Here is a 143677-nt window from a genome sequence, read left to right as displayed (position 1 = left end):
TGTACACCTCCTTCTGGCAGCTCCTGCAGCCAAGCTGGTACCAAACGTATTGCTCTGCTTTCCTTTGGAACACATCAGTGAGGCCGAGAGCAGAGTCTTGTCACCTGGGCAGCCCAGGGCCTCCAGACACATTGCCCAGGCTTGTGCCCTGGGGAGATCACTTGAGTGCTGCTGCTGGCACAGCAGTTTGGCTTCACCCCCAGACCCACACGATGTTGTCTCTCGAGACAGAGGCTGACAAAATACTAATAATTTTAATCTGTGTTGCAATGCAAGAGACCTCTTGAGTACAGAGCACATATGATCCTGGATGACTCATCCAGTCTCCTGCACCTCTTGACATTTGAGCCATGCATCCCTTGGCAATTACTACCACCCTTCCTTGCCCCTGGTTTTTACTGCTTACACCATATCATGTAATGTTACAGGCAGGGGAGATACTACAGTGGAACCTCCGGTTACGAACTTAATTCGTTCCGGAGGTCCGTTCTTAAGCCGAAACTGCTTGTAACATGAGGCGCGTTTTCATTAATGGCGCCTCCCACTGCTGCTCACATCCCAGGGCAAAGGTTGCAACTGGGAGCATCTATTTCCGGGTTACCAGAGCTCATAACCTGAAGCATTCACAAGGAGGACGGTACGTAACACAAGGTTCCACTGTACAGTGGTACCTCTGGTTGCGAACAGGATCCATTCCGGAGGCCCATTCGCAACATGAAAGGAGCTCAACCTGAAGCGCCGTATCTGTGCTGGTGCGCAGCACAATTTGGTGCTTGTGCGCATGCGCAAGCGGCGAAACCCGGAAGTAAACCTTTCTGGTACTTCCGGGTCGCCGTGGGACGTAACCTGAAAGAACGTAACATGAAGCAAACGTAACATGAGGTATGACTGTATTGCACTGGATTTTATGCTCATTGCCCTGATGTCATAGCCAAACTCTTTCAAAGAAAATAAAAATACATTGCACAGAAATGTTATGTATTAACAAGAAATGCACTATAAGTTTGAATTAAAGGGGGCGGGAATAGGTTGACTCAAAACCTTGGCCTCACCAGCACACAGGAATCAACTGTATTGCACGGTTTGGATCAGAAATTGCCCACCTTGAAATTACTGGCTTGTCCAGGAAATATAAGATTACAAACAACAAAGAATGGTCCTGATTAAATGCACTTCGTTATAACTGAAATGAATGCAGCAGTTCTTTTTCTCCTCCTCCTCATTATTGTGTTTGAGGACAGAAATAGCTTTCCCTAGCCGCTGCTCATGTATTTGTTTTGAAAGTGATCCCAATACTAATCGTGATGTATTGTAGCTCCAGACTGCCATTCCCATCTCTTTAAGTACACATCTACGCTCTCTTTTCATTCCTCACAAATGCCTTTTCCCTCTTTTGCTAAAAAATAGTATTGAATTCTATTTGTTATTCACATACACACACCATTCCCCAACCGAAAGTGGAGAAGCTTTGGGCTTCCCCAGAATATGTAATGACTTTGTTTTCTATTTGGATGTATGCAAGGGAATAGTTTCTTTAGGTTGTATTGAACCAAGTCGAACTCAGAACAGATCTGTTGAAATAAATATCCTTAAGTGCATTCATGACAGCCCTAGTGCTGCTCCTGAATACTCTAATACACAGTGGTTTTCTTGTGCATTATTAAGACAATTTAACCTAAAATTATGTTCAACAAGGTGGTTGAACTATTATTAGTAGCATTATAAGGATGGCATGACATATTAAAAATGATTGAAGTCTCCACCTTACCAGGAACTGAAACTATGTTATTTCATACTGAGTACAGGATAATTATAAAGCTGCTTACAAGAAGTTGAGGCTATAAGAAAAGGGGGAGGTTCATAATTTGAGGAAACAAAATGGGATACGCTGGCAATGTAAGCAGTTTGTGTGTTGCCTTTTACTTCTGGGAGAATAAAACTGGGTGTTTGTATGTAAAGCAAGTGTAGGGGATACCTTAAGAACTGGCTTCCCTTCTTAAATACCCCCCCCCCACGCAAAAAAGCGCATCTGCCAATGAATTGCACAAGAGCTTGAAATCTATGAATTGTGCAAGCTGAATTTGCTGCTGTGTGAAAATAGCAACAGTCTGAAAGCACCCTTGGTGCTAATTGTGCACACCATTCAGTGAATGTAGCAGCCCATGTATGACTTATTTGTGTAAAATGATAGCATCCTCCCAATTGTTTTGACCTAACAACAGTTTATATATATATAAACAGTCATGCCCACGGCACTGAAATTACTTTAAGTGATGCATGTATGTATATTATTTACTTATGACATCATCATGGGTTGTATTCAATATTAGTCATACCCAGAGTAGACCCCCCTGAAATTAATGGACATGAGTAGCAGGATTACGTTGGATAATGTTGGATGCATCCCATAGTCATATTCTTACTGCTGAAGTCAGGACTGCAAATCTTCATTTATCCAATCAAGAGCTATGTTTCTTCTATGCATTCCCAGTTTTTCAGTTTCACTAATTGTAAGCTTTGAAACATGCTGGGATGGTCAAGGCCAGAATCCAAGTAGCAAATTGTTTTATTAGGCCCCCAATATTACCTGACAGGCTACTTTGTTCCCTACAGACCCTCACAGGAATTATGAGCACAGGGGGCACTGTTGATTGTATCACCATCTTCAGAAGTTTTTTTTGGGGGGGGTGGCCTGGGAGAGGGCTTTCTCTGTGCCAGCCCTAAGTAGTGGAACAACAACAACAACAACAACAACAACAACAACAACAACAACAACATCCCACTATCTGGCTGGATTTCCCCAGCCACTCTGGGTGGCTTACAGCACATATGAAAACATAGTAAAACATCAAACATTAAAAATTTCCCGATACATTCCCTCCTTACAATTTATATCTGGGAGAATAAAACTGGGTGTAGGTTCAAAGCCCCTTCACAGGTTTCAGCAAAGGCCTAACATTTGACACCTGAATTGTGTGTTTTCAGGACTCGCCCTATTCCTGCGGCTGTGATCTTTTTGAACTGTTTTTAATTACGAATTTTAAATTGTTGTAACCTGCCCTGGTACCTGCAGGTAATGGGTGAGTAATAAATGTGATTGTGATGACGGTGATATCTGCACACATTATTCCCCAACCACACATCTCAAGTGATACATTCACAGGCAGAGGGGAGAACAGTACAATGGTACCTCAGGTTACAGATGCTTCAGGTTACAGACTCTGCTAACCCAGAAATAGTACCTCAGGTTAAGAACTTTACTTCAGGATGAGAACAGAAATCGCGTGCCAGCGGTGCAGCAGCAGCGGGAGGCCCCATTAGCTAAAGTGGTACCTCAGGTTAAGAACAGTTTCAGGTTAAGAACAGTTTCAGGTTAAGAACGGACCTCCAGAATGAATTAAGTTCTTAACCCGAGGTACCACTGTACTGAGCCATATGATGGACTATAAATATTTTTTAAAATATTAATATGAAGAAGGAAGCCAAGTTCAGTTTTGGACCGTATTCAGTTCACACAAACAAAACAGAGACCTGATAGCTGGGGATGCCCAGTGCCGGATTTACATATAAGCTAAACAAGCTACAGCTTAGGGCCCCACTCTCTTGGGGACTCCCAAAAAATTTAAAGGGGAAAAACCAGAATGCACATTTCCAAAATATAAGATAAAAACTGAATAAAATAAACCCTACATACAGCAACAGTGTTTTGTGTTGTGTAGGCTTTTATGACATAAGTAATGGGCCCTGCCTGCTAGCCTGCTCCCTAAAATATCACTGGTTTGCTCATTTCTATATATAGGGTACCTACATTCTGCATGGACTGGTTGCACTACAACATGTAGCATGCAGCTGCAGACTGCAGCACAGCTGAATGTAGGTCAAGCTGTTGTACCTGTTATCTAATATTAAAGAGTGCTTCTAAATGAACTTTTGTTATTGCCAAATGCCAGTGTGTTTGCATTATTGAGTTTGTTGTGAATAAAAAATCATTTTAAATTAGCGCTTAATAATTATTTCACTATCAATATGTTGTTGTTTAGTCGTTTAGTCATGTCCGACTCTTTGTGACCCCATGGACCAGAGCACGCCAGGCACTCCTGTCTTCCACTGCCTCCCGCAGTTTGGTCAGACTCATGTTGGTAGCTTCGAGAACACTGTCCAATCATCTCCTCCTCTGTTGTCCCCTTCTCCTTGTGCCCTCCATCTTTCCCAACACCAGGGTCTTTTCCAGGGAGTCTTCTCTTCTCATGAGGTGGCCGAAGTACTGGAGCCTCAGCTTCACGATCTGTCCTTCCAGTGAGCACTATTAATATACTTCTTAATTGTATTCTACTATTAATATACTTCTTCTTAATTGTAATTCAGTTCAACAATTACTTTGATAAAACACATATTTTGTTGTGTGCAAATGGCTTTAGATACCTATTAGGTCCATAAATTATCATATAGCATATACTCACAAAAAACAGCAGCAATTTGTTGTTGACAAAGGACAGCTGGACATATAAAGGGCCCCATTACCTTCAGCAGCTGAGGGCAGGCACCTCCAAACTCAGCCCTCCAGATGTTTTGGGACTACAATTCCCATCATCCCTGACCACAGGTCCTGCTAGCTAGGGATGATGGGAGTTGTAGTCCCAAAACATCTGGAGAGCTGAGTTTGGGGATGCCTGGCTTAGGGCCTCATCAAACCTAAATCTGGCCCTGGGGGAGTCCAGACTCCCAAAAGCTTGGTTTGGGAAGGATCCCTCACGCCCAGGCCATTGGGCTCTGCCTTCTTTAAAGTACTGTATCATATGTTTGTGCTTTCCTTGCATCCGCACAGTACTATTTCCATTTGTGTTATAAAAAGGACATGAGACAGTTGCGAATGTCTCAGTCCTTCTATGCCTTGGGGAGTTGCATGCTATCCAGACACTGCTCTCCTTGCTTACTCTCCCTGAATACTGATTTAAGTGTGTGTGTTGCTATTCCCAAAGCCTCAGGCTTCACATAAAGATGTGTATGTACAGAGCAACATTTTACATTGAGGTTTGGGGATAGTAGAGGGCTGAGAGATTTAAAGGCAAAGTTACCCATTCGTTTTGGATAATTTATTGGAGAAACACGTGGAAAAGGTTCCCAGCAATCTTAATGAATACAGTTTGAATATGGAGGAGAGAGAGAGAGAGAGAAGAGAATTACCGTATTTTTCACTCCATAATACGCACCTGACCATAAGACACACCTAGTTTTTAGAGGGGGAATGCAAGAAAAAAGAATTCTTTAAAGGGAGCACTGAGCAGAGCCAGTATGCATCCCAGGATCTGCTCAGCGGTCCCTTTCACGAGCCGCTGATGGGCTGTCCTTCTCCGTCCTCGGGTAAAAGCCCCCAAGAGCCGCACACACACTCCGTGCGGCTCTTTAAAGGGAGAGCGGCTCTTGGGGGCTTTTCCATGAGGCGGGGGAAGGGACTGAGGGGCTAAACCAGAAGCTAGAACAGTAAGAGGGAGTGCTGTGCAGCAATCACTCTCGCTGTTCTGGCTTCTGGGATAGCTGTGCAGCCTGCATTTGCTCCATAAGACGCACACACATTTCCCCTTACTTTTTAGGAGGGGCAAAATGCGTCTTATAGAGCGAAAAATACGGTAGCTGCAGTTTGAAAAACTGGGGTGCGTACAGCCTTTGAGGGGGGAATCAGCTGCTGCTCGGGAATCTGCCATAGGATTGTTTTGCAGATTCCCGATCTGTTTGCTTCCACTAACTTCTGCTAGTAAGTAACACAAAGATTCCAGAAGCCACTTCCAGGCTTTCACTATTTTGCAGGCAGAATTCAAGTGCACATTAGCAAGTTCATACTGCACAACTGAAGTGGATTTTGCATTCTTGTGCAACAAATGCCTTTATTTATTTTTTAAAAGTGGACTTTTTGCATGAAAAATGACGGGGAAATGCTCTGGAAAGTGTGGGGGCATGGGTAGGCAAACTAAGGCCCGGGGGGGCGGATCCGGCCCAATCACCTTCTAAATCCGGCCCACAGACGGTCTGGGAATCAGCGTGTTTTTACATGAGTAGAATGTGTGCTTTTATTTAAAATGCATCTCTGGGTTATTTGTGGGGCATAGGAATTCGTTCATTTTATTTATTTTTTCCAAAATATAGTCCGGCCCCCCAAGGTCTGAAGGACAGTGGACTGGCCCCCTGCTGAAAAAGTTTGCTGACCCCTGGTGTGGGGTAGCAGCTGATTGATTTGACCTCATATAACTTCCACACAAACAAAACAGAATGCATGTTCAAGAAACAGCTCATTTGGAAGCAACCAAAGACATAATTAAACCTCCAGCGCTCTCCATCTGCAAAGAGACAAAACCCAGTATTGTTTCCTCCCGGATTTTCTCTTCAGTCAAAGAGGTTGGGATGATTACATTATAGAAGACCTGTGAAAATATCAGTAGAAGACAGCTTTCCAGCTGCTTGCTCAGTCCCTGGACCTCTGTGAGGCCCTCCGGACATCCTTTTTATTGTGCTTTCATGACAATTTGTGATAATCATGGTAAGTAACTATGACAGTATACACCAGGCACGTCTAAAAGGTTGATCGCGTGGTGTCCCTGGTCAATTGTGTGAAAAAGAAAAAGCTAAACAACTTTGGGTCTTCCTCCCCCCAAAAAGCCCAACAACTTTGGTCACTGCTAGTTTTTTTTTTATAGTGGATGTACAGCGGTGCCTCGCAAGATGAAAATAATCCGTTCCGCGAGTCTCTTCGTCTAGCGGTTTTTTCGTCTTGGGAAGCAACCCTATTAGCGGTTTAGCGGATTAGCGGCTATTAAAGGCTTAGCGGCTTAGCGGCTTAGCGGCTAAAAGGCTATTAGCAGCTTAGTGGCTTAGAAAAAGGGGGGAAAGTGAAAAAAAATCGGAACACTCGCAAGACGTTTTCGTCTTGCGAAGCAACCCCATAGGGAAATTCGTCTTGCGAAGCAGCTCAAAAACGGAAAACCCTTTCGTCTAGCGGGTTTTCCGTCTTGCGAGGCATTCGTCTTGCGGGGCACCACTGTAGATTGCAGTCTCTTGGGAGTCGGACATGCCTGGTATACACTATTCCAGGGTCAGCAAACTTTTTCAGCAGGGGGCCGGTCCACTGTCCCTCAGACCATGTGGTGGGCCAGACATTTTTATTTTTTTTAAATGAACCAATTCCTATGCCCGACAAATAACCCGGAGATGCATTTTTTAAAAAAATCACACATTCTGCTCATGTAAAAACACCAAGCAGGCCCCACAAATAACCCAGAGATGCATTTTAAATAAAAAGACACATTCTACTCATGTAAAAACACGCTGATTTCCGGATCGTCCACAAGATGGATTTAGAGTTGGGCCAGATCCAGTCCCCGGGCCTTAGTTTGCCTAAGGTAAAGGTAAAGGGACCCCTGACCGTTAGGTCCAGTCGTGACCGACTCTGGGGTTGCGGCACTCATCTCGCTTTATTGGCCAAGGGAGCCGGCGTACAGCTTCTGGATCATGTGGCCAGCATGACTAAGCCGCTTCTGGCAAACCAGAGCAGTGCACGGAAACACCGTTTACCTTCCCGCCAGAGTGGTACCTATTTATCTACTTGCACTTTGACATGCTTTCGAACTGCTAGGTTGGCAGGAGCAGGGACTGAGCAACGGGAGCTAACCCCGTCACGGGGATTCAAACCGCTGACCTTCTGATTGGCAAGTCCTAGGCTCTGTGGTTTAACCCACAGCGCCACCCGTGTCCCTACCCATGCACTATTCCACTATTAGTTTGCCTACCCATGCACTATTCCAAGATTGCTTGGTTCATTGTGAGCCATGACAGCTAAACAGAGCTGAAAACATTTGTAGCAGCGAGCAGCTTCCTTTGAGACACCTACAAGAAAAAAATTCCATACAACCATCTATGAAATTTGACATTTTCAGAGTGCATTCTATTGTTACCTTTTAATGCAAATATATTGTTGAACCCAGTTCCAAACCAGCTTCCCCATTCACTAATTTGCTTCTCTGATGTTCCAGGGCCACATTTCTTATATGAGTAGTAACTCCTAGCTTCTCTTGCTTTTTCCATACATTTACTGAATGATGCAAAGTGATTTTGTTCAATCTGAAAGGGTAAAAAGCAGGGGACCCAGGTCTAATGCTCTAGCCATGAATTTCTGAAATAACCAAACTAGTCAGTTTCATTGCAGCTGGATTAATGTGCAAATATTTCCAGACTAGGAGCATTTCAAGATACAGCATAAAAACATAAAATGCACAGGAAATGAATTGTTAGTTTTTATCTATTTCAAATTAGATTCAGCACATTACTCTGAAAAGCAGTGGTTTACATTTTCCCCAGTCAGCTTTTCAAATCAAAAGTATCCCACGGGATTGTGGTGAGCAAATTTCCCATGGATTCCTCTCCAGCTGAGTTGGATATATGTGTACAATTTGGGCAAGACCAAAGTATGACTGCTCCCTATTTAAAAATCACCTTTCTTGGGGTCACTCTAACCTTCTGGGGTGTGCAGCAGCTGCCACCCCATAGCAAGAAAGTGTGACTTTGCCCAGCAAGTGGGAAAAGGCCAAGGGACTCAATGTGTCTTGTGCTAATCAATTCTATCTGAGCTCAATTCTTATCCTCACCAAAGATGAAAAGCACTCTTATACCACTTTAACAGCCATTGGGAATCCTGAGAACTGCAGTTTTTAAAGGGTACTGGGAATTGTAACTTTAAGAAGTCAGCACCCTTAGCATAATACAGTTCCGAAAATATTCTTTGGGGAAAGCTATGATTCTTCAATATATGTTCTGGGTGGATGTGATTCCTAACCCTACCTGGAGCTTCCAGGAACCTTCTGTTTGCAAAAGGATGCTCTTCTGAGCACAATTCAAAGTGTTGGTGCTGACCTTTAAAGCCCTAAACGGCCTCAGCCCAGTATACCTGAAGGAGCGTCTCCACCTCCATCATTCTGCCCGGACACTGAGGTCCAACGCCGAGGGCCTTCTGGCGGTTTCCTCACTACGAGAAGCAAAGTTACAGGGAACCAGGCAGAAGGCCTTCTCGGTAGTGGCGCCCACCGTGTGGAATGACCTCCCATCAGATGTCAAAGAAATAAACAACTATCTGACTTTTAGAAGACATCTGAAGGCAGCCCTGTTTAGGGAAGTTTTTAATGACTGACGGCAGGAATGTTTTTGGATTGTGCAGCCAATTCTGGAATGTTATTAATTGCAGTGGTACCTCGGGTTACAGATGCTTCAAGTTACAAACGCTTCAGGTTACAGACTCCACTAACCCAGAAATAGTACCTCAGGTTAAGAACTTTGCTTTAGGATGAGAACAGAAATTGTGTGACGGCGGTGCAGCGGCGGCGGGAGGCCCCATTAGCTAAAGTGGTACCTCAGGTTAAGAACAGTTTCAGGTTAAGAACGGACCTCCAGAATGAATTAAGTTCTTAACCCAAGGTACCACTGTAATTTATCTTTTGTTGGAAGCTGCCCAGAGTGGCTGGGGAAGCCCAGCCAGAAGGGCGGGGTATAGATTATTATTATTATCATCATCATCATCATCATTATCATCATCATCATCATCATCATTGCCTTTAAGCAGCATCAGCCCAGAAACCCAAGATACTAAGAAGCTAGGTCTGCCATCCAGAAACATTATGCCAATTTTCCCTAGCCAGCTTCAACACAGTCTGGAGAGCCACTCAGCTCATGTTATGAACATGCCAGCTTCATCGTGTGAGTATTGGCTTTTTGCCACAAGTATATTTGTCAGCCCTCTGGCTGTGACTGGTCTCATATGATGATGTCACAGATTGGGCTGATGTCACAGAAAGGGTGCGTCCAGAAGACATGTTTACTGAACATTTATCCTGATTTGCTTATAGGGAGATTAGATGCTGTTGGCTACTTAAAAGAGCATTGACTCGCATTTGTTTGTGAGGAGGCTAGATGACAGCTGGGTCAAAGCAAGTGTCATCCTAAGTTTTCCATTGTTTCCCCACCCATCACTTTCCTTACCTACCCCCTCCCAAAAAAAAGTCTGATCTTTGGGGCAAAAGCTCCAAATGACTTTTAATTGGACGACTTGAATTTGCTGGGATGTGATTGAATCCTATCCACAAATAGCAACAGTCTGGAACTGCCCAAAGTCTTGGCAGACACAGTTGTCCTGGTCACTTATGTCATCATAAGTGAGATCCATTATTTAAGCGTCCCCAAAAGTTTGTGGGTTTTCAAAACATTTCACCCAGACACTTGCACCCCCCAGCTGCTTTTGAAATTCTCTCTCTTTTTTTGCAAATGATTTTTATTGGTTTTACATATAATCACATTACTTAACTTCGTACCCTCTTATTTTATCTCTTTGGCTAACTGAGCCTAGCGACTTCCCTCCCCCCACCCCGTCTGATGGTTTACAAAATTTAAACTTTACATCTTTACATTTCTCTTCATTTCCTATCCTTGTTATATCATTACCTAAAATATCATATTACTCAACCTGAATCGGTAGCAATTTCATCTTACAAATCTTCAGATAACCCTGCTAATGATGTTAATTGCTTACAGTTGTCTTTCAAATATAATATACTGTATTTTTTGCTCTATAAGACTCACTTTTTCCCTCCTAAAAAGTAAGGGAAAATGTGTGTGCGTCTTATGGAGCGAATGCAGGCTGTGCAGCTATCCCAGAAGCCAGAACAGCAAGAGAGATTGCTGCTTTCACTGCGCAGTGATCCCTCTTGCTGTTCTGGCTTCTGAGATTCAGAATATTTTTTTCCTTGTTTTCCTCCTCCAAAAACTAGGTGCGTCTTGTTGTCTGGTGCGTCTTATAGAGCGAAAAATACGGCAAATTTGTTCCAGTCCTCTACCCACTAAACCCAATAGAAAATTTTCTGGTTTTTTAACAAAAGTGTTTTTAAACATTTTCTTTAACTCACTATATATCATTTCCCAGCAAGCTTTTACCTCTTTACATTGCTCTTTGGAATTCTCACAGGTTTTCCAAAAAGGCTTTTTGGAATTCTCACAGGTTTTCCAAAGGGGGGGGCAGAGTTGCTACACTACCCCACCGAGTACCCAAACCTAAGCCGTGCATTTATACAGATTGCAGTGTAATTTTTCTCTCATGTCTTCCAGTGTGTTCTACCCCTGCAGCTACTCTTATGAGCATCGTTGCCGAAATCTGTCCATTAATCACTCTTCGCTGTTTGCTTATTGTGCTAAAGGTATATCCTGCATTGAACGCTTTGCGGAGAGAATCAGAATAGCTTGAAACACTTCCCTGACATAGCCCATTTGTTCAATCGCTGAAAACACATCATTGATCAAGTTATCTACCTGAGATGGTGAGCATATTAAATCACTTGAACTTCATTTGCATGGTGACTCTGCTAAACATACTGGCGTTTCCAGCAGTTTGAATGACACACTTGCAATTGCTATTTATAATATATATATATATAAAAATGCACAGGAAATGAATTGCTGGTTCTTATCCGTTTCAAATTAGATTCAGGACATAACTCTGAGGAGAGCACACCTAGCAGTGGTTTACATTTGTCCCCCCAGTAAGCTTTTTAATCAAAAGTAATTTGGAGTTAAGCATATTGAAGCGTGTTTCATTAGCTGCGGATGGCATTTGATTTATTCATATGCTCCGCAACATATGCTGCCTGCGCTTTTGAAGCGGCAACATTTTTGATTGTAAATGAGGGCTTCTGCTTTTTGTTGATGCGTTGGCGCGCTGCCTATTTTCATTCTGACTGGTGCGTAAGGCAGAAAACCAACAGCACATCTCTGTACTGACAGTCCGCAATATTGCGTGCTTGTGGGGGAACAGTGAGAGCACAGCAGAATGCCTTTGGAGAACATTGTAGACCATAAGGATGCTTGTCTGATTGAGTTCTCTCCTCTTCCTTGTGTTTGAGGTATCAAATACTTGCAACTAGGCTGCTTAATTCCTTGAAAACCTTTAAAGAATCCCTATCAATCATTTTTTTTTTTTGCAACTTGCTACCGGTATCACAAATATACAGTTTCAGAGAGAGCGGGGAGGGTATCCACTGAAGATGAAACGACAGGATAGTTTAGGTGCTGTTCTTAAAAAAGAAAAGTGTATTTGTGTATTTTACCAAGGTGTCAGCTGAAAAAGACTGATATGAAGCACTGCACAGCGCAGCCAGTGCTCTTTCAAGGCAAAGTCAGTGCAGCCCTGCAAATTTATCATACTTGTTTTCTGATCATTTCTTAGCCCTTCTTCTCGAAATTCACTTTGTTCTTTTCACCTGACACCTGCACAATCCGTGTAGAGAAGAGGTGGGCCAACTTCTGCTTGTATTATCTGTATTGCTGCTTTTCACCACACCTCCAAGATTCACCAGCTGGAGCCAGGGGCTCAGGTGGGAAGGATTTCGGGTTTTTTATGATTTAACTGTGGTATGGGCCAATATGTTTTAAAATATCTCTAAGCGGTGTTCAAAAAAGTGAAGCAACAACAGATAACGTTAACAAAAGATTGCAAAAATACAGTTACATATAAAATGTTACATTAATGCAAAGTTACTAATACAGTGGTACCTCTGGTTACGTAATTCGTTCCAGAGGTCCGTTCTTAACCTGAAACTGTTCTTAACCTGAAGCACCACTTTAGGTAATGGGGCCTCCCGCTGCTGCTGTGCAATTTCTGTTCTCATCCTGAAGCAAAGTTCTTAACCCAAGGTACTATTTCTGGGTTAGCGGAGTCTGTAACCTGAAGCGTATGTAACCCAAGGTACCACTGTATATAAAAATCAGTATCAGTTTATTTTCCTTTTTACTCACCCCCTCTCAGCCCCTGGGTTCTCACCCAGGGTTCAAACAAACTCTCCACTTACCCTCAAAAGTCTCACAAGTTTGGTCTTCAAGTGTTTGAATAGGACTGTGAGATTCTTTATTAGGAGACAAGACTACTTATTTCTCTATTTGAGCAATCCCAAACAATTTGCAAGGGACTTAGGGGAACCCTATTTGGAATGCCATATTTAGAGGGAAGAAATAAATACAAGGGACAAGGCCTTCTTGGTTACAGCCCCAAACATTTTGGAATGTATTGCTCAGTGAAACATGTCAAAATCCCTCTCTGCTTATTTTAAGAAGCCTTCACATATATTTATTGGTTGGGCAGGGTTTTCAGAACCTATAAGACTAGTTGATCATTAAATGCTTGTAAACAGCCCCATACCCTCCAACATTTCTCTGCTGAAAATAGGGACATCCTAATCCATCATCATTATCATTTTATTATTTATACCCCATCCACCTGACTGCATTGCCCCAACCACTCTGGGTGGCTTCCTACATATATATATATAAGCATAATAAAATATTAAACATTTTTTTTAAACTTCCCCATACAAAGCTGCCTTCAGATGTCTTCTAAAGGTTGTATAGTTACTTATCTCTTTTGCTCGGGGGTCACATAACTCCATACCACCCAACATTTATCTGATGAAAATAGGGACGTCCTAAGGAAAAGCAGGACATTCTGGGATCAATTCAGAAACCAGGATGGCTTCTGTAAATCTGGGACTGTCCCTGGAAAATAGCAGCCCTCTGGTTAAGTCCTAAATTCAAATACTTATTTGTATATAGGTCAAGTATCTACTACCTCAAAATGAAGTATGATGAAAGAGTGAAAAAGGCCTCATCTTCATCTTGACCATTTCAGATTATCATAGAAAGCTTAGCATTATTGCAGATAATGGCAAGGCTGAGCTACATAACAGGATTTTGGATGATATGCAGCTATCAATGGCTATGAGTCATAATAGCTGCATACTAATTCCAAGATCAGAGGCAGTATGACACTGGACACTCATCCCTGGGGTAAGGCTCTGCTTTGTTTAAAAAGCTATGTTGTTTACAAAGCTATTGTACACTACCCACCTTACTGTATGCTTGTGAAACATGGACCACTTATAAACGCCATCTCCAACTCCTTGAAAGATTCCATCAATTGTGTCTCCGAAAAATGTTACACATCACTTGGGAAGTGTACTGGAAGAAGCAAAGATCGCCAGTGTTGAAGCAATGATTCTTCAACATCAACTTTGTTGGACTAAAGAACTAGATAAAACTGCAAAGGGGATTCGGATATTTAATTTGGCACATCTTACCTGAGAATCTTCTGCTAGTCTATTCTGCTTAATGCAACAAATAATTTTAGTAGCCATGACCGTGGTTTTACTGTATGTGTGGTGCCTGGTGATTTTTATGGTTTGTTGCTGTTGTTGTTCTGTTTGTTTGTTTGTTTTTTGTTCTCCTTCTGAATGATGCCATGGCAATAAAACGTTTAATTGGAATAATTGGAAACTTTGTTGGACTGGTCATGTTGTGTGGATGCCTGATTATCGTCTTCCAAAGCAACTACTCTATTCTGAACTTAAAAATGGAAAGTGTAAGGCTGGTGGTCAACAAAAGAGGTTTAAAGACTGTCTCAAGGCAAAATTTTTAAAATGTGGTATAAACACCAACAATTGGGAAACGCTGACCTGTGAGCGCTCCAATCGGAGAACAGCCGTTACCAAAGGTGTCGTGGGCTTTGACGACACTCGAACTCAGGACACAAGGGAGAAACGTGCTAAGAGGAAGGCACACTTGGCAAATCCACACCGTGATCAACTCCTGCCCGGAAACCAGTGTCCCCACTGTGGAAGGACGTGTGGATTCAGAACTGGCCTCCACAGTCACTTACGGACTCATTGTTAAAAGCGTTTTTATGGAAGACAATCTTACTCAGCTACGAGTGATCGCCAGAGAAAGAAGAAGGCACTACTGCCTTCAGGCTCTGCTTATGTGGACTTCCCAGGGGCATCTGGAGGTCCACTGTGGGAGGCTGGATACTGTGTATTGTTGCTGTTTAGTCGTATAGTCGTGTCCGACTCTTTGCGACCCCATGGACCAGAGAACGCCAGGCACTCCTGTCTTCCACTGCCTCCCGCAGTTTGGTCAAACTCATGCTGGTAGATTCGAAAACACTGTCCAACCATCTTGTCCTCTGTCGTCCCCTTCTCCTTGTGCCCTCCATCTTTCCCAATATCAGGGTCTTTGCCAGGGAGTCTTCTCTTCTCATGAGGTGGCCAAAGTATTGGAGCCTCAGCTTCACGGTCTGTCCTTCCAGTGAGCACTCAGGGCTGATTTCCTTAAGAATGGATAGGTTTGATCTTCTTGCATTCCATGGGACTCTCAAGAGTCTCCTCCAGCACCATAATTCAAAAGCATCAATTCTTCGGCGATCAGCCTTCTTTATGGTCCAGCTCTCACTTCCATACATCACTACTGGGGAAACCATAGCTTTTACTATACGGACCTTTGTCGGCAAGGTGATGTCTCTGCTTTTTCAGATGCTGTCTAGGTTTGTCATGGCTTTTCTCCCAAGAAGCAGGCGTCTTTTAATTTCATGACTACTGTCACTGTGTATTAGATAAGCCTTTGATTAAATGGTCCTGATCCAGTGGGGATCTTAATTTGTTCTTGCGACATACAGTGGGATTGACTGTCTTGTATCACATGACTCCTGGGCTCTCACACATCCTGGTTTGCGCTATCTGTTGCCACCCTTTGAAATGTTTGCCCCCTTTTCCTGTGTTTCTTTTCACTGCTAATTTCCTGGTGCTTAAGCTGTAAAGCATAATTGTTTAGTTGATTGTTTTTATATAGCTGCTATCCCCTTTTAATTAATGATTGCAGTTGCCCTTTCACCATAGTCCAGATATGGCTGCTCTAATACAAGGATGATCCTGTTAATACTGCAAAGATCCATAAAGTTTAAAAAGCAATTTTGCAAAATCACCAGTTCTATGAGAGCATATCTGTTAATATAAAATATGATCATATAAAATATTCATTTTGCAACATAATCAGGACTGATTGAATTAATGGCTTTGTGATGAATTACTCCCATATACTCTCCACCAGCAAAACTGGTGGGAGAACTTAAACTTGCCCGGCTGTGTAGAAGGAAACATCTTGTTAACAAAGAGCACCATCTAGTGGACTTTCATATTGCAAGAGCTGCACATATATTTTGTTGTTCATTTATAATATGAAAGCTTTAAGTGATGTAACTATGGTCAGATGATTATAGACTTGTGGAACTGGAAGAGACCCTGGGGATCATCTAGTCCAACCGCTGGCAATGCAGGAATCTCAACACATGGTCTCCCATTCAGTTTAAAACCATACCATACCCTGCTTAGCTTTGCAAATCTGCTAGCAGTTTTATTGCTGCACCACTAAGAGCACTACTGACCATTCCTCTCTCTTTCCTCCAATCAGGCTGCAATTGAAAGCTCCATGTCCAAGCACCCTTTTTATGCTCCAGAGCTTTCCCTGCAAAATCCCACTCTCTGAAGCTCAATCGGAGCAAACATCCATCCATGGAAAACCCAAACTGGCATTTGCTCCAATTGAGCGCTAAAGAGCGGGTTTTCACAAGGAAAGCTCAGGGCATAACAAAAAATAAAAAATGCTCAGGCTCAGACCTCTACAACCAAGAGCCCGGGATGTACAAGCAAAAGTATCAGCAATTTATTTATTTATTTTATTCATTTATTAAATATCTAGACCACCCTTCACCTGAGGATCACAGGGCAGTTTACAATAGAACTGATAGACGCTGTTGGCAGAATATTCATATTCTTCCCTCCCTGCTCATCTCTGGTTTAATCTAACAGGGTCTGTGCAGTTTTGAAGCTGGGCTGAATTTGGACAACATATTCTTCCAATGAAATACCATGTTTAAGTGGCCTTATAATGACATTGCAATGTATTTTGCATCTTTTCTTCTCCCCAGACCCTATTAAATGGGTGCAATGGGTCGAGCTAGCACCTGAACTTTAAACAGATAATTCTGCTACCTGTGCCTGTCAAGTTTTACTGGGATGCCTCAGCTGATACCCACAAGTTTTGAAGAAAGCCAAGGGTGATGTGAAAAGCACACTATAATGCAAAAACTCCCTTGAATGCTCCAGGGAGATATTGCATTGTGGTGTGTGTTTACATCACGCTTCCTCAACCTCGGCCCTCCAGATGTTTTGAGACTACAATGCCCATCATCCCTGACCATTGGTCCTGCTAGCTAGGGATCATGGGAGTTGTCCATGGAGGCAGCCATCTTTCTTCCATACAATATCTTGGCGACAGATGGGCGGACAAGACAGCATCATGTCACATCATTCCTAGGGGTATTTATGGTCCCATTTTCAATACGTGTAGCAAGACAGCCCCTTAAATTTGTTTTCAAAGGCAGCCATCAGACCACCACACAACTGTCAGCACGGAATGAGGGGATCTGATAGGATGGACTTTAAAATGAACACATTTGATAGTATGACGAACTAACTAGATAGATCTCTAACTCAGGAACGCTGAACTGCTAAAATGGACGGCAATTTTGTGACTCAAATGTTTCATCTGTTTACCTGAAAAATTGATTTGCCTTTCAAATTATGAAAATAATGAAACAAACACGTCATCTTTTTCCTTAGTTTTTTTATGGTATCTTTTAATTTTGTATGCATGGAGGAAAAGGTGGGAGTGTCTCTAAGTGTTTGTAATTTACATTGTAATTGCAGAATCATTTACGAGTCCTGGTGGAAGAGGGAGGAATAACATGATTTTAATATACTAAGATGAGTAAACATGAACAGCCCTGGGGGGAGGGGGGAATCCAGTATAAATCAAACAAATGTGACAGAAAATTCATCAGGGAAGAAATAATATAATACCCGGTGATACCAATTTCATTGAGTCTAGCATCAGACACAGCCGTGCTTTGCCATTTCAGAAAATTGTGCCACAGTAAACAGATTAGAGAGGGACACGGGTGGTGCTGTGGGTTAAACCACAGAGCCTAGGACTTGCCAATCAGAAGGTCGGCGGTTCGAATCCCTGCAACGGGGTGAGCTCCTGTTGCTCGGTCCCTGCTCCTGCCCACCTAGCTGTTCGAAAGCACGCCAAAGTGCAAGCAGATAAATAGGTACTGCTCTGGTGGGAAGGTAAACGGTGTTTCTGTGCACTGCTCTGGTTTGCCAGAAGCGGCTTAGTCATGCTGGCCACATGACCCGGAAGCTGTACGCCGGCTCCCTCAGCCAATAAAGTGAGATGAGTTCCGCAACCCCAGAGTCGTCCGTGACTGGACCTAATGGTCAGGGGTCCCTTTACCTTTACCTTTAAACAGATTAGAGGCATGACTTTTCTGATCACAGGACACAGCCAGGGACATCTTTACCATTGGGCATAGTAGCACGGTGAGCCAGGGTGCCAAGCAGTGGAGGGCACCAGGCGGAGAGTCCGGGGAGAGTGGGGAGGTAAGTGAGGTGGAGCGGGGCCTTGGTGCCTGCGCGCCTCTAGCACCCATCAGAGGCAGAAAGGTTCCGGATGCTTTCCCGTAGTCTGGAGCTCTCTCTGCTGGCTCCGCGACACACCATCTCCTCAGCTGCATGGTGTGTGCTTGCATCCCAAGCTCTGGTGTAGTGGTTAAGAGCGGTGGACTCGTAATCTGGTGAACTGGGTTCGCTTCCCCGCTCCTCCACATGCAGCTGCTGGGTGACCTTGGGCTAGTCACACTTCTCTGAAGTCTCTCAGCCCCACTCACCTCACAGAGTGTTTGTTGTGGGGAAGGAAGGGAAAGGAGATTGTTAGCCACTTTGAGACTCCTTCGGGTAGTGATAAAGCGGGATATCAAATCCAAACTCTGCACATCATAAACGTGACTCCCGCTCCCCCCGTCCATTCTACCTTGAAAGATTCCCACGTTCAAGGCTACGCTCTGCAACTGCTGGCCCCGGTGCCCCTCCCTCCTTCCCCTGCTTCTCCACCACCTTGCCTCCTCCCGCTGCCCCCACCACCTCCGCACTCCTTCACGCGAACCACGTTTCCTTCCCCTGCCCAATCCCCTCCCAGATACGTTCTCTCCTCCCCTCCCTTCCTCCCCAAGCAAGGACGACGAGACTGCGACTGAGTAAGCGTGCTTCTCTGCTGCAGCAATGCGGACGACCCAGCTTGCTTCGCCTGTCCCTGCCCGGACGAGACCCCCGCCTGCCTCCCGTGCCGCCCCCATCACGCCAGGCTGCCCAGTCCCACACCATGATCCCACTGCGAGAACCGATGTCCAGCCGTGCGTGAGCAGCATGGGGCAGCAGTGTGAGGGCGGGAGCAGCCTTTCCTTAGAAAGGTCAACAACTTTGGGGTCCCCCAAAGAAAGTAACCCCACAGAAAAAGTCCTGGAACCATTTTGCCCCTCCCAAATTGACCTCAAATGTTTCTCTGCAAGGTTGAGGGGAAATGGAAAAGCCTCCCCATTGTCTTTTCGTTCACAAACCCTATCTTAAGGGTATGTATGTGTATGAATAGGGTGAGCATGTGACCTGGCTCAGGAACTAAGTATTTATCATTGCAAAAGACTGACCAGGCTCCCCAGGGTATCCAATCAAGTGACCATTAACAGGTAACCTGCCAGACAGGAGATAAACAACGCACTCAGATTCCTGTTGTAGACCGCCTTTTCTATGATGTAGGTATGATGTATCTGGGGGGTGGTCTTGGGCTACACCCCTCCTGTGATGTATGTATGATGTTTCTGGGGGTGGTCTTGGACTGCAGTGAGGGCAATTTAAAATGTCTATATAAGGGCGGGCACACTTTTGTTTTGGGTCCTACTCTGTCCTCCTGCATGTGAGGGGAGCACCCTGTTGCAACAGCTTTAATAAAGATCAGGCTTATTAGCTGCTTTGCTTTTCAATATTCTCTGGTTAGCTTCTGTTATTTTCTCCTACCGATAGGGAACCGACTTAAGGACTCTGTAAGGGTTCTTGGATACCCCATAAGGGAAGAAGGGCAGATTTTGTTTACAACAGGGGTGTTATTGGGTTGTTGTTACTTCTATTTTTATTATTTATTTTGTGATTTTGTGTCTTCATTTTATTTGGTAAACTGCCCTGAGACCCCTGGGTATAGGGACTTATATAAATTCAATAAATCAATAAATAAAATAAGCTACAAAAAAACCCCACACAAATTAAAAAGGTAAAACAGCTAGAACAAACAATCAAAAAGTTAAAATGCTTAACATAGTACTAAACATTGTATTAAATATAGCATTAAACAATTTAGAAGTTTATTTAAAAAGCGCAATTAAAACATTCTGAAATCCATGTTGGAGCAATATCTTTATTAGGTTAATGAAAATGTCACAAATTGGCATGCGAGCTTTTGAGCATTCCAGAACTCTGCACCAGGGAAGATGGTCCAGATCCATTGCAAAACTCCAGTTTCCATCAAAATCTGAAAAACTATTCACCTTAGTGAAGAAATTGAAACTTAAAACTTCAGTTTGAAACTTTCGTTCAGTTTGCTGACCAGAAGTTTTAATTTTGCCAAATGGGACATGAAGTCAAAAGCAATCTTTTCATGATGGGATTTACCATTTCAGCAGAAACCACCTTTTCCATTTGAAAGCTTTTTTGATGAATGTTTTCCCTCAAAACAGGCCTAATTATGAGCACACAGAACATGCTCAGGGGAAGCAAGTACATCTTTTATTAACATTTTGTGTCAGATACCTTTCAGTCAGCTGCATAGTTAGTATTGTGTTAGCATTCGGGGATATACAGATTTTAAAAAATGGAAGGTGAGGGAGAAATGGAAACTGATGAGGCATGCAGTGCATGTCAGAGAGGATGGAAATCAGAATAAAAAGGATAAGGCACTGTGCTGGCAAGAACCATCTCACAAATAAATGGGAGAGCAGTTGTTACAATAGACAGCATGTCTGATTTTAGAAGCCCTGTGTCATGGCACATGAGCAGCAAATGTGTAATACATCTCTGACACCAAGTGGCCAATCTGTAAAGTTGCATTTGCACACGGAATGTTTTGCATGTCCTCCAGCCATTCGTCGAAAATAATTGGCACAAAATCTGATCGCATTATGAAAGTGCCCATCATTTTTATGACAGTTGCGGCCTGTGCCTCCAGGAATCAAGAGCTGCAAAGGCATTTACCTGGGAGTAAGCCCTAGTGAATTCAGTCGAGTTTACTTCCGGTTAGACTGTGCATCTATAATTGTCAGTGTGGGTGTGTGTTTCTTGTCACAACTGTTTTGCTAATTGGTTTAGGTTTTAGTCAAGCTCATGCTGAGGATTTGCAGCAGATAAACATTTTTTTAAAAAATAGAACCAAATTGGAGAGAGGGAAAATGGGGGGGGGGTCCAATGAGATGTTAGAACACACTAGGAAAAAATTATCCCTTCAGGATAACTTCAAACATTCTCCTGTATTTAAAGCTCTAACGATTTAGGTCCCCAAAATCCGAAAGACTGCCTCCATCTCTATGATCCTTCTCAGGTGTGGAGATAAACAGAGGGTACTGAGAAGTGTGAGTAAAGGTGAGCTTTCACTGGTACAGTGGTACCTCAGTTATGTATTTAATTCGTTCCGAAGGTCTGTACTTAATCTGAAACTGTTCTTAACCTGAAGCACCACTTTAGCTAATGGGGCCTCCCGTTGTTGCTGCTGCGCCGCTGCCACATGATTTCTGTTCTCATCCTGAAGCAAAGTTCTTAACCCGAGGTACTATTTCTGGGTTAGCGGAGTCTGTAACCTGAAGCGTATGTAACCTGAAGCATATGTAACTCGAGGTACCACTGTACCAAAAATGTACCTCTTTAGCCTAGCCATCAGTTAAGGCACTTTGTTCTGCGGGATCCACCTGTTTGCTGAATTTATACTTTCCTGTTCTGGCTTAATCAGTTTACACACACACAAATATAAAATTGTAACTCGTCTTTTTACCATAGTTTTTTTTAGTATAAATCAAAGTACAAACCAGTGGAAACGTAATTACAATAACAAAGAAGAGATACATGAATGATATAAAAATGCGTACAGTAAACAAAAATGATTCTGAGAATAACAAAAAAAATCCAACAATACTGTTTATCTGAACAGAATACATAGTTACTGAAGTAGCTTATAACATCTCTAAATGTATAATTTTGCATTTTTCTGTATGTTGCACTAATACATACACAAGGCAATTTCCCACAAGGCAATTTTAAGGCTCTTAATTTTAAGGCCTTCTCTTACTCTGGCGAGATCCATTAATTTTATATTTACAACTTCTCAAGTTTTGAACATCCAGTCTTCCACTGTATTATCCATTTCATAACTGTATATTATATCATTGCAGCTTGCCCAGGGAGCTTATGATAAAGCGCAGATAGGAAATATTATAATGAAAAACTAAATAATCAGTTTGCTGCACACAAAAACCCTGTATGTGTAGGAAGAACTGTGAAAGTTGTTCATAGTTCAACATGTGTTAAGCAAGCACGCTCATCTATGTCACTGTATGCATGCTACAAAGTTGTGGGTTATGTGCATTCAGAAGACTATATGGGCTAGATTAAGAGAATTTCACTTGCATAGTACAATGGGGCTTGATGTACAATTGCAAAGATTGTTGACTCTCATTGGTTTTTTTTAATAGCAAAAACAAAAAAGACTCCACGTCCTCAGACTTCTAGATGAAGCTGTTAGAATTCCCGATTCTTAGAAATTCACGCGTAGATTTGTATCTGCAGCTCATCACCACACACACACACACACACACAAGACACACACACAAACAAAGAGTTTGTGTATATAGTTTGTGTATATTGAACCTGATTTTCCCTCCCCTTATGGTTTTGACTTTTAAAATGAGCTTGCATTTTAAATTGCATTTTAACTTGTTTTTTAACTTGTTTTTTCTTTTTCTTTTTCTTCTTCTTATGTTTTTACTGAAATTTTATTGCTGTTAGCCTCCCTGAGCCTGGCTCTGGCCAGGGAGGGTGGGGTATAAATAAATTTTATTATTATTATTATTATTATTTAGTCTGTGTATATAGTTTGTGAACTACACCTTCACATCTTATCATAGATCTCATATCTTTTGCCCCAAAGTAGACAGTTAATTTATGTTCTGACCATGACAGGAATCTTTATCAGTTCAAATACTCATTACCAGTTGAGAAGAAAGTTTCCTAGCTTCACACATGTTAAGATATCACAGAATAGTTAACAATACTTTAAACTAGGGGGGTTAGGAAATCGTTCCAACACTGCGCAAGCCCCTTGTAAGAAGTGACTGAGCCATGTTTGCTGCTGTGTGTGTGTGTGTGTGTAGTTTTATTTCCTGAAGCCAATTAGAAAGGGCAAGATATAGTGGGATTTTGTGCATTCCAAGTGGATGCTTCAAATATGGATCATTTAAATGGATTTCCCTCTAAGCAAATAATCTTATCTCTAATGCAATTTGTTTGAGGCATCCGAATACCGCCAAACATTCATCCGAGTCAGCTGAGCTTAATTATTGTACTCTTTTGTTTTATTTAAGTTAATTTTATTCACATGGTCTGGAGTAGCACTATTTTTAAAGCACAATATTTCGCCTTCATTTTGCTGTAGTTGTTCTCTTTAGTGTTCACTGCAAAGACCAAAGAGTCCCTTTCACTGATAAAGTTTACACTGAATTGCCCCATATCTTTTTGACATTATCATTTTGCAGCACCCTTTTAAACAGGAGTATTGGATAAGATCTCCAAAGGGCCAATCCAGGTCTTACTAAACAGATTCAGGAATGTGTATGCCGCCCATAGCAAGCAGGACTCCAAGTCTCCTTGACGACAGGGGAGGAAAGCAGGATAATAAAATGCAGCAATTTCGGGGTGGGATTGCCCATTTCTAGATAATATTCTTCTGGTCATGGAGGTCATGTTTCAGAGTAACTCTTATCAGAGTTACCGTAGATCAGATTGCAGATCCAGCAAGGCCCAAACAGAGAAATTTTACTTCTGGGGTGAAGAAGCAAAAATGTTATTTCTCCCTCCCTAAAGAAACTGGCCAGAATGAGCATTGAATCTTAATTCATCACTGGCAAGAGGATTTTTCTCTACACTATATTTGCGTTCATTCATCACCACACTGGTGGCTGAGTGTGCATGCCGGAGCATAGCAGGTGGGCAGCCCAGGCAAGTCTCCCCTCACCCCTAGTTGTTGCCATCACCTCACCACTGCCTTTTTAACTGGTTATACAAGTGTGTTTTAAGTGCATTATACAAACATGACACTAGATGGCGGTGGTGAGCTTATGGCAAATTAAATATATTTTTCAAAACATTTTTTTAAAAAATCATTTTCATAGCGTTTTTTAGATGTGTCTAGATTCCACCTGAGCTGTGAAAGGTGGGGAGGTGTGCCTGCCCTTTTAAATTTCCCTGCCCTGGAGCTCAAGATCACCCCTCCATAAATCATACATACATCACAGAAAAGGTGGTCTACAACAGAAATTTGAATGTTGTCATTTTTCCTGTCTGCTAGGTTATCTGATAATGCCTTATCTGATTGCCTTTCCTGGTAGCCTGGCCATTCCTTTGAAATGGTGATTACTCAGGTCCTGAGACAATGGGAAGATTCCCTCACCCCCTCCCTCCTTGCAGAGAAAACATTTGGTCAGTTTGGGAGTCAAAATGGTTTCAGGGCGGTCTTCCTGTGCTGCTCCAGACATATATGTACGTGCTTGGTTGGTACATTTTTTAAAAAATGCAATTCTTCCTAAAATAGACACAATATTGCAAGTAATTTCCACTAACACTGTACCATACATTTTTCTATTTTAAAAAATATATATCATATTCTATTCTGACTTTCCCCATCAACACACATTTCTTTATGCGCTTGGGTTTTTAAAAAATGTATTTTTATTAAAGATTTTCTTAGTTTACAAAAGTATGTGCAATGTCTCTCTCTCTCTTTTCTCCAAGTAACATTTTTTACAGATCAGTTTCATTTGTTGAGACATTAGGAAGGGGGAAAGAGGTGGAGGGGGGGAAAGGTGAGTGCGGGTGGTTGGTACATTGATGAACATTTATTATATATAGAAGACCTTAAATTTTTTATTACAGGGCAAAAGCCACACATTCTCCACGCAGAGAAGACCGAGGAGGGGAACGCCGAAGGGCTCCTATATAATATAATATATAATAATTTATTATTTATACCCTACCCATCTGACTGGGTCTCCCCAGCCACTCTGGGCGGCTTCCAACCAAATATCAAAAACAATACAGCATCAGACATTAAAAACTTTCCTAAACAGGGCCACCTTCAGGTGTCTTTTAAAAGTAAAATAGTTGTTTATTGCCTTGACATCTGCTGGGAGGGCGTTCCACAGGGTAGGCGCCACTACCGAGAAGGCCCTCTGCCTGGTTCCCTGTAACCTCACTTCTCACAGTGAGGGAACCGCCAGAAGGCCCTTGGCGCTGGATTGGGCAGAACGATGGGGGTGGAGACGCTCCTTCAGGTATACAGGACCGAGGCCGCTTAGGGCTTTAAAGGTCAGCACCAACACTTTGAATTGTGCTCGGAAACGTACTGGGAGCCAATGAAGATCTTTCAGAACCGGTGTTATATGGTCTTGGTGGCCACTCCAAGTCACCAGTCTAGCTGCCGCGTTCTGGATTAATTGCAGTTTCCCAGTCACCTTCAAAGGTAGCCCCACGTAGAGTGCATTGCAGTAGTCCAATCGGGAGATAACTAGAGCATGCATCACTCTGGCGAGACAGTCCACGGGCAGATAGGGTCTCAGCCTGCGTACCAGATGGAGCTGGTAAACAGCTGCCCTGGACACAGAATTGACCTGCGCCTCCATGGACAGCTGTGAGTTCAAAATGACTCCCAGGCTGCGCACCTGGTCCTTCAGGGGCACAGTTACCCCATTCAGGATCAGGGAGTCCTTCACACCAGTCTGCCCCCTGTCCAGCAAAAACAGTACTTCTGTCTTGCCAGGATTTAATCTCAATCCGTTAGAAGCCATCCACCCTCCAACCACCTCCAGGCACGGACACAGGACCTCCTAAAGTGACGTCTAGCCAATTCTTCTGCCAGGAGAATTTAGCCAGCGCGCGCGTTTTGGCGCAAATGGGAACAGGGCGAAGCGCCCCGATGGCTGGCCTCGCCTTCCCTTCCCTCCTCTGGGCGGAGTTCCCTAGCCCAAAACAAGGGAAGGAGTTCAGGCTCTCCGCCCCGGCCGGCCTCCCCCCTCCGCCTCCCTGCCCGGGGTCCCAGCATGGCAGGCCAGGGCGCCCCGGGGGCCCCGCTGCCCGTCACTCGCCAAGTAGGCGCCCGGGTTCGCCCCCTCGTCGATGCGCCCGTGGAGCTGCGAGACGCCGCCCGGCGCCTGGTGGTGGACGCGGCCGGGAAAGCGGTTCCCTTCGGATCCCTGTACCGGGAGCGGAAGGCGATCGTGGTGTTTGTGCGGGTAAGCCGAGGTGGGAGATCCACCCCCCAAAAGTGCTTCGTTTTTAAAGGGAACTTTAAAAAGCCTTGCGCTTTTTTGCAAGACTTTCGTTTCGTCTTGCAAACAGGAAATCGGAAGCAGCGATCGCGGTCCGTATTGCAGCCGAGGCCTTGGAGGAAACCGGGCCGTCCGATGCACATTCGTTTTAGGCAGGCATTCCTCACCCCATTTACCGGGCACTTATCCTTGTTGAATTCAGTAGGGCTTTTGTTTTCTTCGTAGACACGTGGCAAGGATCGCGCTTCAGTAGCGCTGCGCTCTTACCACTTCAGTGGAGTGGCTGATCACTCAGTGGAAAGGAATCTTATCTTGATCACGCTTCCCGAGTTGTAATGGATCCAATCGCAACACGTTTGTGCATGACTGAAACAATAATTCGAAAGAAGGGACTTTAAAACAGGGCTGTAGCCAAATTAAAGGAATTTTACTTCGCTCACCGGAGATTTTCTGCCGTTCCACCTAGTAAATAAAGGACTTGCTGGTTTTGTTCTGGAAAAGAAAAGAAAAAATATAATGGGCTGTGTACAAAACTCCCAGAAAGCACGCGATTATCTTTATCTCTTAGCCCTCCCCCCAAAAAGAAGATTTTTCTTCCTTTTAGTTTTTTGATGCTCTGACCTTTGAGTGAACGGGTATGAAATCATTAAAAGCAGTGTGATGGATCCAGACTGCCAGCCTCCAACTCTACTATAGATGGCTTTCTGATCAACGCTATTTAAGCCTCAGCGTACTTACCTATTCCTCCCCCCCCCCCCCAATTTTGAAACCTCAACACTTTTATTACAGTTGTTCTGACACTCCTCATTGTCTCTTTTCAGCATTTCTTGTGTTACGCCTGTAAGGAATATGTGGAAGATCTGGGCAAAATTCCCAAGACATTTTTACAAGTAAGTAAGGTGTTGTTTTTTTAAAAAAAGTATTATATTGTGAAGTCAATACAGTATTTACATATATCTTCAATTACTTTATAATGCATGCACTGATTAATTTGTTCTCCTTCGTGCTTTCTGTCATTCTTTTTAAATATCCAGCTGAGCACTCTGGAAGCCAAAGAATCATCATCGCAAACATAGTTCCTTCTTGGTTTGCAAGAATACGTATGCACTAATTTGTTATATTAATAATAACAGAATAAAAAAGACAGACAGACAGACAGGTGAGGTTTCAGAGGAAACTCCTGTGATTATTGTGTAGACCACCATCAGCCCCCAACCTCTTCTGTAAAGAGGAAATTCCTTAAAAAGCTGAAAAGGCCTATGCTTCAGGAATCCTGCACGGGGCTCCACTGTACAGGATTACATAGAAGTGGTGCCAATCAGCACTAAAAAGGTTATGTTCAAATAACCAGTTTAGAAAACTAATCACTACTGTAATTAATAATATTCCAGAATTGGCTGCACAATCCAAAAACATTTCTGCCGTCCTATCTGATTCTTTCACCGTTGTATCATCACTGTAAATTGCCATCATATCATCCCATTTTGAGAGTCTCTGATGGCACAGCTGTTGTAAGGTCCACCTTAAGCATTTATTATCTTGCCACAATGAACGTGTTGTAAGTACTAGCTGCAGTTTAAAGATTTATATATACTTTTGTGTGTTTCCCCCGACACCTTCCCCATGTAGGATGCAAATGTCAGACTTGTGGTTATTGGACAATCATCGCACCATCATATTAAGGTAGGTCAGTGTAAGTCAGAGTTATTCTGCTGGCATATACTAAACTCAGCTCTTTCATCTCTGAGCAGGCACAGGGAAGCAAACTGGTAAATGGAGTTTTGTGCATTTCCCTCTCTGTTCACAACCAATGTGAAGTAGGTGCTGATGTAACTGGCATCATCTATACCTGGGAGCAGATCGAAATAAGGTCTGCATCAGAAGCCCTTCTCCAGGTGTCCACATCTTCGGAGGGTACCACAGAGAAGTCTTGTTGTTTTCTTCGGGTGGCACCAAAACTGTGGAATATTACGTTGTTGTTGTTATTTAATTTTGTAATTGAAAATTGCCTTCAAGTATTGGGAAATGAGGTGGGATTTAAAGTTTATAAATAATAGTGCAGTCCCGTTCATATCTACTAAGAAGTAAGTCTTGGTGGCTTTACTCCCAAGTAACTATGTATAGGTTTGCACTTAAATAAATAAAAAGAAAAGTTATATGAGCCATGTTCACATCTGCATGATACATTTAAATGCGCTCTCTGTCACTTGAACAGTCACAACTTCCTCTAAAGAATCATGGAAACTGTAGTTTGTTACAGGTGCTGGGAATAATAGTTTTTTGGGGTGTTCTAACAACCCCCAGTACCCTTAACAAACTACAGTTCCCAGGATCCCTTGGGAGGAAACCAAGACTGTTGGCACAAGTGTGCTTTAAATGTATAGCATGGATGCTACCACTTCTGTTTGTCTAATATATCATTACTAAAATATACGTGAATAAGGACAATTGGTTTCCAGTGGACTTATTTGTAAGTGTCATTGAGGGGAAACTGTAGAGTCCCACCAAAGAGGAACTTGTCCTTGAATACACACATCTAAGCCCACAGGGATAGCTGCATTTTAAGTGTGGAACTTGAAGGTTTTCAAAATCAGAATTACTCTCTGGTCCTAAATACACTGACCTGGAAATGAGTCCCACTGAATGTAATGAGACTGGAATCCCCCCCCCCCCCCATGTGCAGCCTTCGTTTTCCAAGTAGTTAGTACAGTGGTACCTTGGGTTAAGTACTTAATTCGTTCCGGAGGTCTGTTCTTAACCTGAAACTGTTCTTAACCTGAAGCACCACTTTAGCGAATGGGGCCTCCTGCTGCTGCCATGCCATTTCTGTTCTCATCCTGAAGCAAAGTTCTTACCCCGAGGTACTATTTCTGGGTTAACGGAGTCTGTAACCTGAAGCGTATGTAACCCGAGGTACCACTGTAATAATAATTTTTATTATTCTGCCCTGCCCATCTGCCCGGGCTGCCCAGCCACTCTGGGCAGCTTTCCAAAGCGTTATTTTGATATTTACAAATGTTTCTTGCAGCCATTTTGCACTTTGACAGGTTATCCTCATGAAATGTATGTGGATCCTGAAAGGGAAATCTACAGGACACTTGGGATGAAAAGGGGTGAAGCATCCGCTACAACAGGTAAGCTGCGGTACCAACTGTAAACGCAGAGGCCACGGCACAAAATGTAGTCACGTAAGGAACTATAGATCACAAGCAATTTCCCCTCCATACTCACAGAAAAACATATAACTGGTTTATCACTTATGGCAATGAATAACTAAGGATTATACCCAGTGCTAGATCCCAGTCACCAGTCTAGCTGCCGCATTCTGGATTAGTTGTAGTTTCCGAGTCACCTTCAAAGGTAGCCCCACATAGAGCGCATTGCAATAGTCCAAGTGGGAGATAACTAGAGCGTGCACCACTCTGGCAAGACAGTTCACGGGCAGGTAGGCTCTCAGCCTGCATATCAGATGGAGCCGGTAGATAGCTGCCCTGGACACAGAATTGATCTGCACCTCCATGGACAGCTGTGAGTCCAAAATGACTCCCCGGCTGCGCACCTGGTCCTTCAGGGGCACAGTTACCCCATTCAGGATCAGGGAGTCCTCCATACCCACCTGCCTCCTGTCCCCCCAAAACAGTACTTCTGTCTTGTCAGGATTCAACCTCAATCCGTTAGCCGCCATCCATCCTCCAACCACCTCCATATGACACCATATCTAAAGCACATGGCTTCCCCCCAAAAATCCTGGGAACTGTAGTTTGTGGCTCCGTGGTAAGTAAACTACAGCTCCCAGATCTCTGTTAAAGTAGTATAAATGTGCTTTAACTATATGGTGTGGATTTGGGGCCAACCCAGCCATGAGGGGCTGAGGCAGTTGCCTCGGGTGGTGGAAGCCCATGAAGGCAGCACCCTGAGCAACCCCCCCCCCACCAGCCCCACTGCCTCCCCTGGAGCAGCAGCCCTGGTTTCTTGTGAGAGCTCACTGCAATCCCCCCAAATCTTACTGAAATCTCACAAGAGATTTCAGTGACATATCGTGGATTTTGCCAGAACCTGCTATCGCTGCCATCTCACGGGTGCTGCTGCGCAACCCAGGTAAGGAGGAAAGCATAAAAGCAGTGTGATGGATTATATATCAACATGTGTGTAGAGGGCGTGTGTGTTTTAAGCTTGGACTTAAATGACAACTGAATAGAAAAAATACAGTCTGTGACAATCCAATTAGAGCTTAAATATATGCAGAATGACCCTTCATAGCTGCAGTGCTTTGCGATAACCTTACATCTGGATTCACTCCCCTATGAATCATGGGGACTGTAGGGTTTACAGAGAAACAATTTACGTAATACTTTTTCTAGCAGTCTGCGTTAGATTCCTATTCTTGCATAAGTCACCCTACTTGAAAACTGAACAAGAGAGGAAGGCTGCAATCCTAAACAATTATTAGGTAGTAAGTCCCATTAGGTATTATTAGGTAGTACGTCCCAGGACGCGGGTGGCGCTGTGGGTTAAACCACAGAGCCTAGGACTTGCTGATCAGAAGGTCAGCGGTTCGAATCCCCGCAACGGGGTGAGCTCCGGTTGCTCTGTCCCTGCTCCTGCCAACCTAGCAGTTCGAAAGCACGTCAAAGTGCAAGTAGATAAATAGGTACCATTCTGGCGGGAAGGTAAACAGCGTTTCCGTGCACTGCTCTGGTTCACCAGAAGTGGCTTAGTCATGCTGGCCCCATGACCCAGAAGCTCCTTCGGCCAATAAAGCGAGATGAGCGCCGCAACCCCAGAGTCGGTCATGACTGGACCTAATGGTCAGGGGTCCCTTTACCTGTACCTTTAAGTCCCATTGGGACTTCGGAGTAAGCACAAAGACAGGTTTGCATTGTTAGGCTTGGGTGGGAAGGTAGCTGGCCTTAGAAGGAAAAGCCCATTGTTGTTGTTTGTTTATGAGTAGAGAAATTTCTGCTTTTCCTCCTCAGTCCAATCACTTCCGTTTTCTTATTGGATAGTCAAATGTCTTGCTCTCTCCTAAGCACATTTAGAGAACAACAACTACCAGACTTTTAGAAGACATCTGAAGGCAGCCCTATTTAGGGAAGCTATTAATGTTTGATGGATTACTGTATTTTAATATTTTGTTGGAAGCCGCCCAGAATGGGCGGGGTATAAATAATAAATTATTATTATTATTATTATTATTATTATTATTATTATTATTATTATTATTATTTCCAGCTGACTGACTTGCACAAAACTGTGCATAGATTGTAGCCAGATATGCTTGCAAGATCTGCAGAGCAAACTTAATTTCTCATGCAAAGTACGCTTTCTCTTCTATATCATACCATTTCAGTGCAAAGTCCTCATGTAAAATCCAACCTGCTGTCAGGAAGCATCAAGAGCATGTGGAGAGCAATGACGAGCCCTGCGTTTGATTTTCAAGGAGATCCAGCTCAGCAGGGGGGCACTTTGATTTTAGGTCCAGGTAAAGCTGTTTGTTAAAAGTAACCTTTGCCTTGGTTATGCTTACATGATGCATTTGTGCTCCTGGATATACTGATGAAAAGTGTCCAAGCAATTGTCTCCTTTTCTTCATACCATTGAGATTTCACACATGCACACACTTAAGGAACTTAGCAGATAAACATGCTACCACCAGATAGCATGGATTTAATGGGTGGAGGGAGAGCAGCCAATCTGTGCCCTCCAGTGTGGTGTAGTGGTTAAGAGCGGTGGACTTGTAATCTGGTGAACCGAGTTTGCATCCCCACTCCTCCACATGCAGCTGCTGGGTGACCTTGGGCTAGTCACACTTCTCTGAAGTCTCTCAGCCCCACTCACCTCAGAGAGTGTTTGTTGTGGGGGAGGAAGGGAAAGGAGAATGTTAGCCGCTTTGAGACTCCTTAAAGGGAGTGAAAGGCGGGATATCAAATTCAAACTCTTCTTCTTCCCCACTTCACAACTATCGATGACATTAATGGGTCTTCTTTCTGACTTGGCCCTGGTGCTATGTGGTTATTTTGTTGTGTGACCTCTCCTTCCTTCCCTTAATGTGCTATGCTCAAGAAATGATGCTAGATAGTTGGAAGTCCAAACCCCCCCACAGTGCAGGAATATACAGCTGTCCCTTGCATGGATCAGACCTGCAAGCTTGGAATTAATCCGCACTATGCTCGAACAAACTGAGCTCTCCAGCTGGGGGAGATTTGAACTTGCGGCAGTGGGAGGAAACCTCCTGTTTTGTGGTACAGGGAGTTTTGCTGGGGACATGCCTACATTGCTGCAAGTTCGTTGTTGTGAGTGGGTTGCATGTGGGTGTCATCAACAGCACAGTCCCTGGCGGGTGGGCTTTGGTGGCGTTTTCTGTGGTTATTGGGGGGCGTGTTTTGTGCTGTTTGGAAGTTTTCTGGTTTCTCCGCTCCGCTCCTAGTTTGAGCACATACAGTGGTACCTCGGGTTACAGACGCTTCATGTTACAGACTCCGCTAACCCAGAAATATTACCTCGGGTTAAGAACTTTGCTTCAGGATGAGAACAGAAATTGTGCTCCGGCAGCAGCGGGAGGCCCCATTAGCTAAAGTGGTGCTTCAGGTTAATAACAGTTTCAGGTTAAGAACAGACCTCCAGACGAATTAAGTTCTTAACCCGAGGTACCACTGTATATGACGGTCATTGTGCTGATGTAGCAACACTTAATCTCAATTTCTCTTCCCCTGCAGCATAATCGGAGTATAGTAATCAGTAAACAGGGCGTTTTGTCATCTGGAAAGTATTCCCCCCCCCAAAAAAAAATATATCCATAGCTGATATAGCATATGCAGGGCCATCTTTCACAGATGCGGCGCTGGGGTGCAAATATCCACTCAGCGCCCCCAAATTACCATGGATGGGGGGTGAAGCTGCACACTGCCAGCCATAGGGGGTGCGCGCAACTCTCCCCCATGCCGCTGCGAGAGAGCAATCCCCGCAGAGGCTTGGGAGGGAAGCTGTATGCCTGCCAGCCATATGTTTGACGGGGTGCAGCTGGCAGGCGTGCAGGGGAAGGGGAGGCCGCCGGCAAAGCCGCACAGCTCCCCCACTTACCGGTGCGCCCCTGAGAGACCAGCGCCCTGGTGCAACCAACCACTAAGCTATATGGGAAAGACGGCTCTGAGAATATGAACAACCAGCTCCCATATCCGACACCCAAGGCACCAGACCGCATTGGCTGAAAGATAGGTGATTGTGAATATTGGTAGCAATATTTTGTAGATAGGCAGTAACAGGCTTATTTATTTTCACCCCCCAGGGAATGAAATCCACCATGTGCACCTTGACCAGAACAGATTGGACCATGTTCCCATTAACACTGTTTTGCAACTTGCTGGAGTTCAAGCAGTAAACTTCGCCAACAGATCTCCAATTATTGATGTGTGACTTTTTCAAAAGGAGAAAAAATCCAGGGGGCGAGTTAAACGATAACATGGCAACAGTGTGTTCAGCAAATAATTTTGGGTGAGGTTACTGTAACATTGGAAGATTCCCGGCTACTGAATAGTTCGGTTTCTGGTGGGTAAAAATGGACTGCTCACTTTATTGTTTCATTGAACACAAAGTTAAGTTGTGATGTGTTTAACAACAAAAAAGTGATGTTTAAACTTGTATAAATATATACTTGGCATACACAGTGTATAGGTTTTATTCCATCACAGCCTTTATTATTATTAGTGAGTTCTGTCTTCTGAACCCCTGTCTCACAATGACTTAATAAAATGACATATTTTTCTACAGATTAAATAAAAATGTAAATTTCTACTGTCTGTAAAACAGCTTCTTTGATGAGTCAAAACAAAACGGTTATGATTTGGACCCAGTGGTGGAGACTCTGCAGTCCTCTTCAACAATATTGACATGGACTCAATGGGTAGTAGGCAACTAAGTTTTGTTCATGGACTCAATGGGTAGTAGGCAACTAAGTTTTATTCAGAGTAAATTCTAAGAAATGAATTAATTTGTCTGCTGTGAATAAAACTTAATTGAATACCCCCTGATAGGCTGTGAGGAACTGAAACGTGCAAAGAAAAGTAATTTTGTGTCCTGTCCCTCAGAACTATGTAGGGAATTACTTCCAGACCTTGAGTTAAAACTTCTGGGTTGTTTTTTTTGGGGGGGAGGGGTTTAGGAAAACCTGTAACATCAAATATTGTACTCCAAGTAAGCATTTAGGGCTATGAACTTTCATACCTTTTGCCCAATTTGGTCCCCAGAGGGTTCAATACAAAATAATGTGTGGATTCACCATGGAAAATACAAGGAAGGATAGCACAAAATATGCATGCCATGTGTGGAATAAATCTTGTTATTCAGTTTTTATTTGAGAGGGGTGGTCATTGAGACCTGAGGCCTGATTTTTCACTACATATTAAATAGCATTTCCCCTTCTATTTACATTGCTATCGGTGACATGCAACAATAAGGCAGGGCCCTCTCTCACTACTTTACATGAAGTGGAAATGGAGCACCCGTACAGCAATACAGTAAAGTGAATGTTGCTACCTGTAGAAAAGGATGGTGATAATAATAATATGATTTATATGCCACCCGTCTGACTGGGTTCCCCCAGCCACACTGGGCAGCTTCCAACAAATTAAAATACAATACACACAGGGGTCAGCAAACGTTTTCAGCAGGGGGCCGGTCCACTGTCCCTCAGACCTTGTGGGGGGCCGGACCATAATTTGGAGGGGAAATGAACAAATTCCTATGCCCCACAAATAACCCAGAGATGTGTTTTAAATAAAAGGACACATTCTACTCATGTAAAAGCACGCTGATTCCCAGACCGTCCATGGGCCAGATTTAGAAGGCGATTGGGCCGCATCTGGCCCCCAGGCCTTAGGTTGCCTACCCATGCAAAACAACATCAAATATTAAAAACTTCCCTGAACAGGGCTGCCTTCATATGTCTTCTAAAAGTCAAGATAGCGGTTTATCTGGCTAATTAACCCAATGGCACCATCTTATAGATCCAGCCTAAGAGGAATGGATCCACAGGAGCAAAATGTCTGCAGACATATATTTCTGATCCAGAAATAGGCCATGGTCAATGACATCAAAAGCCACTGACAGGTCCAGGATAATTGTCAGGGTTATGTTGGTCATCTAACAGTGCAACAAACTTGTAGATGTCAGATGAGTGTGTGTGTGTGTGTGTGTGTGTGTGAGAGAGAGAGAGAGAGAGAGAGAAATGCCACCATGAGTGTACTGTGTGCGCACACGTACGCACATCTATTGATGTGTATCACAAACACCACATACCTTGCTGCAGATAATAATAATAAATTTTATTTATACCCCGTCCTCCCCGGCCAGAGCCAGGCTCAGGGCAGCTAACACCAGTAAAATTACACTAAAAACATAATAGGAAATACAGGTTAAAATGCAATTTAAAATGCAGCCTCATTTTAAGAGTAGCCCATAAATCAAAACCAAAACCTTAAGGGGAGGGAAACATAAGGGTCAGACTGAGTCCAAACCAAAGACCAGGTGGAACAGCTCTGTCTTGCAGGCCCTGCGGAAAGATGTCAAGTCCTGCAGGGCCCTAGTCTCTTGTGACAGAGTGTTCCACCAAGTCGGGGCCAGTACTGAAAAGGCCCTGGCCCTAGTTGAGACCAATCTAAGCACCTTGCGACCTGGGACCTCCAAAATGTTGTCATTCGTGGACCTTAAGGTCCTCTGTGGGGCATACCAGGAGAGGCAGTCCTGTCGGTACATGGGTCCTAAAAAAAGTAAACAATAGGGTTAAATGTCTGACATTTCTCTGCAAACTCAAATGTTTGCAGTTATGCACAGGATATAGCACAGTGGCAGAGCACATGTTTGTATGATAAAACCCCCAGGTCCAATCCATGCATCAGGTACGGCTGGAAAGAAAGACTCCTATCTGAACTCCCAGAGATCTGCAGCTGGTCACCCAATGCAGCAGAGCTATATGAACCAACAGCTTCACTTGGTCTAAGGCTGCTTCCTCTGTTCCAGAGGTGCTGCTTTGTTAAGTCCATTGCAGCAAAAACCACAGGGTAATCTGGCACCAATAACGGCGCCTAAAGCAACATAATAGGTATAATACTTTCTTCCTGGCTAAGCTAGGGTGATTGTGGAATCAACAGATGCAGCTGTTGTGGATGGGCACAAAAACACACCGCTTGAATTTTGCATAGATATTCCAGACAATTAGCGACTCCACATTAAGACTGGTTGGCCCCATTTTTTACGTCTTCATTGCTTTCTGTGTACCCATGAGAGCCTTTTATGCATCTGATGAAGTTTGCTGTGTTCTTTAAAGATGCCACAAGACTGCTTTTCATTTTTATTTTTGCTGTAACAAGCATAGCTGTCCTTGCAGCATTTATGCTTGAATTTTTAAACTCTGGTGCTTGAAAATGAGATGAAAACATTGCATTTTAATATCCAGCAGATGGCAGACATATCCTAAAAGGGAGCAGAGAGAGTAAGCATTATATGTTGATGTGCTTATGAATAGGAGGAATGGAGGGCGAGCTACGGACAATTCAGACTGATGCCTTGTTTGTGACATGAACGCCATGGAAATTATGAGGCATGCTTCCAGGCACCTGAGGGCAACAGCACACTCCTCACGTGTTAATTCCTAGAGATTGCAGGGGGTTGGATTGGATGACCCTTGTGGGGTGGAGAAGCCTTCCAACTCTACAATTATATATGATTTCTTTGGCTGCCAGGACACCAGCCAATAGCTTTCTATACCATGGGTAGGCAAACTAAGGCCCGGGGGCCAGATCGGGCCCAATTGCCTTCTAAATCTGGCTGGCGGATGGTCCGGGAATCAGCTTGTTTTTACATGAGTGGAATGTGTGCTTTTATTTAAAACGCATCTCTGGGTTATTTGTGGGGCATAGGAATTCGTTCTTCTTTTTTCAAAATATAGTCCTGCCCCCCACAAGGTCTGAGGGACATTGGACGGCCCCCTGCTGAAAAAGGGGGAAACGATTTATAATGAATTGAATTTTTTTTTTTTTTGAAATATACATTTATAAAGAAACTGGAGGCCTTTCTTCTTGGAATAACAGGTTTGGAATTGCCCAAGAAAGATGTTAAATTATTTTTGTATGCCACAACTGCTGCTCGTATTCTGTTAGCTAAAAAGTGGAAAACGCAAGAATTACCAACGATAGAAGAATGGCAGATAAAGATGATAGCCTATCTAACCGGAAGAGTCTGCGACCAGAAGGAGGAGTATCAGGAAGAGTGGATTAAATTTAATGATTACTTAGTTAAATATGTTAAGTTAAATTAATTGAAAAGAGCTTGCAGATACTTAATTGGCTTAGGGTTTTATTTATGTTAAATGATGAATTAATATGTTTAATTTCATAATGTGAAGATCTAGGGATGTTATGTTCAAGTTAAATTTTATAATTTAACTTTGGAAATATAATCTAACTTTGGAAATATAATTTCCAAACTGTGATTTGGAAAACTGTTAAAAGGATATGCAATGAAATTCAACCAAGGGGAAGCGAGGAAGTCACTTAATAATGTTAATAAGTGTGATTTTCAATAAGGCTATGATTTATGTTTGTTTGTCTTACGTGTTCGTTTATAATGTTGTGAAAACCAATAAAAAAATTGAAAAAAAGAAAGTTTGCTGACCCCTATTCTATACGAATGCGTGGACAGAAAAAGAGGAATGTCGAGGCCTTTGTCGCCTTGACCCCCAACCCACCAGCCGCAGGTGCTCAGGCGTCTCTCACTATGACATCACCGGGGCCGAGCCTGGGGGATTATGGCGTCACTCCGCCCGGCCCAATGAGCGCCGGGCTGGCGGAGGGAGCGCCCGAATGAGGCGGGAGCGGCGCCCGAGCGCGGGAGCGGCAGCAGCGGCCCGCGGCCGGTTGGGAGCCGAGCGGGGCGGCGCTTCTGGCCGCCGCCCGCCGCCTCCTGCTCCCGCTGGGCTGCGCGAGCCCCGCGAGGGGGGTAAGCGGCGGGGATGAGCGCCGGTGCGCTGCCGCCTCCTCCTCCGCCGCTGCCGCCGCCATGAAGCGGAAGACCTCGGCGGCGGGCGGGCGGCGAAACTCGGCCCCGGCCAGCCTGCCCGACACGCCGCCGCCGCCGGCCGTCAAGAAGACGCGCAGCTCGGCCACGCTGCCCGCCGTCCTGGAGGCGGACGAGCCGGCGCCGCGGCCCCTCCGGAGAGAGCTCTACCTGCAGATCACAGGTGAGGAGGGGGCGCGGATCGGGGAGACGGGGGGGGCGTGTTGGGATGGATGGGGCGCCTGTTTTCCCCACCCCCGGTTGCACGGGGGGGGACGACGACGACGACTCGCAGATCCGCCTCCCTGGCTTGGAAATCAGCCTCCGAGTTACTTCGCGGCGCGGATTTCTCCGCAGCTGCCCTTTGCGTCCGCGCGCGCCGCCGAGGCGCGGGGTAAACAATGCCCGGGCTTCCTTCGCGTCTCCAGACGTTGCGCGCTACCCGCGATCCCTTGGGATTGAAAATCTGATGCACGAGAAAGCTCCTGATCCCCTCTCAATAATCGCGGTGTCGTTGTTGTTGTTTTGCAAATAGGTCAGGCGTTCTCCTCCACCACCACCCCTGGTGCTATCCTGGTTTCTTTTTTTTTTTTACCCAAAAAAAATTATATTGGTTTTCACAGTATAAACAAACAAACAAACACACAAGACAAACAAACATAAATCATAGCCTTATTGAAAATTACACTTATTAACATTGTTAAGCGACTTCCTCGCTTCCCCTTGGTTGAATTTCATTGCATGTCCTTTTAACGGTTTTCCAAATCACAGTTCTTATAAAATTTAACTTAAACATTAACATCCTTAAATCTTCACATTATGAAATTAAACATATTAATTCATCACTTAACATAAATAAAATCCTAAGCCAAGTAAGTATCTGCAAGCTGTTTTCAGTTAATTTAACTTAACATATTTAACTAAGTAATCATTCAATTTAATCCACTCTTCCTGGAGGAGGAGGAGTATCAGGAAGAGTGGGTGTTATCCTGATTTCTGATCAAATCTTAGAATTCTGTGCATTGCCTTTTGTATAGAGATAGGGGGGGAATGTCTTTTCCCCTCCTGCAGCTAGTTATGAGCCCTTGGGGGAAATTGCTGCCTCCGTGGGAGTGCCTGTGTGGGATAAACAAGACTTCTTTATTGTTGCCTGTTCAATGGGTGCTTGTTTTCCTCCCCACCTTTTGTACAGGAAGCTTAATATGACTCAAAACTGTCCTGATGATACAAATCCTGGGCAAAAGGACCTCCAGGTTGCTTTGCCACTAGCTCCCTACTTTATAGAAGTGTAGAGTTGGAAGAGACCTCTGGGGTCATCGAGTCCATCCTCTGCAATGCAGGAATCTCAGCGAAAGCATCCATGACAGCTGGCCACATTTAGTGAGAATCTCCTTTCTTGTAATTTGGTTCAAGTCCTACCCTCCAGAGCAGGATAAAACAAGCTTGCTTCATCTTCCATGTGGCAGCCCTTTAGATATCTGAATATGGCTATTATATCTCCACTCAGTCTCCTCTTTTCCAGGCTTACCATAGCCAGCTCCTTCAACCATTCCTCATAAGGCTTGCTTTCCAGACCCTTGTTCACCTTGGTGGTCATTACGGTGGGAAGCACTCTGTAGGACTCTTCCGAGTAATGCAGTAGTTCTAAGCTTCTCAGTACGGTATATTTTTAAAAAGGTAAAGGATCCCTGACAGTTAAGCCCAGTCGCAGACGACTCGGGGGTTGCGGCGCTCATCTCGCTTTACAGGCTGAGGGAGCCGGCGTTTGTCCGCAGACAGTTTTTCTGGGTCATGTGGCCAGCATGACTAAACCGCTTCTGGCGAACCAGAGCAGCGCACGGAAATGCTGTTTACCTTCCCGCCGGAGTGGTACCTATTTATCTACTTGCACTTTTTGGCATGCTTTTAAACTGCTAGGTTGGCAGGAGCTGGGACTGAGCAACAGGAGCTCACCCTGTCGCAGGGATTCGAACCACCGACCTTCTGATCGGCAAGCCCAAGAGGCTCAGTGGTTTAGACCTAGACCACAGCGCCACCCACATCCTTCCAGTAGTATATTATTATTTATTCATTATTACATGTAAAGCTCATCTATCCTCCAAGAAGCTCAAAGTGGCATACATAGTCCTCCCTTCTCCCCATTTCATCTACTCAGCAACCCTGTCAGGCAGTGGCGTAGCGTGGGGGGTGCAGGGGGGGCCGGCTGCACCGGGCGCAACATCTGGGGGGGGGGGCGCGCTCGCACTCGCAGCTCTCTGCCCCCTGCTAAAATCCACGGGTTAGGGGGCACAAATTACTTGCCTTGCCCCGGGTGCTGACAACCCATGCTACGCCACTGCTGTCAGGTAGGTTAGTCTGAAACAATTGACTTGCTGAACATCACCCAGGGAGTTTCATGGCTGAGCAGAGAGATGCAAACCCAGGGACAGTATCCAGCTAAACAGTTCCGCTAGCACAAAGACTTTTGAGTGACCCCTAAGTCTGGGTGGTTGAAAGTGGGGGCGGGGAGGGGGACCCAGAACAGATTTAGGGGTTGCATGGAGAGAGGAGAGAAAAGGACCAGGAAGTTGCATTGCATAGCTAAATGTCCCTGCACTACTTGTTGGTTGGGGCAGTATCCACGTAAACATTTCCACTTGTACATATAACATAGATATATTACAATATGGCATTACACAGGCTATCACATCAGCGTGCACATTCTAAAACAATGCCAGGTTGCAATTCCTCTTTTCTAGTTAAGAGATGCCTTAACCTTATGAATCACAACATGATTCTCCATCTGCATGTTTTAGATTTCAACATTTTACTGCGTGTATATATGTTTGTACATAAAATTATATCTACAGTATGATAATATAATACATCTACAAAAATTATAATCTGTAGAATGCCCTCCCTTATGTTCTTTTAGAAGCCAGGTAAACAAACACCTCTTTGCCGGGCTTTTAGAGGCTGATAGATTGGAAGTCCCCTTTTCATAATGCTGTAAATTATGTAACTGATGAGAACTATTTTTTTTTTGTTTCTATTTCTTAGGCTTTATTGTTTTCATACTACCTTGTTTCTGTAAACCACCATACAGCCATTTTTGCTGAAGGGTAGTATAGAAAGCTTGTGATAAAAAATAAATTTGAATCTAGATTCTGATCATGGTTACAAAACATATTTTAAGGAGGCAAACAAAGGCTTGGGCAGGGTTCTGGAGTTGAATAACACTCAAGGTTCTTTCCACTCACATGGTTGCTCTTCTGTCTCAGCCTGTTATGCTGGATAGATGGGGAATCGTCAAAGGCCGCCAGCAAACTACTACCGAACAGCATCTCTGCTTTATTTGATTGATTTGCTTTCTTTTTCCTCCAGCTTTTTCCTGGAAACGCTGTGTATTGTCCTGATCTGATGCATACATAATTTATCTGCACAAAATGGAGTGGATTTTTAAAAAATCAAAATAAAGAAGCTAATTCTAGTTTAAATTGGATGTTAACACACATTCAGCTGTATTGAGCCTTCAATTACAGTCTTTTCAGTGAAACTATGAAAGTCAGAAACATGTGTGAAAGTTTAGACTCATGAGAACAGACCCAAAGGTCTGCTTGCATGAATCAATGGCAGTTTCCCCACACACAGTGGATTGTCTTGATTTCTGCAGATTTCCCCTCTAGAACCTGATCCCATGCCATTCTGAATAGGTTCCCCCAACCCTTAGGAGCAGCAGGGAGCTAAAGTAAGAAAGAGGTGGGAAAGTCCTGTTCTGTGTGCAGAATTATCTGGATGCAGCCCATGATATCTGAAAACTGAAGCCATGACCTATGTGGCAAGATTCCCAAGTGATCAGGAAAGCACTTTAAATAGCAAATGTAGTTTGGGTCTTATTCTTCAAGTCGTGATCTTCCTTGCACCTATATGGCTGCAAAGAGAGCCAATTTCACCATTGTTCCTCTGTCTCTAAGCAAATATAAATTCTGCAGTGCAAAAGCCCAGAAGACTAATGTACCTAGAGATTTCAGATTATACTCCTTAGTAATTAAAAGGCTCTGCTTAGTTATAAATGGATACTGCTTTGATTATCATTTCAACAAATTATTGTGTGGGCTTGCTGAAGAAAAATATAAGTTGGAAAATTAGGCTGAAACCAGTGATTTGATGTAAACATTTTCCTTGGCAGTTTTAAATCAATGTTGCAATCATGAGTTCAGTTGACTCAATTTAACCCATCTAACATACAAAGCATTTAAATTCAGCATGTCTCTGCATCTTGGGTGGAATCTATACACATATAAAAAAATGTTGTGAAAATGCTTTTGGGGGGGGGAATGATTTGAAAAATATATTGAATTTGCCTTAGCTCACCATTGCCATCTAGTGTCACATTTGTATAATGCACACACCTAAAACGTTTTATTTGCAGCTGTATAGCTGAGTCCTGGGTATAAAATGGAACACGTATATTGAGAAGGCTTCATCTGGATGATGAATAATTGCACAAGTTTTCACCGCAGTTAAACTGAAAATCTTTTGAGTCCAGGAAATGTGCTTTATCAGCACAATGCACCTATTTGTTTTATCTTCTGCTTGCATGAAAGCAGTGAAGGATTGAATTCAATATAATATTGTATTGTGGATGTGGAAATAAAACATAAGGGGGGGAAATACAAAATATTAGGAATACAACATAACTAAGGATGTGACATTAAAAGATCCCTTAAACTGCTGTTGTAGCTTTTATTTCTGCCCAAAGTCTTAAAAGCCTTTTTCTATCTAAATTTTGGGCTGCTTATAGCTGCTGAATCGAATTTCCTGTTGACAGCTAGCTTTGTGTTTTCTTATCCTTTCACTTTTATTCTTTGAAAGAGGGTATAAATAATGTTTTGATTTTTATGAACCGCATGTAATCAATGGTACATGTAAATGCCCATATAAATATTGCAAGAGTTATGAACAGCAGACTCTAGCATATTGCTTAGAGCTGGATATTTTAAATCATGTAGGGCTTTTCAAGCCCCAAACTCCTTGGTGCTTTATTTTTTATTTAACAAAATGTTTATACTACTTGAGTGTAATAAAACCTCTTGGTGGTTTGCAAGAGATATTAAAACTATCAATGAAAAACACTTAAAACAATTAGAAACATTTAAAACAATTAAGATTGAAAAAAGATCAATGTATGTCAACAACTGCATGTCTGGCTAGGTTTGTCTAAGGAAAAATGTTTGTAGCAATGGGTAAGCTGTATGGCAATTGTACCATAGTGCTAGGCTCAGGGCTGGATAAGCAATAAGCTACTCATTCTAGTCCCAGTGTTCCTAGTGCCCAGTCTAATACTATTGGTTTTTAACATTTCTCTCCCTTCATTTCCCCAGTTCTTTGTAAGCCCCCACTTTGCGGGATGGCATGATGGAGGAACATCTAAAGGCTGTTTCATCTATTATGTTCTCAACATGCTCTTGTATTATGCATGCTAATAAACACAGGGCTTAGAAAATGCAGTTGGTTTCAGATCCCTGATATATGTTACATATATTGGAACCTTTTCAGAAAATTATAGCCTGGTTGTAAACTCCGCCTTGGTCAGGTCTCTCCAGTTGTCCATCCATAGAACAGGAATGTTACTTTCTGAAAAGGGATGCAAGGCATATGGGAGATAATTGTAAAGCACATTACCTCTTAAAAGTGATGCTGCATAAATGGTTAGTAACAACAATAAGTAACAGTCTGTGAATTAAATTCCCAAAACAATTTTTGAAAAAGCCCAGGCATTATTTACTCACAGCGCTCTCTCTCTCTCTCTCTCTCTCTCTCTCTCTCTCTCTCTCTCTCTGCATTGCTTGGCTGGAAAGTTATGTTTTCATTTACAGGGCTTTGCATTGCTCGTTCATGGTAGTACAGTGTTTACTGTGGATATTTTCTGCATTGGATATTTACAGCACTCCTTCAAATGGGCATAGGTAAAGGTAAAGGGACCCCTGACCATTAGGTCCAGTAGTGATCGACTCTGGGGTTGCGGCACTCATCTCGCTTATTGACCGTGGGAGCCGGCGTACAGCTTCAAACCACGACCTTCTGATCAGCAAGTCCTAGGCTTTGTGGTTTAGACCACAGCGCCACCCGCGTCCTCAAATGGGCATACTGACACTTAAAAGTGACTTTGTCCTGTCCAAATAAAAAGGTCATTTGTTATGTCAGTCTGATCCTGTGACAGGCCTAGATATGTTGTGATCAACATGCCGCACAGCAGCCATGGACTAGGTATGCCCATTTTGCTGCTTATTTCAAATCACACAAAAAAATTTAAAAAAAGATTGTATATCTGTGTGCCAAATCCTTTGGCAGGCCACAATACATAGCTAGTGGTTTTTGTTCAGCTTGGGAGAGCCTAAGTCAGGGGTCGGCAAAGTTTTTGTGGCTTGGGCCCGTTCACAGTCCGGCAGATGCCATGGTGGGCCGGAGTGCGCGCAGGAGCACACATGCATGCACTATTTTCTTTCCAGCGCAGGAGGCATGCGCAGCTTGGTCAGCGTCGCAGAAGGTGGTCCCTGCTCTGCTCTGCGCCGGTTTAGCATGGTGCATGGGAGCCAACTGAACAGGCAGCGGGGGTCCATGGGCCAGTTAAAAGATCCCCATGGGCCACTTGTGGTCCATGGGCCTTAGGTTGCTGACCCCTGGCCTAAGCAATGCATGACTCTCTTATGTGTGTAAATTCACTCTGATTGTTGCTGTGTCAGAATAAATGTTACAAAAAAGCTCAGTATAGCTGGGACGTTGCACATGTCCTGAGAATATGTCTCTGATTTTTCATGGTGTTGAGCTGGTAATAGAAGATTGCAACGATGGACAGGGAAAGCCCTAAAGTGTGTCTCCGTGATAATCCCAATACATGTCGCTCAGCAGAATGCAACCTGACATAAGTTATTCCAGAATCCAATAACAAATCTGATGCAAAAGAAGAACTTTAAAATTTGGCTAGGAATCTTGCTCTGTAAATGAAACGGTACCCAACTGCCTAAATTTATCAATACTTATTTTGCTATTTTTGGAAAGTCAAGCCTTTTCCCTTTCAGCTGGGGGGGGGAGGGCATCTTGCTAATAGACTATAAATAATCAGGGCATGAAGGTTCCCTTTTCACATTTATTTTAGAACTTCTAAGTTCAAACCCAAGTTCAGCTGTACCCCTAAGGCTGGGTTCTTGCCTGTGGCATCCGAGTTTATTCAGTGAAGTCACAAAGTCATCGAATCATAAAATCTTTGAGTTGGAAGAGACGCAAGGCCCATCTAATCCAACCCCCTGCAATGCAGGAATCTCAGCTAAAGTATCCAAGACAGATGGCCACCCAACCTCTGTTAAAAAACCTCCAAGGAAGGTTCATGAACTGCTTCACCTATAACTTGGTGATGCAATGTCAGTCGTGTGCAACCCAGACATTCTCTGAAGAGATCCCTCTGACAATCAACCAATCAATCGCTTTTCCTATAATAGGGTGCACAAAGCAACCCCAGTTGTTTAGCTTTTCAAGCGGATGCTTCTAAGAGGCTAATCTGCGTCACTTGGCATCAAAACATGCTACTTTTGCTACAGACAATGAAAGCTGGCTTCTATATCCTCCTGTAAGCTTTAGCTAGATGCCCTCCCTTGCATCTATTCTTCCCTGTTCCTCTAAGTCAGGCTTCCTCAGCCTCGGCCCTCCAGATGTTTTTGGCCTACAACTCCCATGATCCCTAGCTAGCAGGGCCAGCGGTCAGGGATGCTGGGAATTGTAGTCTCAAAACATCTGGAGGGCCGAGGTTGAGGAAGCCTGCTCTAAGTGTTTGTTGTTTTGATTTTGGGACTAGGAAGGGACCAGCCAGAGTATTTCTAAAGGGGGATTTGCAGCTTTTGCTCAAATTATTTCACGTCTACAATCGCTTTGTATGAAAGACCAGTTTTATCCTTATGCTATTGATAGGGGGAGGCTGAGAATGGCCTTCCTAGGTATGTAAACAGTGTCAAGATTTGTACCCAAGGCATCTTGACTTGCACTGCCCGTTGGTAGCCACCCTGTGTCACCTACCGAAAGACTGCAGGCAGCCACCCTGTGTCACAGACTGCAGACTGCTCTGAGCACTATCTTAAAGGCCTTTTAATATTGGATCAAATGCATTTTGCTCACTGCAGAGTTTGCCTCTGTCTTGGCCTCTTGCCTGATATGTTGAAGTAAGCTGTTAAGATGGGCTTTTGAAATGGTAACACAGCAAGATACTATTGCTCCACTTGGTTTCTGTAGGATACACCACATGGTTCAGAGGAGATCAACATCAGTTTATAAGGGCATGTTCATGTGACCTCCTCAGGCGTTCAAAGGACATGTAAGGGGGTCGTGGGGCTCCAAGGGCTAGCCCCCCTGACCTATGCACCCAGCAGCTATGCTCCACCTCTCACCATCATTTTCTTCAACACACGAAAAAGGGCTCCACACACATATCAGCATGCCTCCATAAAGCTCCTCCACATGAGGGGAATCATCCTGGGCCTGTCAGAATTTACCTTTACTATGTAAGTACATGGTAGAGAGTCCTGTGACAAAAAAAAAAAATCACAGCTCCAACCTTCTAGCCCTGTAAGAATTCTTTGTCTGCCAAGGACTCGTACTTCCGTAACAGCAACATGAGCAAATCATGCAATTCTGAGCTTTGCCTGAAGTACACAAGCACATCTGGCAGGAAAGGCAGAGAGGTATCTCCTCTGAAATCTGCTTCGGTGGACTAGGAATGTGCCAGGTATCATTATCCTACCTAGGCCATCCAGGCTGGAGCTGTAGCCTAGAGCAGTGTTTCCCAACCTTTTTTGGGCAAAGGCACACTTGTTTCATGAAAAAAATATCGAGGCACACCACCATTACAGCCCCGTGACTTCAGCGCGCGTCACGCTGGGAGGGACGCACGAAAGTGTAATAGGAACAAATAAAGAGCCTATGATTTATTGGGGGGAAAGAATACGGGCATTCATTCCGGAGCTCTCTGCTGATCTCATCAAGCAGCTACACCTTGCCCTCAGGCTGCTGGCACTGAAGTCAGGACACGGCCTGCGCTGGGGCTCCCAACAGTGTGTAACAGCCAATGCCACCCCAAAACAGCCAATGCTATTTTATTTCATTTATATCAGGGGTAGGCAACCTAAGGCCCGTGGGCCGGATGCAGCCCAATTGCCTTCTAAATCTGGCCCGCGGATGGTCCAGGAATCAGTGTGTTTTTATTTATAATGCATTTCTGGGTTATTTGCGGGGCATAGGAATTTGTTCAACCCCCCCCCCCAAAAAAAAAAATATATATATATTCTGGCACACATCTTCTGAGGGATGGTGGCCAGGCCCATGGCTGAAAAAGGTTGATGACCCCCAATTTAAATCCTACCTTTACCCCAAGGAGCTAAATGAGACATGCATAGCTTTCCCCCTCAACCCACTTCTAAAAACCCTGTGATGTAGGTTAGATGCCAAGCTCAAGGTCACTCAGAGAGCTGCCTGGCTGAGTAGGGATTTGAACCGTGGTCTCCTCAGCCCAAATCTCCACCCCACACTGGCTCTTTGCCCAGACCAACAGTATTGCCGGCTGGGGCTTCCTGGCAGAGGCCAAGGCCTCATTCAGCAGAATGGTCAGAAGGACACTCCACATCCGGTGGCATTTTTAAGTGTGTGTATTTATATGCATATATGCACACACACACACACCATCTCAAGAGCAGCCTCGCCCCAATTAAGTCTCTGCAGCCCAAAAACTTACGGCACCAAGTTCATAAAAGCTCTATTTTTATTTTTAAAGGTAGTTAGAAGGTACAGCGCCCACGTAGCAGCCCCTGTGTGGAGAGCCGGGTCCAGGCTGACAAAATAAAGCCACAGCGGAAGCCCCGGGAATGGAGGCACCCAGCGCTGCCATCCTGGGCGGAGGGGTGGGGGCTCCCGGACGTCGGTTGCGGGCGGCCGCCGTGTGCGACGGAACCTGGCTCGGGCTGAGGGTCGGTTGGGGAACGAGGCTCCTGGCGCGGGAGATTCTCCTCCCCCCCCCCCCGCGTACCCACCGTGAGGCAACGCCTCCCCGCACTCGAATTGGACCTGGAAGCGGAGCGGGTGGCCGAAGGGGCTCGGGTTCTCCAGCAACGAAACTCCCAGGACAGACACCCGCGCCATGACAGATCTCTTCTTTTCCCCCCGCCCGCCTTGCCTGCTTCCTTCTCCCTCTCAAGCCCAAACGCCGAAAGCCCACTCCCCACGCGCCGCCGGCTTAACGACGGAACGGCGGAGCCACCAATCCCCGCGCGGCGATCGGAGACGCCGCAGCCAACCCCCGAGCTTCGCGCCTCGGCTCCCCCGCCTACTCCTCGCGCGCGGCCACGCCCACCGCTCCCTCCGCCAATCCGCCTTCCCGACTCTGTCCCTGGCGGGAGCTAAATCTAAACAATAAGCTTCCCCCGCCCCAGCCCCACGCCTGGCGGTGGGGGAATAATTTTTTTCCCCTTTATTCCCCCCCCCCCCCGCCAATTTTTCCCGCGGCACACCAGGCAACGTGTCGCGGCACACTAGTGTGCCGCGGAACACCGGTTGGGAAACACTGGCCTAGAGGGCATCTTTTCATCAACAGAGGCAAATGTACCTGGTTTGCAGAGGAACCAGAACTGGTGGCACAGAGGACAAGGGGGCTGGAGACCCTGATTTGATCAAATCTACTTACAGCAAGTCACCCGAGTTGCTAAATAAGCACCATTTTGCTGAAATCAATGGGCAAATTTCCACTGACCTTTTAAAAATGGATGTAGATTGTAGAGGCTTGCCAAAAAAAACTGGGCATTGTGGTGTAGAATGCTGAGTTATGTTGCAGCTGGTGGGGCTTTTTACAAGGGTTTGAAAACATATGTATGGAACAGGTAACATACAGAATGAAAAGGAACATGACCTGTGTAGATCCTAACTAAACCTCAAGTGCACCAAAATATTTGGTGGTTCCTTCCCCCAAGAAGAGGGCTAAGAAGTCTTTTAATATTGATAGTCTTGCCCTTCCCCCAAAAAATGGAGCCTGATCCATTTACTCTGAAGTACATCCAATGTACTGAGTGAGGCTTTATTGCTGAATTAAATGTGCCCACATTTGGGTCAGAGTGCATTTCCCATTTGTGAATATTTACTTAGTACAAAGTGTTCCATAACTCAAGGATATTGCTCTTTAAGTGTCTGTTCTGATTATTACAAGGCTTTCTCATGACACCCATTAGTCACTCTCTTAACTGCAGCACTTACCCTGTAAATATTGATAACTGCTTTACAGAAGTGCTGAAGTCTCAAAGGCACAAAATGAGCTGGAGCTCTTCCCAAATGTGTAACGAAATTAAATAACTTTCAGAATTAGCTGTGGATGGATGCAAAATGAAGGAGTGACTAGTGAAATAAGGAATGTAACTATTTGTTCCTCTTAGGCTTCAGATGTGTTGCACTATGGAAGTAGAATGTATCTTAATGGGTAAAGGTAGGCTCATATACCATTTTATCAATGTTGTGATAGCTATCACAAACACTGTAGCTTACATCCACACTTCAGTAAATGCATTAAAGTCACTTACTTTTTTAATATGGACCCTGGATCCCTGAGGGGGTGACATTACTTGGGAACAGAGACCTTTGACAAGTTATCTTGGATAACTAAAATAGAAATGGTGATGTTACTCAGAGTAGTCATAAGAAAGTGGTTGTAATGATGAAAGAGATTGTGATTGTGCCAAGCCTTTAGCTTATGGTATGGTGATATATAAAGCGAGTTGCAGTACTTTTCAGTTAGCATGCTAAAGCAAATATTTGATATCTGAAGAAACTGTAAAACATTGACCCCCTCCTAAAGAAAAGTGTCCATTTTTGGCTCACCCTTTGAAACTGTCCTCTGTGGACACATCTATTACGGAAGGGTTTTAATGTTATTATTTCTACATTTGGTTTCTTTCATAGTAATAGGTGTGGTAAGGAATTGTAAAAATGTTCTGCCATGAGCATTCCTTTAAAGTTAGCACCCTAAAACAACATCTCCACACCCTGCAATTAACGTCTTAAAATTGCTAATACTTCTTTCATAATATTCTGCCACTAGCTTGGGAAGAAGCAAATCCTCAGCTTACAGACAAATAAGCACACAGTGTTTTCTTTTTACCCATGGATTTTCCCTTTGATGCGCAGCAAAATGAGGACGTGTGTGTAACATGCAAAAGTGAAGAAAACTAAAAGATGTAATTCTAAAAAGGCTGTGCTTTCAGAACTGAGACTTCTCACATGCATTTCTCCCCTAGTCCGCAAATGGTATACCCCTCCCCATAAAAAGTTTAGGAACATAGGCAAGTTTATAAGTAAGACCACCAATCAGTTGAGCTTCTATCAATGCTGGCCACCAGCAGCTTCCCAGGTTTTAGACAGAAATATTTTCCAACCCTACCAGGAAATGCTGAGAATTGAAACTGGGATCTTCACCATGAGCTATGGGGAAGGGCAGATCCTGACAATACTCCATTCATCCGTGGCGAGTCTCACAGCAAAGTTCTATAGTGTGAAAGCTTCCCTGTGCCCCTCTGAGGTCACAATCTGCCACATCGTGCGGCTTTATACTTCTATAGGTTTTCTCAGCATGTGTGCATCATTCTTTAATCTGAAATAACAACAGTTGTTGTTGTTGTTGTTTATACCCCACCCATCTGGCTGGGTTTCCCCAGCCACTCTGGGCAGCTCCCAGCAGAACAGTAAAAACACGAGATAAACACTTGACAGTCCCTTGAGATAAAACACAAAGCATCACACAAACCAGTTTCCCTGTTGCTGACAAAAAGCCAATTCATTTATTAGATTTCCTAGCTATGGAATCACACCCCCGAGTGCCATTTTCTTTTCCAGGGGAATCCATGCACTGTAAATCTCAGCATGCATTATCAATTCTCCTCCTTTCTACATGTAAAGGAGATACACAGGTGGGGGTCTGATTTATGGGAAAGCAGCTCACATGTGGAAGCTTCGATAGACAGAGAATTGGACTAGGACACTAGTTCAAACGTCTGGGTGCGCTTAGCAAATTACTCCCTATGTTTTTTGCTCTCTTAAAATGGAAACGTTAGCAAGCCATACCATAAAACTCTTGAGGTTTCGCACAGCACTTTGCTCGTGTTGAGCTGCCAAAGAGGTGATACTTAGTGTTTATACAGTGCTATGAATTGTTCAGAAGTTAACCATATTGTAACAGTTTCAGCAAACCTGTAACTTTGTTGTTGGCATACAACTGTCTCTAGAGAAAATGGAGTGTGCTTGGGAGGGGTGTGAAGTCAAAAACGCTTCAGTGCCTACCCCAGAAGGAGTCATCACCCCAAAGGTACTACCCCTCCCCTGACACCCCATACGCCTGTAAATTAAATTAGGATTATTGCCCCCGTTTTACAGAAGGGGCTGAGGTTGCGAGAGAGACGCTTGTGTGGCTTCCAAGGAACCATACTAGGAATTGCACTGCCCCCCCTTTTTTATTGTGCAATCCTGTGCATGGTTCCACAGAAGGAAATCTAAACTGTACTTGTGCATTGCAACTTTTGCCAAAGCTATGCTGGAGCATGTGAAAGAGTGTTCTCAAACAACATACACAAAGTATCAAATGTGGTGACAGTAATAATAATGCAACAAAACAACACCACCACAAACTGGCTTGAGGGTATAAAACCAAATCTACTAGAATAATAGCTAGAATAGAGATAGATTTGTAACCATTCAAGCAACAAACATGGAGAAACAAGTTGTACATTTATCCACTCCATGTTTACAGTATCTCCAGGCTTTGTTTTGCACATGGCACCTTAGTACAGTATGTTTGTTGCTTGAATGGTTACAAGTCTATTCTAGCTATTATTCTAGTAAATTTGGTTTCATACTTATAAGCCAGTTTGTGGTGGTGTCGTTTTGTTGCATTATTCTCCAACAATGCCTTCCAGCTAAAATGTTTTGAGGGTACAGTGGTACCTCGGGTTAAGTACTATTAATTCGTTTCGGAGGTCCGTTCTTAACCTGAAACTGTTCTTAACCTGAAGCACCACTTTAGCTAATGGGGCCTCCTGCTGCTGCTGCTGCGCCGCCGGAGCATGATTTCTGTTCTCATCTTGAAGCAAAGTTCTTAACCTGAAGCAATATTTCTGGGTTAGTGGAGTCTGTAACCTGAAGTGTATGTAACCTGAAGTGTATGTAACCCGAGGTACCACTGTATTTGGGAGCCGCCTTGAGCACCTCATATTGCGTAAAGGTGGGATATGAGAACTCTTCTGTTTTTTTTATTATTATTTAAAAAACCCATTATTTTGTTAAAACACACCCAACGTTTCCTCTTGTGAAACCTTAGCCATCTGTTGCTCTCGTGTTTTAGTCTGGAACAAACCATATCCCACCTATTTCTCTGAGGAGACTCAAGATGGCTACGGGGCTGCGATCAAAATGTCACAGACTCCCACAGCCGCTTCCATTCAAATCAGCAAATCCCAGCAGTGCAAAAGCAAGACAGAAGTTTCCAGAATGGCTGCCTAACTTAATTGAAATTCGCGTTGGTTTAGCACGGGCCAAGGAAAGCAAAGAGGCGGGGGCGGGGGGGGCTGTTTTGGAGTTTTGTGGCTTCGTCCAAGGCCCCTTGAAAGCGGCAAGAGCCTGCCTCAGATATTGTCGCGGAGGGGAAAGGGGGGAAAGCGAGCGAGGCGCCTCAAATGTCGTCGTGGAGGGGAGAGGTTTCTGGCCGGCGGTGCGCAAGTCTGCGCGTCGCCTCAGGCGGCGAGGCCAGCCACCCGGCGGCCGCCCACCAAGGAATGGAGCTCGGCCTGCCAAGTTCCTGGGCGAGCCCGGCTACTGCGTATCGCCCCGCGGGCCGGGCCAGCTGGGGGAAGAAGGGCCGTGCCCCGCTCGGAAGGCGAAGGGCGGCTGCTGCTGCCTCCGGCTAGCGGGAGCGGCTCTGCCCCGTTCGCCAGCCAATGGCAGCCGCGGGGAGGCCTCGAGAGCCGCTTCACCGACGGGGCTGGCTTTTCTCCTTAAGTCGCCTGCGCTTCCCCGCGGCCGGGCGAGCCCCCCACCCCTCGGGCTTAGGACCGGGCGCGCTCTCGGACGCTGCAGCGGGAGCGGTGGGCGGCGGCGGCGGCGGAGGCTCCGCAGCGTGTTTCTGAGGAAAACTTTCCGGAGAGCGAGCGAGCGAGCGGAGGGAGGAGCGCCCTCGGCTGTCTCCCCGCAGCCATTTCCAGCGCGCTCCGCCTCGCCTTCCCCAGCCTCGGCCGCCTCTTCGCTTCATGCCTGTAAACAATGAACGCCGGGAAGGACTTTCGCCTGTGCGCGGAGGTGGCGAAAGGTGAGGAGGGGGAAACAAGGCTTGGGAAACGAGGGCGGGCGGCGGGCGGGCGGGTTTCTTTGGCTCGACTTTTTGGCCCTTGAAAGACACGCAGAAGTTTCCCGGCCAGCGTGTGAACCCGGGACGCCGGGCAAGCAAGCAGGGCGACTCCTCGGCTGCTCGTGGCGTGGATCAGGCCCCGCCGGGGTTTATTTTTTCCAAAAAAAAATTTGATTGGTTTTCCAAATTTATAACAAACATATCCACAAACATATTTTAAAAAATCAACAAAAATACATATATCCTAACTGTAAAAATTCCACTTTTGTTATCATTGTTGGGTGACTTCCTCGAATCCCCCTGGCTGAGTTTCCCTATAAATCATTGTAGCAGTTTTCCAAAACTAGTTTCACATAAAATTTACTTGATCCATTGACATCTTTCTTTCTTTTCATTTTGACTTTTATCATTCGACAACATCACATATTTAAATCCTAGGCCAATCTGTTACTCGCAAGTCATTCTATTTAAGTTATCTTAACATATCTAACTAAGTAATCTTTGAATTTCTTCCATTCCTCTTGATACTCCTCCTCCTTCTGGTCGCGGACTCTTCCGGTTAGCTCTGATAAATCCATCATCTTCATAAACCCGCTGGGGTTTATACCCAGTTTGCCAGAAGTTTGGCGGGGGTGAAATACAAATGACAATCTCGCAGCAAGTGTCGTTGCGTGACAAAAGGGGCCCCGGACTTTCCTCGAGCTTCGTCTTTTATATAAGCCGTTTAAACTTGGCATCTTTGTTTGGCATTAAATGCAAGTGGTTTGTGGTTATTAGCTGCTTTGCAAAAGGATACAAACTGCGGGCTGCCGGCAGCTGTCTGTCTGCACATGGGGGTGGCTGGCTGGGTAGACTGCGTTTGTAAATACTGTGCACACGCGAGCAAGCAAATCTGCTGGTGCAATACCCCATTGCAGTGGAAATAAAACAGAAACCTCAAGAGAACAAAACGGGTGAATCTGAGAATACAAGCCAATCCTAGCTATGTAAGCTCCCTTGACTTCAGGAGGGTTTTCTTCCCTCCTCTAAGGCTAGAATGTATATACCGTATTTTTCGCACCATAGGGCGCATCGGACCATAGGGCGCACCCAGTTTTTTGGGGGGGAAATAAAGGGAAAAAAATTATTTCCCCCCCCCAGGCGCGGGGCTGGGGCGGGGGAAGGTTCCCCCCGACCCCAGCCCCCAAACAGGCAGCTCTCTGCAAGCCGCGGGAGCGCTCCCGCTGCTTGCGGAGAGGTCCGCGAAGCCTGGGCGCGCTGCTCTCAGCGCGCGCAGGCTTCGGCATGCTGGCAGCTCTCCGCAAGCAGCGGGAGCACTCCTGCTGCTTGCGGACAGGTCCGTGAAGCCTGGAGAGCGTGAGGGGTCGGTGCGCACCGACCCCTCTCACTCTCCAGGGTTCAGTGAAAGCCTGCATTCGCACCATAGGACGCACACACATTTCCCCTTCATTTTTGGAGGGGAAAAAGTGCGTCCTATGGTGCGAAAAATACGGTAATTCAAGGCCCGTGACTCTTCCAAGTAAAACATGTTTATTGCTGTGTTGCACCACGGCCTTACAGGTATTTACTTGGAAGTCCCCTTGGAAATCGCTAGGGCTTCCTAGTGGGGCAAAGACTAGTTGATTTAAATCAATTTGGCAAAGAATCCACTGGGATCCTACAGGCTGGCATGCTCATCGGTTTGGTTTGGAAATGTTTTAGAGTGCTGCTTTTGTTAATCAAGAGGCTTTTGTGAAATGATTGCTTTTCATTCAAAAGAGAACTTAAAACAAAAACAAAAAACCTCCTCATTCTTCCTTCGCAGTTGCATTTCATACTTCCTCCAGTAATTTAGAGATAGCCGTAAGGGTATGATCAAAGCCACTAGTTTGACCTGTGCTCTGATCCAAGCAGACTTTTAAGTGAATAATAACATATTTTCTTTGTTTCCCCCTCCTCTTTGCCTTTAACAAAACAAAGCCCAAAGCACACATTTTAAGCAAGTTTGATTACATGTAAATGATGCGAAGGGGAATTTGCTAGACTAAGAGTAGGGTTTCTAGACCCACCACAATGTCCACCTATTAGGTGTGGATATCTGCCAGGGAAAGTCTCTGCATGTAGTGGTATTGAGGCACAGAGGGAGGAAAAGCCTAGGCTTTTTCTTGCAAATGTCCATTCCTATAATGCGTGGATGCTGGAGTGGAGCCAGTGCACAAGCACACAGCCTTGTTCTACACATTGTTCCCCTTAATAAAACGCATACTTGAGGGTGGCTTTAGTAATGTATAATTTCCTTCTCACAGTGAAACTATGTGGTGTTCTGGTCTCTGAACCACCCTGTGAAGTAGATTGGAAGAACTTTGCTTGAAACTGCTCATTGAGCGGCATAGGTCAAAGTGGGTTTGAGCCTGAGCTTCCTACATCCAAACACAGCATTTTGGTCACTTAATTCACCACCGTGACCAGTTGTTAATGTTTTATGTTGCCTGGCACAAGAGCATATCTGGGGGGTTTTTATATCTGCAGTTTTAACTCAGTTCAAATAGGATCAACATATTTGTATGCAGATATATTGGCTTTCATGACTACTAGTTTCATGCCTGTTTTTCAATTTCAGATCGTGTTTATTTTGCCATTCTCTTCCACAAACCAAAGAGTGGTAGCTCAAGCACACATTATTTCTGCGTAGATGATGAATATGTATATGAGAAGTAAGTATAATATTATTCCCTTGTTCTTCAATACAGTGAAATAAAGCAGCATGAGGATGTAATAGGAATCTTTATCATAACAGGTATTATTATAATATCCCTGTCCCTGAAGGGAAAATATAATGGGAGAAATTCAGCAAAGCACTACGGCAATCATTCAGTCAGTGCAAGTGTTTCAGCTTGCCAGACAAACCATTTCCCCTCTCCTCCCCCTATACACTGTTCTGGGTGTTCTCCCACCCACCCTCTGAGTCAGTTGGGGGAGGCACAGGGGAAGAGACGGAGGAAAAGCCCCCTTGTACTAGCAGAAGTCCTTGTGCATGCTTCCTTCCACTAACAGGACTCATCAGTTGAATCTGGCCCATAGGATCAAGTAAGATGGTTGAAGGTAACCAAACAATGTAAAGAGCATCTCTGCTGGACCAAACCAAAGGACTGTCTGGTCTAATATCCTGTTCCCCACAGCGGCCAACCAGATACCTATGAGAAGCCCATAAGCAGGATGTGAAGGCAAAAGCCCTCTCCCACTGTTGTTCCCCACCAATGGTATACTGCTGGGGAGCCATACTGCTTCTGAGCCTCTGTTGTCTCCACCATGACTAGTAACCATTGATGATTCCATCACGGTATGCGAACGGGATCTGTTCTGGAGCCCTCTGGATGCGAACGGGATCTGTTCTGGAGCCCCGTTCGCATCCTGAAGTGAACGCAACCCACACCTGCACGTGCGCAGGTCGCGGTTTGCCGCTTCTGCGCATGCGCGTGATGTCATTTTGAGCATCTGTGCATGCGCGAGTGGTGAAACCCGGAAGTAGCACATTCCGTTACTTCCTGGTCGCCGCGGAGTGCAACCCGAAAATGCTCAACCTGAAGCAACTTCAACCCGAGGTATGACTGTAATTAGTTTAACCAAGAAAGTAGCCATCACTAGGTCTTATAGCAGCAAATTGCATATGCCTAACTAAAAATTAGCAAGGTTCTTGAGGGACCACTTAATATTTTATATACACACACACACACACACACACACACACTGAGTTCTCATCTCAATTTCTCCTCACAGCAACCCTGTGAAGTAGATTAGAGTGGGAGTCCCAGTAAACATATTGGCCTGAGTGGAGATTTGAACCCTGGTTTCCAGGTCCTAGCCCAGCACCCTAGCCACTACACCAAACAGGCTTTCAAAACATATATAGATCATATTTTAAATAGCCTTTAACTGGTACATATCAGAAAACGATTGTAGATGTTGCCAGTGCCATATTATAAAATTGGTTGTCCATGGACCATAAGTCGGGTCCTTGTTAGCTTGCTTTTTATAATATAGTCTTCATGAAAACAATTTCAGTTTTCCTTGTTTAAAAAAAAAAAAGCAGTCATGCAGATACAAGAACAGATGGTCTCAACTGTTCATCAGCCTTTCTGTGGATCACCTGAATATAGGCTACAGTTTGAGGGGAAACTGTGTGTAGCCAGTATAAACTGCTTAGTCAAGATTCTGTATCTTTGCTATGTCATTTGCAAGCATCCTGTTTTCTGAAAAAAGACAGGCTCAGATCAGAGACTTGTTCAGCAAGAAACAGGCAGCATCCTTTGTGGGTCGCCTTTGGTAGATATTCCTGAATTAAACACCCACAACAGAGGCTGATTGGTAGGAGGCAAGGACAGAATAAGAATCATTCAGAGATCCAGCGGGCAACTTCCACCTTATTCAGTTCTTGTCACCTTCAGTATATATTTTAATTTGCAGTTGAAGGGTTTTAACAGGGTGCTAACAAGCTTTTGTAATTTCTGCATTGTTACCTTTCAGACTGACTTTTCTAAGAACAATGTCTGCAAATTGTTTTAGAAAAAATTCCCAAATTGTTTCAACACACACTGACATTGTAATCCAGTAGACACCGCAGAGCTGTTTTACAATATGTATGAGGGTTACATAATTGTTTTTCCACCGATAATTGCAACGTATTCGAACAGTAATCTAGAAGTGAATCTGAATAAGTGGTATGTCAGCTTTAATGCCTGCTTATGTGGGCAGTGCTGGCAGAGTTGAGGAGGGATGTGATTCTTTTGAACAGCCATTTCAACCGAAGTATTTCAGTTTAAGCGAACTTCTTTTCTTCTTCACTTTCCTCTCTTACCCACCCGCCCCCTTTCCCCAAGTTTCTATGCAGATTTTGGCCCACTCAATCTGGCAATGATTTACAGATACTGTTGCAAGCTAAATAAAAAATTGAAGGTAAAAATGAATTTGTACTCAATGGTTTGTATGTTATTATGTTCCTTTATAAAATGTTGCTGGGAGTGAACATTATTCACTTGAAGTTCATGTGTGCACTGTTTTTACTACTTTATAATCACTGGCAGAAAATATTTAAAGTGATAGGGATTTAGGTTGGTGTTCATATAGGTAGTGCAGTCCAGAGAGTGGTGTGTGTGTGTGTGTGTGTGTGTGTGTGTTTGTGTTTGGCAAAAGGGTGGGGAAGAATAATGTGGTAGAACTTGCCTGCTTTTATTTTGGAGTACAAATAACAGGGAATTCATTCTGTGGTTAATGGATAAAGGCCGAAGGCAAGAAGCTGAAAACCATGGAACTTAAAAGTCCTGGTGGTATCACAGACAAAATAAACTTACTAGGAAACACTATTTGGAGTGGAAGTGCCCCCTCCCCCAAGGAATTCCTTGTTTCTGGCAGCCTGCCAGTGTCTGAAGATAATATGTATTTCAGTTGGTTTTATCTTTTTCATTAAAAAAATAAAATCTTAACAATGCTTGCCAGCACCTCTTGACGATTAAAATACTGGTTCTTTATAATAAACATACCCTGTTGTTTTTAACATTTTAAGGAAAATGTATCTTGTACTGTAACGAAATGGGTGGGATTCTAACCTAAGTCAAATATAGGACCCCCATAGATGACATGCGGCACCCACACAAGGGATCAGGTTGTAGCTCCTTGTGGACCACCATTCAGCATTACGCACCCTGGGCAAGAGGCAAGCCAAATAAAAACATATGACAAAAGCTCTGAGGCTCTCTGCCCTAGTCTATTCAGCGGCATGACATTTAATCTTTTGATCAATATAAAATTGAAAATTACTTACGTAATGGAATATTCCCCACACTCAACTCTCCCTGTGCATTCTGTGCTCTGTCTCCCCAAATATGTTTCAGAGAGTTGGGGCGGGGGACCCAGAGCAAATTTAGGAGGTATGTGAGGAAAGGAGGGGGAGGGAAAATTATGTTGCACAGCCAAAAGTCCTAGCAGAAGCGCTTCTTGGATTACCCCCCTAAGACCCCCAGAGGTAGGCTGTGGTCTCCCCTTTAAAATAATTAGGAAACCAGCTCCCCAAACTCCACCTCTGCTGTAATGTTGGAACAAATAACTAGAAGAAGTAAATCTAGTTTTGTTCCTCGTGGATTCTGTGAAGGTTAAATACATCTAGTTGCTGTTCCTCCCTGCTACAGATCGGTAGACACCACAAGCTTGTAATCTGTTTTCTTTTTCCTTTATGATCAGATGGAACAGTGTACAAGGCAATCTGTTATTTTCAAGTTTTTACAAAAATAATACCCTCGGGTGTTTTATAGAACTGTAGTAGTATATAATGGCAATTAAGCCTTAAAACTGTACTATGTAGTAGTGTGAGGGATCTTGGGACAGCCAGCATGCTGAAGAAATGGCTCGTCTAGTCAAACAAGTCATACTATTTTCCAGGCTTTCCCACATTTTTTCAAGTTATTTAGTGCAAGAATTTCTGATAGTAGATGGGGGGAATGCCTATTGGGAAGACATTGCAGAATAAAAAAAACAGAAGCTGCAAATACGTTTTCATTCAGCCTTTGAAATGCGGTTGCAAAGTTAAACAGTGAAAACTGAAGTTTGTGACTCAGCAGTTACACACAGCTGCAAGACTTAAAGTGATGTTTGCTGTGGAGATCTGATAAATTGTAAGTTTGGAATTTGAAGTACTATGTGGAGGAGCTGGTTATGGGATTACTGTTGGATCTTCACATTCCAATTACTCCGCTTGGGCTACATTAACACCATACATTTAAAGTGCTGCGAAAACACTTTTAACAGTCATTGCACCATTAACAAACGACGCATCCCAGGTTTCTTTGGGGAAAGCCATGATAGTTTAAAGTGGTATAGCAGTGCTTTAAAAGTATGGTGTGAATGTGGCCTTGTAGTAATTATTTTTCAGTGAACAGGGAAGTTGTGGGCTCAGGAGCTAGAGGTTTATAAGAGCATGTCTAGAGAAGGACAGCACTATAGGTTCAAATGTATGTTAGGGTGTGTATTTTTTATTGCTCTTCTATAAATGACTAATGAATCTCTGAGGTGTGTAAATAAATTTCACATTGTCTGGTACAGTTTCCTGCTTGGCAGGGGGTTGGACTCGATGGCCCTTGTGGTCTCTTCCAACTCTATGATTCTATGAATTAAAGTTTACAAAAGACCCTTTAAAACAGCAAAGTTGAGGAAATTGCTTCTCATAATAACCTCATGTTTACACAAGCTCTTTTGTTCCTGACTCAGACACTTATGTTATATTGTGGACTTCAGAATTGTTTCATTAAATTGTATTTTTGCTTTGGATATTTGATCTTCTAGCTCATTTAATTTTCTTCTTCTTACCATTTCGACCTTCATTACTATGTATTCTGGGTCCCAGTGTCCTTTGTTGTAGAAAGACATTGACAAAGAAGTAATTATTTGAATTATGTCTTAAATAAAATGTAACAATGTAACTACGTGTTACCAAATGAGGCTGTTTTCTATCTGTGCTTACTACTTAAATATGACTCAAATGCAACTTTTTATAATGCAAGGAGTTGGGTTATAACTCCATTGTTTATTTCCTTGGTACAGTCCTTTACCATGTTAAGAAAGAAGATTGTTCATTATACTGGCTTTGATCAGAAAAAGCAAGTCAACGCAGCCTTCCTCATAGGCTGTTACGCAGTAAGTATTCTAATGTTTAACTTTTAAACTGTCAAAGACCCACAAGCCTGTGTCGTCCCTGCCCCCTCATGTCTAGTGATCAAGTAACTTGTGGTTCATGTCCTTTTGCCCCCAGTTTAGGAAAAGGAATGCATTCACAGGATAAAACTGCTTTACAGTTTTATCCCTAAGCCCATTTTCTTTCCCCATTTCCCCCTCACTTGTTGCTGCTGTTGCTCTTATTACTAGATACATGGATTTATTTATTGCCAGACCATTTTGGCAAGCTCACCTGCCTTGCTAAACCAGATGTCATATATGATACCATGTGAGACAGGTGAAGAAGTCGCTGGACCTACAAAGCCTCAAGTGCAGTTCTTTGCAAGCCCCAGTGCTCAGCTGATCTGTCCTGGCTTCCATGCACAGATCAGTGCAAAAACTAGTAACCTGATGGTCATTGTGATGTCAGGTGATTGACAGATGAGTCAGGGGCATCAACCTGACAAGCGGGGTTGTGAGGAAGATGAGGATCAGGCCCAGTGCTTTTTTTCTAGAAAAAAAGGTGCCAGTACTGTGTACATTTGAGTACCCCCAGGAAAAAAAACACTGATCAGGCCCACTGGTAGATCTAGTTATACCCTATTATAAACTGTCCAGGGTTTTGAAGTTTCGAAGAAGATGAAAGACTTTTTAAAACATTAATTGAATTGGGACAACTGGGAATTAAGTGGGGCTAGTTTGAGGGAGCAGTGTTAAAATACAATGGAGGACAAACCATGCCCGTGAGGAATACTTGTGTTTTTACTTTTAATTTATTTTTGTTGGCACATTTCAAATACAAAAACGTAAAGTGAGCATAACGAAAAACATAACGCACAAAGCACACAGGTGTAGACTTGGGAAGGCGGAATAGCTTTGACACATATCCACGGCACCAGACCACAGCATCCTTCTAGAATGAACCCTGTACGACAGGAAGCGTAATCCCACATGCATCAGTATTAATGAAGGAAAAAGAATGGCAACCATGTAATAAACCAAACTCTGTTCAAGGAAATCCTGGGTTTCCTTGGACACAAAGGGGTACATCATTGAGCCAATCAGTAATGGTGGACATGCATTCCTGAAGGGCATCTTGCTCATGATTGCCTCCTGGCACATGGGCGCAGTGGCACAGAAGGGGCAATGTGCACTTCTAGGGTGAGGGGTGAGCTTTCTCTCACAGATCATATTTCTGGAAAAGAATGGTACATTTCACATTAACACTCCCATCATAAACATGCTTTCTTTGAAATAAGTCTTGCTGATTGGCATGGTGTTCACATTCAAGTAAATGTGCTGAGAATTGCAGCCTTAGTGTAATTTCTAGTATATGATTCAGTTAAGATTTGTATGTGGAAAGTACATTTCCTTCAAGTAACCACAGGGGTCCAGCAATGGGTACAGCAGGCATGGGGAGCTTCAGACTTGGGACTAAATGTGGCCCTCTATGACTATCTGGCCCTTGGAACCATGCGCTCTCCCTCTTCCCCAGGGCACATCCATTATTGGCACTGCTGTACATACTCCTCAAGTCTGGAATATGAACTTGAACTGTGTAACCATGCCTCTTGCTTGCTTGGATGAAGGGAGGGGAAATGAGGGTTGACATCTCTGAGTTTTGCATGGATGGAATGGACCACACTTTTACCTCTGACCCTGCCCATCACAAAAGATTTTCCACAAGGGACTCCAGCTGTTAGGCTGAAGAATGTTATCCACACCTGGGGTAGAGAGCAAGTTATTTGTGTGGGCTGTACTTTTAGTCCAAAACGTAAGGAGGAGGCACCAGGTTGGGGACATCTTCCTTCTCTACAGCGTACTCTAGAATCCATTGCAATGTGCCGAACTGCTTAAATGGGCATGCCAATCTCAAAAAAGTTCTGTGCTGAAGGTAGAAAGTTGGAAAATAATTTTTCTCAACAATAATTCTCCTTCTGATATGGAAGCTTAAATTGCTTTAAAAGCTTATTGAATTGTAACTTTACTTTTTTCATACCGAAGATACCTTTTGTAGACAATATGTTTTGGATCCTTCTTTCTCCAATCTTCAAAGGGATATAAGCTGCTCTGTACAGTGTGGCTTGGTTTTCAGTTTCTGAAAGTCGCATGGTGTGTCCAGAATTCTTCTCCAGCTGAGTGGAAGTTCAGCTTGAGCAGGATTTCCATCCAAAGAGCTGAACTATTCATACCCTGTTAAGCAATGATCACACGTTGCCATGGATATGGTTCTTGATTTGTCCTGTCCAACTTACAGCAACAAACCCTGCCTACACTGGTGCATTTATCACAAAGCAGGAGAAGTTAGAGCTAGAAGGGGACATGAATGCAACTGTATGTGTGGTCTTCTCCTTCCAGAACTATCCTTGCAATTGCTATATTGCAGGCACCCCCAAACTCAGCCCTCCAGATGTTTTGGGACTACAACTCCCATCATCCCTAGCTAACAGGACCAGTAGTCAGGGATGATGGGAATTGTAGTCTCAAAAAACATATGGAGGGCTGAGTTTGGGGGTGCCTCCTATATTGTATTCTTGAACATAGTTTCCCCATGCAATTCTTTGGTTTTATTTGCCTTTAGATTTCTTAAATGTTTGGTCAATTGGTTAGATTATTTGCTAAACACATTTTGACTAATTAAAAACGTGTCTTCAATTAATTGCAACACTTTTTTAATGTTAATTAATATAAAAGCTTCAGGTGGCAGGTGTAATTAAAAGAATAGGTATTCCTTCTCGACTCCTTTGGTGATTCCTGCTGCAACACATACATACACCATCTAAGACAAAACAAATAAAAAAAAAGGTTGTTTTCCTTGGACAGGATTCAATTTATGAGTCATGTCAGTGGAAGCCTTTCCTTTTTCTCCTCCTCTCTCATGTCCCCCAAAATTGGCTCAGGGAGCTCGGAAGAACCCCCAGAACGGTGTGTAGGGGGAAGAGAGGGGGACCATTCAGCCTGGCAAACTGAATTGCTTGCCCTGTTGGAACGATCCCATGTTGAACAACTCCCCTAATTCATATGAAAATATGTATCCATTAACTAGCTAATTGCACTACATCCATTTATCAATAAAGTGCTGTCTTTTAAATTAAGTGACAGCAGTAATGCTTTTCTGTACTTCTTAAAGCAGCCGTTTTTTGTTGCTGCCAAAACTACACCAACACTTAAAGGGAGAGATTCTTTATCAGCTACTGAAAATTAGCTCACTGTTCTTAAAAAAAAATACAGAAAATACAAGAGCCAGTGCTTTCGCGGCTTGCCTTGTCATATAGAAGCGTTGTCAGTGTTTCCATTTTGTGGGAGTAATTATAACAAATTCAGGAAGGAGTAGCATTTGTATTTAATGTAGGAAATGTGTCGTTTTAGTGCTGAATCACTGCTACCTAGTGGAGCTTTGTATTCCTAAGCTGTTTTCACTGTTTGGCTTTAAACTTTTGCTTGATGTTTATAGAGGACAACTTGAACGTTTTCAGTGGGACTGGGATTTTAACCAGAAAGTAGTAAATCTGTTGTGCTAATTGTCCTGTCATTGTGGCTGTTCTTCTAGACATTGTGTGGTGTCCTTTACGCACAGAGAATTTGACAATTCTTAATATGGCAAGTTTTACTGTCTTCCTATTATTGATTTTACAGCTGTATGAAACTAATAATAAATAAACAAACATTGTAGAGTTATCTATTTATTATCACCAGAATGTTAATGCTTTTGAGTATACTCTCTAATGGTAAAAGGAGTTACAATAAAATATTTGTTGTTGTTTTTCAGTGTTTTGTAGGTGGTTGTATTAACCTTCTGATACCTTGACATCCCCCCTTCACAAAAAGAAATGACATATTTGACATACCCCTGCATGAATGTATTAAATGCATTTTTAGATGTTACTCTAGCGCTGTTGATTTCAGATACATCAATTATGCAAGTGACTACAGCACTGCAAATAGTGCTATTCCTACAAGTTTTATTTTGGAAATAAACATAGAACCATAGAACTGAAGGATAGTGAGAGTGTTATTGAGAAAATATTAGACATGCCTTGAAATCAGTGGTCCTTGAATGCTCCAGTGAAAATTGGGTTTACAATTCAAATTACCGCATATAACCTTAAGCCAAATAAGGTAAAATCTCAAATTAAGAAAACTGTTTATCATACCTGTTGTATCTAGAATGTTTTCAGAAAATGAATCTGAATGTGCTGTTCCTTCATTCCATGTAGATCATGAATCATTAATGGCATTTTCATTTATGTTTTCAGTGTTTGTAGGTGATATAGTTTCTTCCGTTTGTCTTTTCCTATCAGGCCATTTGCTCTCTTGGATCTTTCAATAAGAGTTTCTTGTGGTATATCGTATCATAAACTGGGTTATTTGGGGACTTGAACTTTAGAAACAGAAGAAAGAAGCGTTTAAAATAATGTGCAATAACTCAAAATAATAAATGGGACGGTTAAACAATCTGTTAGTGCCTTGAACATAATTTTCGGGTAGGTTTCGTCACTAACTATCTGTATGTAATTGTGACATATATAAAATTGAGCAGCATGTGTGTGCTGCTGGAAAAGGATATGTGACAACCTTCACTGACCTGGTGCTCTTCAGGTGTTTAACAGCCCCATCACCCCTGACCATTGGTCATCATGATGGCTGGGACTGAGAGGAGCTGTAGTCTGAAACATCCTAAGGCCGTCGCATTGAGGGAGGCTGATACATGGAATATTTGGTAGCGGAGTAATGATAAGTGTTGTGAAATAAGACGTCATAGCTTTCGTTTGCTCAGTTAAAATACCAAGCTGTTCATACTTAGAAGGCAGAACTGCATTAGCTAGAGAGGTTTATAGTTCTTTGTTAGCAGATGGAAATATACTTTGAGATTACTTCTGAAGTGGGTGCTTTTGATCTCTATTATTTCACGGGTTAATATCCTTTCTTCTGACTCTCTCTGTCTGTTTTAATTCAGAAATAGCTCCTGTGTGTCCTGTCCTCCTCCTTTGCCTCCTGCCTCCATCTCAGCTCTGTATCCCAAATCCTGCATTAACTTAGTAACAGTGTTTCTTTTTCTCAGGCTTGGCACTAATTATGTCCTTTTGGAGGGCTACCCTTCTTGGGTCCTACCCTCAAGAATTGCTGTAATTCAGGTCATCTCCAGGACTCATCTCTGTGTACTTTATTTTCTCATCTTCTTCCTTCAGGGTAAGCAGTTTCCTTCACCTCTTGTGTTCTTGTTTTTTTCCTTAATCCTTCCTAGGTTCAGTTTGCCAACTTTTCTAGATGTAACCTTATTTTAGATGGCGCTGCCGAAGCAGAATCATCACTGCTGATGTACCATTCAAATATCTAACCTTTCCATTAGTACTTCCAGTAGTACCTGAAATTAAATTAAAAATTTCTACGTTAATGCATGGGATTTGATACCAACAGGGTTTCTTGTGTATCTTGTGTTGGCTTTCATAGCCTTCTCTACATTTAAGCAAACAGGCATGTGTGTATTTGTGTCCTGTCTCTTTTCTAAAACCCGTATTGGGTTGTGCTGGGGGTTTTTCCCTTACAATGTTTTCTCTCCCTCTAAGGGTGCATATTTCACCAGTGTGGTTGTGTCTCATTTCCCCAAGGAATAATATGCAATCTTCTTCTTTGATCTCTGCAAGGTCTCAACGTTTGCCTGCTCCTGTGACTTTTCACTTTTATACCTGTTTACAGAAGCTGTCTCTTGGTAGAGTGCAGCTGCTACTCTAGCTTCCTGGCAGGTGGGTTGCTGTTGTCTACCAAGAGGCATTAGGCAGCTGGGAGGTCGGTGCAGTGCAAACACACTGGCAGGAGTGCCAGATTGTTTCTACCAGTGGATTTGCACTGCGCTGACCTCCCCACCACATCAACCCTCCCAGAAAGCAATAGTAACCCACTGCCAGGAAGCCAGGGTACTGGTTCTGCCGACTAGGCAAGTTGCTTCTGTAGTCTGTTTTTACACAGTGTTATTATTGTAAACAGTTTATGACTTATGTTTGTGCCTTAGCTTAGGAAAGTCATTTCTGCTGTATTTATTTATTTTCTGTCCATCTGTGATGCTTTCTTTCCCACTCTTTTGTAAAGCTGATGAAGAGTTGCTATTTAAAAAACAAAACAAAATCTATAGAATACAAGGGCTTAAAGTTCTACTTTTTCTAAAAATAAAAATATGCACTTAACTTCCACAGGTTTCTCTCTCACACACACTTGACCACAAGTCAACTGTTTTTAACTTTAACTCAGATCAGTTGTATATTATATTTCCCCAGAATATTGCATGACTGATAGGGTATAGAAATGCCAATTCAGTTATACTTCCTGTGACAGGAGCAGATGAATTGCTACCCATTTCTTAACCATGGTTAAGGAATCGGGAATGGACGTTCCCTCTTGCACTTGAACCTCTGTGCCTGCCTATGCAATGATTCGGTATCTGTACCAATGATTTAGTGAGGAGAAGGAATACACACCGAAGCAGGGAAGGGCTGGGGCAGGGATTATGAAGTCTGATGAACCACTCTTAATCCTTTAACCAGGGTTACAGCCAGCTAGTGTTGTCTGCACGGTACCTTGGGCTGAGTTTTGAAGAAAATAAAGCTATCGGTTGATGGTACATTCACAAGCTTGCACTCACTTGCTTCCAGAACCATTTAAAACAAAAACATAACCTGTTCTGAAGATTTGTAATGTTTTTACATGCTTGTGTCTAACTGGGGAAAGTAATGACAGTAAATAGGCTCATGTCAGTGGGTCATTGAATGATCTGGGAGATTGTTTTGCTGAAGTACTGTTGAAAATAAGTAGTTGTGGACTCGGTGCCTGGTAGGGAGGTTGTTATTAGACTTAGAATCGTATTATCATAGAATTGTAGAGTTAGAAGGGACCCCGAGGGTCAGCTAGTCCAACCCCCTGCAATGTAGGAATATCATCTAAAGGATCTATGACAGATGGCCATCCAACCTCTGCTTAAAAACTGGAGTCCACTACCTCCCAAGGGAGTCTCTTCTCCTGTTGAACAGCTCTTACTGTCAGGACGTTCTTCCTGATGTTTCGTCAGAATCTCCTTTCTTGTAACTTGAATCCATTGGTTCAGCTGACCCTGTCAGTGTTTGAAAAAGAAAAAGGTTCTGACCTCCTTTGCCTGGTCCTCAGACCCTAGTTGGCACCAGTGGCGTAGCGTGGGGGGTGCAGGGGGTGCCGGCCGCACCAGGCGCAACATCTGGGGGGGGGGCATGCTCGCACTCGCAGCTCTCTGCCCCTACCTGGCTCACACTCTCTCTCTCACTGCAGTGCTGGCTGTGCGAATCCGATCCGAGCCGCTGGGTCGCCGCCCACTGTGGAGGGGGTGGGTGCCAGGCGTGCGGTGCTGAGAGAGAGCGAGGGACTATCTGGGGGAGGGACAGTGCAGCGGCTGCCCAGCGCAGCGCTGAGCGCGGGAGAGAACCACACAAGACCAGACCAGGCAGCAGCAAGAAGAAGCTGGCAGCGGCGGCAGGTTAGGGGTTAGGGGGCACAAATTACTTGCCTTGCCCCGGGTTAGGGGGCGCAAATTACTTGCCCCGGGTGCTGACAACCCACGCTACGCCACTGGTTGGCACAAAGAGTCCTTAAGAAAGAGTACTTTGCAGAATGCTGCTTTTATTCTTAAAAAGTCGTCTTCTCCAACCACGACCAACAGCTTTTACCCACACCAAACGCAACTAGCTTTCTACCATCCAACCAACCCACACCCAACACTAACATTGGCCACTCTATATATGCAGGTGCAATTTGGTGAAGGGTTGCATGAGTCATTGTAGGCCGCTGACTCATGCCGACTTAGTTCTTTTAGCATTAAAGGAACAGCGGCCAATTTTTAGCTGTGACAGACCCACTGTGGTGGGTGGAGAGGTCTGCTTCACCAACACATTTCCTGCAAAGAAGGCAGTGGGAAAGCAACAACCCAGCAGGATTGGCCCCACACCACCTGCGGACACCACCTAGTGTGGTCAGCTGATGGATAGGTGGGTGTGGCTTGTGAAGGGAAATGACCTGGCAGACCAAGATGGGCTGGAGGTTTCTCACCCCTGTCTTAGAGCAAGGTGAGGAGACAGCTCTGGCAGATAAATCATGGTGAATAATAATAATAATAATAAAATTTATTTATACCCTGCCCTCCCCAGCCAGAGCCAGGCTCAGGGCGGCTAACACCAATAAAATCACAGAAAAACATAATAGGGGGAAAGGGAGGGGAATCAATTTAAAATACAGGTTAAAATGCAATTTAAAATGCAGCCTCATTTTAAACTAGCTGATAAATCAAGACCATAAGGGGAGGGAAACATAAGGGTCAGACCGAGTCTAAACCAAAGGCCAGGTGGAACAGCTCTGTCTTGCAGGCCCTGCAGAAAGATGTCAAGGCCCTAGTCTCTTGTGACAGAGCGTTCCACCAAGTCGGGGCCAGTACTGAAAAGGCCCCGGCCCTAGTTGAGACCAATCTAACCACCTTGAGGCTCGGGACCTCCAAAGTGTTGTTATTTGTGGACCTTAAGGTCCTCTGTGGGGCATACTAGGAGAGGCAGTCCCGTAGGCATGTGGGTCCTAGGCCGCATAGGGCTTTAAAGGTCAAAACCAGCACCTTAAACCTGACCCTGTACTCCACCGGGAGTGACCTTAACAATTTATGTGTCCCCCATTAGAAAAGTGCTTTCTTCCACTGATTCCCCCCACCCTCACCTTATGATACCATTGCAACATCCTTACGGAAGAGATGGTCTTTGTTAGGACATGGTTTTAATAGGTTATCACTTACGAAGTATACCAGAACTTCCAGCCTTACTGTCTAGAGCTCTCACCCAGCAGATGCAGATGTACATGAATTGAGACTGGGAAGTTTTACAGCAGATGTTCCGTCCCACTTTACGTAGAAGCAACTCCCGAAGAACCCGCACATTTCTGCAATAGTATTTTACTTGTTTATAGGACAGCATTGTGTTCAAAGCAATTTGAAGCTGCATTTCTTGAAAAGAAATTTAAGCAAGGTAGTTTTCCAAGTGCAGTGCTTCTAATTTCCAAGCCCTTGTAGGGGTGGGGTGGGGGTCCTGTTATTCACTCCATCAGTGCATATAGCCAGCAAAGCTCTCCTTCAAGATTAACAGTAATAGCTTGTGCTGTTGAACGTACAAGCCACTGGAGGTGTTGTGACACGATTCCAGCGCCCTACTAATCAGAATGTGCAGGAGGGCCCTCAAGTGCAACTCATTTCCCCCACATTTTGAAGTAACTGACTACAGTTTGCCATGTAAGCAGGGGTCTCCTCTTAAGACCAGTAACTCCAGAGACTAAAACTACTCAGCTGTGCTACTTTGTGTAGCATCTGTTCATCAAAACAGGACTTGAATGTTATTGAAACATGACATGTCTCTTCAGTCCATGCAATGGATAATTGCTTTGTGTACAGCCATATTGTACTGGGAATGCTAATTGGATAATCAAGAATTGCAGCTGCTGAATTATCTTTTGCCTATAATTTTATCCTTTGTTTTGTCTACTCGGAGACCACAGTTGTTTAGGAAGGCTGATTGCAAAATTGTATCACCTAGCATTTTTAATATTTTAAGGATTAAAAACTGGGGAGGGTGAAACATAAAAGTGTGTACAGTTGCTAAACTTTGCTTATGCTATATTTTCTATTTTCATTTTTAATGAAGCATAGTTCTATAAATTTTCATTGCAAACTGTTTAGTATTTAAAATAATGATTAAATAGGCGGTTTGAGAACAGTCACAGTTCGTGTCTTGTGCTGATGGAGGCTTAAAATAATTTGCATTTCCTGTATGACAAAGTTAGGTGTACGATTCCAGAGGTTATTTGTTTACCACACTATAAAAATAAGTAGTACAGATAGGAGTCTCACCTTTGCAAGCAGGTGTAGGCTGGTTGTGAGAGTCAGGCCTAGCTGATATATTGTGGACATGGTGTGGATTCCACCAGAGTTGTCAAATCACGTGGGTGCTGTGCTCCTTGGTAAAAGCAGTTTGTGTGAATTGGTTCCAACATGGTTGTACCAGTAGTAACCATAACACTGGGCTTGGGTTGCTTACATGCCAGACTGCTGTGCAGGCAAAGTCTTCTGTAGCCAATCCTGTTAGCTTAAAAACTGACCCATTTGATGGTTCTGAAAATTTCTTGGGGCGTGCTAATGGCTCATGAAGAAAAGTAGCAATGTTTTGAACTGGAATCTAATTCTGATCTGCAATTCTACTGCAATATCACTTTCTGGAGCTTGAACAGCATTTTTGTATGCAGAATGGTTATTGGTTCTATTTGCCTTTTTTCTGGCTTTGTATTGACCACCATGTTACTTTATAGCCAGTTCTCTGTATCACTGTATGCACACTATCCTTTGTCCTGCTGTATGCCTTGCTTTGGTGGGTGGGAGAATTGCAGAGAATATTATCTTGTAGTTAACTTAAAAGTACCATATGAATGTTTTTTCCCCTTTTTCTCCTCTCTCTTTCCAAAATAGATAATATATCTGAGGGAATCTCCAGAAAACATATACAGGCATTTAGTGTCTGAAAATGTGACATATCTTCCTTTCAGGTAAATGAAAGCATGTATTAAAACCACCCATCCTTTAAAAATATTCATTTTACCCTTTCTTGGCAGGGGGAAAAACTGATCCCCTGCCCATTTGGAATTCCTGCCTCAGCCTTCACTAACCTAGTGCTTGCCAGATGCTGTTAGAATCCAGCTCCCATCAGCCCCAAAGAATACGGTCAGTGGTTAGGAAGGATGGGAGTTAAACTCCAAAACCTCTGGAGAGCACCTGATTGGTGAAGACTTTTCTAGATCTTTTTTACATGTGTGCTCAAGACTTACTATCCTTAAACAAAAATAAACCAGATAAGGGAGCCCCATGCAATTTGCTGTGGCAAAATGTGTTAAGGAAACAATTTTTAACATTGTTGTTTAGTTAAGGTAAAGGTAAAGGGACCCCTGACCATTAGGTCCAGTCGTTACTGACTCTGGGGTTGCGGCACTCATCTCGCTTTATTGGCCGGTGTACAGCTTCCGGGTCATGTGGCCAGCGCACATAAACACTGTTTACCTCCCTGCCCGAGCGGTACCTATTTATCTACTTGCACTTTGACATACTTTCAAACTGCTAGGTTGGCAGGAGCAGGGACCGAGCAACGGGAGCTCACCCCGTCGTGGGGATTCGAACCGCCGACCTTCTGATTGGCAAGTCCTAGGCTCTGTGGTTTAACCCACAGCGCCACCCGCATCCCTTGTTGTTTAGTTAAAGGTAAATGTAAAGATACCCCTGCCCGTACGGGCCAGTCGTGACCGACTCTGGGGTTGCGCGCTCATCTCGCTTAAGAGGCCGGGAGCCAGCGCTGTCCGAAGACACTTCCGGGTCACGTGGCTAGCGTGACGAAGCTGCACTGGTGAGCCAGCACCAGTGCCGCACACGGAAACGCCGTTTACCTTCCCGCTATAAAGCGGTACCTATTTATCTACTTGCACTTTAAGGGTGCTTTCGAACTGCTAGGTGGGCAGGAGCTGGGACCGAACGGCGGGAGCTCACCCCGTCACGGGGATTCGAACCGCCGACCATACGATCGGCAAGTCCTAGGCACTGAGGTTTTACCCACAGCGCCACCCGCGTCCCTGTTGTTTAGTTACTGATCCCTAAAATATAGTTTTGTGTTTACACCAGCTGAACACTTCTCATATGATAGATTAGAGTGCTCTACATGTAGACACACACACAGTGCAATCCTATTCATATCAAGTAAGCTGCACTAAGTTCAGCAAGGCTTCAAGGTTGATGGGGGACCAAGCTAGCTACTTACTTAAGTGGCTAGTGGATTTTGCCCCCATGACAACACAGCTTCCAAGTGCAGCAATTTATTTTCCCACCTGCAGCTGACTAGTGCCTAGCATAGCAAATGAACTCAGAGCTGAGAATTCAACACACATGCAAGGCAGATCATTCCAGAAAATGAATCGAGCAGTTGGGACTTAGCTTGGCACAGGATGCTCCCCGCATTGACCTGAATACTCCTCTCATCTCATCATGGTGGTCAGCGTGAGCCTCAGTGAAGCTTGCAGCATCTGCTGGCTGCAGAGCTCTCAAGAAAGGGGCAGGTTGGCCGTGGGCAGGAAGGATGGGCAGAGTCCAGCTAGTGGAGTGAGCCAGCCTGACCTCTCTGCCATTTCTCTCGCATTTGCTGTTGACCCAAGAGAGCAAGGCAACCAGCCACAACAAGATCCTTCCTTGCCATGTCACTGCTCCACTGGTGTGGCTTAGGGAACCAGTGCCCATACATTGAGACCATTTGGCTTTTGCCGGAAAAGCAGTAATTGTGTGCCACAAAACTAGGGAACAGTTCAAATGTCCTTTTGACACGTATTTATCTGCTTGCTGTTAATTAATAGAAATCACTAGATAGAGTGTGTTGTTGCAGCTAAGTCAGGAAGCCTAAAAAAATTTCCTTAGGAAACTTGGCCAACATTGAGTTCACACTTGTGTGCCTTGCAGGGATGCTGCGTTTGGTACCTGCAGTTTTCATCTAACGCTGCTCGACTGCTTTCAGGCGGTAAATAAGGTTAGTGAAATAAATTCCATGTGTGATCTGGAACCCTGTATTTTGATCAGAACCTCATGGGATTCTGGATAGTTTGAAATCTGAAAGATTACACTTCCAAAAGATTGTATAATTAAGAAGAGGGGAAAATAAGCCAAATCACAATTATGGTTTGGAGCCATAGTGTGATTAGACTGTACTTCCATGTTTGTATGATGTCTCCCACTCCCCAAATTCTATTAATCCCCCTCTTCTTGCAGCCCCTCATTCCAAACAATGCATCATTCAGGGTCCTCTGATCCTCAGGAGTGGGCTTTCACTGGTCAGTAAGCCAGCTGTTGTTTATTTTAATTAGCTTTGTGGTGACCCAATGTGTTTTAAATAAATAAATTCCATTGTGTGAGCAGGAGGAACTGCAAGGGTAGTAGTCATAATTACACTTACACAGCAATTTCTGAGTGTTTCGCATGTATCATTTACATAAGTAAAGTTTTAGTTCAGACAATGTAGATAATGTGGAATGGTAAAAGAGACAGACTAAAAGTGATCATTTATGGTCCATTCTACAAGGCTTATGTTGTTGTTTTTAAAGCTACTCTCTTGCAAATTTTAGGCTTTGCGGTATGGCTTCCTTGATTTCAATTCATTTGATGTAGATGAATATGAACACTATGAGGTAAGCATCATTCTGTTTACTGATGTCTACTTATAATTACTGCTGAGACTGTCTTTGCTTAAAATTGGCATGCATTACTTATAGCTCTTGATTTTTTCTGTTTTCAAGATAGTCTATATCTAAGTATGTGGAGTCAAGGAAAGTAAGGTAAATAACAAAAAGATGTTTCAATACACTTAAGGCTGTCGCATGACAGTGTGAGAGCATGTGGTCTATAATCCCAGATGAAATTGGAATTACACATTCTTATTCTGCAAAACCTTACATCAGCATTCCTCGTCATCCTCACTATGTTCACCGAAGCAAATGTGACTAATGTCAGGGATGTTTTAGGGATGAAGTAAACAATTCTTCTGTTTTCTTAACAGAGGGCTGAAAATGGAGACTTTAACTGGATAATACCAAAAAAATTCATTGCCTTCAGTGGCCCACACTCAAGAAGTAAAATTGAAAATGGTATGTTTAAAAGATAGAGGCACTTGTGGCGGAAACAATACATTATTCTGTTACTTATTGCATTACCAACTATAGCAGCCACGTCCAACTTCCAAGAGACTGTGATCTACTCCCAATATAAAAAAAACTGGCTGTGATCTACCCATAGTCATTGGAGGGAGGAGGAACTTATTTTAGGGTGGAAAGGCCAGAGTTGTTGAGCTTTTTTTGGCAGGGGGGAGGCTAACCATTAATTACAACACTAACAAGCACACAAAACAATAAAGCTAACTAACATCAGCAGCAGACTAGAAACGATCACTCTTTTGAAGCTACGTAGGAATGGGGCAGGGGGCGCAAAAATTCATTATGCATTGCTTTAAATCCTGCGATCGATAAGGATCCCGCGACCAACCACAATCTTCCTGGAATCTACCTGTCAATCGCGGTCACCCGGTTGGACATCACTGAACTATAGAAATCAGTATTTGAAAACAGGCTGGCTTGATAGGTTTTGGTGGGGTATTTTGGGTGGCTTACTTGATATTTTGTTCTACACTACCATAAATGTTCATTGGTTCCTTTCTTCCAGGTTACCCACACCACGCCCCCGAGGCCTATTTTCCCTACTTCAGAAGACATAATGTTACCACTATAATCCGTCTAAACAAGAGAGTGTATGATGCAAGGAGATTTAAAGACGCAGGTTTTGAGCATTATGAACTCTTCTTTGCTGATGGAAGTATACCTAATGATGGCATCATCAGAACATTCCTAAGTATTTGTGAAAATGCCGAAGGTGCTATAGCAGTTCATTGCAAAGGTACAGGAATCATGCGTTAAAGTACCGTATTTTTCGCTCTATAACACGCACCAGACCATAACACGCACATAGTTTTTAGAGGAGAAAAACAAGAAAAAAAATATTCTAAACAAAATAGTGGATATATGATTTTTGTGGTTCATGCTGTGGCCACAGACATGTGATCTGACAGTGAGTTTGGAGTAGCCCAATGCAAAAATCCATGTGGATCCATGCTTTGTAACCACGGAGGAGGGAAGGAAGGGGAACCATGGATCCTCTGCTCACGACTGCAGCAGATCCCCCCCGCCACCCGCAGGCATTCGCTCCATAACACGCACAGACATTTCCCCTTACTTTCTAGGAGGAAAAAAGTGAGTGTTATGGTGCAAAAAATACGGTAATTGACACTAACTTTTTGGGATAGCATTCACAGCATGCATTATTAACCATCACTTAGTTCAGCCATTGCGCAGCATTTTTTTTAGCAATTTGACCAAAATCACACCAGTTTCTTTTTAAAATTATTTGTACTGCAAGGATTCTGACATCTCTGTCATTAGAATGTTGGAAGTCTGCTTTTTCTTCCATCTCATCCCTAACTGCTGTGGCCTCTTGCTAGATTACTACTTCCAACTTCCATGTGGAATCTTGCTAATCATACATAGCTTAGTTAGAGACAGAGAAATGGAAGCAGTAAGCCTCTAAACATTCTGCTTTCAGCCTGTGTTCCAGTGGATTCCACTAAACTGTAACAAGCACAAATGTGAAATACAGTGGTGCCCCGCAAGACGAATGCCTCGCAAGACGGAAAACTTGCTAGACGAAAGAGTTTTCCGTTTTGGAGGTGCTTCGCAAAACGAATCTCCTATGGGCTTGCTTCGCAAGACGACAATGTCTTGCGAGTTCCTGCTGGTTTTTTTCCCTTCCCCCCTTTTTCTAAGCCACTCAGATCCAATCAGCAGATAAGCCGCTAAAAGCCGCTAATAGCGCTAATCCTTCAATGGGCTTGCTTCGCAAGACGAAAAAACCGCTAGACAGAACGGATTCTTTTCGTCTTGCGAGGCACCACTGTAAATAAGTTACCTGCATAAATGTGTAGTAAATGAAGAGCATCCCAGCAAGGCCAGCTGCTACAGGTAAGCCTCATCATAAGTCACCCAGGAGGTAGTGATAACCTATGAAAGTTTTTTATGGGAGAAAAGTGACAGTGTGCAGCCCAAGCCTTTAGAAGTAAAATAAAGGTGAACACCCTTACAGAATAACATATGGATATATTTTAGTTTGCTTTTTTGTGTATTACAAATCTGGGTATCGAAAGCTAAGCTCACTTTGAAAGATCCCATCCAGAACAAACTTTTGACTGCCACCTTATGTCCAGGTATGCCTTTGGTGCAATTTAGAAAGTTTTGATTACAGATACAGTGTGTTGAATCCAAACAGGTTGGAGAGCACTTCCTGAATGGGGTGAGCTGTGAGCAACTTGGGATTAGGAGGGAGCAGAGTTGTTGAAAATTGGGTACCCCCCCCCATTTCCCCAGAGGGCCACAGGTGGCTCAGCTCAGGAGCATCCCCATACCATTGGAAGAGATTGGTGAAAGTTGAGGAGCCTCATCTCAGCTCAAGCATTTGCTGTTTAAATTTGTTTATAAAATACATCAACAGGGCACTCTGAGCTGACCACAGAGGATACTGTCAGTTACAGAAAAAAGTATTATCTCAAGCCAGAATAGGAACATAGGCAACTGCCTCATAGCAAGTCTAACTATTGGTGGATCTAGCCCAGGGCTGTCTGCTCTGACTGGCAATGGCTTTCCAGAAGCAGAAAAGGGGCAACCTCATTATCTGCATCCCAATATTAACTGGAAATGCTGGGGATTTAATCTGGGACCTTTTGCATGTAGAGCATGTGATGTATGACTGAGCTATATAATGTGTTTCTCTCTCTTACACACACACACACACACACACACACATACCCAATACATGGCCTGATGTGCTTGGGGTTCCTTTTTGTGAAGGCCTGGCCTAAGAAATGTAGAGCCAAAGCAGTTGTGGTTTGCAGAGGGAGCATAAAAGCATGATAAAGCCTGAATGAGGATCTGCTTGCAAAAGCCAGAAAAAAGAATGAGCTTATTTGTGTTCCACGCAGCTGGACTTGGCAGAACTGGCACACTTATAGCCTGTTACATTATGAAGCATTACAGGATGACTGCTGCTGAAGCTATTGCCTGGATTAGAATCTGCAGACCTGGCTCTGTGATTGGAGCACAGCAGCACTTCCTGTTAGAGTAAGTAAGCCTTTAAACCCATTCCCCCCCCCCCAGAAGATTGAATCAGTACTGAAACTATTTAATTATTTGCATGCTGTGACCGGGACCTGGCCTCACACAAATTGGTAATGACCATTCTGCCTTCTGATATATTAAATATAGGTTAAAGGAAGTTAGGACCATAAGACAGCAGTTACCCACATAGAGAGCAGGGATTGGCAGTGTGCCTTCTGAAGACACTGGTAATTCTGACCGCTGGCTTGGTCTGCTGCTTGCTGCTTTACACGTAAATCAGAAACTGCAGTATAAGCAGCCTACAATCACCGGCATCTGCTTAGAGCTGTGTGTCTTTGACTTGCTTTCCCATCAGTAGCATACCTTCCAACACTATGAAGCCCAAATCAGGGATGCCTTCTTTACAGACACCATCTTCCCATTTTTTTGTGTGAGAGCACACCAGCCAGTTTGGTTGCTGTGATCTCATGTGAATTTGTGCTGCAGTCCCCCCCAAAAAACTGCTTTCTTCAGGCACAGCGCCCCAAAGTCCATGTTTTGGGGCACCATGCAATATTGCGGCCCCCCAAAAGTGCTTTTTTCAGGGAGAAATTGCACCATGAAATTGCACAACATTGCAGCAACCCAAATGGCCACTGTTATATCATGAGAAAAAATGGGGTGTCCCTTTTCCCCCCCTGAGACACTTGCCGGGTATGCAGTAGAATTCAGCAGCTGAATGTGCATTACTGACAGAAGCTGAAATCACAGAGCCTGTACAGTTGCACACACATTCTGCCTGGACTAAGCCTTAAAGAAAAGGGAAGGAAAACAGAAAACTCAACCTCAAAATAATAGACTATGGTAAAGAATTGGGTAGAAACATCAATATATATGAATTACTACTGAAGTGTATACAAAAATGAAATGAAACTATTGTTTTTTAAGGTGAAGAACATGCACAAGACATAGCAATGAAATGTCTAAAATGCGGTGATTAAAATATCGATATTGATTGATGCCTTAGCATCAGATTAGTATGACAAAACAAGTACACTGCAAGACTTCACTCGGCACTCATTAAGCCTGCCAGCAGACTGAAAGCAACTTTTTCATCTACTAATACATCTAATTGTTTTAAACAAACAACAGCAATAGCTCTCTGAAATGTTTGTCTCCTGCCTTTCAATAAAACTTTCAAGGTGGAAATAAAATTATAACTCTGGTTTGCATCCATCTGTTCACAAAAGGGCTTTTGATTCAGCTGAAATCCACTCCTCTAATGTAAGGGAGACAATTTTTAATTGTTCCTCCGGCATCCCTCCACACTACCCATGCTGTTCCAAAGATTCTACCAATCCTCCAGAGCAGATTGCTTTTTTTGTTGGTGGGGAGGGTGTTGCAGAGAAGAGGAGGAGGAATTGCCAAAAATAACCTCATTTTCCAATTACTGGAAACCACTGCTAGGTCAAAGCAATTCTGCAAATGGAAGGGCATAGTTGGATGCAATGCGATAAATATTTTACATGACTATATTGAGACCATTTTGTACCACATTAGAGGATGGCACACCTGCTACTGGACTCTGCTTAACCTATGAATTTGGATTTATAAATGTAGTCAAAAAATGATATTGGCAATTTCTACTGTATTTTCTCTCTGTAACAGGAAACAGTCAGAACTTTGGTTGGAAGGTGATATTCTCCGTGCAAAGCTAAGGAAGACAGCAAAATACACTGTTACAAAAATTCTTTCAGGAGTAGATGACATTTCAATTCATGACTCCAAAAGTCAGATTGGCAGCAGTAAAGATTCTGAACCGGTAATCACCCGAACGTCGTGCTGTTGTAAATCTTAGGGCATTGCTAAATGTGGGTATAATAAAGCAAAAGTGGTTGGATTCTTTTTGTATGCTCTTCTGTATTCCTATTCCTGAAAAGCATCCTAAGAGTAGGGGAAAATGTGTGACGAATGAGCAAGATTGAAAGGACATTCTACAGGTGAGGTATGGGCATAATATAGTTGAATTTAGATATTCTTTTTTGAGTAGCAGAAGAGAGATACACACACAGGTTTCTGTTGCTGTGGAGAGGGCGTTCCTCCTGTGGGTTTTTATGCCTGTGTTAACAAGAAAATAAACAGATACACACCAAAATGCTAAAGAAATGTTTTCGTGAGATCTGTTGCAACTTTAGGTAAAAAGTTCATTAGTTCACTGGGGGTCTGGTATGCATCAAGTTTTATGCTTCAGCATCAAGACTTTGAAGTATACTATAAATTATTCCAATGACTTGCCATTTATTTACAGTACAGTGATGATGAAGAAGAAATGCACTCCGTTACACAAGGAGATAAGCTTCGTGCTCTGAAAAGTAAACGGCAGTCAAAAGGAAACTCAGTTCCACTAACGTAAGTTAATTTCATTTTGCATCTGTAAATGCAAACGCCTCTTTCTTAAGGACTGACTTCTTCAGTATGTTTTTAGGTACTCTAAAAGTTGCACACAATTAATTCATTGCCACTAGCTGTCACCTTGATGTCCAAATCTTCTCATTTCCTTATCATCAGTAAATTCTCCTCTCTGCCGCATCTCCTAACATATTAGGCTTATTGGCTAAATCACAAAACACTTACTAAACCGAACATTACATCAATGCCTAAAAGCTTCTTTGTTTCAGTGTATTTTTAAAACAAAACAAGGCCCTTCCAGGATTGGTTTTCCTACCCATAACTTAGAAGTTTCTTGTTTTCTGATTTTAGGGAAATTGCTGCTGGGGCAGTTCCCTGTGTTTGTGTGTGTGAGTGTGAAGGCTTTTGGCCAAAAGAAATTCCTTTGCATGTGCATTGTGGTTAGGAAAAAAGCACATTGGGTAAAAAGTATGCAATACTTTTAAAATATAATTTTAATGTAGAAAAGCAGCACATCTCTCTGTGTGTTTTGTTTGAAGTGTGTATGTATGTATGTTTTGATGCTGATGTTGCTGTTAGATCAGGCAGACCAATATTAGTGAAGCAGATGTAGCCTAATTGATGCATAGCTGTCAACTTTTCCCTTTTCTTGTGAGGAATCTTATTTGGAATAAGGAAATTTCCCTTTTAAAAATGGAAACATTGACAGCTATGAATTGATGGACCCTCCCACAGAGAGCATTTAATATTGGTACGCTATATTATGAACAAGGTTTTGTGTCTGTGTGTTTTTAAGAGCGGAGATTGCACCCAGGCCCTGCCTTTTGGCTCCCCATAAGTACCTGGCTACCACTGCGAGGATGCTAGACTAAATGGACCATTGGCCTGATGCACAGGCTCTTAAATTGTATCCTTAAATGGCATTTGGACAAATCTGTCAGTTAATTTCTAGCTAAGACAGAGTTTGGGGTATTTTAGGTGAAAAGTGATTTGCAGAATCCTTCCTAGATTCACCCTGTAAATCAAACGAAGGTTAAAATAATCTCCCTAAAAATACAGCATGGCCTTTGAACAGGGAAGGGGTTTTCCCCCACAGCACCAAAAAACACAGATAGAGCTTTCCCCCCTTTTTTTTCAACTGCAACTGGCTGAAATGTACCACTCATTTCTTAAAAAAAAAAGAGTTCTTGATTTCCCCCCTTTGATTTCATATCCATCTCTTCCTCCCCACCCTCACCCCTTTTTAGATGTCTCCTAGCTATGCTGGTGTCTGTCCTGAGTAGCATTGTCATCTGGTGGATTGTGTGTGGCTCTCTTCTTCCCAACCTCCTATTCTGTCTAGATGGGTTAAGAACCTAGGTCCAGCAGGACCTCCCTTGACAGAGTCATAGTGTAAGTGTGTCCCTGTTACATTCTTTACGGAAGTTCACCTTCTCGCCTCTTTCATAAATGCATGCACCAAGCTTTTACAGCCTTCTTCTTTTTCCCTTCCCCTCCCCCTTTTTTGCAAGGCATCACGGAACTTGGGCTACTTGCTTTTACAAGAAAAACTGATTGTGATTTGTGTGCTTTAGAATTGCCCTTCGAAAACTGCCAGACATTTGCAGGATGGTGTTCTTTTCTTGTCCGGAGTTCTCTTGTTGTCGGCATATGAAAGGTCGTTTGGGGTTTCTTCATCTCCTAGTTCTGGACTAGTTTTGAATAGCTGCCTTGCCACAGTAATCTGTGCTGGATTTTGATTCTCAGATTATGGATTTGAAAAGATGTGGACAGTGCTTTGTCAGTGCAGTACAGGTCAGACACTGAAACTTGCAATCCTGTGAACAAGGCTGCATAGGATTGTGCTGTAAGTGAAGGAATGTAAAACGGCAAACTATTTTCTGGATTGCAGGTATTCTTGATTTTTTCACATATGAAAGTCTTAAATCCCACCTTTCTGTCTGATTTAGGATGGAAACGTAAAATAGTTTGTGAAAAAGGAAAGCTTGTTGTGTCTTGGATTGTACTGGGCCGATTTAAGGAACGAGGCCTTATGCCCCCTAGTGATACTTTGGAATATTTCACATTTCCCTGTATCTTTAACAAGAAGGTCTTGTGTTGAGCAGCTTGTGCTTCATTGCAACTTTCAGTCCTTAACTCTGCTCACCCAATTTAAACCTACAGAAATGAGGCATAGATGATTTCCTTAACTTGATAAATATAGAATCATAGAATTGTACAGCCGGAAGTGATTCCCAGGGCATTCTAGTCCCAACCCCCTTCAATGCAGGCAATAAAGAGAAAGAGCAGGATGTCATTCACATATTGCTGGAAGCTTGATAGCAGCTCCTAGCCATTTCATACAGATGCCCGTTCCCATTCTTTATAGCTGAAGACCATTGTCTTGCTCTGTGTTATTTCTGGAAATTAGCATATCCTGCATTTTTAGCTTTAAAAATGCAGTAAATCACTGTACTGTATACATATCAGCCTTAGTGTGCTTAGAATAGCTTGCATTTTATGAACTCTGGAGACTTGAGACACATTTCTTGTCTCACAATAGAAGCGATGAGCTATGCATTGCAACCAGTGAAATGAATTGGTGTCACAAAGCGAAGGAGACAATTACAGTGAGGAATTAAACTGTCTCTTCCCTTTGCAGTTGCCACTACAGTTGCAGTCTTGCAGAACCTGTCACTCATCTGAAATGCACCCACTTACAAAATGTGGGGGGAGAGGGAGGGGCCACTGCTGTAGAAGAGGGATTTAGCATTTTAATGGAGCAATCCTTTGTCCCTGGGAGCAGTGGCGTAGCGTGGGTTGTCAGCACCCGGGGCAAGGCAAGTACCGTATTTTTTGCACCATAACACTCACTTTTTTCCTCCTAGAAAGTAAGGGGAAATGTCTGTGCGTGTTATGGAGGGAATGCCTACGGGTGGCATGCCTACGGATTTTCCTCCTCTAAAAACTACATGCGTGTTATGGTCGGGTGCGTGTTATAGAGCGAAAAATACGGTAATTTGCGCCCCCTAACCCGTGGATTTGCGCCCCCTAACCCTAACCCCCAGATGTTGTGCCCGGTGCGGCCGGCCCCCCCTGCACCCCCCACGCTACGCCACTGCCTGGGAGTGCTGCTGTGACGGAGATGGAGGTGTACCAGGTGTACCAGTGAGAAGACACTTAGATCTCCACTGGCTTAGACCTTCCACCAGTGATGTTGGGTGGAGGAGGTAAGAAGGGGGCTTATCGGGGCTAGTTGTGGATACACCAGAACCATAGGCCCTTTGTTTCCCTCACATGCCCACAGAAGCACTGAAACTGAATGCCTGTCATGGGGTGGCCAAAGTTAATACCCTCCTATTGCAGCCCCTGGCAGGGGGATGAAATCTCTTGTCCCCCACCTCCTGCTCTGGCTACTATGAAATAGCCGAGCAGTGGATCTGGCTCGCATTGTACCAGCTGATCACTCTTTCCCTCTTCCCCAATTCTGGTGTAAAGGTAAGTTAGGATTACTCTGTTAATTGTCCTCTCAATGACTGGTTCATACCCCTTGTGGAGGAAAATGTTTTTTTAATAGCTGACCTGAATTTTTACTGTCCTTTTAAAGTTTCCAGGAATGCCTTTTTATATATCTAAAGTGACTAAGAATAGAATAAATAGCAATAAACTGAAAGCATATCAATAATATAAGCACTATTATTAATTTTTTTTTAAAAAGTAAGAATAAAGAAATCCATAGTCACCTAGTGATTGTCCCTCCTGGAAAGTTTCACTGAACAGAACTATTATTGCAGCCCACTTAATTGCTTACAGGAACAGACGGGGGCAAATTCTTCTACAGTATCAGAGCTGAATCTTGCTTCATGCAGATACAGGATTTATTTGTTTAAATTTGTATACCGCCCTTCATCTGCTCACAACATAAAAATACCAAATGAAAACACAAAGTGCATAATAAAAACAAGAACAAAAAAAAGCAAACCAATAGCCCCCCCCCCAAAAAAAACCACATTTAAAAGGACATAGAATTGTTAATCAGCCAAAGGCTTGGTAGAAGAGAACACCTGCTGCCCTTAGAGGTATAATGAAGGTGCCAGACGAGCCTCTCTGGGGAGAGTATTCCACAAACTGGGAGCCACTGCAGAAAAGGCCTATTCTCATGTTGCTACCCTCTGGACCTCACATGGACGAGACACACGAAGAATGGCCTCAGATGATGATTGCAGGGTCCAGGGTGGTTCAAATAGGGAGAGGTGGTCCTTGAGGCATTGTAGTCCTGAGTCATTTAAGGCTTTGTAGGTCAAAACCAGTACTTTGAATCGGTCCCAGAAACTAATCAGCGGTCAGTGCTGTCGGGCCAGGATTGGCGTAATGTGCTCAAACCGTCCTGCCCTGGTGAGCAGCCAGGATGCCAAATTCTGCACCAGCTGAAGTTTCCAAACCATCCTCAGAGGCAGCCCTACATATATCACATTGCAGTAATCCAACCTAGAGATTACCAGAACATAGAAGTTAGGTCATCCCTGTTCAGACAGAGGTGCAGCTGGGTCAACAGCCAAAACTGATGGAAGGCACTCCACACCACTGAGGCCACCAGAGCCTCCAGCGAAAGCAAAGGATCCAGGAGTTACCCCCAAGCTATCCACCCGCTCCTTCCGAGGGAGTGTAATTCCATCAAGAGCAGGCATCCGGTCTAGGGAGCCGCCCACTGACCATGCCTTGGTCTTATCTGGATTGAGCTTCAGTCCATGACCGAGGCAAGACAATGGTCCTGTCCATCCACTGCCTCACCTGCAGATGTAAAGGAGAAATTGTTGTGTGTCATCAGCTCTTTGCTGACAACGTACTCTAAAACTCTGAATAATAACCTCACTCAGCGGTTTCATGTAGATGTTAAATAGCATAGAGGATAAAATTGAACCTTGAGGAACCCTACATTGAAGGCTCCACAGGACCAAAGTGCACTTCCCAAGCATCACCCTCTGGAAATGATTATCCAAGATGCTGTGTGAGCATTCACCAGCTAGGAGGGGAGGGAATACAGTTGGGTAATGTATGCTGATGAAATCTCTCCCCTTTCCAGTAATAACTGAGTAGTGAAGTGGAGGAATTTAAGGAGAAGTTTGTTCCTGTTTCACCGCCTATGGAAAGCATGAAATCAAAACAAGGACATTAGGAGAACAGGATAGCAGCAAAGCAGAAATTATCTTGGTTTTTTTTAAAAAGTGTTGGTTCACATAACTTTTTGAAAACTAGAGAGTTCATTTCAAATTCTGAGCCCCAATGAAGGGATTCACAGTTGGTTTTTCCGTGTGTGTAAAAACCAATTTCTTTGGTTATAAACTCCAGTGGTCAAGCTTAGGCAATTACTTCTCCTTTATAATATTTAGATATTTCTCAGTATCAATGCAGAGATGTTTGTATGGTAGGATCCATAAAGGCACTTTTGTTGCACTTGAAAGAAAGAAAGAACCCTTTGCTTCTCTGTTTTGGAAGTAAAAACTTGAGCCCAAAATGGTTGGCTGTATTAATACTCTGAATGAAAAGTTTTAGTGGATTTAAAACTGAGCCGATATCTAAATACTACCTCACACTCAATGAGGAAAGATCAAAAACAGTTGTCCACAAAATCCTGTCTTTTAGGCATCTTAGGGAGACGTTTTGAGGTAGAAAACTATATGCCACATTTATCTTCGTACATTATGTACATTTCAGTGTACTTTTAAGTAATTTCTTTCTCCTACTCCTTTCAGGGTAATTCTGCAGTCCAGTGTTCAGAAAAGTAAACAGCCTGAAACTAGCAATTCTGACACTTCAGGCCATTCTAAAAGAACAACCAGGTCTACTGCAAGAAAAGGCAGTTTTAAAAGGTGAGAACTACTGTGCTGCTGTAGCACCCTGCTTGTGGTTAACGCTTAGCTGGAATGAAATATTCAACGCAGCAATAGAGAAATTAAAATAATAATTTATTTGTCAGACAAATAAATGAGAGACACAGTGGTATATGGTTACCAATGCTCTGCCTGCCAGCCCTCATGGCCAGCACTTATATTCCCTCAGCCCAGTCCCCTTGCTCCTCCTTTGGCTGCCTCTGTCCAATCAGCCTGGTTGAATTTCCTATTGGCTGATTGCTAGAACCAATCATATCAGATACACCCATTTCCTATTACCTTTTATGGGAGACAGAGAGCTATATTTTCTTCTATTTATAAATGGCAAACAAGTAGCCATTAACCTCTACAAGGCACCTTAATTACCAGATAACCTTTGGCCTCTCTTTCCCTATTCCCTACAAACCAGATGGTTTTTAATTTCATTTTTAAACAGAGGCTCGGCAACCAGATGTCAGGAGTGCTCCGATAGTGCCTCCCGTTTGGCATGGGTCTGTGGTCTCTTCCAACTCTAGGACTCTATGTCTCTATGAAATAAGAATCTAATATCTAAATTTCATGCTTTCTAAATCCTTTGCATAATTACATTTAAGCCTATATATTTAATACATTAATATATATATACATTTAGAAGAAAGGGAACTTAGTAAAAAACCAGTTTCCAAAAGCAACTTCCGAGAGAAGCCTCTTAGTTTACAGCCCCCTTTTGCTGCTAAAACAGCTGCTGTTCTAAAAGCAACTTCTTCAATTTACCCTTTGGGCTTAAGTCTAAAATGGGAGGCATAATAATTGTTTTTGCAACTTGATTATTCTGTAATTTGTAAGGTCAGTGACCTCGCTTCTCAGCCTTTTTATGACCGCAATAAACCAGGGGCCCTCTTTAAGATGAGCACATCTGCCGATGCACTCACTGCTTGGCATGAGAGATGCTGCCTGGCATGAGAGATACAGATATTTTAAAATATATTTTAAGCTCATTTTAAGAATACAGGTGTTTGATCAAAATATAAGCCTTGATTAAAATGCAGACTATGAACAGATGCCTCATTCCCCCCTTTCAAGCTCAAGGACCTTCATCCCAAGTGTCCTTGATAGCTTGACCTTCATCATATTCCTGAGGTAAAGCTCTGTATAGGGCCATGATATGAGGTAGAGTTTCATTTGAAATCATCTTGCTAATTGTACTTCTAAAACATGAAATGATACATGGCACCATACATAAAACCATTACTACTACCGTCAAGAAAAACAAGCAAGACAATAATATCCCTTTGAGTCCCGCAACATTAGGTAACCAGTTGGTGAGCCATCCCATATCCCATCCTTCCCATGTTTGTACTGGGACATGTGCTATATTCTCCATTTTTGTGGCCAACACACGGATTGCCTCACCATTATCAGAAATGTTAAAGCAACAGGCATTCCCTGTCAAGTTCAAGACTCCACATAGGCCTCCCTGCTTGGCAAGTACATAATCCATTCCCATTTTCAGCTGCAAAATGGCGGCTCTACTTTCATCCAACTGTTGTGCAATAAGTCTCAAACTCTGAGCCGTTGCATTGGTTACAAGTTCCACTACTGCTTGTAATCGAATTATTCTGTTTAGATTATAAATAGGATCCCGTGCCCCTTGTATGAGCTCATCAGGATTCCAAGAGGCAGGCTCATAATAGGCTATAATGCGCTCTGGTGGCCAATCATCAGTACCGCTCCAACTTTGGGTACTTCCTCCTGCTATATGAGAAATATCAGCATTTCTTCGTGTACGCTTGGCCAAATTAGTGGGCATAATCCACATTGGTGGTAATACCCATCCCAGGAAACAAGTCCCACTCCATTTGGAGGGGAGTTTCTTGTATGCCCATTCTCCACATATCCACCACAACCATCGGGTCTGAGGTTTTTGGTATGTGGAGGACATAAGGCGAAATAGTAAAAGAGGTAGAGAGTTCACAGTGCAGTATGTTAGATTGCCTTTTTCTGTCACAGTTATGTTCCATACCACTTTCCATGCATGAATAAAAGGAGGTGCACAGGGCAAGGTATTCCGAGTTCGATAGGTAGTATCGTGTGCCCAGGTATTCTTAATATTATCCCAAGTATAGTGACAATGAGAAGAGCCTATCATGGTAGAATCAGCTGCATCTGATGATTTATGTACACAGAATTCCCCTTGTACAGGTATAACTCGTAATGGTTTAGTTGAGTTCCATCCGGGGAAATTCTGTACTTCTGTTTGGTGTGGTATTTCGCTTACCATACCAATGGCATCTAATGGTATCGGTAATAAGGGCATACCTCCCTCTGAATCATCTGGCCCAAGAGAGCAAACAAGGCAATTGGTCCTATTTGCAACATTGGCTACCATTTCAGCCAAACCTACCCACATATTGTGGTCATGGCGGAATCCATATTTAGTCAATTTGGTCAGATTCAAGGACCCTTCCCCTTCCCAAGGGATCAGGATTAATAATAGAATCATGTTGATGTCTAGCATATGCATTCCTTCCACAAAAGATTACCTTATTGTGATAGCAAATAAATATTAGTCCCAATATAATTCCCCCAGTGACAGAAATGGGGAACCACCAAGACCAAAACATATATCCCGAGGATCCCCAATGAGTAATATCTCTGATAATTGTTCCACAAGGGGGGGGCAGTTAATTAATTGTATAAGAGAATCTTTCCTTTCACAATCGCTGGTTCAGATGCTCCTCAAGCTTCAGGCGTGCGCAGGTCAGCCAGCTTCCAGGTTGTGGCTGCAGCAGGCCGGTCGTCTAATGTTGCCCGTGACCTAGCCCGTTCCCGGTAGGGCTAGATACAGGGGTTTTTGGAGAGAGTCAGTTTAAGAGGGTTAGAGGGGTCACCTTTGCACGTCCAACTGCCTTCGGACTTCTTCAAACGGGAGTGATGAATCCAGGGGGTCACCTCAGCTACCTTCACCGCTGTTGGAGTAGAGAGCAAGACGGTGTAAGGTCCACGCCACTTAGGTGCAAGTGGATCTCGTTTCCACTCTTTCACCCATACGCTATCGCCAGCCTGGAACTGATGAATCGGCTCGGCAATGCTGCACGGCGTGCGCTCGAAGGCCCACCTGTTAAGAGAAACAAAAACACGGGAGAGAGATTGCACTTGTTCCTGTGTCACATGGTCTCCTATTTGTTTGAGGTCAGCTGGAATATCCTGAACAAAGGAGGGCGGTCTCCCATACAGGAGCTCAAAAGGTGACAACTTAAGTCTTTTTGTGGGTGCACACCGAACACGAAACAGTGTTATGGGTAACACATCTACCCATCCCAATCCCGTTTCCTGGGTTAATTTTGCCAATTGGGTTTTCAGAGTCCGATTCATTCTTTCAGTTTTCCCTGAACTCTGAGGCCTATATGCTGCATGCAGTCTCCATTTCACTTGTAGGACTCGACATACTTCTTGTACTACTTGATCAATGAACGCTGGCCCATTATCACTTCCAATGCATCTAGGTAACCCAAACCTCGGGATCAATTCAGTCAGGAGTCTCTTAGTTACCTCTCGTGCCTTTTCAGTTCGGGTGGGAAAAGCCTCAACCCATCCGGTAAGAGTATCTACAAACACAAGGAGATACTTGAATCCCTTAGAAGGGACCAGCTCTGTGAAGTCCACAATTAGGCTTTCCATGGGGACATATCCCACATGTTGGATTCCAGGAGGTTGTACCGGTCCCTGCCTGGGATTGTTTTTAGCACAAAGAACACATTTCTGTGAAATGCAAGTTGCTAATTGTGATAGATTAATAATATACAACTTCCGACTGAGACTCTCTCTGGTTGCAGTACCGCCAAGGTGAGTAGATTCATGATAATTTCTTACAATTGTGCCTGCTAGGTGATGAGGTACATAAATCCTATTGTCCGGCAGGATCATCCAACCGTCCTTCACAACTGCTCCTTCCTGTTCAGCCCACTTCCTCTCTTCTGGGGTATAGTGAGGTTTAACTTCTTCTGGAACTACCTCTGGTATGAGGGCTGCTATAAATCCTCCCACAGGCTTTTGGGCTGCCTCTCGGGCTGCTTTGTCAGCAGCATGATTTCCTCTGGTTATTGGATCCCTTCCTCGTCCATGACCTTTGCAGTGCATTACAGCAATCTGTTCTGGAGCCCATACTGCTTCTAACAGGATTTCTACTTCAGGTCCATATTTCAAGGCCTTCCCGTGGGCTCCTATTAGACCTCTTTCTTTCCATAGAGCACCATGTGCATGCAGGGTTAAGAAGGCATATTTAGAATCAGTATAGATGTTTGCCTTACATCCGGCTGCCAATTGCAGAGCTCTAGTTAAACCTATAAGTTCAGCTTTTTGTGCTGAGGTGCCAGCAGGCAAAGCTTCAGCTTCCACAACTTCCTCATTGGTGACCACAGCATATCCTGCTCGTCTGGCACCTTCATGCAGGTAACTGCTACCATCAGTATAATATACAACATCTGGATTTTTCAATGGTTCATCTTTCAGATCGGGTCTACTGGAATAAACTTCATCCATTATTTGGAGGCAATCATGTGATTCTTCATCATCTACCTCTGGTAGGGGCAGCAAAGTTGCTGGATTGAGCATATTCACTACTCGTAGATGAATCCTGGGATTTTCACACAATAGGCCTTGGTACCTAGCCATCCTTGGGTTCGTTAGCCAATAACTACCCTTATATTCCATGAGTGTCAGAACAGCATGAGGTACATTCACATACATCGTCTGGCCGAAGGTAAATTTGTCAGCTTCTTTGACAAGGCTTGCAGTGGCCGCTACTGCCCTTAGGCATGGAGGCCATCCTTTTGCTACTGAGTCCAATTGCTTTGACAAATAAGCTACTGGACGGTTCCAACTTCCTAATCTCTGGGTCAGGACTGCCGCTGCAATCCCATTCTGTTCATGTACGTACAGCTGAAAGGGTTTTTCCGAATTAGGCAGTCCAAGAGCTGGGGCCTCCATAAGTCGTTGTTTGATAACTAAAAAGGCTTGTTGCTGCTCAGGTCCCCATACGAATGGGTCCTTTTCTGCACCTCGAGTGCTTTCATGTAAGGGCTTGGCCAGACTGCTGAAATCAGGTATCCATAGTCTACAAAACCCTGCTGTTCCCAGGAATCCTCTGAGTTGTTTCCTTGTGGTAGGTTCCTTGATAAGGCAAATAGCTTCTTTCCTCTCTGGTCTCAATGCTCGTTGTTGGTGTGAGATGTCAAAGCCCAAATATTTGACCTTTTCTAAACATAACTGTGCCTTTTTCTGGGAAACTCGGTAGCCAGCTTGCCAGAGCAAGTGGAGCAGTTCCTCTGTCCCTTCTTTACAGGTATCAAAATCCTTTGCCGCTAATATAAGGTCATCTACATATTGCAGAACCACCTTTTCTCCAGGTATTGAGGGGTAACTTGTTAGATCCTTTGCCAAGGCAGTGCCAAATAAAGTTGGGGAATTTTTGAATCCCTGGGGCAATCTTGTCCAGGTTAGCTGGCCTTTTGTTCCTGTCAAAGGGTCTTCCCACTGGAAGGCAAATATAGGTTGGCTCTGTGGTGCCAACCGGCAACAGAAGAATGCATCTTTCAAGTCCAATACAGTAAAAAATGTTGCTTCTGGTGGGATCAAACTCAGCAGAGTATATGGGTTTGGTACATTTGGGTGCAAGGTCTCGATAGCCTGGTTTACGAGCCTCAAGTCCTGCACTGGCCTGTATTCATCTGTCCCAGGTTTTCGAACAGGCAAAAGGGGTGTGTTCCATTCTGATTGGCAGGGCTTAAGCAGACCATATTTTAATAGGCGGTCCAAATGTTTCTGGATGCCCTCTGCTGCTCGCCGGGGTAAAGGATATTGCTTTACAGATACAGGGGTAGCCATAGGTTTTAAGGTTACTACAATTGGAGCTATATTCTTAGCCATTCCTGGTGGGCTATTTTCGGCCCATACTCCTGGTGGCACCTGTAGAGTTCGGAGGAGCTTGTTTAACTCTGTATCCAATGTGGGTTGGACTTGCAGGGCTGACATTAGGCGCCATGATTGTTCCTTAGGTACTGAGAGGGAAATTATTCCTGCTGCCTTTGATGGCAGTTTCATTTCTGGACCTCGAGGAGTGAAGGTGATTTGGGCCTGCAATTTGGACAGCATATCTCTACCTAAGAGAGGTATTGGACACTCAGGTATATACAAAAACTGATGGGTTAAACGATGTCCCCCAATCTGGCATTCCAAAGGTTGGAGGAAAGACCTCTTAGCTGACTGACCAGTGGCACTTTTAATGACTACACTCTTGGATGCCTTTTTCTGCAATAGTTCTGGGAGTACTGAGTATTCAGCCCCAGTATCAATCATAAAGTCTATTAAATGGCTCCCTAATTGAATCGTGACCGTGGGCTCCTGGAAGCCTAACTTTATGGAGTCCGGTCTTTCCTAGTCTTGGGTAAAATCCTCCTCTGCCAGTCCAATGAAATTGTCTCTACTCTGTCCTTGTCCAGGTCTCTGATATCTTCCATTTCGGATCATTCCCCGTCCCCGTCCCTGGTTTCTTGGGCCGGAGCCTGGGCCTGGACCTGGGCCTGGGCGTACTTCTTCCAACCTCAGGGGTTCAGGACACTCCCGCTTCCAATGACCCTCCTTCTTGCAATTCGCACATTGATTCCTTCCCAGTGGTGGATTCCTTCCCCTCCCTCTCCCTCCATTTAAGGGGCGGTAGTCTTGCTTCACTGCTGTGGCCAGCATTACCATCTTTTCCTTCTGCCACTTCTTCTTCTCTTGTTTCTCAGCCTCATCCCTATTCCGATAAACTCGGCGTGCAATGGCCATAATTTGGCTCATCAGCATCCCTTCCCATCCTTCTGATTTCTGAATTTTCTTACGAATGTCAGAAGCGCACTGGGCCACAAATGTAGCAGTAATCATTCTGCTGTTTTCAGGGGCTTCAGGGTCAAAAGGAGTCCATATACGATAGGCTTCTTGCAGCCTCTCTAAAAAGTCTCCTGGACTCTCATTTGGTTTCTGTTCTACTTCTGAGACTTTAGACATGTTAGTGGGCTTCTGGCATGCCCTGCGGATACCTTGCACAAGCGTCTGGCGATAGGTGGTAAGCCTGGCCAGGTGAATTACATTGTTTGGATCCCAATTGGGATCTTCCAAGGGAAAGTTGTCTTGGAGATGACGGTCAGTATTATAAATATTTCCCACTCTGGCCTGCTCACGCAAATATATCTGTGCCTTTTCAATTATGTCTCTCCTTTCCTCAGTGGTGAACAGAGTATTCAGGAGCTGGCGGCAATCTGTCCAAGTAGGACTATGAGTATTTATTATTGAAGTCACCAAGTCCATCATAGCCTGAGGTTTTTCTGCAAAAGATGGGGTGTGTGTTTTCCAATTCATCAGATCTGTAGTCGTGAATGGAATATATTGCAGGGTCGAAGTTCGAGGTGGCCGTGGTCCGGGTTGCCCGTTAACCAGCACAGGCTCCTCAAGTGCATCAAATACTCTTCTGAGAGGGGCTACTACGTGATCTTTCTCTTCGCTTTGCTCTAGAGGCCTCAAATCATAGGGGATGGTATTTGTCCCAAGGCGTTCTTTTAGCAGCCTTATACGCCTGGCTGTATTGCTTGCTGACCGATTAAGGTCTCCCTGTAACTTCTGTAATAATTCTCTAGGACTTGGATGTACAGGGGTTTGGGGTAGGCAATCAGTTGTTCCACTAAAAGAGACTGTAGATGGAGTTCTACTGGGACTCACAGATGGAATAACCACTTCTGCTTGGGCTTTATTATAGGACTCCAATGCCTCCTGAAGATATTTATCATAATCTATCAAGGAATCAAGTTCTGTGACTCCAGCCCCATTATTCATTCCACTTTCTTGCCTTGGGGTTACAACTGGTGGAGTGTTTGGATTAGGCTCCCTTCGATGTGGAGCATAGGGTGGAGGTGGAAGCACCTCTTCCTCTGGTCCCTCAAAAATGGGTTTGAGTTTATTTGGCAAGATTCCTTTCCTAGCTTCGGCTTTTACAGCCAATAATTTGCATCGTTGGACTTTGCATTCCCTTATCCATGGAGGATTTTTATTTAATGTGCTCAGCCAGGAATCTATATATGAAAATTGTTCTGGGCACCCTCCAGTTTCTTTGGCGATATTAGACCAAAGTTTGCTTACTAAATTTATATCAAAGGTTCCCTGAGATGGCCATCCAGTATTTTGTTTTGGCCATTCTAGTTCACATAACGTTCTCAGGCGCTCTGGCGTCATTTTGTCTCCGTATGCCCCTGAGAAGGCTTTCTTAAAATTATTTAACATACATTCAAGAGGTGTATTTTCCCCCTTTGAACCTCCAACTCCCATTGTATGGCCCTGTGAAGTATCCACTCAGTCACTCACACACTCGTTTTCACACTCAGGTCAGCTGCAGACTGTACTTTCTCACACATACAATGCGCTAGATACTTCACCACACACTACCTCCCATTCTTCCCTTTTCCCTACACCAGATCAACATCTGATGTACCCAACCACCTAGCGTACTCAGTTCCCACTTACTGAGACGCAGAAGTTTGATCAAGACTTCTCTTCCTCCCAATTAATTGGAGGGCCAAAACCCCTTAGTGCACTTACCCTTAGCTGGTTGCCTGTTTATTTCTCTGGTTCCCCCCGGTCCGTCGCCGTCGGTGGGCAGGGTATCAGACAGACGAGACTTCTGCGTTCCCCTGGAAAAAACTTCCCAGTGCGCGCTGGGTCAGCAGTGAGTGGTCCTCTCTCTTGTATCCTGCCCAGTAAAGGCGAAGGGGCTGCGTTCCAGCAGACCACTTATCCGAGTCACGGCACCATAAAATGTAGCACCCTGCTTGTGGTTAACGCTTAGCTGGAATGAAATATTCAACGCAGCAATAGAGAAATTAAAATAATAATTTATTTGTCAGACAAATAAATGAGAGACACAGTGGTATATGGTTACCAATGCTCTGCCTGCCAGCCCTCATGGCCAGCACTTATATTCCCTCAGCCCAGTCCCCTTGCTCCTCCTTTGGCTGCCTCTGTCCAATCAGCCTGGTTGAATTTCCTATTGGCTGATTGCTAGAACCAATCATATCAGATACACCCATTTCCTATTACCTTTTATGGGAGACAGAGAGCTATATTTTCTTCTATTTATAAATGGCAAACAAGTAGCCATTAACCTCTACAAGGCACCTTAATTACCAGATAACCTTTGGCCTCTCTTTCCCTATTCCCTACAAACCAGATGGTTTTTAATTTCATTTTTAAACAGAGGCTCGGCAACCAGATGTCAGGAGTGCTCCGATAGTGCCTCCCGTTTGGCATGGGTCTGTGGTCTCTTCCAACTCTAGGACTCTATGTCTCTATGAAATAAGAATCTAATATCTAAATTTCATGCTTTCTAAATCCTTTGCATAATTACATTTAAGCCTATATATTTAATACATTAATATATATATACATTTAGAAGAAAGGGAACTTAGTAAAAAACCAGTTTCCAAAAGCAACTTCCGAGAGAAGCCTCTTAGTTTACAGCCCCCTTTTGCTGCTAAAACAGCTGCTGTTCTAAAAGCAACTTCTTCAATTTACCCTTTGGGCTTAAGTCTAAAATGGGAGGCATAATAATTGTTTTTGCAACTTGATTATTCTGTAATTTGTAAGGTCAGTGACCTCGCTTCTCAGCCTTTTTATGACCGCAATAAACCAGGGGCCCTCTTTAAGATGAGCACATCTGCCGATGCACTCACTGCTTGGCATGAGAGATGCTGCCTGGCATGAGAGATACAGATATTTTAAAATATATTTTAAGCTCATTTTAAGAATACAGGTGTTTGATCAAAATATAAGCCTTGATTAAAATGCAGACTATGAACAGATGCCTCATTGCCCTGCAGACACTGTCAATTAATGAAGACTGAACTTTAAATAAAATTCAGGCTTCTGCTTCTTGAATTAAATGCTTCTTTCAGACAAACACTGAACCGTAGTTTAGTGCAAGTAGCAGTGAGCTTTGAGTTCACAGATTCCCCCTTGCCTCCTTCAGCACAGCCATGAGATCAGAAGCATCCTCTTTTAAGTTTTGAACTAACCTGTTTCTTTTTGTATCTGAATTTGAGGGGTGGGAAGAACTACGTTTAGCTTTTGAGAGCCCACGTCAAATTGTGGATTGTGATCCTGGCATACTTAAAACTATAGTTTAAACTAATCAGAGCTCTTGCCGGTTAATTTAAAAGTAGAAATGGATGCTGATGATGTTCTCCTTATGGCATGATTCGTAAGAGAAGAGAGGAAGGGGGAGCATGTGAGACCAGGACTCCATGGCTGCTCACACACATAAAGCTAAAATGGAGATTTGGTGTTGCATCCAGCCAGGGCCCAAGTATCCTTTTCTAATGTATTGGGAAAATGTATTTAAGACAGAACTACTTGAGTTAAATGTGGATGTTTTGAATAACATGTATCATGAAGGCACATGAGGCCTCCATCTTTGTGAAGCTAAGCAGGTCCAACTCTGGCTACTGCCTGGATGGGTGACAACCTCAGAAGCCACGTATGAAGGTTGAATGTAAGCTGAAGTAAATCAGTAAAAGATGTTTTTATACCATCAGCCTCCCCTTGTAAAACAAGTTTAAAAGACTTCTGTGAGGGTGAGAGAGTCTCTTAGATATAAGAATATGAAAATTATATAAATGCCTCCTCTACTTAGATGCAAAGACCTTAAAGTACTGAGCAGGAGGCATGGTGTTTATAGAAAGCGATCGGAGGGGAGGAGACTTGGACATACAGGATTGCAAGATTTTGTTGCTTAATTAGTGTATTTAAGATATATTTTTAATGACTAAAAGATGCCCATGATTAATCACCAATTTGAAAAACATACAGGCGCTACTTTTTTTAAAAAAAGGAAAAAAGAACTGTAGATGGCAAGCGCCATTTTGGTATTGTGTCCTGTGTGAGAAAGGAAGGGGAATACATTTCTTGTAAGATGATGGCTCCTGGTGCATAAGTTCACATCATCAAAAACAAAACACTCAAGCAGCTATGCCATTTATTTTAGAACTATTGGGTTGTTGTTTTTTTATAACAAAGCACTTGAGATTAGACTGGCCATTAGTTTAACAGATGGAAATAGAAATTGTATTACATCAAAGTTTGAAAAAATGCATGTTATTTTTGGGGGGTGTAAATTTGGTTGTTGATGGTGCATTTTGAAATGTATTCTTGCAGTAGAGATACTAGTCTGGGTTTCTATGCTCCCCTTTCCCCTCCAACCACATGATCTAGTTCCAAGGCAGCAGGGTTGTCCTGGCTTGGCAAAGATTTACGTTCCTCTTTGGAAGTATTTGGTGAGAGTCCTTTTGTTGAGACGCTTTATCACCTCTATCCAGCATTTCATTCCCCTTCTCCAGCTGTTCTTTTCTTCTGTTTTCTACTAGCCCTTCACCTGAATCCACTTGCTGCAACACTATTGTTTTGTGCTATCAAGGCGCATGGTCTTTGTTATGTACTGAAGTTCTCACCCTGGGCCAGCAGGGGGGATACTGTAGATAGTTTTCACTCAGGTCCACATAGGCCACAACTTAACAGTCTTACTCTTGTGTTTTTAAGAAGAGGAGTGAATGAAACACCTTATGACAGTATCAGCCACCCATCCTTACAATGTCAATGAAATTTTATCTGGACAATACTTATTTTTCTAAATTGCTTCAGCAGAAATAATTCCTGCTTTTACTTTTAATATTTACTTGTTTCAAAATTACTCGTATTTCCAATTTTTCACAGTCCACTAACTATTTACTCAGCTTGTTGAAGCAGAATGAACAATGAACCAGTTTCTCAAAACCTGCTGATTTCGCTGGCTATCTTTCCTCCTCCTTTCTGCATAGTCTTACTATTATCTTTGGTATGCCTTTATCGGAACTTCTTTGTCTTCAAATATCCCTAACATTCTATTTCCATTGCACTCTAATAGATCTCTGCCTTCAGTCTCCACACTTTTTACTTGACCAGATTCAGATATTACATCTTGCCTTATTAAGGCAAGATATGCACAGACCATATACACATACATGCCACCCGCTTCCCTTCTCTTTTCTCTCTGAGGACCCTTTGAAATAAATAGGGAGGCTGCAGGGGTAGAAGAGAAGGTGAAGTCTCTTACATGAGCAGATTTCTGCTGTGCAACAAGGATTCTGCCCTATAGGTTTGGTTAACCAAGAAAGTCTTCAACCTTGATGTGCCAAGGAGAGAAAAAGTGGTGCAAGAACAGAACATGCAGGCACAAGGCTCAAGCCTAGTTGCATCTGAACGGGCCCTTTCCTTAGAAGATATCTTGGGTCAGTAGATTAAGGGCCCACAGGCTAAATCGTTGCATGAATTGGATATTTTAGGCATTGGATAATTGTGATTTAAATAGTACACAGTAGGGCCAGGCAATACCTGGTTTTCACCATCATGATATATCACCGGCTAAACATTGTGATATACTGATAAATCACAACGTCTGAAATAAGGATGGAGCTATGTAGAGGCATTGGCCGGCTTCATGTTTTTCCCCCATTGTAATTTTTGCTGGCACCTGCTCTTATGATTTGCTGCCTCCTGCAGGAAGCAGGAGAGAGCTGAGCGGGCAGAGTTAACGGGCTGCAGGAATCGAGAGCATTGGCTGGCTTCATGGTTTTTCCCCACATTATGATTTTTGCTTAGCGCACACCCAAACACACACACACACACACATCGTGATTTGCAATATATTCCCAGGTCAAAAATTATGAAACCGCTAGCAAGATACGGACTTCAAACCAGTTATGGATAATATATCGGTATACAGTATCGCCCAGTAGTTTCCTGTAGTTTTGTGGTAGCCATATTTCTTTTGACTTTAGTGGAACCGAGGTTAGAGAGGAATTGTACACTGGTGTTTGAGTAGCGGAAATTAGTCATTTATATCAGGAGTGAGGAGCCTCAGGCCTAGGCATAAATGTGGCTCTCTGGACCTCTTTCTTTGGCCCTCACGATGCGCCCCCCCCCTCCAGCTGCCCTCCTGCAACAGGTCACCCTCTTCCTAAGTGCTTTGCCAAGAATGTGTGTTCAAACTGTAATAATGCCTCTTGTTTGGCTCAAATTTGAATGGACAGGTGTATGTGTAGAAACCAGATTTTTTGCTCAGCTGGACTGTAATCTGTTGCACAGTGGTAAGACTCGCATGAATATTACCCCTGGCTGCCTGTGAGAGTATGTGGCCTTTGGGCCTAAAATGATTCCTCGCCTCAGTTTTCTACATCACCTTGAATAGTGATGGACACTCCCCTTGTTCAGCCTGTTGGACAATTGTTTCAGTCAAATAATATCAAACATTTAATAGAGAATGGAAATCCAGGAACCAGCCAAGGCACCAAGGTGCACTTGTGATGTGGCTCATCCTATCTTGTGTAATTTTAGAAATGATACGATAAGTGAGAAGATAACAAAAACGAATCTGTTATGCTTCACTGCGTTAAAAAAAATTAAAATCAGTTTGGAAGATTATGGGTTGCAAAATCATGCCCTCTGTCTTCCGTTTCCAGGTTTCTCCCAACAATAGTTTGCCAAGGTGTCCAGATTCCTGAATGGAAGGACTATTTTCTCTTTGCAGAGGGAATATCAGTGGGTGTTTTCTGAGTAAAACTGGCATTGGCTACAGCCCATACTCTGGAATTCTAAACTAGGGTATACAACTTAGTGGTGATCACACCTCTCTTCAGTAAAGGGTGAAGACCAGTAATTCTATAACTTGTTTTCTCAAGTCCTATATACAGAGGGGGATTTCGTACACTGTATTCCCCACGCAGAAGTAAGTAAGGCACACAGAAGTGAATTTTGGAGATGTGGGAACTGACTCCTATAATTCTGGAAAAGTCAGAACAAACCCTAGAAACATACAGGTGACCCAAATGGGGCGTAGAGGGAGTTGTTTTCAAAAGCAACTTGCAGTGTTGGCCACACAGCAGTTTTATGTATCCCTTGGTGCAGTGCAAGCAAATGCCCCTGTGGTAAAAAATAAGTGTGTTTCATTTGGAAGCCTTGCCTCCTTCCATACCCCAGTCTCATAATCTGCATTGTGCCACAGTGCTTGGTCTGGTCAGTAGATTGAACCTCTAAGGACACTGATCTGTTGTACATACGCAAGACACACCTGTGTGACAGATCTTGTAATGTAGGCTTAGGCCACATTTACCGTATTTTTCGCTCTATAGGATGCACCTTTTCCCCTCCAAAAATGAAGGGGAAATGTGCGTGCGTCCTATGGAGCGAATGCAGGCTTTCGCTGAAATGCAGGCTTTCGCTTCACACCCTGGGCTTCAGGCAGCTATCCACAAGCCTTCGGGCTCTGAAGGCTTGCGGGTAGCAGCCTGTTCTGGGGTCAGGGAGAAGCTCTGGCTTCCCCCATCCCCAGCCCCACAAGCTCTGGGAGCGGCGGCGAGGTTGCGCGCAATCTTGCCGCTGCTCCTGAACCTGTTCTGGGGGCTGGGGTCGGGAGAAGCTCGGGCTTCTCCAGCCCCGTGGCTGGGGGAGGGGGAATAATTTTTTCCCCTTTATTTCCCCCCCCCCCCGAAAAACTAGGTGCGCCCTATGGTCCGATGCGCCCTATGGAGCGAAAAATACGGTATCAGCCTTAGCAGGTGCTCTGTGTAAGGTCCCTCGATGCCCTACAGAGAAAGCCCTATGCTACCACCAGGCCTTTTTTGGGTCGTGACAGCATAGAAATTCTATCGTAAGGGAAACAACCGTCGTTAGAAAAGTACTTTACATATATGTAGAACTGCTTCTATATCGGGGTTGTTCACAAGCGCTTATACGAGGCGGGTGCCTCTGATTGCCTCAGCCAGTTCAAAAAAGCAACAACCCGGATCTAAAGCTCCTACGCAGTTTTCAAGAGTGCTTACGTAACTCCCTCCCCTCTTTCTCTTGAAAATGGCTGGAAACCTTTGCTACAAATGAAAGAGTCGTCCCATGTTGCTACAGATAGCAGTTTAGGGAGCACGATGAGTGGAGAGAGAATGGATTTTAAAAGGCACTTGAAGAATAGGATCAAATACACCGTAAGTCCTACACTATTAATTAAATAGTAAGAAATACTTTTAGTTTCTTTCAGGGATAGTTTAACCATTTAACCATGAAAAACAGGCGGGGGGCGGCACACACACGCACCTTGTTTTATAAGATCTCCATCTGCTTTTAATATCATTAGTTGGCATTTGGTCTTCCTTGTTTAAACCGAAAGCTGAGTAAAACGACAGTACTTCATGCATTAAACTCTGGCTGGTCTTGAAAGAACTGTTTTCCCTTTACCTTTTCTTTCTCTACTTTTCCTACAGTCTGGTGCCTCAGAGGGAAAGGAGGAAAAGGGATGCTTTACAACAAATGCGCTTATGGTACTTTGTTCCCACTGCTACCCCTTTATAGACCTGAACTCTCCCTGCCCCCCCTTCCCTTGCTTCACTGTTTGTAATCTGAGTTGCTTGGCCTGTGCTTTTGTTTACTACAGATGTTGCATCGCTTTCAAAAATGCCGTCTGTGAGTGATCCTTTCCGTCCCCGAGCTCCTATTTTGTTTGCTTGCTTAGTTTTATATTGGCTAACGATCCTCAAATTACTGGTTTGTGTTTTGCCATGTGTATCTGACATCTTGCACACCTCATTTTTATCATTTCAGCAGTGCTCCCAACCCAAGAACCAGAACTGTGTTACGTTAAAAGCAATCAGAGTGGAAGAGGATTCAAGGGAAACAAAAGGACATGGCTGCCAATTAAAACAATTGGAAGAAACTTTTTTGTATATATATAAAAAAAGCGGTGGTCTATTTTTTATATTTAGTTGGAAGACGTTTTAGTTTTGTGAAGAGAACTTTTGTGTGAGGACCCTAAATAACTGTAAACTGTACCATTTTTACTTTTAATGCTAGGAAATTATTCCCAAATATAAAAAGCAGCGTGTAAATTTTAGCCTTCGGTCTGAATAACTCTTCTTATCAAAAGAGCTTTCTTTTCTGTACAGCGCTCATGTCTAAAATGTGATGGCAATCATCTAGCTTCTGTCAACCACCACCACGACTGTGGCATTTCAGCTATTTGGAATGACAAATGCAAATTATCAATGTAATTTCTCTCCCTAGGTGGAGAGAAGTGATACTTCATTTCCCCCCGCCCCCATAAACAGCTCCATACAAGTTTGACTATCCTAATTTTAGTAGGATTTTTATAAAGCGGTAACAGACTACTAAACTAGCGTCCATCAAATTGTGATTTATTTTTATGTTTTTGTTTTCTGGGGTTTCTATTTTTTTCTCTTCCAAGTTACACCACTGTCTGTTGTGTTACTTACTGCTTCTAGTTTAAATGTAAAGATTGTATGTGCCGTATTTTAGGGCCACTTTGGAAAGTTGTCCTCCTGTGCAGGTAGAGAAAAACTATCCTAACACTACTGGTTTGCGCCAAAATGCAGGAGGCAAGGTGAGCTTCCTAGTAACTTTTCTTTTTTCTTTTTCTTTTTCTTTTGGCAGATATTTACAAACACCATCTCATGTCTATAAAAGCAATGCTAGGGATGTCTCTCTCCAAGCCTTTAGGGCTGCTGCAGCCACCAAGATCTCCTACAGCCTACAGCAGGCATGGCCAAACTTGGTACTCCAGCTATTTTTGGGACTACAATTCCCATCATCCCTGGCCACTGGTCCCGCTAGCTAGGGATGATGGGAGTTGTAGTCCCAAAACAGCTGGAGGGCCAAGTTTGGGCATACCTGGCCTACAGCATTACCTAAGGGTTCAGACAGGAATCTATACGCCACCCTACCTGGGGAAGCCAGAGATTGAACCTGGACGTTCCGAATAGAATTGCATGGGCTCTAGCACTGGAGTTGCAGTAGCCTCTTTGCATCCCTTGTCTGACACACTGCAGCTTTAAATTACCTTTTTAATGGAGAAGCAGTAGTAGCAGTCCTGGAGGCAAGTGTACCTGGAGCATCCTAAGCTAATTTTCACTTGTGGCTTTAAAAAGTTGGAAGAATGGGGTCAAAGCACCATGATGCTGCTTTCTGCCCTTTTGTTATTGGACATAGCACTTTGACAGCTGCATTGGCCACCTTGTTAGATCTTAAAGGGACAGGAGGCGCAGTACAATCCTGCTCCAGGAATGCTGTCTTTCTTCCACTCAGCTCTTTTCTGCCTAGGGAAAAATTGCTGTGGGAGCCAGAAAGTGGCACAAGAACACCTGTCTACTTGAGGGCAGTTGCTACTACTTTTTAAGTAGGGTGTTGGCTTTGTGCCTTAGGATTTGGCTTGGGGTGGGGGTAGTTGCCCCTGTGGGGCTAGCAAAAGAAACCTAAAACTAAGAGACTGCTAGCCACTTGACATTGAGCAAGCTGCTAACCATCATAGTTTCAGTGAAGAAGTTGCTGCTAACAGTTGCCAAGAAATGCAACTATAGTTTCATGAATATGTTATGATTGAATTCTCGCTGCCACAACAGACACATTCGGTAGAATTGGTTCCCTTATTCATGGCCTGTAACTTCCAGCATTTTACTTTAAATCACTGTGCTGCTTCATGTGACCCCAAAATTTCTCCATGGTGTAGCGGCTTTAAGAATCTGCAGACTTTATGCGTGGGAAATATTTGAAAGAATGTGATGTTTCCACATCATGCTGGACTGATAGAGCCAATATTTGGTTTCACAGCCTGTGTACATGGTACCAAATACTAGAATTACCAAAAGGTGAGCTACAGTCCCCACCCCTCTTACTTTGCAAAAGTGTTTTATGAGTAAGGACTTTGTAATGTCTCTGTGCTTTGTAATGTCTCTATGCCAGCAAGTTTGGAAAACTCAGCAGTGGCCAGAGGATTGGAGAAGATCAGTCTACATTCCAATCCCAAAGAAAGGCAGTGCCAAAGAATGCTCCAACTACCGCACAATTTCACTCATTTCACATGCTAGCAAGGTTATGCTTAAAATTCTACAAGGAAGGCTCAAGCAGTATGTGGACCGAGAACTCCCAGAAGTGCAAGCTGGATTTAGAAGAGGCAGAGGAACCAGAGACCAAATTGCAAACATGCGCTGGATTATGGAGAAAGCTAGAGAGTTCCAGAAAGACATCTACTTCTGCTTCATTGACTATGCAAAAGCCTTTGACTGTGTTGACCACAGCAAACTATGGCAAGTTCTTAAAGAAATGGGAGTGCCTGATCACCTCATCTGTCTCCTGCGAAATCTCTATGTGGGACAAGAAGCTACAGTTAGAACTGGATATGGAACAACTGATTGGTTCCAAATTGGGAAAGGAGTACGGCAAGGCTGTATATTGTCTCCCTGCTTATTTAACTTATATGCAGAATTCATCATGCGAAAGGCTGGGCTGGATGAATCCCAAGCCGGAATTAAGATTGCCGGAAGAAATATCAACAACCTCAGATATGCAGATGACACAACCTTGATGGCAGAAAGTGAAGAGGAATTAAAGAACCTTTTAATGAGGGTGAAAGAGGAGAGCGCAAAATATGGTCTGAAGCTCAACATCAAAAAAACGAAGATCATGGCCACTGGGCCCATCACCTCCTGGCAAATAGATGGGGAAGAAATGGAGGCAGTGAGAGATTTTACTTTCTTGGGCTCCATGATCAGTGCAGATGGTGACAGCAGTCACGAAATTAAAAGACGCCTGCTCCTTGGGAGAAAGGCGATGGCAAACCTAGACAACATCTTAAAAAGCAGAGACATCACCTTGCCAACAAAGGTCCGTATAGTAAAAGCCATGGTTTTCCCAGTAGTGATGTATGGAAGTGAGAGCTGGACCATAAAGAAGGCTGATCGCCGAAGAATTGATGCTTTTGAATTATGGTGCTGGAGGAGACTCTTGAGAGTCCCATGGACTGCAAGAAGATCAAACCTCTCCATTCTGAAGGAAATCAGCCCTGAGTGCTCACTGGAAGGACAGATCGTGAAGCTGAGGCTCCAATACTTTGGCCACCTCATGAGAAGAGAAGACTCCCTGGAAAAGACCCTGATGTTGGGAAAGATGGAGGGCACAAGGAGAAGGGGACGACAGAGAATGAGATGGTTGGATGGTGTTCTTGAAGCTACTAGCATGAGCTTGATCAAACTGCGGGAGGCAGTGGAGGACAGAAGTGCCTGGCGTGCTCTGGTCCATGGGGTCACGAAGAGTCGGACACGACTAAACGACTAAACAACAACAACGTCTCTGTGGCCCTCCAGTGCTTGGGTTACAACTCTCATCATCCCCAGCTATTTGGTCATGGGACCAAGCCACCTTCTGCCCAACGGATCTAGTCTCCTGCTGCTACTCATTTCATTTTGGGTATTGTCCAGTAGAGCTAGGCAAATAAGAGGATCCAAATAGATACAGCCTGTTAAAAATAATGAGAAAATAGTTTGCATGGGTAGGCAAACTAAGGCCCGGGGGCCGGATGCGGCCCAATCGCCTTCTCAATCCGGCCCACGAACGGTCCGGGAATCAGCGTGTTTTTGCATGAGTAGAATGTGTCCTTTTTATTTAAAATGCATCTCTGGGTTATTTGTGGGGCATAGGAATTTGTTCATTCCCCCCCCCCCCCAAATATAGTCCAGCCCCCCACAAGGTCTGAGGGACAGTGGACCGGCCCCCTGCTGATAAAAGTTTGCCAACCCCTGATCGTGTCAAATGGACTGATACTCAAGATCAGTATATACATACATAGGGGCCTGAATTTTAGGATGTGAGAAGGTAGTTTATTTGGAACCATAACTTACTTTCTATATAGCAACTCTGGCCTTTCCATACAATGGGTGTTGCTTCCAAAGAGTTATGGTCAGTACATGGACTAGATGAGCCTTGGGGTCTCTTCCAACTTTATGATTCTATGTTAATTACGGTACCTTGTGAGTTCCAAAATGTAAGCCATCCCATTAGGCAGGGGATGAAGATTAGCCAAGATCTCATCCTACTAGATATATAGCCTTGGCTTGTCAATTCTCTGAGTTGCTGGGGAAAAAGAAACTATTGTCTACTAATCAGTCTGGGGCAAATTCAGATCTTATGGGACTGTGAAAGGCATAGGGATGGTATTCATCTTCAAAAGAGATAATCAATGCCCCCCCCCCCATTTTACTTAGTGGGGTTTCTCCTTCAGTGACTCAAATATTCCCTTGAACTTTGGGACTGTAATTCCTCTCTACAACATAACCTTAGAAGAGTTCCTCGTGTTGTCTTTGAAAATATTGCACTAATTGCCGATGTAGAAAATACAAATACTACTAAAAACAGACAAGTGACAATATTTCAGTTATCGGAGGCCTGAACGTAAGTTGTTATTGGGTAGCTTCTTGCAGTGTAGGGTAGACCCATGTCAGCCTTTTGCTTTAACTTAAGGGGAAATGCTTAAGATGTCCCATGGGAGATGACAGACCGATCCTGGGAGGTTGACACCAAAGACAGAATTGCAAGGTATGCTTGAGCCTTCACTTAACTAGATTAGCAGCAAGGCCTTGGTGGAAGAAAAGATTACTTAACAGTCCACAACTGCTGTTAGTCCACAAAACTTACTGTTTTACTAGCTGGCTTTTCTCCAAATTTTGTTCAGCCACACTTCCACTCCCCACACTCAAAACCTTAAATGTTGGCCTATAAAGATTAGAAGACCTTTAAGTTGCATGGAGAAGCTCAATCATTAACCACCCCATCCTAGGCATGTTTGCTTAGAAGCCCCAGTGTTTTCAGCGGTATTTACTGCCATGTGTGTACAGAATTGCATTTGCTGTTAGCCACCAAACTTTGGAGAGAGGACTTCTCTTAAGCCCTGAACATTTTACTATACACACAATTCTCCTGTTCCTTAATAACCGAAATATAAATGCCATTGCAACAACAGCCACTTGAAAACCACTGCTCCAATTTAAGGCACCTCTTATTTCATGTTAAGTTTGGTAGTTTTTGCAGAACTCTAGTTCCAGGTCTTACACATCTCAAACCATCTTTGAGGGACACAGTCTGGTAAGTCAGCTGGAAAATATATTGTGTTTCTCAAGCCTTTCTCATGCCTACAGTGGGGCTTGTTGCATTTTCCAGGCTTGTAAACCAAAGAGGGTTCACAATTCTTCTGCATCATTTGCTTTAGTTTGGGCTTTTATAGAGCTATTTAAATGAATGCCATTTCAGCTCCTGGCTTTGCCTTCTACGTACACACCAACCCCACCCCCTGAAATTATTCCAAGTCAGTACTGGTTTATTGCAACTGCGGCACAATTTTCAAACTTGCCAACTTAGGGCAAGATCATTCTCAAACATCCACCTGCTATGACAACAGCTGTGCTGTTTCAAAACTGGACAAAAACATAGCCTTCCCCAACCCACCTAAGTCGCCACTTGTATTTCCCATATAGGTTGCCCTATAGTTTTTATATGTATTGCCTTGGAAACTCTTGTACAGATCATTTGTTCCAAATATGTGGTGTAATCAATACTGCTCATCTTTTTTTAAAGCAAAAAATGATATTTTTAAAAGAAATCAAGAAAGGAAGTTTATTTTGCTAAAGGTATTTTAAGGGTAAATTAATACTATCTTGGAAATTTGATCTGATAGTGTGTGTGTTTCTTATTAAACCAGTGTAATTTGATTATATAAATACTGACATATAAGAGAACTGTATACAAATAAAATATATTGCTTATATCAGGCTCTGCAATGTGTAGTGTTGGTATAAAAAGGCACTGGTCCTTTCCATACAAGGGAAAACAATTTTTTGGTAGACTGTCTCTCTCTGGAGGAATTTGTATCCATGCCTTAGCTGCAAGGGAGCCATAATTAAATTCACATGCATTACAGAATAACCCTTTTACCTGGGGCTACTTGAGGAATTCTGTATTTCAAAGCGAATGCCCAAGTACAACACTCACACAAGTACCCACACCTAAATTATCTACAGTGATTAGTGCAACTCCTGCAAAATAAGACGGGCTTTTAAAAACCATTTTTTCATTAATTAGGCAAGGAAGCTGCAAAGCCTTCAAGCCTAGTCCCAAACTGGATGAACACAACCTGGTGCAATTTCAGAAGGGTCAACAAAGCACATGGAAGCTATTACAATTGTAGATTAAATGCCAACAGGTAGTGATGGCTTGATCCAGTAGATGAATCCTGTATAAAACTTTGATATGTCAGTAGCCTCACTGAAGTGGTATAAAGTTGTCTAAGGCCAGATAGCTTCAAGTATGGTTTCGCAGGAAGGAACACACTGCCATACCCCAAAAAAGCACCCTCCACAGAGAACAAGAGTTCTAACCTGGACTCACTTAACTAGATAAGTTTCTGCATGTATGAATGTTTATTGATGGAGGGAACATTCCTGCATTGCGGGACCTCGCCAGCAGTCTGCAGGGATCCAGCCCACCCACAGGGCTTCTCAGTTATTTCTCTGGTCACCCTTAACTCCCAAGAAACCCACTCTCCAAACTGGAAATGAAACCGTAAACACTACAGCTTGCAGCTTCCGAGGGTTATGGAGTAAGAAGAGTTATCGCTGTGAAAATACCACCTCACACCCCAACCAATGAGCAGGCTTTTGTTTATTTGCTAACCTCTCGAAATTGTGCAATTGCTTTGCATAGGCGAAGGTACATTTCACTCAGGTCAGAAAAACAGCTGCCAAGTGCCTATGGGGTTTTGCCATCAAGTCTCAAAACAACCCTCTCTTTTCAAAAAAACAACCACCCAAAAACCACCCAATCTGGTTTAGCTTACATTTATGACACCGTAGACAAAGAGACGCCCCTCTGTACTTGTTTTGACACCATCACCTTGAACCTTTATTTGAAAGCCCTCACGTACGATACCATAAGCCTTCACAAAGCTAATCCCCAAACAGTGGTGCTCAACCTTGCCTCCTAGCCCACAGGATAGGTCTAGGCGCTTAACACAATAGAAGTGCAAAATTCACACACATAAGTCATCTCTCTCTGTAGGCTTGGATGATATTCTTCCACAGCAACATAGAGCTGTTATCGTCACAGCTACTTTTGAGGCGCCATTATTCAGTTCTTTCAAGCTAAAGCAGGGAAATCCTCCGGGTCATCGGGGTTTGGAGCAGTGACGTGCATCTAAAAGGAAGAAGAGCACATCTCAAAACCTTTCTGCTAGTTAGATAATAACTGGCGGTGTTATCTAGATCCTGAGATGCCCATAAAATTTGACTCTTCATCTCAGTTTCTATTTTGGCGCCACAACCTTCAAACCCAAATATTATTTACTGTAAGCCTCTATTAAACAATGGATGGGCAGTGTCTGTGTACATTAGGCATATAGGATTTCTTTTGCATGTTCAGCTTATTATTTTTAATAAAAATACTTGTAAAACCCAAGTTCTTAAATTCTGAAGAGTCTGAAAATTCACAACTATAGCATTTCAATTTGAATTAGAATTAAAAGTGACCACAATTCAACCACAAGAAGTTCAACTGGGTGTCCTTGGGTCAATCACTCTTGGCCTACCTCAACAGCTGTGGGAATAAAAGTGGGGGGAAGATCTACGGCCAAACTTTTGCAATGGCAGGATAGAAGTGGAATTATTCATTTTATTCTAAATTCTGCCTCCTCATATTGCTCTTTTCCCCACCAACAGTGCACGTTATGGCATCCTCCCAACCAGAACTCCTAATTTCCACCCACACAGGTGAGCCCCATCAGGTGGTTGTGGTCCTGAAAGAGCAGCGGGCTCATAAATTTAGATTTCCTTGCCTCTTGAGTCTACAGACAGGTCGCTCTGTTTTCTCCAAACTACTAGAGAACTCAGATGAATTCCTAACCCATTTTATTTCCGATGGGTTGTTTTTTAAAAAAAAAAAGTTCATGAGAATTTGACAAATCTACATAATCGAGTTTGTGATCTGTCTAAACCAGGGATCAGCAAGCTAAGGCCCATGGGCCACAAGCAGCCCACAGGGGTCGTTTAACCGGCCCATGAGCCACCCCCAAACCGAGTCACCCACTTGGCGAGTCCCCACACGCTGTACTAAACCAGCGCAGCGCAGGGACTCGCTTCTGCAGATGCCAGAAATCACATCTGCGCAGACACAGATGTCAGAAATCGCGGGCACACACGCGATCTGGCCCACGGAGAGATCTCTGCCTGGAGTGAACTGGTCCAGGCGAGGTAAACATTGCCGACCCCTGGCCTAAACTGTAGTGAAGTGGTCAGTCTGCATTCGCTAGATCTGGGAAGGAGAGCTTAACACAACACACTAATAATTACCATCACTTCCGGCCTGTGTCCTCCTGAGTCCTCAACTCTCCGGACACGCCCGCGACCTCCCCGGGCTCCTCTAGCTCCACGCCCCGGACGAGGTAGGTTCCCAAAATTAATGTCTAGCTGAGAAGTGATGTCGTTTGCTGCTTTCCGGAAAAAGTGAGCATCGTCCTCAAAATCCTCCTTCAGCACCTGGAACAGAATTGATCTAGATTATAAACACACAACCTGAATTCTTCCCCCCCCCCGAAAAGGAGCACCCACCAGACGCATCCTAGGAGCTGTGAAAGGGGGACATGAAAAGGAAACGGTTGCAGCTTTTAAAAAAAAGAAAACCAAAAAATTGCTACAATGTTCTCACCACACCTTTTGACCCATGGAGACCTATAAGGGGGTTTGGAGCAGGCATAGGGAAACCCGGCCCTCCAGATGTTTTGGGACTACAACTCCCATCATCCCTAGCTAACAGGACCACTGGTCAGGGATGATGGGAGTTGTAGTCCCAAAACATCTGGAGGGCCGACTTTGCCTATGCCTGCTGTAAGGTATTTGAGAGAAGACAGCTCTTTTATTTAAATTGCCACTAATGACAAGTCGTTCTGAAAAGTGTACTAATACCGTTAAACATTTTACAGTCGTACCTTGGAAGCCAAACGCTTTGGCTCCCAAACAAAATGGCTCCTGAACTATCGAGTGTTCCGGTTTTCGAACGATTTTCGGAAACCAAACATCCTGTGCAGCTTCCGATTGACTGCAGGACGCTCCTGCAGCCAATCAGAAGCCACGCTTGGGTTTTTGAATGGTTTCGGGAATCGAACATACTCCCAGAACGCATTCTGTTCAAAAACCACAATACCACTGTATAACAATATCACACCTTACTAGCACAGCAGTCACAATAATTTGTCTCTATGTTACAGAGACGACAACACGCCTATTATCTTGGCATTTTCATAGCCAACTTTTTGTCCTTTGCAAAAAGAGTAGTCAATGTGCTCTGCCAAAGATGCTACACTGTAAATACTTTTAACCATGGTTTGTACAACACAGAAATGAATGCTGATAAATTATTGGTTGTTTTTTTTTTTAAAAAAATATGTTTTATTAATATTCATTAACAATTCACATAACGCTTTTTCTTGGGCTCCAAGCTCAATACAAGAAAAAGGCAAAGCCACCTTAAATCAAAGTGTTGTGGTTTATCAAGTGTTGCAGAGGATGTTACCTGGGTCTTATAAGCTTAAATCTTGTTGCTTTCGAAAATAATCTGCCTATCATCTAATCCTCAATGCAACTATGAAGAATTACAACCATTTTATTTTCAATGACACTGTTATAGTGGACTAATGCAAGAAAAGCCCTCATGAAGCTGGACTAAGGAAACATCTAATATGTAGGGGCTGTGCCTATCATAATTTTTGGCAGTCACACAATACAAATCATGAAGACACCTGGCACTCAAAAAAGCTTCAGAAAACCCCAATATTTCAATTTTGATTTCATACTCTGGATCACAAGTCTTCAAAGTAGCAAACAAGACAAATGAAAAAAGCTTGTTTGGTCAATACGACCGAGCCATCTAGAACGGAAAAATATCTACTGCTGGAAGTTAAAAAAACTCGAGCAATTCCAAAGAATTCTAATAATGTTTCATCTGTTCAGGCTATCTCTCAGTATGATTCAGCATAATAAAGCCATTTTTAAAAAACATAGGGTTGAAAGGAATAACCCTCTAAAACCTAAGTTTTTGCTTACATCATCTCTATATTTTGACTTGTGAATCACCACTGCTTTAGACGGAACAGTGGTTTCAGGCTTCCGGATGTTGAATTCAGGCTTTGGTCGACTTTGCTCCTGAAGATTTTTCCACTCATCCAACGTCATCTCTTGAACTACTTCTTCCACAGGCTCTCCTTCAGCAACTCTAAGGGTTTAAGTAAAAACCATTAGCCTCTAGGATGGCAAGAAGGGAAAGGCAGAGGAAAATTGAAGGCACAGAGCGCTGAAAGTGGAGATTCCCTTTCTAAGCAACGGTAAGAAGAGCTTGCACCAGTGAGAGGAAGCTGCTACAAACTATTGCAGTATGGAATGCTCCTGTTCCAGCCAGCCATTCCCCCTTCCAGGCTACTCCATTCCACCACAACAGACTGCACTCCATTGAGTATACAGAGAACTCATAGGGTAACTTGAACGAAGTCCTGAAGATTTTTCTTTTCAACTCCTGCAGACCTTGAAGTTCCCCTGAGCATGTCAATACTTCCCTCATGTGTTCAAACTTCTGGAACTCAAAATATGATTTCCAATACAGTCATACCTCGGGTTACAGACACTTCAGATTGTGTTTTTTCGGGTTACGGACCGCCAAAACCTTGAAGTACCAGAATGGGTTACTTCTAGGTTTGGGCGGTTGTGAATGCGCAGAAGCGCTAAATTGTGCTTTGCACATGTGCAGAAGCGCTGAATCGCAACCCACGCATGCGCAGACACGCCGCTGCGGGTTGGGAATGTGCATCCCACACGGATCAGGTTCGCAACCCGAGCGTCCACTGTACAGTGGTACCTTGGTTCTCAAACACCTTGGTACTCAAACAACTTGGAACCCAAACACTGCAAACCCGGAAGTACGTGTTCCAGTTTGTGAACGTTTCTCAGAAGCCAAATGTGCTCCGTTTTGAGTGTTACACTTCTGTTTTGAGTGCCATGCTTCCGTTTTGAATGTTATGCTGAGGTCTGTCTGTTTTTGCTATTTACCGTATTTTTTGCACCATAACACTCACTTTTTTCCTCCTAAAAAGTAAGGGGAAATGTCTGTGCGTGTTATGGAGGGAATGCCTACGGGTGGCATGGCTACGGATTTTCCTCCTCTAAAAACTACGTGCATGTTATGGTCGGGTGCGTGTTATAGAGCGAAAAATACGGTATATTGTGTTTTTGTGACTGTGTGGAACCCAGTTCAGCTACTGATTGCTTGCTTGTGTGACTGCAGTACATTGATTATTGCTTTCATTTTATGGAACAATGGTTTCGCATTAGATCATAAAATTCATGTTAAACTGCTGTTTTAGGAGTTGTTTTTAAAAGTTTGGAACAGATCAATCCATCTTTGCATTACTTTCTATGGGAAAGCGTGCCTTGGTTTTGGAACGCTTTGGTTTCATAACAGAATTTATTTATTTTAAAAATCATTGATTTTTATCCACCTTGGTTTCAACCCACATGTGCCTTTATGTTTGTGTAAGTGTTCACACCCACAAACTTTTCACCACACCCTCTGATGCCATGAGGCCCTCAGAAAGTTGGCCAAAAGCAAATATGGCCCTCAGGCCCCCAAAAGGTTAGCCACTCCTGATCTATAGGATCCCACCACTATTGTTAACCTACTATACAAGTCAAAGATAAACCTGAACCTTACTTTTTCCATACTGCAACAGCAGCAGACGCCTATTGTTTCACCAGTTTCTAAAACACTGACATTTGCTGTTCAGTACTGCTATAGCGAGTCCAAGATCAAAACTGTTATAAGTGCATTAGGTTTACTAGCTGTACACAAGCACACCCAAGAAACATCTGAGATATCTATCTAACCCACAAACCGCTTTAAGAGCTTGCATGCTCTTATATACCATTTGTCACAGGAAAGAGAAACAGATAATAGTTCTTATTCCCTGCAGGGAATTAGCTCGACATATCCTATCGGATGGGTATATTTTGCAGAACAATATATACAGGTATTTGATAGAGTACTTGGATGGAATAGAACATGGATATGTTATGGCTGTGGCAGTAATTTAGCTGCTAGTTACACAATGGAAATAGCTAACTGGGAGAGGAGTCTTATCAAATGTGACACTAAATGCAATCTTCACCAACCAGAGAAGAGTGGCTGGGGCGTATGTATTGATTGATTGATTGATTGATTGATTGATTGATTGATGATGCATTATCTGCCTTAACTGTTTCATGAGAACTCCGTTATCAGAAAAGCTTTAAAACAGGAAATTAGGTTTAGCTGCCAAGGAAAGAAATGCAAGTCTTATAAAGTCAGAATTTGCACAAGGAATTATATGCACCAAGGTTTGTATCTAACTCAAGTCTTACTCAAGCCAGGTCCATTAGAATTAATGAACCTACATTACTCATATCCATTAATTTCAAGGGGTCCAAATAGGACTAAGATCAGCTACAAATGTAACATTGCCAGGTACTTATACGTGTGTTTTTTAATGAAGTCACCCAGTGTGGGTCACAACTTGGGCAAGCCTGTTGTAGAATGTTGCATTGACACTCTATGCAAGGTGCAGCTTGGCCAAATATCTGCACCACTTGCAGGATGCTAGACAATGGGCCGTGTTTTCCAATAATGACTTAACGACAAGAGCAAGATGTTCAAAACCAGCCCATACTTGGTTGGAGATTCTCCTTCAGGTGCTCCTGCGTTCTCTTCTGTTTCTGCGGTCTCTTCCATAGGAGCAGTCTGTTCCAGCTCACTGCAGAAACATTAAGCGCACCAAGTGAACTCGTTGGAAACCAAAAACTATACTCTGCAGGGTACTCATACAGGCTGTTCAGAATAACTACACCTTTCTGAACACCGCCTGGGCCGTGTTCAGAAAGTGGTGGTGGGGGATGAGTGTTCAGACCCCTGGGCTCTCACTTGTGGGGTGCCTCAGGGTTCTGTCCTCTCCCCCATGCTTTTCAACATCTATATGCAGCCGCTGGGAGAGATCATCAGGGAGTTTGGGCTGGGTGTTCATCAGTATGCGGATGATACCCAGCTCTCTCTTTCAAATCAGAACCAGTGAAGGCAGTGAAGGTCCTGTGTGAGTTTCTGGAGGCGGTTGGAGGATGGATGGCGGCTAACAGATTGAGGTTGAATCCTGACAAGACAGAAGTACTGTTTTCGGAGGACAGGAGGTGGGCAGGTGTGGAGGACTCCCTGGTCCTCAATAGGGTAACTGTGCCCCTGAAGGATCAGGTGCGCAGCCTGGGAGTCATTTTGGACTCACAGCTGTCCATGGAGGTGCAGGTCAATTCTGTGTCCAGGGCAGCTGTTTATCAGCTCCATCTGGTACGCAGGCTGAGACCCTACCTGCCAGCGGACTGTCTCGCCAGAGTGGTGCATGCTCTAGTTATCTCCCGCTTGAACTACTGCAATGCGCTCTACGTGGGGCTACCTTTGAAGGTGACCCAGAAACTACAACTAATCCAGAATGCGGCAGCTAGACCTGGTGACTGGGAGCGGCCGCTGAGACCATATAACACCGATCTTGAAAGACCTACACTGGCTCCGAGCACGTTTCTGAGCACAATTCAAAGTGTTGGTGCTGACCTTTAAAGCCCTAAACGGCCTTGGTCCAGTATACTGAAGGAGCGTCTCCACCTCCACCTCGTTCTGCCCAGACACTGAGGTCCAGCGCCGAGGGCCTTCTAGCAGTTACCTCGCTGTGAGAAGCCAAGTTACAGGGAACCAGGCAGAGGGCCTTCTTGGTAGTGGCACCCGCCCTGTGGAACGCCCTCCCACCAGATGTCAAAGAGAAAAATAACTACCAGACTTTTAGAAGACATCTAAAGGCAGCCCTGTTCAGGGAAGCTTTTAATGTTTAATAGGTTATTGTATTTTAGTGTTTTGTTGGAAGCCGCCCAGAGTGGCTGGGGAAACCCAGCCAGATGGGCGGGGTATAAATAATAAATTATTATTATATTATTATTACTTAGTGTCTCAACTGGAGAGATGGGGGCATGCTCAAACCATATCAGTCTTGACAACTAGCACATTGCATTGTATGCCAGTAACTTGATGACAGAAATATCACAATATTTTTAGCAGAGGTTTTAGGGACGTTAAACAGAATACAAAAACTCAGCAACTGACACTAGAATCAAGATTCTGGAATTTTTGCCAATTTCTTAGATGCAAGATCTGAAAGCTGGGAGGCGGCATTCGTACCTGATAAATTATGACCATACAGCTTGGAAACTATGTTCCAAGAAGACTACAATCCAGATATAACTACTAAAACACTGTCATACCTCACATCATCCTTAACTGCTCCCCAGTTGCGAGGTCCATTTCCACCCCTTTTGTCTTCTGCTCGGACTCCTCTAGAGACATAAATCGTATTCTTTTTAGTCCCCGTTTTTGGAAATTAAAAATATTTGTATACAATGGTTGTCCAAAAGGTTGGTTACAGATGCAAATTCACCACACACCCACACACACCCAGTATTACTAAGATGCTGTTAAGGTACTAGACCAGCACACTTACGTTTTGTCGCTCCCACTCTGTCGGTCAAATTCCCGCTTCCCTCTTTGATCAAAGCCGTTGAAAGTCCTGTTCATTCCACCACCTCTTCCTCTGCCTCTCATTCCACCTCTTCCTCCCCCACGACCTCTCATTGGCCTTTCCCGATCAAATCGGTCTATCGGTCTGAAATACAATTCACCTTAGCTTGACCCAGCGTATCTTCAATAGGTTAACACCGTTGAGATCCAATAGAAAAGCAAAGCGTTACATGCAAGACATTTAATTGCGTTAAAATTATACACGGCGTAGACTGAAAAAGCAGATAGGGCCTCATTATACAGTCAAACATAGGTTGTCGAACGTAATCCGTTCTGGAAGACCGTTCGACTTCCGAAACGTTCCGACAACCGAGGCGCGGCTTCCGATTGGTTACAAGAGCTTCTTGCATTCTAGCAGAAGCCACGTCAGACATTCGAATTCCAAGGAATGTTAGAAAACCGGAGCATTTACTTCCGGGTTTTCGGCATTCGGGAGCCGAAATGTTCAAAAATGGAGCCGTTCGAGAACCAAGGTTTGACTGTACTCAAATTCAGGGCCATCCAATGAAATTGGATGATTCAGGACAGACAGTGGCTGCCAACCTGGGTGGCTTTAAAGGGGTATTAAACAAATCCAAGGAAAAGATGACCATCATTGGTATGCTTCTGAGTAACAGCTGCTACCACAAAGCAGCGTTGGCCCCAGTTCCTGCTTGCAGGTTTCTCATTGGTTGACCACTGTGAAAACAGGATGTTCAAATTTACAATGAAATATAACAATAAACAATACAAATATGACAGCCATTAGAAATGTGGTTTAGGTCTTAGTTTCTAAAATATTATCTAGGGTTTGCATCTGAGGCCTTAGTCTTTGTAACAGCAAGGCTTGTTCCCTGAGTTTTATGGCAGCCACGCAAAATCTGGCCACCCGTAGCGTGATCTCTGGATCCTTATACTCTATCGGGGATTTTAAGCATTGAGGTTCAGACCCACTTGGAATTTTCTGTATAACAGGGATGATAAAGACCGAGCGTAAATCCTCATAAAAACGATATCGTAGCAAGACATGGGAGACGGTTTCCACCTCTATCAGGCCGCAGGGACAGACTCGCTCCGCATATGGTTTACCCACATATCTGCCCTGCAATAAGGCAGATGGCAGCACGTTGATTTCCTCATGAAAGTTCACAAAACTAAATCAAAGCTGCAACTGCATTCCTTTTGTCCAATGTGGTAATGAGCAGATTTCATTTTGCTGCTGTGGCGTTTGCCTCCTAGGATGGGTCATAGGAAAGGGTTAAAATGGGTGTGATGTGATTGGCCAGTGAGAATGCAAGGGGGGAATAAAAGTTAGAGTGGGAGGTTTTGAAAGTCAGTTGAGGTTTGGGAGTTGGAGAAGGAAGAGGGAGGTTTAGGTGTGGGTTGGTAGAGTTGTATTATGAGAGAGTGAGAGGAATTGTTAGGTAGAGTCAGATAGATAGTTGGGAATAATCAGTTTGGAGTTGTTAGGAACTAAGATTAAGAAACTAACTGAAACCATAAGCTTGTTCCTGCATTTAAAAATAAACTTGATTATTTGTTTATGTTAACAACTGACTGGACTCCGTGTGTCCCTGTGAGATACGGGGTGGTGGCAGCGGAAAAAGCAATCGCAGTGGCGGCACAGGGTCAATAGACCGTCAAACGTCCGGGGGCCCTGTGTGTGATCGCCACAGCTGCTATTACCTAGAAAACATAAGCAATTGTGAAGATTTCTTCCAAAGGCCACAATCTTAAGAAGTGGAATTCTGCCTGTGACGTTTATCCTTTTTGGCTCTTCCACCCTACCGTAATCTGCTCTCAAAGGTTAAGGAACCCTCTGGAACAGAGCGTGATGGGGGCATGGAGGCCTGCAGGGATACAAGCAAATTGGGATGTCTTGATACATGCTGCTGCAGCCAAGTCCTTTCTTCTCACACAAGACAACTCTGGTTCTGAGCTGCTATTTGAATTCTTTTCTAATAAGCAGCCAGTGGTTCAGAGAGGTTGCGGAACATTTCACTCCCCTCCCACTAAGATGTGCTTTAAACAGAAACAAAACCAACCCACAAATCTAGGTGTGGTCCCACCACCACAAAGTATGATAGAGCAATTCAGAAAGCCAAGAGCTTTCTCTTTGTTTTTTACATACTGCTGTGATAAAACAACCGCCTGAATTTATTGTCTTTTCAAGAGAACATTCTGCTCCAGATACGTAAACCAGAGTCACATTTACAAGACAAAGCGAGTCCAGGTCACGTAAGCCATCAATTTAGCTGAAAGCAAGTTTGAAGCACGAAAAGGAATAATGCAGTCTAGAATTCCAAGACTCAGGCACGTGGGGATACCCAACCAAGAACAGAATGAAAACAAAGACTTGGCTTTGTGGTTGAGCATCTCTAGGAACCATCAGTCACAGGTCTAGCCAACTGGTGGCTTGAAAAATGAACCCGGAAAGTCCTTTCGGGTGCCATTTTTATACCTCCTCCAACAGGGCATACCTTTCTAGTGTTAACTCCGCTTGTCTTTCCATTTCATGAGGACGGTACTCCCTGAAAGAAGGTCTCCATTCAGCTTTATCTTGCTTTACCTCTGTGCCTCGGTTTTCATTCCATCCCTGCTGTTCTCCCCTTTTTGGAGCTCGCTTCTGGCCTGTGGGGTACAGGAAAAACATGATTTTGTTAGGCAGATGAACTATGAGAATCACACAATGCTACTGGCTGTTAGTAACCGAGAAACCTAAATTCCAATGGTATTTGAAAGCAGTCTTCATCACCCTAGTGCCCTCCAATATCCTGGATCACAAACCCCATCAGTGCCAGTCAGCATGGAGGCTTGAGCCCAACACAATGGAAAGCATCAGGTTAGTGAAGGTTGTTGTAATATACAGTACAGTGGTGCCCCGCAAACGAATGCCTCGCAAGACGGAAAACTCGCTAGACGAAAGAGTTTTCCGTTTTGGAGGTGCTTCGCAAAACGAATTTCCTATGGGCTTGCTTCGCAAGACGACAATGTCTTGCGAGTTCCTGCAGGTTTTTTTCCCTTCCCCCCCCTTTTGCTAAGCCACTTATCAGCTGATCCGATCAGCAGATAAGCCGCTAAAAGCCGCTAATAGCACTAATAGCGCTAATCCGTCAATGGGCTTGCTTCGCAAGACGAAAAAACCGCTAGATGAAGAGAATCACAGAACGGATTCTTTTCGTCTTGCGAGGCACCACTGTAGTTTGAACTGTGTCTGCTAGTTTGTTTTCTACCATCTGTTAACATTTAATACTTAATAAATACTTTACAAAGTAAAATAAATAAAATATGTAGAATATTGATTTGTTTTAATGCATTTTTAGTTTCGTGCTAAATTAAATTAACAATTTTGAATTATTTTAAATAACCATTTTATATTGTTTAACCTTTGGTCAAAATGTAAGTTACAAATAATAAACTAAGCTAAACAAAACTTCAAAATGTATAGAAAAAAGCGATTGTTCAGCTTCATTTCACAGCCCATTGTTAAGTGTTACAGTTTTCAGTGTACAACATAAAGCTTGACAGTATGCAACTGATAATAAAAAAAGGAAAATTATTTTCAAGCCCAAATCTGGTTCAAAGGTACCACTGACAGCAAACAGACATTCACAATTGTTGACTGGGCTTTACAAATTCAATACAAGGAACTCAGCAAGAAAGCTCAGCTATCAAAGGGGGCAGTTTTTGTGCAATTTATATGAAAACAGAGGAAGCATACCCAATATTCAGAATGTAGGACTCCCAACTAAAATATACAAGCTGCGGATATCACAACTAGTGGGGACAACTGTGAAAACCCCTATAAAATTCATACTCCCACGGATGCATGAAAGTATTCCAACAATTCCAACAAGCAATACTAAACGTCTTTTAGGAAATAGAAGTATTGGTGCACAGCAAAAATCTTAGCAAGAAAATGAGGAAAGTTTGAAGGTTACAAGGAAGATGTGCTAGTGATTATGCAGGAAATAAATCTGTACTTTTAATGGGCAAGCCAAGAATGGTTAAACAGGCCCTAAAGGATCTTCACTAGCTCCCAGTACGTTCCCGAGCACAATTCAACATGTCGGTGCTGACCTTTACAGCCCTAAATGGCCTTGGCTTGATATACCTGAAGGAGCATCTCTACCGCCATCATTCAACCCTGAGGTCCATCTCTGAGAGTCTTTTGGCAGTTCCCTCACTGTCACTGTGAGAAGTGAGGTTACAGCGAACTAGGCAGAGGGCCTTCTCAGTAGTGGCACCCTCCCTGTGGAAAGCCCTCCCATCAGATGTCAAGGAGATAAAGAACTACACGACTTTTAGTAGACATCTGAAGGCAGCCCTCTATCAGAAAGATTTTAATGTCTGATGTTTTATTATGTTTTTATATGTGCTGGAAGCTACCCAGTGGCTGATGAAACCCAGCCAGATGGGAAGGGTATAAAGAAAATAATAATAATACTAATAATAATAACAGTAACTTCTGAATCAGTGCCCTGAGCCAGCTGCTATGAATGATTTCTTATGTATCACGCATCAGAAGTTACAGCATCACCACTCAACCAGCTAAGTATCACACCCTCCTTATTTATTTATTCATTTGCTTGATAGTTAAAGAGTCATAGAACAACTGGAAGGACATAATGAGATACCATGCTGAAAGAGACCTGTTCCCAGTGAACTTGGAGCTTTCAATATATGGAAAAAATAATGGGAATGGCTGTTGGGAGACATTACCTCATCTTGGCCTCTCTGCATAATTTGTTACATGTCTCATCTTCTGTGACTACCTACAAGCCTTCGATGTGAGGAAGAAAAACTTGTTTTTCCAGAGATGTTTCATAAAGGAATCCTGCCATGCTACCAATGACCACAATCCAAGCAGCAGCATGTAGAAAGGCTTATTCCACAGTGCTAGCATTTTCTGTAGCCCAGCAATTTTCTGGAATGAAGACATCTAAAGTGCCATTTCACAGAATCAACAACTGATGACCAAGCAGAGCCAAGCCATTTTTTCTAGAATCCAAAAGAACCCATTTTATTTCAATGGCTGATCAGCTGCAGTAGTCCAAAGGATGCCAGCCCACCCACGAGGCAAGGTGAGGCGACTGCCTCAGGAAGCAGGATCCACTGGGGCAGCAGATCCAAATGTCAACCTTTCTTCCCCCTTGTTCCTGATTTTGATTTTCCCTTGCCCCTTCTTCCCCAGCGAGGAGAGGGGCCATTTTGGGGTCCACCTCAGGCGCCAAAATGCCTTGGGCCAGCCCTGCTAAGACCTACAAATTGTCTAAAGAAATTAAGGACATAGCACGTGTATGTTTACTATAAATATGTCCTGGCAAACAATTCATTTGAATTAAAAAAAAAATCCTTCCTGTAGCACCTTAAAGACCAACTAAGTTAGTTCTTGGTATAAGCTTTCGTGTGCATGCACACTTCTTCAGATACACTGAAACAGAAGTTGCCAGATCCTTCTATATAGTGAGAAGGTGGGGAGGGGTATTACTCAGAAGGGTGGTGGGAATGGGTGATTGGCAGATAGCTGAGATGAGCCTGTTGACGACTCTTAACGACTGCAATAGGTCTTACAGGAAAAGGCAAGGGGTGAGAAGGTCATTTGAATTCATTTGAAGTCTTCAGTATGTATTAGACCCACTGTACTCCATTATATAATCATGTAGGAATCTGCATTTTAAGCCATAAAGAATAAATGTTTTAATGAACTAAGAGCTCTTTAGTGAGCAAAGGGCTCTTCTACAACCCAAGAGGTTTACTTTTATAATTATATGGTTTTCTATTTGAGTTAGCTGAATCTCATACATATTAAAAGGCTTGTGTACACACACCCTAAGATAATTACACAGAGCTATGTTTTAAAGACTGTAATTTTTACAAGTAAAATAAGCCTGTGCTTATGACTACACAGCTGAAATTGAACCTGTAACCAATTCTACAACCCTGAAAAAGGATTGTAGTTTTTATCATTAATTTAAGTTAGCATCTCAACTACTGGCAAGAAAGAAACCTAAGCAGTCCTAGATTTCAAATGTTTACCACCCTCCACACGGAGAATGCAAAGCAGCAAAAACAAGAGGGGGGAAGGAGAAATCAGCAATGATGTCTGGATTAAAGTTGCATGTGACCAGGTAAACTGCATTCACAAAGAAAAGACTCCCCTGAATTTGCCATTATATTGAGAGATGATTTGAAGCAATTTTCTCCCAAATCTCTTTCAGACCACTGTTCGGGCTAGGGCCCAAACCTATTATTTATCTGTTGAATTTTTAGACAATTCTTCATCCAACAGAGCACATGGCAGTTCACCAAACAAAAACCCAATATTAACCCAGCCATTTCTAAGGAGAGGATTCTATCCCAGTAAACCTGTATAGAAGTCTTGTTACACTATGAGGCTTTAATATATCCCACGCTATCCAAATTCTGATGAACACTGCAGCTGGAAGGAAGTGTTGCGCTACCTAAACAGTCCTAGTTGCATGATTTATCAAACCTGTATGTAAATGTATTGATAGCAGAAAGAGATAGTTCAGGTGCTGTCATCATCTGAAAGGATCAAAACAGCACAGAGCCACTAATTCCCAGGGAGAAAAACGACCCAGGGAAACAGACAAAAAGTTAACAAATTAAATGTGAAAACAGCTACCAAAGACTAATACCCATCTTGTTGGTATGATGGGAGAAGATATAAGGGAACTTATTAGTAAAGCAGCACTAACAGAGAATGGACAAAGTTCTAAAATGACCAAATCCCTACTGCTTTTTAGCCAATAACTATTCAAAGCCCTTTTCACCATGTCAACATTTGGAGGGGGTGGGGGAATGAACATAGTGTGACTTAAGAGGTATCAACCTAACCTAAAGTGGAATGTGATTTGCATGGAGATCTGCTTCCAAGGTTCATTTCAGTGTGGTGTCATGGTTACTGAGTGTCAGGACCTAGGAGACCACGGTTTTAATTCCCACTTGGTTGAGAAACTCACTGGACGATCTTGGGGCTCTTGGCCTAACCTACCTGACCAGGCTGTCGTGGGGATAAAATGAGGAAGGGGACTAAGTACCATGTATGTCACCTTGTGCGCTCAGTGGGGGGAGGGGAGGTGTGTTATAAATGCAATCAATCAATCAATCGATTTTCAGTTCAACAGTCTTGTGTAGCAAGTCTCAGAAACATGCTCTTCCAGGGATTCTCAACAGCAGCTGCCAATCAGAGTCAGCTGTGCTAGGCAGTTCCATAGCCAACGTTAGCACGTATATGACGCAATTACTAATTGGGTCACACATTGTGGAAAGGGGAAGAGAGCAGATTGTAATCCTGTAGATTTTGGACAATGTTACCAGTTAGACCAGGCATGTCCAAAGTCCTTTTCGGGGGGCCTAATCTGGCCCGCCGGTCAGTTTAATCCGGCCCCTGTGGCAGTTTATTTCCTGGGGTAAAATCCTATGAAACACCTCAACGACTTCAATCCAAAAAGAAACTCAACAACTTTGGGGTAAAATCCTTAAAAAAAGTCAGCAACTTTGGTCGGCACCTATGGCCCTTCACTTCATCAAATCTGGCCCTCTCTGAAAAAAGTTTGGACACCAATGATTTAGGCCAAGGGTGACAAACCTCAGGCTCAGCGGCTGAATGTGGCCCTTCAGCCCTCTCTCTCCAGCCCTTTTGATACTCTGCAGAACCACATTACCTTATAAGCAACCTATGCAGTCTTTTGTTTTGCCTGGCTAAAAGGTGTCCTTGCAGTCTGATAACACCTATTGCTTGCCTGGAAGCCCTTCACTTGTGTGTGTGGGGGGGGGGGGGGATTGTACCTCACTGAACAAATATTAAGAGTTGCATCAGCTGCTCACCACCAGCCTCCAGACCCCCCAAAAAAGTTAACCAGAAGGGAATGTGATCCTTGGCCTCTAGTTTACACCTAGACATTTTAGGCATTCAAATCTCTAAAGAGGAGTCTGTATACTTTCCCCTTTGCTCTTCTGTGTGAACAGTAAATTTAACCGAGAATGAAGGAAGGACACTTCAGACATGATAAAACGTTTTCCATCTGATCTACCCCAGTTGTTCCAGGTTCAGATTTCCACAGGGAACAATCAGCACACTACCATAGCCAGCTGCAGCAACTCATGTTATTGTGTGTCAGAAAAACTGTGCTGCTGTGATGAAACAATTGCCGTAGTCCATGGATATCCCATCTCTCTGCATATATGTGTCTGTAGGGAGACACATGGCATATGAAGATTTTGGGCAGTCCCAAGTACAAATTGGTTAAATTGAAGAGTCAGGATATAGAAAGCGAGAGACTGGGGACAGCCAGCAAAAATATATATTGTGTATGTAATTTGAACATTCAAGAAGTATTCCGAAGCATGAATGAATTTGTCTTACACCCAATTTTACATTTAAGTGACCTGCTAAACCATTCTGCAGTGCATTTTTTTTTACCTAAATCTTGACATCATGAAATTTTATATTAAGCTGTGTGCAGTAAAAATGCGTATTAGGTTTTACTACACTAGTTATCCCAAGCTGCAATGTTTTTCAAGTGATTGACAAGGCACACATTTTCTTTCTGGATTAAAATTGGAGACAGGCTCACAGAGATACATGTATTTTGTTTATCAGCAGTACTTGAGGGAGCACCAACATTTGCTTGCCTGGGTCTTGAGATCTATGGGAAAGGCCCTCTGTATGGTTCCACCAATGGCCACAGCCTTTGTGGCAACACAGGATAGCATGTTCTCTGAGCTGACACCCTGCCTGTGGAACTCCTTCCCTACAGGGATACGACCATCTCCTCATGAATGATTTTCTGATGCCAGCTTAAGACATCCCCTCTGCCCAATCACTTGGAATGGCCAATCTTTTGTGGGCAATGACAACGCGGGCTACATCAAAGAACCTGATGCATCTTTCCCTTGGAATAATGCCATTATTCATAAATTGGCAAGTGGGGGTGGAAAACACAACAATGTTTCATGACTCAGCCCTGCTCTAGGAACTGCCAAGTTTTAGCTTAGGTTCTCAGCACAATCCAGACTTCCTAGTGGCACACGGGTTGGATACAACTGCCCCCACTGACTCATACGTGCTCTTGCACAAACTTGAGTTGTTCACAAATCACAGAAGCCAACTCCTAGGGGCAGAGGTCCCTTCAGCTGCTCCAATAAAATATCTGAGGGGGGGTTGCCACCCCATGTTGATGGACATAAATGGCCTTGGTCCAGTATACCTGAAGGAGCATCTCCACCCCCATCTTTCTGCCCGGACGCTGAGATCCAGCGCCGAGGGCCTTCCCTCGCTGCGAGAAGCCAGGTTACAAGGAACCAGGCAGAGGGCCTTCACGGTGGTGGCACCCGCCCTGTGGAATGCCTTCCCACCAGACGTCAAAGAGAAAAACAACTACCAGGCTTTTAGAAGACATCTGAAGGCAGCCCTGTTTAGGGAAGCTTTTAATGTTTAATGGACTATTGTATTTTAATATTATGTTGGAAGCTGCCCAGAGTGGCTGGGGAAACCCAGCCAGATGGGCAGGGTATAAATGATAAATTATTATTATTATTATAGCATTACAATTCAACTGGTGTGTGCACACCACCTTGTGATCGATTATCTGCCCCTTCCCCCATTTTTTATTCAAGTTGGCACTCCTGCCACACGTGTGGTCTGGCATGCGAAGAGCAAAAACTTGATTGGAGCCTGTTCCAAAACCTTCAGCTGAAGAGCAGCAAAGAAAGCTCTCTAGCACGAGGACCCCTCGTTCCGGGCACTGCTGAGCTCAGGGCTTGGGAGATCGGCTTGATCCCCAAGGAATCAAGGGGCCCTGAAGGCAGCCCAGCGAGCCCTTTCTGACAGCTCGGCGTCAAGCGACGGAATTAATCGGGGACAAGGCCGGGCGGGGGAAAAGACTCGCTGCCTCTTGGCGCCGGCCAGCCCGCGGGACCAGAACGGGAAGGCGGAGCCCAGGCGCCGCGGCCGCAACTTTGCGCCCTCATCCCAAGCGCCTGCTCTCCCCGCCCGACGCCACAATCGCCTTGCACGCAGGGGGCGGCCCGGCCCTGCCCTTCCGCAGCCGGCAAGACTCGCCCACGGCCCGCGCAGGGAGGAGTCGGAAGCCGACCACGAGGCGAGCGCGGAAGCAGCCCTCCGGCGCGCGCAGGCAGGTGCGCCGCGGGGATCGCTGCTGCTGCGCGTCCATTAATCCGAACCGCCCCCGCCCCGTCCAATGTCATTTGCAGTCGCGAATCCGGATTCTCCTCCCCCCGCCCTGGCCAATTCATTCCGAAGGGCTCCCTCGTCCAAAGGGCGTCGCGGGCAGCGCAGCCGACCCAAAGCCCGAGCCTAGGCGCGCTTCCCCCGAGGGAAGCCTGGCTTCCCCCCCCCCCGCTCCGGGTCCCTTCCCTACCGGGCGCTGCTGAGGGGCTCTCCGGCTGCGGGAAAGAGGCGCCGCCTTTGCGCTCCTTCTGGGATTCCCTTTTGGCGGCGGCGGCAGCGGCGGCTCCTCCCGGGCCGGGCTTCCTCCCGGCCGGGGGGGCGGCGGCGGCAGCGGCGGCGGCCGCCTCTTCGCGCTTCTTGCTCTGCTGTTTGCGCCGCTCCGCCTCGCGGAGGATGTCGAAAGGGTCGGACTCGTCGTCGAGCAGCTGGTGGAAGCGGTTGGCGACGGCGCAGCCGAAAGTCTCCTGCATGGCTGTGGCGGCGGCCACGGGGCTGGCCAGCGCGCCCTTCATCATTGCCCTGGCGGCAGCGGCGGCGGCACCGTCGGCCGCCCCTTCCCCGAATGCGACAGAAAGAAGCGAGCCGGGCTCAGCGCGGCCCAAGTAACCACGCCATGGCCGCTCGCCCGCCCCGTCCGACTGCACTGCCCAATCGGCGCGCAGGCGTCGGCCCCTCCCCCCCCACCAGGCGCTGGCCGCCGACCAATCCGCGCCCTCCTTTCCTCATGGCCCTACCCAATAATGCACCTCGACGACGTTCAGAGCCACCGGCCAATCAGGGAGCTCGTGCCCTCCCCGGCCGGCCAATGAAAAGGCGGGATCCCCCTTCCGCTCGCACAATTTCCCACGCCGCTGGCTTATGACGGAGAGCGTCTGTGGCGTCACGTGCCTGGCTTTGGAAGCAAAAGCAGAGAGGGCCGGGTTTTTTTTTTAATGTCATGGATAGGACTACACTGGCGGGGGGGGGGGGGAGATGTCTCAGTAATTAGTAACTGTTAATTACTGTACATGAGCAAATGAACTAGAATGGCCCCACTAGAGTTGATGGGTAAAAATCTATCAGAAATCCTCCATGTGGCCTATGGAATATTTTGGAATATATATCTGTAGGTGACAGCTTGGATATTAAAGTGCTAATGTAGCAAATGATAGGATTATGTTGCTGTTTAGTCGTGTCCGACTCTTTGTGACACCATGGACCAGACCTCGCCAGGCACTCCTGTCTTCCACTGCCTCCCGCAGTTTGGTCAAACTCATGTTGGTAGCTTCGAAGACACTATCCAACCATCTCGTCCTCTGTCGTCCCCTTCTCCTTGTGCCCTCCATCTTTCCCAACATCAGGGTCTTTCCCAGGGAGTCTTCTCTTCTCATGAGGTGGCCAAAGTATTGGAGCCTCAGCTTCACGTTCTGTCCTTCCAGTGAGCACTCAGGGCTGATTTCCTTAAGAATGGAGAGGTTTGATCTTCTTGCAGTCTATGGGACTCTCAAGAGTCTCCTCCAGCACCATAATTCAAAAGCATCAATTCTTCGGCGATCAGCCTCCTTTATGGTCCAGCTCTCACTACTGGGAAAACCATAGCTTTAACTATACAGACCTTTGTTGGCAAGGTGATGTCCCTGCTTTTTTAGGATTATAACTAAGTTGATTTCCCTGAAGACCGAAGGCCATTGTGAATAGGAAAATACTATAAATACCATTCATTTATCTTGGTGTTGTCTACACTGACTGACTGCAGCTCTCAGGCCTTCTTGCAAATGACAGGGATTGTACCTGGAAACTTTCCTTCACAAAACTTGTGCTCTGCTGTTGAGCTACGGCCCACCCCCTCATGAATGAGTGGGGCTTTGAACTTGGAAGTTCCCAGTCCTAGCGCTTCTATACTGTCTAAGTTAGTATAAACACTTAGTATAACCACTTCAAAGGAAGTCTCTAATGATATTTGTTTATCCCTGGCTCATGATAATTGCTTCCCATCCATTTCAGATGTTAAATTAACATTTAAAAGCTATGAAAAAAGATATCACAAATGAATGCTGTTGTAAATAGACACTGTGCTTAACTTATATACACTTTTACATTGAATATTACAAACTGTAGCTCTTGCATTTCATAGACACATGGCTTACAGTCCCCCCCCCCCCGTGCCTATTTAACTGCCTACTAAGGAAAACCTTCGGTCATCTGATAAAGAATCTGATCTGAAAAAACAGATACCACAATAAATTTGTTAATCTTTACTGTGCCACAAGACTTGTTTTTGCTGCAGCAGACTAGGGATTCCTCCAAGGCTTGGTCCCTGATGTCAACTCAGTATTTCATAGACTCTAGTTTGCTGTAAAACTTGGTATATACCAATACTTGACATTGGCTATGTGGTGAAGGTGAAATAAAAACTGAGTTCCTAGGTTCAGTTGCAGCTAATGGTAAGTAAGGTCTCTGTTATAATATATGGAAGGGAGACGACAGCCGCATCTACACTGATCTGGAAAACGCTATTAAAAAATACTATTTAAAAATATAGCTTCCAGTGCAATTTCCCATTGGCCACAGATCGCTGCTCTACAGCACTCTCTGGTGTCACATTTTTATAACATATTTTAATGTTATGATTCACCAGTGTAGATTAATCCTACAATCTAGGGTAAAAAATCTGCCTCTCTTCCATATTGCTCCATATACTTGAACTGCTTCCCAGAACACCGGTGCAATACTATGTTTCTTACTTCCGTCCAGTCGCATTTCAGAACCCATCTTTTCTATGATGCCTTTTCCTTACTCCTCTAGTTCTCATGCCCAACATGTATAAGCCAATATAGGGCTTGTCTCCAACCGTGGCTTTGCATTAGAAGCGCTTCCACTTCTGCACCTGATTGTTGCTGTCCCCACCTACCAGCACATCTGCTCCTGCTCCCTGAAACCTACTCCTAAATATATGGTACATATGACATGGAAGACAGCAAATGGAAAAAGGAGGATTAGTAAAAGTGTTGTGTTAGCAGAAGTGCTTCTGCTAGTACAAAGCCCTCAATGGATGCCACACTGTGCAAATAAGTAGGCTAGAGTGCATTTATAAGAAATATGAACTTAACCAACACACTCCATACTATTTATTTGATGCAGAGCATGTTTTGTAACTTGGGGTGAAAAGAGTACAATTTCCTTTCAGTCAGGGAGAGGGGAAAATCCTTCACTAAAGGTGTGGAGGATGACAGCATGTGTGAGGCAATGTATTGTTACTAAGGCTGAATGTCACCCCCAGTCTCCGCAACAGGCTTGTGTTTCCATTGGGAAATCAAGGCACAGCACAGCAATGTTAGAAATTGAGGTAAGAAAGCTAGGAGCTAAATGGCACCTTAAACCTAGGTTATGGGCAGAACAACGGAATGTCTAGATACACTTTCTTTACAACAAGAATACAAAGCTAAAATCTTATATTCACATAGACTAGTCCTCATCTTTTTCACATAGACTAGTCCTCATCTGAAGACTGCAAAAACAAAGCCATGCTTCCCCTGCCTGCCCCCCTAATATACTTAAGAGGGTCTCTTCTCCAGTCTTCAGAGAGTGGCTTGGAGTGGGGAGGCAGAAAAAGGTCCTCCCTTTCTTCCACTCTGCAGTTTTAATCTGAGATCATAGGCGCCGTACTGTGCTCAGAGCTCAGAAACTGCTCTCGCTAATGAAATTCCTTGTCTCAAAACACGCCTAGAACAATGGGAGTTTTGAACGCTGCAGCATAGACTAGTGCCTTTAAGAAATACGGTTAATTTTAAAGATATTTACACCTAAAGCCTTCAGTAGATGGGACACAGAATATTGCACCCCAAGAGTGTCCCTCATTGCTCCTCTCATAGCTTCGGTGAGCTTGGGTCCAAAGCAAAAGGCAGTCATGGCCTCCAGTCTCTCGGCGGAACCTCCTCCTCCAGCCCATGAAATTCTTTCTACTTCCTCCTCCTTGTTCCCAGAACACCTTGCAAAGCGCAACACCTCCCCTTCAGTTTCTTTGCTCCCCTTATTGAGACCTGTTTCCAAAAAGGGCACATTTTCCCTGTGTGACATGACGCCTCCTGCAGCCTCTTCCAGCTGTGCTATAAGTAACACACAGCTGAGATGTAAGGACAGCAGCTGGGTGGTTCTTTAACGGCCCGCTACTTAGTTCTTCTTGTTTTCTTAATGTCATCGCTAACAGCCATCTCCTGAACAGGAGAACTGGTTCGGCCTGTATTTTGAATCTAGTTTCTGGCACTGTTCCTTCATACTCCAAAAATCAGCTAAATTCTACCCCTTTACTGATTTCTAACATTCACTATCTCTAGTAGTTCTGGGTGCCCTTGCACCCTCAAACTCTGGTATCCCAGATCTGTAACAGTAAGACCTGAACACATAGCACTCTCTCCTTGCTTTCCAGCCACTGGGATCCAAAAGCATACTAAAAGCTGAGCACAGCCATGGCAAATAATGATTGTCTAACTACCTCACATGACTTTTCAGCATATAAAATGGGGTGTGGGAGAAACATGCCTGTCACCTTGAATTCCTTGGAAGAAATGTAAATATAAATGTGGTGATTTTAAACAGATACATATTTAATGAATTTCTGCTTGGCTTATCCACAGAAAGGAAATGCAATAAATATCCGGACAATACTGTCTTCACCGCTGTTTTTCTAGAAAAAGAGGTGCAGGAACTCATCACGAATGCCTCCCTTGTTCTCTTATAATGGAGTCCGGTTGAGAGGTGCTGGAACTGAGTTCTGGTGAGTTTCAGATGAAAAAAAACTATGACTGTATTCATTAAAAAAAAAAAACTTTACAAATGTGCTACATAAATCCTAAGTTCAACTTTCTTATACAGTACATGACTATGAGAGTGCATTGTCCCAGAAGCGTATAACAAAGAGCTGACAGAATCATGCCTGCGCATGCTAGCAAATCCCTGGCTGCAATAGATAGGCCTTTGGTTTGATCCAGCTGGGCTGTTATCTCGCCTCTGCGATGAATGTACAGTGGTACCTCGGGTCAAGTACTTAATTCGTTCCGGAGGTCCGTTCTTAACCTGAAACTGTTCCTAACCTGAAGCACCACTTTAGCTAATGGGGCATCCTGCTGCCGCCGCGCCACTGGAGCACGATTTCTGTTCTCATTCTGAAGCAAAGTTCTTAACCTGAAGTATTATTTCTGGGTTATTGGAGTCTGTAACCTGAAGCGTATGTAACCCAAGGTACCACTGTACTTTGGCACACTATTTTTGTTATGTACTGAAGTTCTCAACCAGGGCCATCAGGGGGATACTGTAGATAGTTTTCACTCACGTCCACATATGCAAATAAGGGATTGAAAGTGACATTCAGTGATTGGATATTTACAGAAAGTGTTACAGTTGCGTTCTAGTGGAGCTCTATATAACCAGGTTGGCTGAACCCTTCAGTTCAGTTCTGTTCTGGCCTGTGAATAAATAAGAGCTGTGTCGTCGGATATGTTCACCCACAACAATTTTCTTCTAGGTTTGGGGAATAATTCCATTCTATTGAGAACCAGGGCTTTAAAGCCCAATATATTAGACTGGCACAACGTCTTTTCTTGTTTATCACAGTTTTAGCTAATAACATAAGCGCATTTCCGTCCAACTGCACATTTTCCTATTCTGATTCATTAAAGGTACCCCTGCCCGTACAGGCCAGTCTTGACAGACTCTAGGGTTGTGCACCCATCTCACTTAAGAGGCCGGGGGCCAGCGCTGTCCGGAGACACTTCCAGGTCACGTGGCCAGCGTGACAAAGCTGCATCTGGCGAGCCAGCGCAGCACACGGAAACGCCGTTTACCTTCCCGCTATAAAGCGGTACCTATTTATCTACTTGCACCCGGGGGTGCTTTCGAACTGCTAGGTGGGCAGGCGCTGCGACCAAGCAAGGGGAGCGCACCCCACCGCGGGGATTCGAACCGCCAACCTTTCGATCGGCAAGCCCTAGGCACTGAGGCTTTTACCCACAGCGCCACCCGCGTCCCTATTCTGATTCATTAATTACATTTAAATAGAGATTGTCACGTGATAAGCGCTCAGGTGGCCTCTTGCTTAGCGCGCCTAGAGAGCTGCGTCGGCAATTGTGATTGGCCAGACGCCTGGGACTAAATAACGCGCCAAACGCGCCCAAAGCCTGTTTACTGCGCATTTAACCGCCAGCGACAGAACCCGCCTCTTTCCATCCCGCAGCCAATCAGCACCAAGCACAATTATTCACATGAGGACAGCCGAGGGCGGGCCTTGGTAAGATGCCGGCGGCCCACCCACCCTGGGAGACTTTCGAATTCTGTTGGCCGGAGACGGCCACGCGCCACCCAATGGCTGAGCTCCGCTGCGGCTAAGTCCCACCTTTTCCCAGCCGCCCGCCTTTGAGGTGAGGGAGCTGGGCGCTTTCCCCGCGCGCCATTGGCCGCGGCAGCCCGCCACTCTCCTGACGTCCGCGCCCGACTTGGTGATTGGTTCCGCCCAGGCGCGAAATGTAACGCGGGAAAGTCTTGGATTCGGTGGCGGCGGCGGTCAGGGTTGCGGCCGCTGGTGGGTGACAAGCCGCGTGTGGGAAGAGGCCGCGGCTGCTTCGGGGTTGGCGGCGTCCCTGAGGGGAAAAGCTCTGCCTGCTTCGCGGCCATGCGCCCCTGAGGCGTCCCCTCAGGCACCGGAGAAGAGCCGAGGGCGGCGGCGGCGGAGCGGAGCGTGCGAGAGGGCGACTCCCGGCGCAGGATGTCGGAGCGGCCGGGCCTCCCCGCGCCCGTCCTCCTGTGCCCGGGCGACTCCCCGAAGCGCGTCCTGGTCTCGGTCATCAAGACCACCCCCGTCAAGCCGCCCCGCGGAGCCGACGCCCGCGCCCCGCCGCCGCCGCCCATCCCCACCAGCCCGGGCTTCAGCGACTTCATGGTCTACCCGTGGCGCTGGGGGGAGAACGCGCACAACGTCACCCTCAGCCCCCCGCCGGCCACGCCGCAGCCTCTCCGCGATGGCGGAGGAGGTGGAGCAGGCGGCGTCGGCGGAGTCCGTGGAGCCTCGGGACGCTCGGGCGGAGAGGACGAGGAGGCGGGCAGCCCCGACAGCGGCATCGGGGGCGGCGGGCACTTGAGGGTGAGTGCGGCGCCGAAGGGGTTAAGAGCCCCTGGAGGGGGCGGGGCAGGGAAAGGCGCGCGCGGCGGCAGTTGAGGGGAATGGGATCCCGAATCCTTTTTTTTTTAAAGGGTTCTGGCCAACGTCCGGCCGGCCCCGCCCCCTCGGGTGCTCTGTTTTTTTTGTGTGTGTGTATGTGTGCAGTTAAGTCACTTCCGCGAGTGATTCACGCTCTGGGTGACGACACCTCCGCGCGCCAAAAGCGGGTGTGTGTATTGAGAGGTGTCCCCCCCCCCGCGCGCGCCTCCGCTTTTTCCCGCGTGGTAGCGCGCGCGCACGCTCGAAATTCGCGGCTGGGCGCGCAGGAGCAGCTCCCTTTGGCACCTGCGGTGCTCAAGGGGGCGCGCGCGCGCTCTCTGCGCCCTTTAAATAACAACAACGACGGTAGCAACCTCCCCTCCTTATGTCCCCCCTTTTCCCCAATTTTTTAAATTGATTTTTACAACCTTATAAACAAACAAACATAAATAAATCATAACCCTATTAAAAATTACACTTATTAACATTATTAAGTGATTTGCTCGCTTCCCCTTGGTTGAATTTCATTGCATGTCCTTTTAACGGTTTTCCAAATCATAGTTCTTAAAATGATTTAACCTAAACATTAACATCCTTAGATCTTCACATTATGAAATTAAAACTATTAATTCATCACTTAACTTAAACAAAATCCTAAGCCAATTAAGTATCTGTAAGCTGTTTTCAGTTAGCTTAACTTAACATGTTTAACTAATCATTAAATTTGATCCAATCTTCCTGATATTCCTCCTCCTTCTGGTCGTGGACTCTTCCGGTTAGGTCAGCTAGCTCCAAAAAATCCATCATCTTTATCTGCCATTCTTCTTCTTCGCCTCCTTATGTCCGGTTGATACAACTCCTAAATAAACGGCAAACTCCTGCTTCCTGAATATTTGGCAGACACGTTTTATTTTTACTTTTTACATTTTTAACCCACCTGAATTGGGGTTTGAACCCAGACCTCCCAGGTCCCAACCTGATGCTCACTTCTTTCTCCTTTGGTGATCCGAATAATAATACTAATAATACTAATAATTTATTTATTTGTACCCTGCCCATCTGGCTGGGCTTCCCCAGCCACTCTGGGCAGCTTCCAACAAACATCAAAAATATTAAAATGCCGCACATTAAAAACTTCCCTTCAGTTGTCTTCTAAAAGTGTGGTAGTTGTTTTTCTCTTTGACATCTGGTGGGAGGGCATTCCACAGGGTGGGTGCCACCACCGAGAAGGCCCTCGGCACTAGACCTCAGCGTCCAGGCAGAAGGATGGGTGTGGAGGCGCTCCTTCAGGTATACTGGGCTGAGGCCATTTAGGGCTTTAAAGGTCAGCACCAACACTTTGAATTGTGTTCGGAAATGTACTGGGAGCCAATGTAGGTCTTTCAAGTCTCGGCGGTGTTATGTGGTCTCGGCGACCGTCACCAGTCTAGTTGCCGCATTCTTCCATTAACACAGTCTTAACAATGAGTCTGTAAGTGATTGTGGAGGCCAATTCTGGATCCACACGTCCTTCCACAGTGGGCACATTGGTTTCCAGGCACGAGTTTGCCAAGCGTGCCTTCCTCTTAGCATGTTTCAATCGTCTTCAAAGCCCATGACACCTTTGGTCAATGCTGTTCTCCAGTTGGAGCGCTCACAGGCCAGTTTTTCCCAGTTGTTGGTGTTTATACTACATTTTTATTAGATATGCCTTGAGACTTTAAACCTCTTTTGTTGACCACCAGCTTTACGCTTTCCATTTTTAAGTTCAGAATAGAGTACTGTAGTTGCTTTAGAAGACAATAATCAGGCATTCGCACAACATGACCGGTCCATCGAAGTTGATGCTGAAGAATCATTGCTTCAACACTGATGATCTTTGCTTCTTCCAGTACGCTGGAATTAGTTCGCCTCTCTTTCCAAGTAATGTGTAAAATTACACCACACCAGCTTGATAGAGAACACGTTTCCTGAATAAGTGGCACACACATACCCCTGGATAGTGGTTGCGAACGCTGCCGCAATTTAACACTGTTCTTTGTTCTTTTTCTTTTGAGACTAGCAGAAAGGCAGGGATAAGGGAGCCACATGCTGACCTAGGCGCGAGCATCTTCACAATGCCAGTCCCTCCAAGTGCCCCCGTGTTGGAGGGTATGGAGATATGTGATCCCCGAACTAAGGAGATAGAATTCAATCTGTTTATTTCAGCTGTAGGCCAGCATTTAACTAAGGGGATAAGTAATACAACCTTTAGAAGAAATCTAAAGGCAGCCCTGTATAGGGAAGTTTTTTAAATTTTAATGTTTTATTTAGTTTTTATTTATGTTGGAAGCCACCCAGAGTGACTGAGCCAACCCTGTCAGATGGTCGTGGTATAAATAAATAAATTATCGGCAGCATTATAGAATAAGATGGCCCTATTTTCATTGGAGAAATGTTGGATAGTATGCAATGCGATGCCAGACTGGCATTGTGCAAAGTGCCCGGTAAGATACCAAGCACAATTAGATATAATGTACCTATTAAATGTATTGATCGCACATTCAGCAAACAGGTGCAGACAAAAATGCCAGTGTTTTGGGCTCTAGCAGGTTGTGACAGATGAATACCGTAGATTTGTGCCAGGAAATGCCTGCAACAGCTCCACTGGCCTATGAGCTGAGGTCTAATGCCCCACCACCTTTTATATAGTAGTTCTTGGGAAGCATTTGATAATGGCCTGTTTATTTTCCAGGATGGGACTAGAAGAGGTCGACCAAGAGCAGACACCGTCCGAGATCTAATAAGCGAGGGAGAGCACTCTTCAAGCAGGATTCGTTGTAGTGTTTGCAACAGAGTATTCCCACGAGAGAAGTCTTTACAGGCCCACAAAAGAACTCACACTGGTAAGTGGAACAAGTCAAGAAGGGGGAAGATCAAGCATGGATATTCTGTCAAAGCATGGGTCCTGGAGAAAAATAGGCTAAGGTGTTTGTTATGAACTAATTGGAATTTGTGATAGGGTGGAGTTTCATAACATGATACCGTCTGTTTGTAATAGTACAACAATCGCATTTCACCAACAATCTGAAATCCAGGTGAAGTAGTCTTGGAAGTATTCATTCCTAGGGTGTCAACTGGGATAGATCAGTTGGGAGTGGATGAGACTCTTAATCTCAGGGTTGTGGGTTCGAGCCCCACAATGGGCAAAAGATTCCTGCACTGCGAGGGGTTGGACTAGATAACCTTTGTGGTCCCTTTCCAACTCGGTGATCGCTGACACTTAAAGAAATGAGAGCAAGTATTTCACACATTTAATCATGTAATAGAGGCTTCTTTAGTTTATTCCTTGCTTATAACTTTTTGTGAGAGATGCATTTAATTTGTGGGGAGGCTCAAATAATTCCCCTGAACTGCATGTGTTCCATATTTCCTTGTTGCTCTTCTGTAAACCTGTCTCTTAATAAACAGTGTAGCTTCACGACAGTATGAAATACTGTGATAGTCTTTTAATTACATTTATACTAGGCCTAGGTCTTGCTTCCAAGTGAAGAAACACAAGATGATGACCTGTCATTTTGAGGTAGGAAGTAGGTGGTTGGTTTGAATCTTCTGGTTTTTTTTCTCTTTCCTTAAACTCCTAAGTTGGTCACAAGGATTCTGCTTCTTCAAGTTCATCCAGGCAGAAGGCAACAACAAGACACTCTGAAGCTTTTGACACTTGCTTTGGAATTATGGCCACTAGCCAGCTAAGATTTGGGAGTGAACCTAAGGCAGTTCAGGTGCCCAATACAAAGGCTTGCTAGGTTCAACCCAGCAGAGCAGAAGTGAAGGAGGAATGTTTGTGCATTCTGCATTTTCTCATTCCTCCCCTGGCATGCCCCCAAGAAGCCTCGTATCGGGCCTACAGCATCAAAGCTCTGACATATGTTGGACTAACACACTTGAGATTTCAGGGGTGATGCGGAAGGGAAATCCAACAGCAAAACTCCCTGCTGTGTCAGATCTCTGGCACCCTCCAAAGGGCTATAGCAGGGGTCAGCAAACTTCTTCCGCAGGGGGTGGGTCCACTGTCTCTCAGACCTTGTGGGGGGCTGGACTATATTTTGAAGGGGGAAAAATGAACGAATTCCTATGCCCCACAAATAACCCAGAGATGCATGTTAATTAAAAGGGCCCATTCTACTCATGTAAAAGCACGCTGATTACTGGACCATCCGTGGGCCAGATTTAGAAGGCGATTGGGCCCAATCCAGCCCCCAGGCCTTAGTTTGCCTACCCATGGGCTATAGGATTGTCCTTTCAATGGGAGAACTTTAAACCAATGGGACTTCAAAGAATCTTAACTTTGAATGATGCCCATTCTGTTGAATTGTTTGAATGAGGAAATATAGGATGCATGGGCATAGCCAGCCCGGAGGGTGGGGGGCAAAGAAGGGCAGCTGCTCCCCAGCAATAAAAATAGCAAACTGAGGTTCTTCCCCCCCCAAAAAAAATCCTGCCTATGCCCGTGATAGGATGTACCTTTTGCAGTAACTTAGAAGCAGAGAATGTATATCAGAGAGATTAATTAAAGGTGTGTAGTCGAGTAGCATGCCAGCTAGAGCATCAGCACTTGGTCCATTCTGAATTTTATGTACATCTTTGTTGTTGTCCCTTAATTGTATTTCAAAGCAACTAAAAAAGTTTGACAGCTTTACAATACTAACAAAAATAACACACTTTTCAGAATGAGTTTTCAGTGCTTTTATTTCTACAAATACCCTTTACAACCCCGTGATTGTTTTTCCCCCCCAGGTGAAAGGCCTTATTTGTGTGACTACCCAGAGTGTGGGAAAGCTTTTGTTCAGAGTGGGCAACTCAAAACGCACCAACGTCTCCATACAGGGGAAAAACCTTTTGTGTGCGCTGAAAATGGTGAGCCAAGACAGAATTAATCTTTGTTGAAATAAACTGCCGTGAATACAATTGGGAATAAGACGTGCCTGCTTCTAATATGTACTATACGAGAGGGAAGGAAGATTATGTGTACTACTAGTTTGAAAAAATAATGGTATTAACAGTAAAATAAAGTGCTTAAAAATCCATTGAAATCTATGGGTGGGTGTTCAACTAATATTTAATTCCTCAGCTAAAACTGGTGATACTGAGTGCTTTGCCTGGAATGTGTGAAAAGAAAGCATTTTTGAAAGAATGCATCATGTGGTGAAGCACTAGGACTGGGCGTGGGGGTTTGGGATCGCTGAAAATGGTGAAAGCTGAAGCTGTGTGCTTGAATATGGAGGAGGGGAGTATTTTGTGTAGGCCCCTTGCTTCCTTAGAAGGAAGGACCTATGGGGATTATGTAGCTTGAAGGGGGAAAAGCCATTTCATGGCCAGTTAGCATGTGTGGCCATAGGGCAATACATCTTTGGAATAAGTGGGGAGGACATGCAAGAAAAATTTGGAAAGCTAAAGGGGCTAAAGGAACACATAAGCCAGAATTTTGGTTGCCAAGTGCTAGTGTCTACTTTGTAACACTAATTACAGAAAAACTCCACTTGGTGTATGTTTTTAATGTTATGTTTTCTGGGCCAAGCAGCGTTTGTGTTTTAAACATGGGAAGTTAGTAGAATGTCTTTGTTTAAATTATTGGTATGTCTGTCTTGTCTTTTTAATAAGGATGCGTAAGCAGATTCACGCATGCAAACCGTCATTGTCCCAAACATCCATATGCAAAGCTGAGGAGAGAAGAACCAACAGACAGACTGAATAAAAAACAAACTGCAGAGAACAAAGCTGTTGCTGAATGGCTGGCAAAGTAAGTTATTTCATATAAAATGCAAAGCTGTTTTTTATATTATTATTACTATTATTATTAAAATTCTTTGCAATGTTTAAAAGCAATTCGTAAATGAAATAAGTTTAAAAGCATTGAGAATTGGGAACATTTTGTCATGTCACGTTGGATGTATTGTAAGTATGGCATTTCAAACCACACTCGGCAAGTCTTATTTTTTAAAGGCTTCTTATTCCTTCTTACTTCACAGTCTTTGCTTTGAATGAACCAATCCTTTCCTTAGCTTAATTAAATGAAATCCAAGGGACTATCAGGCCACAGTGCTTTCAGTTGCTATTTGTAATGCTAACATTCATCTTTACTGACAGGTACTGGGAGATGAGAGAACAGCGCACTCCTATGTTGAAAAGCAAAACTACTCATAAGCCTGACCAGGAGCAGCAGGATCCCATGGAATATCTTCAGTCTGAAGATGAGGAGGAGGAGGAAAAAAATATTGCCCATTCAGTTTCCTGTAGCCGCCTCCAAGAACAGCGCGAACGCTTGCATGGAGCACTGGCACTAATTGAGCTTGCCAACTTGGCGGGGGCACCATTACGACAGTAATATACGAACTGGACCTGCTGATAAAAAGTACTGCATTTGGTACTTAAAACCAGTTAGCTCCTGGGCATAAGCTAAGCACCTTATTTGCTTCTATAGGCTGCTATTCTGTAGAATTTATGAAGAATGTTGTTGCCCCAGAAAATGGGGTAAGAGAATTGCACTTTTTTTTTTTGTATGAGAAAGTCAGATGTAAAGCTTTTTAAAGTATTTTGTAAATAGGAGACTGTATAATGCAGAGTGGGAAATGCTCATGTTATGGAAAGCTAGATTTGCAAAGTTAGGGCTTTGCTCTTGATCACAATTATGTGGAAGTAAGTCACTGCAATCAGTGGGGCTTGCCTCTATGTAAAAGTGTGTAAAGTCAGAATTCCTGTCATTCTTTGATAAAGTTTTCACAGGAAGCACTTTCTGAACTCACTAGATTAGAATAATGGTACGTATGTTCAAAGAAAATAGTTGAAACTTTCTTTAAAAAAATTGGATGTAAACAGTGATGCAACCATGGTTTTTCAAACATCAATATTTTACCTAGCATTGCTCGCAAGAGTGCTAGAAATAGCTGTTGTAACTTTGTAGCAGCATAGAATAACTGGGTAGTATGTCGTTCAGAATCTTCACTGTGACTACTGACATGGAGACTGACTTTCCTTTTAGTAGGCTGAGGTCTTGGCAGTCTCTTGGTTGAGTAGCACTTCTTGTTCCCAACAGAATATTGGGAGCATTTGCACATTGTTGGACTCACCTATAACTGAGTGATACATCTTGCAAATTCTAGGCATCATGGTAACATTCCATCAATTGAGGATTTCTTTCAGATTTAGACCCTAGAGCAATGGGATTTGTTTTTGGTAATGGGGATATTTACAGGGTAGCATTGGTTTTAGTAAAAGACAGCAAACACTAATACTGCTTCAGAAGATTTTATTGCAGATAGATATTTCTTGCATAACGCCACCTTATTGCTTCCATTTGAAACGTTACATACCAAGTTTTGTGTTCACTAGCTAGTACAGTTATTGATAAAAATATTTGCTATACAATTAGTAAATTAGGCTTCTGGAAGTAGTTGCAAGTTGAGATATATGGATTAGTATTTTCCCCCCCTTTCCCCCCAAATTAAGATATAGGGATAGCACTTAGTGCTCTTGAGCACTCAGCGGGGAAAAAAGGTATAGCCTTAATAGTTTTAAGTTATCATATGCCAGGCATGTGCCTTTTATAGCGATTTGTGATCAAATTGAGTAGAGGTGCATAATAGACTTAGAGAATTTTATGCTCCTGTTTTTAGAAAAAAATTAAGGCTATTGGCACAAAAATATAAACTATGTGATACTTGACCTAACAACCACCTATTAGCATTTGTTGGACTTCATTCCTTCTGACCACAACAAATGAGCAAAGAATGTTATTTCCCAGTATAAAGTTTAATTACAGATGTCTTGTCTTTGGCAAGATAAAGATACATTTCCAGGGTTATACTTATATAGTGTCAAAGTCATTTTTTTATATCCTTAAGAATTATGTATTAATGCTGGCAAACAGCCAGAAAGGGGGAAGGTAGTGCAGTAGATGGATTTAAATTACACTGTCACTTTTTGGCTTGTTAATTTCTTATGTTTGTTTGCCACCTCTGATTCTTTAAAGCAAAGCACTTCAACCTGGATTTTTCGAGCACATAACAATTGACATGAAGTCCTTGGGGAAAAAGGCTAAGGACCCTCAAATGCCAACTTTGATGCTTTCCCCGAAAGGGGAAAAACATTTTGCACTTCATGGAATCCAACTGATAACTTAAAGGTAAACTTACGACTGCAACATCTGGTATTGCGAGCAAGAGCTAATTCATTGTTGGCACACACAAACACATCCCCTTTTTTCAATCTATATTTACACAGAATGCATATTGAAAATATGCATTTAATTATTTTTTTAAAAGAGAACCCTGCATACTGACTAGCTCTAGGCTAGTTGAGCTGCTTTACCAATTATGTATAAAATACATCTTTGGGAAAACTCCAGAATAAGTTACATTTGTGAAAAAGATTGGCTTTTTGAAATGGTGGTTCAAGAATTCTCTGCTTCATATGATTAAGCTGTACTTTTGGCATGAATTAAAATGCTGTAATTCTAATAAGCTTTGAATAAAAAGTTGCCTGAGTTTTAAAACTGTTTATGATGATACTGTTGCTTTACATTGTATCCTTGAGATCGTATGCTACATTCAGAAGTTCTGGTGCATGCACAATAGTTCTGTGTCTCTGACTCTTGTACACTGAAGAACTGGTTGGTACAGTTCTCTCTCTAATTTATTTAACAGTTATTTAACAGGAAATGCAAAGCACCTTGTGTGCATTTGAAACCTTGACTAATAAGCCTGTTTTTGTTCATATGCTTTCTTAAGGGCTGGCTTATTCTAGCACTGGAAAATATTTTTATTAAACTGTGAGTGAGGAGAAGGAGCTACAAATACAGCCGTGGGAAAAAGAAAGTGCTCTTTGAATTCTGTGGTTTTGAATATCAGTATCAGGACATAAAAGCAATCATTTGTTCCTTAGCAGGTCTTAAAATGGGATACATACAACCTCAGATGAACAACAACACATATTACATCATGTCATGATTTATTTAAGAGAAATAAAGTCAAGGTGGAGAAATCATATGTGAAAATCGAAGTACACCCTGACTGCTTCCTTAGGAATTAGGAGGCTAAGTAGCAAACGGGTTGCTAATCAAATGCCCTTGCTTAATTGATCATCAGCAAGTGTACCACTTGTCATTGTTCTATATATTTGATCAGTTTGTAGTTATCATTCTTGAGCTCTTCGAATATTCATC

The 143677-nt window shown here is 43.9% G+C and overlaps 4 protein-coding genes and 1 long non-coding RNA gene across 17 annotated transcripts; 3 read left to right on the top strand and 2 right to left on the bottom strand.

The window, feature by feature from the left end:
- Positions 1-26125: 26125 nt before the first annotated feature.
- PRXL2C (peroxiredoxin like 2C) lies at positions 26126-34177 on the top strand. Its single transcript, XM_083465045.1, has 6 exons — positions 26126-26338; positions 27196-27264; positions 28004-28057; positions 29403-29508; positions 31725-31856; positions 33660-34177. Exons 1-6 carry the CDS (start codon positions 26147-26149, stop codon positions 33785-33787), a joined length of 681 nt encoding a protein of 226 aa, XP_083321171.1. The 5' UTR covers positions 26126-26146; the 3' UTR covers positions 33788-34177.
- A 327-nt stretch (positions 34178-34504) lies between these two features.
- On the bottom strand, positions 34505-37913 carry LOC310688551. The gene is made up of 2 exons (XR_014517032.1): positions 37855-37913; positions 34505-37812 (listed from the first exon to the last, which is right to left on the bottom strand). It is a non-coding gene; the product is annotated as an uncharacterized lncRNA (long non-coding RNA).
- A 320-nt stretch (positions 37914-38233) lies between these two features.
- On the top strand, positions 38234-108221 carry CDC14B (cell division cycle 14B). Of its 13 annotated transcripts, XM_083464943.1 has the most exons (18): positions 38238-38606; positions 56416-56509; positions 58673-58748; positions 61386-61478; positions 72007-72083; positions 74029-74095; positions 74688-74750; positions 75119-75206; positions 75778-76008; positions 78140-78278; positions 79923-80076; positions 80563-80663; positions 81911-82055; positions 86396-86512; positions 101507-101604; positions 101881-101937; positions 102218-104355; positions 105769-108221. In XM_083464943.1, exons 1-13 carry the CDS (start codon positions 38426-38428, stop codon positions 82020-82022), a joined length of 1476 nt encoding a protein of 491 aa, XP_083321069.1. In that variant the 5' UTR covers positions 38238-38425; the 3' UTR covers positions 82023-82055; positions 86396-86512; positions 101507-101604; positions 101881-101937; positions 102218-104355; positions 105769-108221. The 13 variants fall into 13 exon arrangements, with proteins under 13 accessions (XP_083321067.1, XP_083321069.1, XP_083321068.1 ...); XM_083464941.1 differs by lacking the exon at positions 81911-82055 and having other exon boundaries at positions 38234-38606; XM_083464942.1 differs by lacking the exon at positions 81911-82055 and having other exon boundaries at positions 102221-104355.
- Positions 108222-109327: 1106 nt separating this feature from the next.
- On the bottom strand, positions 109328-127982 carry HABP4 (hyaluronan binding protein 4). The gene is made up of 8 exons (XM_083465001.1): positions 127522-127982; positions 119593-119743; positions 117057-117218; positions 116821-116892; positions 115194-115277; positions 112546-112714; positions 110797-110982; positions 109328-109645 (listed from the first exon to the last, which is right to left on the bottom strand). The coding sequence occupies exons 1-8, from the start codon at positions 127844-127846 to the stop codon at positions 109589-109591; spliced, it is 1206 nt and encodes a 401-aa protein (XP_083321127.1). The 5' UTR covers positions 127847-127982; the 3' UTR covers positions 109328-109588.
- A 6070-nt stretch (positions 127983-134052) lies between these two features.
- On the top strand, positions 134053-143008 carry ZNF367 (zinc finger protein 367). The gene is made up of 5 exons (XM_083465028.1): positions 134053-134442; positions 137213-137363; positions 139255-139374; positions 140119-140257; positions 140605-143008. Exons 1-5 carry the CDS (start codon positions 134068-134070, stop codon positions 140840-140842), a joined length of 1023 nt encoding a protein of 340 aa, XP_083321154.1. The 5' UTR covers positions 134053-134067; the 3' UTR covers positions 140843-143008.
- The last annotated feature ends 669 nt before the right edge of the window (positions 143009-143677 follow it).

This window comes from Podarcis liolepis (genome assembly GCF_965112155.1).
Source record: "Podarcis liolepis genome assembly, chromosome: 11".
Taxonomy (NCBI): Eukaryota; Metazoa; Chordata; class Lepidosauria; order Squamata; family Lacertidae; genus Podarcis; species Podarcis liolepis.
This window is presented reverse-complemented; position numbering and strand designations above follow the sequence as displayed.

What these genes read in the sequence shown, in the direction of transcription:
- PRXL2C (XM_083465045.1), top strand. Translation starts at nt 26,147, where the DNA reads ATGGCAGGCCAGGGCGCCCCGGGGGCCCCGCTGCCCGTCACTCGCCAA. An exon ending in TTCCCAAGACATTTTTACAA is followed by an intron (nt 27,265 to 28,003) that starts GTAAGTAAGGTG and finishes TTCCCCATGTAG; the next exon opens with GATGCAAATGTCAGACTTGT. An exon ending in CACTTTGATTTTAGGTCCAG is followed by an intron (nt 31,857 to 33,659) that starts GTAAAGCTGTTT and finishes TTCACCCCCCAG; the next exon opens with GGAATGAAATCCACCATGTG.
- HABP4 (XM_083465001.1), bottom strand. Translation starts at nt 127,846, where the DNA reads ATGATGAAGGGCGCGCTGGCCAGCCCCGTGGCCGCCGCCACAGCCATG. An exon ending in GCGGAGTTAACACTAGAAAG is followed by an intron (nt 117,219 to 119,592) that starts GTATGCCCTGTT and finishes ATTGTATTTCAG; the next exon opens with ACCGATAGACCGATTTGATC. An exon ending in AGTCAAAATATAGAGATGAT is followed by an intron (nt 110,983 to 112,545) that starts GTAAGCAAAAAC and finishes ATTCTGTTCCAG; the next exon opens with GTGCTGAAGGAGGATTTTGA.
- CDC14B (XM_083464933.1), top strand. Translation starts at nt 38,426, where the DNA reads ATGAAGCGGAAGACCTCGGCGGCGGGCGGGCGGCGAAACTCGGCCCCG. An exon ending in AGAAAAGGCAGTTTTAAAAG is followed by an intron (nt 86,513 to 101,880) that starts GTGAGAACTACT and finishes CTTTTCCTACAG; the next exon opens with TCTGGTGCCTCAGAGGGAAA. An exon ending in TTACAACAAATGCGCTTATG is followed by an intron (nt 101,938 to 102,217) that starts GTACTTTGTTCC and finishes TTATCATTTCAG; the next exon opens with CAGTGCTCCCAACCCAAGAA.
- ZNF367 (XM_083465028.1), top strand. Translation starts at nt 134,068, where the DNA reads ATGTCGGAGCGGCCGGGCCTCCCCGCGCCCGTCCTCCTGTGCCCGGGC. An exon ending in GGGGCGGCGGGCACTTGAGG is followed by an intron (nt 134,443 to 137,212) that starts GTGAGTGCGGCG and finishes TTTATTTTCCAG; the next exon opens with GATGGGACTAGAAGAGGTCG. An exon ending in CCACAAAAGAACTCACACTG is followed by an intron (nt 137,364 to 139,254) that starts GTAAGTGGAACA and finishes TTTCCCCCCCAG; the next exon opens with GTGAAAGGCCTTATTTGTGT.